General features: G+C 41.5%; 3 protein-coding genes across 5 annotated transcripts; 1 reads left to right on the forward strand and 2 right to left on the reverse strand.

Moving 5' to 3' along the window:
* The first annotated feature begins 11156 nt into the window (after positions 1-11156).
* Pyurf (PIGY upstream reading frame) lies at positions 11157-13943 on the forward strand. Its single transcript, XM_036181724.1, has 2 exons — positions 11157-11425; positions 13083-13943. The coding sequence occupies exons 1-2, from the start codon at positions 11229-11231 to the stop codon at positions 13222-13224; spliced, it is 339 nt and encodes a 112-aa protein (XP_036037617.1). The 5' UTR covers positions 11157-11228; the 3' UTR covers positions 13225-13943.
* Positions 13944-35220: 21277 nt separating this feature from the next.
* Herc6 (HECT and RLD domain containing E3 ubiquitin protein ligase family member 6) lies at positions 35221-87591 on the reverse strand. Of its 3 annotated transcripts, none has more exons than XM_036182818.1 (23): positions 87332-87591; positions 85251-85410; positions 84108-84184; positions 78569-78796; positions 76555-76652; positions 74556-74683; positions 71730-71866; positions 71195-71262; positions 66977-67095; positions 66016-66075; positions 63728-63821; positions 61255-61444; positions 57740-57900; positions 52256-52360; positions 51289-51396; positions 46081-46212; positions 43713-43856; positions 40943-41109; positions 39372-39435; positions 38316-38386; positions 36216-36399; positions 36021-36123; positions 35221-35763 (listed from the first exon to the last, which is right to left on the reverse strand). In XM_036182818.1, the coding sequence occupies exons 1-23, from the start codon at positions 87522-87524 to the stop codon at positions 35549-35551; spliced, it is 3006 nt and encodes a 1001-aa protein (XP_036038711.1). In that variant the 5' UTR covers positions 87525-87591; the 3' UTR covers positions 35221-35548. The 3 variants fall into 3 exon arrangements, with proteins under 3 accessions (XP_036038711.1, XP_036038710.1, XP_036038713.1); XM_036182817.1 differs by having other exon boundaries at positions 71189-71262; XM_036182820.1 differs by lacking the exon at positions 46081-46212 and having other exon boundaries at positions 71189-71262.
* Positions 87592-100808: 13217 nt separating this feature from the next.
* LOC118579524 lies at positions 100809-105913 on the reverse strand. Its single transcript, XM_036180831.1, is given in 5 exon segments — positions 100809-101671; positions 101674-102813; positions 102816-104083; positions 104085-105217; positions 105626-105913. Coding segments are annotated over 5 exon segments (4692 nt in total).
* Positions 105914-106402: the final 489 nt, after the last annotated feature.

A 106402-nucleotide genomic window follows, 5' to 3' on the forward strand; every position in this document is an offset into this window, starting at 1 on the left:
TGTAAAGTCACAGCCTTTATTGGTTCTGTGTGTTTTGCACCGTTTACCTAGGACCAAATCTGTGTAGTGATTTAAAAGGAAATATCTTATTTCAGTTTTCTTCCATTTAATAAACATTGGTACTTGGTGACAAAATGTTTCTGCTCCCTGGAGAAATCAAGTTAGTATGCAAGAAAGCCAATAATCAAGAGCAGCCTAAACTGTGTAATTTTCCAAGTCCAGGCAAGGTACATGTTAATATAAGGCCAAAGGTGACATGATGGAACACTACCAAACATCAAAGATTTCAGTCACTCCTGCCTTCGGCCTCAGAATGGAGTAAAGTGGAGAAGGTTTAGGTCTGTCCTTTGTCATACATGCAATACACACATCCCCTACCCCAAGAGCTTTATTTTGAAAGTTTAGAACAGAGTTGTATAAGTCAGACCCTACAGTAGTTGAGAGGGTGCCTGAACTGGCCTACTCTGGTGATCAGATGGCCGAACACCCTAACTGTCGTCATAGAGCCCTCATCCAGTGACTGATGGAAGCAGATGCAGAGATCCACGGCCAAATGCCAGGCTGAGCTCCAGGAGTCCAATCAATAAGAGAGGAGGGATTCTATGAGCAAGGGACATTGAGATCATGATGCGAAAATGTACAGAGACAGACAACCAAACTACTGAAAACACATGAACTGTGGACCAATAACTGAGGAGCCCCCATGGTACTGGACTAGGCCCCCTGGATAGGCAAGACAATTGTTTAGCTTGAACTGTTTAGGGGACCCCCAGGCAGTGGGATCAGGACCTGTCCCTGGTGCATGAGCTGTCTTTTTGGAGCCCAGTGCCTATGGAGGGACACTTTGCACAGCCTTATTGCAGGGAAGAGAGGCTTGGACCTGCCTCAACTGAATGTACCAGGCTCTGCTGACTCCCCATGGGAGACTTTGCCTTGAAGGAGGTGGGAATGGGAGGTGGGTTAGGGGGGAAGGCTGGGGGTCAGGAGAAGGCAAAGCTAGGCTTGATTTTTACATATGAAACCAAGTTAGACCAGTAGGTAATTGATCCTTTGCCACAAAACCACAAAACCTTTTTATTTTTATTTAAGAGACTTAAGAAATTTAAACATCTTATGCTTTTTTTAAAATTTGTATCATCAAGTAACATGTATGTTTTATACCCAAACTTATTGTAAAGCCAAAATGTTTTTTAAGGTAAAAACAGACATTTTAGCTCTTGATTTTCAAGAGTGGAGAGTAGAGAAAGCCAAGAGGTAAGTGATTTGGGGAACCATTTGCTTGTGAAGTGGTGGAAGTTGTTATTATCTGTGAGAATTTGGAAATTGAGTGTGCCATTTTAGCTCTGAATGGACTGGCCTGGCAGTGTAGCTTCATGCGAGGGGCTGCTAAACTGTCTGACATGGCTAGGGCCCTCCATCAAGGCCATCACAGAGATCTGAGGATACATTTGACCAGGAAGTATAGATCAAGTGGCCTCTGTACCAACTAAAATGACAAAGACTTACCCACTACCAGGATCCCATGGGACAAAGAGACAGACAGACAGACAGACAGACAGACACACACACACACACACACACCTCTACCCAACTATTCAGATCCTGACCCAAGGCTTAGGTTTAAATAGTAGACCAGAAATTTGTATGCCTTATTAAACATGCCCAGGTCCAGGTGTGTTTTAGCCCATCACTAGCCCATCACTAGCCCATCACAGTGTCTATTTCTCTGTCTTCAGCAAGGTAGTCTGACAAGTCCTCACAACTGTGAGACCATTGGGAGACAGTTCTTCCTCTGGCTGGCACCAGCTTTCAGCCTTCCTCTATTACATGACTCATGGGGAAAGTCCTCAGATTGCATGTGTTTTATGCTGTTGTTATATCTGGGTTTGTTTTCAAAATAGTATTTAAATAAAGCATGTGTTTGCTTCAATATTAAAAAAGACACTATTAACTTTTGTGGTTGTTGTTTAGATATAAGTACCCCTTATTGTCATAATTTTGTCTACCACTGTCTGGGTAGCTGATGACCCAGAGGTGGTGACTGAGGTTTATTTCCTCATTATCTACTCCTAGTTTTCATGCTTTTTTGTTAATTATATTTAATTTTTAACATAACTTATAACATCTATATAGGACATGTTTAAAGAATCACAATTTGATTAATTTGGGAGAACAGGATTGAATGTATCACCATTAGACTATTTAAATATCCATGTGGGAGTCTTGCAAACGAATAACTTGTCTTTCAGTCTGAAAGTAGCATATCCCTGCTTTCTTACCTCCACCCCCCCCCCATCCCATTTCTACCTTCTAAATTCATGTGGGGGTTTTGTTGTTGTTGTTGTTTTAGTTTTTTCTTTTTTATAAGGTAATTCTTTATTGATTCTTTAGGAATTTCACATCATGCACCCCAATCCCACTCACCTCCCTGTCCATCTATATCCTCCCCTCACCCCTGCAGCACCCCCCCAAAAGAAACTCCACCTCACAAAAAATCAATTAAAAACCAAACCAAACAGAAAAAGCCTACCTCACTCCTCCATCTTTACAATACCTCTTCATCCTAGTGGCATTGGGTGCTGTAATGTGTCACAGTATGCCCTTTTGTCCAATCAGCGCCACCCACAAAATGTTTATTGCAATGAATCATTGGTCTGGTTCAAGCCCTCCGGCACACCGTCATCACTGGACCCTCCCCCGAACTCCTCCCAGACATCCTGCTCTTGCCCCATCTAACCTGTTCATCCCTCTTAAAGACTGAAAGCATAAAGGTAAGTCATTGTTTTGTATTCCAGAACACCAAAGCCTGTCAGGACATACCATTCCCCCAAATGAGTACTGTAGTGGGTCGCCACTCCCGCTTTGATCTGGAAGTACTACCGGCATTGAGGCTTCAGTAACTGTCATGCCTACAAGGCAGAGCCGAGAGAGGATCCTGAAGACCCCACATCTGGATGTGCTGGCTTTCTTGGTTCCTGGACCCTGGGCACTGGAGGTAGACCAAGCAGAGTTCTCCAGAGAACACCTCCAGACTGTACTACACTTTTCCCAGACCCTGCAACCTACCCCTTCACTTGTAAGTTACCCCACAAAATAAACCTTCCTTTTAACTACATGGAGTTGCCTCAGTATTTTAACCAATAGAGTATAATTACCCATTTTGATGTGGCTCTACAGTAATCTTGAACTAAGTGTGTGCATGAAGAGATGGCAGCAAGTGAGGTGAAGGATCGAGAAGGGAAGAAATGACTTACCAAGCAAAGGCAGCTCATGGACAAACTTGGTTCTTGGGCTGTGGGTCTGGAGTTAAGCCTGCAGGTGTGGAAATAGTCACAGGACAGGGATTACAGGAAAGAGAAGAAGTGACTGGCCCAGAAAAGGTGACTCACAATCAAAGAGGGGTCACAGGCCTGGGGTCTGGAGCTAGGCTTGTGGGTATGCATATGGCTGTGAGCTGAGATGTGGGAGGGATGGGAAAAGGAACAGATAACTCATCCAGCAATGGTGACTTGTGGACAGAGTGTTTCCCTTAGTAATGTCAGAGTCCACCTCCTATTGCTCATGCATTCCATCACTCTGTTGGGACAGGATTTCACCATACTCATTTTTCTTATGAGGAAAGGGTTCTAAAACTAGTAGGCATACATAATAAAATCATGTATTCTGTTACAACAACAAAGGATGACAATACATATGTTTTGACCCACAATACCCCCTCAAATAAAACATCAAGCAATCTAAAGGACCCATAAGAAAAGAGGGTGATCATACCCTCAACACAAATCATTAATCAGGACAACGAATATTATCTTTTGATGGATGTGGAGCCATAAAAAAATCTAAACGACTACTTGTTTCCAAATAAATGATTACTAGATCATAGAAGACATCACAAGCTAAGCAAAAAATGGCCCACATACCAGTCCAAATCTAAAATGGCTAAAACCCAGAAAGTTTTAGAAAATGTTTTTCAACTTTTGGAGGATTTAAAATCATTGTGTTATGCTTTTGATTCGGGAAGGATGCTTGATTTTTACCTTACATAGTTTCTGTAGCACAAATTCTAGCTGATCTTAATAATAAAAACCTGGAGCCAGATATTGGGGTAAATGCTGAAAGATCAGAGAGACAAAGGAGCAAGCCACAGCCACTTCTTACCTCATCAACTCCTCAGCCTAAAAGGGGGCAAGCTCCTGTCTCCACCCAGCCTTATCACTTCCTTTCTCTACCAAGTCATATCACTTCCTCTTTCCTCCTCCCAAGTGCTGGGATCAAAGCGGTGTGCCTCCCAAGAACTGGAATCAAATGCATGACATCCCAAGTGCTAGGAATAAAAGTGTGTGCCACCACTGCCTGGCCTCTATGGTTAACTAGTGGATAGCTCCACACTCTGGTCTCCAGGCAAGTTTTACTTGTTAGAGCACAAAGTATCACCACAAGTTTCTGTAGACACAAGGTTTTCTCTCCAGCCAAAAAGGTTTCTCTCCAGCCTTATAGAGGCCGTGGGGCGGGGGGTGGGGGTGGGGGGATATAGCCACCCATTATGATGTTATAAAAATTCGAACCAAAATGATGCTATTTGATACTAAGATGGGTTTGAGCATCAAAGGAGGGAATGTGGTAAGGGAAGAGAGGGCATTTGAGGACTAAGTGGAAGGAAACGGGAAACAGCCATGTAAGCTGGCCAGTGTCCATGTGTAAGTTCAGGCTGGTCAGTTTCCCTAAGTGGACTGACCACGTCCCTCCTGCAGTCCTCTTCCTTTGTCCTCATCACTCTAGCCATCACTGCCAAGTACTGTAAAACGTTCAGTCAGAATGTATGTAGCCATGTACAGAAGACAGAGAAGCGAAAATGTGTAAACGCCTCATAGCCGTAACTTTCAGAGCTCTGGCATTTGGATAATAATCTGCTAGAAGCCTGACAACATAATAAACTGCTTTCTGGTAAGAGGAGCCTTGGGGTCCCATATCTACACCTGGAAAGCCTTCAGCAGAACTGCCTGTATTCTATTTAGAACTTTCTTGGAATGTTTTATGGGGTTCACGAGGACTGTTAATAACATCCGTTTTCTTCCAGATAGCTGTGTGAGTGTACAGTACCAGATAGACATAAATATCAGTTTGCTTCCCACTTCAGTGGTAAACACCATGCCCAAAATCAACCTGGAGAGGAAAGGGTTCATTTGGCTACACATCCTGACCACAGTCCACCATAAAGGGAAATCAGGGCAGGAACTCAAGGAACAGCAGAAACAAAAACCATGGAGGAAAGTTGCTTATTAGCTTGCTTCCCTACCATAATGAACTCTTATCCCTCCTGGAACTGTAAGCCTCCCCCCAAATTTTTCTCCTATGAATTTCCTTTGTCCTGGTGATTTATCACAGCAATATAAAAATAAATAATGTAGAAATTAGTGTTACTGTTGCTGTGAAGAACCAGACTGTGGTGTTTGTTTGTTGTTTGTTTGTTTTGGGGGAATATAGACTTTGGAACTCTGTACTAGACAAGCAATACATGGAGGATGTTGGATTCAAGAGTCTAGTATTCTGTTACAACATTCATTTCCTGCTTTATTAATTCTATTCTGAATGGATGAACTCCCATCAGCAAACAGTTGGACGATGGAGTTTTCTATAGATTGGTCTTTAAGGTCAGGTCTAGAAGCACAGATTTCTAACAAGACCTCCTGACATAAATGCTCAAGATGTTCCCCATCAGGAAGGTAAGTATCAAGAATGAGGGAGGAGCAGACCTTAAATGTCATCTCTGATCCTTCTGTTTTATGAGCTTGATATTTTTTATTCTGTTGTCCATCCTCCATGAATGTCCTTTTGAGTTAAGTATGTCCCCAATGTTGGGGAAGATATATACAATAAGGTGATTTCCCAGGGTTAATGTATATGTGCCAGGGACCAGGAACACTGTGGCTTTGATTGCCCTCAGGCATCCTGGCCATCCCTCAGCCACTAGTTCAGTTCTTTGCTAAGGTATCTCACTGTTTGTGTCATGGGTCCCATCAGCTAGATCATAATTCCCAGGGAAGTTCCTTTCTCTTGGTGACATACAAAGAAAATCAGAGCTGGGTGGGCAATACCAGAGCAGGGCTTGGTAAGTGCATCATTGAGTTGTTGGAAGTAGTCCATAATGGGTTGCCACATGAGAGGAACTGGGTGGGCAATACCAGCGCAGGGCTCGGTAAGCACATTCCTTGTGTTGTTTAAGCTCTGCTAATGAGAAGACACTGTTGCCACAGGAGGGTCTGAATTATACCATCATCTCCTACAAGGGCAGCATTCCAGGGACCTCTGGAGGTGAGGGTTGGGAGCTCTGGGTTGAATTCTCCAAGGTCCTTCAATGTATGGTGGCTAGGCCTCCATGAAAGAACAAAGAATTTGAATGTCAGGGAAAGACAAGACTGAGCTGTGGAGAAAGCAAAAGTAACAGCTTTATTGCAAACAGCTTCCTTTGGGACAGAGAAGTCCCAAAGTTGGGAATGTGCTAAACAGACTGTAATATATGGCTTTTATAGGAGCCAGAGAGAGGAGACTCAGGTGGCAAGGTTATATGGTTATGAATGTGATTGCCTTATTTCAGAGTAAAAAAAGCAGAACCATAGACAATCAAAATAGTGGGATCTAGCTGATAATTGTGACCCAATTTGGGCTGGCCTTGAAGATAAAAGAAAAGTTGAACAGAAGGGACATTGGCCTATTTTCTCTTTCTTTTGAAGAATTGACCCAGTTTAAGGATAGTATTAGAACTGAGGGTCCATTGAGGTGGCCATTTTCTTGCCATTAGTTTGAAGCCATGCCTTCTGACAAAAATAAATAAATAAATAAAATTTTAAAAATGCAGAGGTTTTGATATGAATGTCCGAGTTTCTAATTTGAGCAGTGTTTGAGATGGCTGCTGAGTGAAAACATCGGAGGAATTTTGGAGCCAGCCTGTACCATCTGCAATGAGATGGAGAAGAGATGGAGATGTCTTGGGTCAGGGTTGCTCTTTCCCTACCTAGACCACCTGTTAACAGGGAGCACTGAGTGCAACCTAGTCTCTCCAGGGTAGAGGCCAGACCAGGGAGTGGGATTCCACACCGACCCATGGCTCAGTCTCCACTCACCTTTTTCCTTTTTCCATTTTTCTTTGGGTCATATTATTCTCCTGTCCCTGCCTGCAGGGATTCAAGTCTAGGCCCCGATACCTCTATATCCAAGATAATTTTGATACCATCATCCCTCAAAACTTTAGATTTGACATTTAATTTCTTGCAAGAAGCATATCAGTGACAGAGAGGGTGGATCATCAACAGGGAAAGACCTAATGCCATCCCTGGTATAGTAGGGGGTGTCTAATTGAGAGAAAAGTGGCCAGAGTCTTAAGGATCATGAGGATAAAAGGACCCCCAGTACAGCCAGTGGATAACTGCTAGGGCATTCTTGGCCCCAGGGGTAACAGTATCCTCCAACTTTCCCTGGCCATAGCAACCAGGCTGGGAAGGCTAAGGCATCGGGCTTGAGATGGGAAGGTGGCATCAGGAGCAGAGTAGAAACAATTTAGGTAGTGAAACTAGATCCCACCGCCGCCGCCGCCTCCTTCATCATGGAAAGTGAGCACATGGAAGGAGAGCCATGCCAGACGCTTGAAACACAGGAGTTTGACTTCAGAGTGCTTATCCCCAGTGTTGTTGTTTTGGCATTGTTGTTGTTATTTTGGTTTGGGTTTTTTTTTGAGGGTGGAGTTGGTTTCTTGAGACAGGGTTTCTCTGTGTAGCCCTGGCTGTCCTGGAACTTGAGGTAGTCTAGACTGGCCTCAAAACTTACAAAGATCCACCTGCCTCTGCTTCCTCAGTGCTGGGATTAAAGGCATTCATCTGGCCTAACTCCAGTATTTAGCCTTCAGGAGTGAGTGGTTTCTGTTACAACTGATGTACCCCACCCCCATTGCTTCTGGGGGATGCTCTGAAATTGTTTCCCGTATTGACAACAGTCAGGAAACACAGGGGCCTGCAGCATCCATGTAAGCTTCACAGAGCAAGAAACCAGTTCAGTTAGCTTTCAAACTACATCCAGACCTGCTCATGGCTGTGGAGATTTTAGCTGCAATTTGTTTTATTTCAGTGCTGGGGCTAGAACTCAGGACGTAGATCATGTTAGGCAAGCCTTCTGCTGAGTCCCACCCACAGCCTTACTGTTATCATCCCTTGCTGCTTTCTGTCTTTTGCAAGGACAGCAGAGAGCTTTGCACACCCTCAGGGGCAGGAGGGAGCCTGGGCTGGAGAAAGGGTGTGTGCAGAGGGATAGTTGTAAGGTCACAGCTGTCATTTGCCAGACAGTCCAAGTAAGGGAGGCCCTGTTCCTGACACCCATGTCCCTCCCCTCACATGTCACATATAGTGACAAAGCTTTGTACTTCTTGAGAGCTTTAAGGAAGAGCAAAGCCAAGTTTCCAGCAGCTGTATGGGTTCCCAACAGTCAGCTAAGGCCCTTACGACTGCCAGGGAAGCTTTCCCACACACTTGCTCACTCTTAGCTGCCTCCATTTGAATTTCAGGCACACCCCACCACCAAAGCCTGCTTGGCATCACTTTCTTTTCGGCACATCATAAATTCAAGACTACTTCAGGTTTCACTTACATGCTAGAGTGGCTCAAGGTGAGTCTTTCCTTCCCCCAGGCATCAAGAAACAGAAAACTGAGAGACTCTTTCCTTCCCTCAGGCAGCCTAGCCCAGGTGCCTACACTTAGCTGTTCATTTTCAGGGGCTTAAAAGCCAGTAGCGAATCAATCAAGCAGAGTGACTTTCCCTATGGGCTTTTCCAGGTGTATCAAGTGAGAAATCTGCCCTCTTGCTTCTTTCCTCCCGGGAAAGATGTTTGTTTTCTTGGGGTCCAGTTTGCAATGTCACTTGACTTAAATGGCGATAGAAGTCCTGCCCAAGTACTTGAAGGAGAAATTTCCATTTAGTCATATGAGATCAAAGCGTGCTATTCTATCAGAGCCAGATGCCCCCACTCTCCTTGCTCTTAGTAGAGGAGGGAGCTGACTTGGGGTTCAAACCATGTTAGACATGGTTGCAGGGTTCCCTCACTTCGAAGAGGCCCTTGGAGTGCCAGAAGATCATGGCCACTTCTGAGTCCTTTGTGACTTTTAGTAAGGTATAGCTATCTTGAGTAGAGGTCTTCTCAAATCATAGACAAACCCCCAAGAGATGTAATGGGGTGCTGGCAGTCATTTAGGGGATCTCTGAGTTCGTCCCATGGGGCAATAAAGTATTTGAATGTCAGCAAAAGACAAGACTGAGCTGTGGAGAAAGCAAAAGTGACAGCTTTATTGCAAACAGCTTCCTTTGGGGCAGAGAAGCCCCAAAGCTGGGAATGTGCTAAACAGACATTGGATGTTCTCCCTTGGGCTCTCCCCTTTTCTCTACTGATCCTGTTTAGATACGTACCCTTATGCATTCCATTTTTGTCTTAGAACAAGAAGTTATCATCGTAGGGAGCCATTTTCCTACCTACATATGTCCCTCTAAGTCTCTCAGTAGCAATTTTATTACCTTTATATTTTTACAAGGTCATAAAATAACACGCAACATATATCAGTGGATACGTTAGGTAGGTAGGTAGGCTACAGCAAAGCAAGGAACACTGTGATAGGTCCTAGCTGATACCTGACAGCATCCTTCTGAGCAGTGGAAACTAGGAGTGTGTTCATATATTCCAAAGGATTTAGCTTTTGGCCACAAAGGTGTCAGGTCATGTACAGAGGAGGGTAATAATTGGTTACAAAGAGGGCCAAAGATGCTCAATACTTTAGGCTCTGAACTTGAGGCCTTCCAACTTCTCCACATCACTGAAGCTCTAACCAGTCACTCAGTCTTTGCAGACACAGCTTTTTTCCAGGAATTCTCTTTCACATTAGTGGGTTGTTAATATATTCCCAAATGAATTACCAATAGTCACCAAGATGTTAGGTCAGACATAGACGTAGGCAATGAATGGCTGTTAAGGCATCTAAAGACACTGAAGATAATCTGGCTCTGGACCTGTAACATTGCAATTCTCCACAATCATGGAGAGTTCTGTCAATCAGCATTGTAGAATCTCAAATTCAGAGATCTGCCAGCCTCTGCTTCCTGAATTCTGGGATTAAAGGTGTGCACCACCATGCCAGGCTAGTCTTGTAGAATCTTAAATAGATAAAGCTTCCCCTATGCCCACCCCAATTTCAGTTCATAGCTGGGGCAATTATTAATCTTACTAAACCAATAAGGAAACTGAATTATTTTATTATACCAATAAGGAAATGGAGTTGTCTGGCTTATAAATGTGGAACTAACTGTCTAGGCCCAAGTTCTTATCTACCTCACTACTGTATAAGGAAAATCAAACAAGCATGACTTCCATGTAAAGTTGGGGTCAAAACCCCACTGAATTATCCTAGTGGACCATTTGACTAATGGACATATGTCTGATTACTTTCCCAGACAGCCTTCAGGTTCACTCACAGCAGTGGCTCCTCAACCGTCCTAATGCTGCGACCGTGTAATACAGTTCTTTATGTTGTGGTGACACCCACCATAAAATTATTTTCATTTCTACTTCATAACTGTAATTTTACTTTGAATTGTAATGTAAATATGTTTTCTCATGGTCTTAGGCAACCTGAGAGAAACAGCCACTCGACCCACACGTTGAGAACCTCTGGCTTACAGCCGAACTTTTCAGTTAACAAGTCTAAGTTGTAAAAGCCTTCACAGTTTACAGAGTAAGAGAACAAAGCCATTCTTTCAAGGTTCTTAGTTTTTTGAATGGGGACGGAGTCCAGAGAAGATCACAGAAACTGATAACATACAATTAACATTAAACAAGCTGTTGCTTCTAACACACTCAATATGCCTGTGTTTGAAGACTCTGGAAATAACCACGCAAATCAAAGCCTCGCGCTGTGTGATTGGAGTCCAGCCCTTGGCATCGGTGATTAGACTTGCTGAAAAGCTGGACACCCGAATGAGCACTGGTTTAGTTTAGTTTCATAAAAGGCATGGCGCAGCCGCTGACCCCGGAACGTCAATCCTGCTCCCGGAACCACAAAGCCAACGCCGGCTGTGCTGGGGCTGCTTTCGGCAGAGCACCGAGGGGGCGGGGACGGGGGCGGGGACAGGGGCGAGCCAGGCCAGGGTGACCCGGGAGCTAGGTGCCGGGGGAAGCGGTGGTGGAGTTCGGAGAGACCATGCTGAGCGCCACGTGCCGCAGGCTCGCCCCGGCGCTGCGGGGTCCGGACGCACCGTCCGCGGCCGCCAGGAGGTATCTGCTGGCGCCTGGGGTCAGATCCTTTGCTGACCAGAGCGAGAGGGCGGACGAGCCCCGCACCTTCCACCCGGCGCTGCTGAAGTTCCTGGTGTGTCCGCTCTCCAAGAAGCCGCTTAGGTGAGAGCTACCAGCCGCCTCTCCCCGGGGAAGGTGGTGGCCCAGTGGCTACAGCCAGCAGGGTCCGGAGCCCACTCCCTACCAGCGACCCCGCTGGGCCGCCCCCCTTGCTGGGGTCAGTCCTGCCCACGACGGGACCAGGGCGTATCTCGGGCTCTCCCGTGGCTACTCTTTACCACCAATCCTGGAGAGCTTCCAGAAAGACAGGGTTTCTCAGACTGGCGTCCCCAGAGCCTGTTGAACAACAGTGTGGGGGCCAGCCTCTGGACCTTTCTTATTTTCTTTCTCTCTCTCTCTTTTTTTTTTTTTTTTTTTTTTTTTTTGCTGTGTAAGAGTGCATGCGCGGCATCAAAGGCCAAAAGTCACCGTGCATTGTCGTCTTCAATCGCTCCCCAGTTTATTTTAGGAAGGGATCACAGAACCTAGAGCGAATTGAGCTAGGGGGCTTCACATCACTGCTCAGGAATAAGCTTACATATTTAACCGAGAATCAAAACTCAGACCCATACGTTTACAGAGCAAACACTTCACTGGCTTAGCCATCTTCCCAGCCTTTTTCTTCATCTTTGCGTTTGTTTTGAGACAAAGGTCGATATTTGGTTTGGCCGTTCCAGGAACTCTTTATGTTGCCCAGTCTAGAGAGTTGTAGTACTTCCTGCCTCAGCCCCCTGAGTGCAGAAGATCACAGGAATGAACTACCACACCTGGTTTCTTGTTTCCAGTGTTCTGCCACCCTGCCACCTGTATGAACCATAAAGACTCAGGACAAATCCAGAGCTATGCACTCTTTAAGATTATCTATCTATCTACTAATAGTAGCTTCCAGAGTCTTGTGAAGTGCTATACATTTAAACCTGATGCCTGGCATTGTCTCATGCTTTCAATTGTGGCCTAGCTGGCTTTTAATCACATTTTTAACCTTCATGTGGTTTGGGGGGAAAATAACATCCACAGTTCCAGACTCCAGAAACAGAATAATGGATGGCACCATTAGTATTAAAAAATGAATAAATGATAAAACGTGGTTATCTTTGGGTAGCAGGTTACTAACAATTTTTATTCTCATTTTCACCTTCTTGGTCTCTCAGTAGTGAAGAACTTATTTGGTTTCCTTTAATCTTGAAATCACCATTTGCTTTACTGTCTCTGTGTAGCGAGCTCACTGCAGACTCGCTGCTTTCCAGACAGAGTTTCTCCTTTGTGCTCTTGCATCTTCCAGACTTTTATTTTGCAAGTGTTAATTCTCAGTGGTTTCTTTCTGTTGTCTCATATAAGTCTCTGGCATTTACATCAACAGAGGAAATTACTTTTTGTTTTTTGTCTTTCCTTTTGGATGATTTGGAGTTGACCATAGCAAGGAAGGAATCCTGGGCATGAAATGTAGACATCTTTTCTAACTGGTATGAAAAGGCTAAGGCATAACTTGGGAATAAAGTTATAAAAAAGATAATACGAGAAATACTGATTCCAGTGGGAATAACTACAGGTTGTAAGATGATTTTCTAGGAACAATGGTTGGCTTGCCTTAGTGCATTCAAGACTAAAACTACTGGAGGAGTAACTGTATCAGGAATTGGATAGATGGGCTATTTATTGGTTATGAAGCTCTTCTAAGCCTTGATTTCCCATAGTTCATTGTGTTCTTTTTCTCCCTCAGGTATGAAGCATCAACGAATGAACTGATTAATGACGAGTTGGGAATAGCCTATCCAATCATTGATGGGATCCCGAATATGATTCCACAGGCAGCAAGGACAACACGTCAAAATAAGAAGCAAGAAGAAGCTGAGCAGCATTAGACCATGATTGTTAAAAGCATAACTGCTGAGTTCTCTGTTACTGCAGACCTTTAAAACAGGGAAGGACAGTCGGGGAAGAGCAGTGATTCATGTCTGTCTGCTACACTGCTCTTCCACTGTTCCCATTACCAGGACTGTTCTGAGATGCTTTCTGGAGGAGAATTTCCCACAGGGCTGTACCCGCACAGCCAGGCTTTGCTTTTACAGTCTGCTCTTGCCAACTACCATGCCAGTGTGTGTGCTCTTCCACTTTTGGACTTAGTTGGGTCTAAAACTCTGTAAGCATAGTTAGTACAGCCAGAGACAGGATGGCATATACATTAGTAAGAGGTCTGAGGCAGTATTTGAGAACTACACACAAACCCATTTGGTTTACAAAAAGACTTCCTTGTCTTGTTTCAGACTTAGGACTATGTCATAGGCTATGGAAGCTTTTTTGTACGTGTTCTGCCCTCATTTTTTGAAGATTCTCACTTGTAACTGCTATATCAGAAGAAGCATATCAGCAAAATATCTCAGTGCAGATTAACAGCTTCAGTCATCCGCTGAGGCCTGTGTCTCATCACATTCACTGGAAAGTTAGTAATTTGAAATGTTTGTTTAGTTTCAAGGTCAATGGTAAGGTTAAGTACTTAGGAAATTCTGAGTGTATAAAGTTACCTTCATTACTTTGGCATCACATGCTTGCATCAATAATAAAATAAGATGCTGACAGTTTACTACAAAACCCAGTTTGCTGAAGTGGGAGGGTGTCTGTTTGAATGAATGTTTTTGTCTCAAGAGTCTGGTAGTAAGAGAAACTACTTTATATAACTGTGAAAATACTTTATATAACTACATTTTATTTTGGAAGGCACTTAATATTCAAAAGAATAATTTCTCAGAAGTGAGGTACCTTTAGTTGGTAAGGTCAGGAATCGGAAGCCGATCATGTCCATTTAAGTTTAGAGGCATGTTTCAAGGTACACTCAGTTAATTTTGCCCTGAGAAATTTGGTAAGTCCTAAAGGATTGAGCTTTGGTTTTCTAGAACTGGAACAGAACTGATCAAGGAGGATGCAGTATCTACTTTGGAAGCATAGCATGAATGTTTCAATCCTTACCTTAAAGAAACTTACGAATTAGTTGTAGTTAGAGTTTTCCTGCCTGGCCCACAGTCAGGACAAATCTCTCTCACCGGCCAGACCCATAGAACCAACCAAGTAAACACATAGAAACTTACATTGTTTAGAAACTGTATGGCCGTGACAGGCTTCTTGTTATCTAGTTCTTCTATCTTAAATTAACCCATTTCTATTAATCTATACTTTGCCATGTGGCTCGTGGCTTACCATTGCCTTACATCTTCCTTGTCATGGCGGTGGCTGGCAGCATCTCTTTGCCCCAGCCTTCCACCTCCCAGAATTCTCTTCTCTCTTGTCCTGCCTATACTTCCTGCCTGGCCACTGGCCAATCAGAATTTTATTTACACAGAGCGATACACACAGCAATTAGTTATAAATTTAATTGGTTACACACACCCCAGTCTGGAGTCTTGTGCATGCTAGGCAAGTGTGCAGCTACAGAAATAGTCTACCCCTAATTTACTAATTTATATTTATGTGGGATAGGGGCATAACATGGGAGAAATCACAGGACAGCTTTGTGGAGTTGATTCTTTCCTTGCATCATGTGGATACTGGGACTTCAACTCAGGTGTCCAGGCTTAGAGGTGAGACCTTTATCATCTGAATCATTTCGCTGGCCCCCTAATTGATTCTTAATAAACCAGCGTCTTAAAGTAGTTTAATAAAAGATTTACAGTGATTCTTCCTGTCAAGAGAAAATTACAACCTGTCATATGTTTCCTATTGTATTGTCAATATAGTTACGTATAAGTCACATTCTTAAATTATCCAGTCACAACACAGAGCTGAACTAGAGGGCTGTATAGCATCTCAGTTCCTGAAGTGGAATATTCAGCCCTGAATTTCACATTTAACCAACTGGAAACTGGGCAATGTGAATGAACAGTTTTGCTGATAAAACTAGTGTTAATCTGATAAGTCAGTTGCAGCTTTTTAAACTTAATCATTTTAGGAAGCTGACAGGTTGTCTCCGAGGGAATCTACTTGTACAAACTACCACGGGTGTGGTTATTGGCATATTACACAGTCTTTAATCGCAGAACCTAGAGAGCAGGTAATAGCACCATTTTACAGATGGGCAAACAAACATATCAGTGTTGACCTGAGCCAGGGAGTTCCTCTGAAAGCCAGCACTTGAGAGGTGCAGGCAGGATCTGGAATTCAATCAACAGCTTGAGCTAGAGAACCCTTTATCCAAACCCTAATTAAGCTCGTGGGGTCACCAAAGAAGATAAGCAAGTAGAAGAGAATGGGGAAGAGGAAGTGGGTCAGTGGAAGGGGGGTTAAAAGGGTACTTGGATAAGCATGATCAAAATACATTATATACATGGGTGTATGAAGTCCATTTTGCACAATTAATATGTGCTAGTGAGTACTCAGAAAATAATTGTTGGGAGGTGTGTCTAGGTTTGGTTTCTATTGCCATGAAACACCATGACCAAAAGCAATTTAGGGAGGAAAGGGTCTATTTGGTTTATACTTCATATCACTGTATATCATCAGAGGAAGTCAGGACAGGAACTCAAAACAGGGCAGGATCCTGGAGGCAGGAACTGATGCAGTGGCCATGGAGGGGTGCTGATTACTGGTGTGTTCTCATGGCTTTGCTCAGCCTGCTTTTTTAATAGAACCTAGCACCACCAGCAAAGGATAGCACCATTCACCATGTGCTGTGCCCTTCTCCATCAATAATTAAAATATCCTTTACAGGCTTGTCTACAGCCCATCTTATGGAGGCATGTTCTCAATTGAGGCTCTGTCCTTCAGGATGACTTTAGCTTGTGTCAAGTTGACATAAAACCGTCCAGCACAATTGGTCCTGTGTCAGCTTGACTCACAAACACATCACAGTTAAGCCACACCCCTTCCTTTCTCTTTCATCCATATGATCTCACATTAAAAATACAAAAAACATTAAAAATACCCAGTCTTTATGAGTTTAAACATTTAAAAACTCAGTCTCTTTAAAATGGCCAATCTCCTAAAGCTAACGTCTTTTAAAATTCGAAGTCTCTCAGCTGCGGGCTGCTCTACAATAAAAAATAAACACTTTCTTACTTCAAGAGGGAAGAACCAGGGCACAGTTAGAACCAAATTGAAGCAAAACCAAACACCAGAAGTGAAAAGTTTATATTCAATGTCTGGGATTCACTCAGAATCTTCTGGACTCCTCTAAAGGACTTGTGTCACTTCTCTGACTCTACCCTTTACACCATACATACACAGCTTGTCCTTTAGGCTCCAACTGGCTTCACTCCACAGCTGCTGTTCTTGGTGGTCATCCCATGGTATTGACATCTCCAAAATGCTAGGGTTTTCTGCTGCAACTGGGCTCCACTTTCACCAATATCCTCTCATAGGCTTTCTTCATGGTGCCAAGCCTCAACTTCTCTGCAGGACCCTCTCCATCCTGGACCTTCAACTGAGATTGTACCTTCACCAATGGCTTCTCCTGGCCTCTCACAATGCCAAGCCTCAGCTGCTTTTCATTGCCCTTTATGCCTTCAAACCAGTACTGCCTGGGTAATGATTCTCACAGTACCAAGTTCAGCTGCCAGTGTCAGGTACAACCTTGGTCGCCTCTGGAACACAGCTTCTGTGTGCTGTCTCAGGAAACACTTCTCCCAAAGATTTCACCTCAGTGATGCTGGTCTCTTCTTAATCACCACTAATTTTTTAGGTCCAGCCAACCAGCATCAGGTATCCCAGCAAAGCAAAGGTTCCAGTTTAGTGGTTCTGGTATCTTGTTAATCACAGCTGATTCTTCACTTGCAGCTGACCAGAACCACAGAATCTTAATTCAAAATAACAAATGAGTCCTGATAGAGTCTTTAGATTGCCCTCTGACACTTCACAAGCCAGGCCTCTATCATCTGCATTGCTCTCAACATTCTTATCGCCCAAATTCCTACAGAACAGTCCACCAAGCATTGAACACTCAATGGATCTTCTTGGCCAAAGTTCCAAAGTTCTTCTACAACATGGTCGGGTCTGTCACAGCAATACCCTACAATCCTGGTACCAACCTGCCTTAGTTAGGGTTTCTGTTACTATGATGAAACACTATGACCAAAAAGCAAGTTAGAGAGTGTGGTGGTTTGACTAAGAATGGCCCCCATTGGCTCATATATTTGAATACTTGGTCACCAGGAGGTGGTGCTATTTGAAAGGTTTAGGAGGTGTGGCCTTGTTGGAGGAAGTGTGTCAAACCTACAAAGTTTGAAACCTTTGAGATTACTGCCTTCTATCCAGAGGTAGAATTCTCAGTTACCATGTCTGCCTCCATGCTACCATGCTTCACTGCCATGAGGATAATGGATTAAACCTCTGGAACGCTAAGCAAGCCTCACTTAAATGCTTTCTTTTTATAAGTGTTGTCATGGTCATGGTGTTTTGTTACTGCAATAGGACATTGACTAAGACAGGAAGGAAAGGGTTTGTTTGGCTTACACTTCCATATCACTGTTTATCATCAAAGGAAGCCAAGACAGCCACTCAAACAGGAGAGGAGCTGATGCAGAGGTCATGGAGGGGTGCTACTTACTGCATTGCTCTCACGGCTTGTTCAACCACCAGGACCACCAGTCCAGGGATGGAACCACTCTCAATGGGCTGGGCCCTCCCGCATCAATCACTAAATAAGAAAATGCCTTATTAGCCTGCCTACAGCCCAATCTTATGAAGCGTTTTCTTAATTGAGGTTTCCTCCTCTCAGATGACTTTAGCTTGTGTCAAGTTGACATAAAACTACCCCACACAGAGTAACACCAGACACATCTATCTACCTACCTTTTATTGTTTTCTATGTGTCTGAATAAACTTGTAAGGGAACATGACCCTTCTCCAAGAAAAAAAGATTCAAGCTAACTTTATTAAGATAATGGCTGGGCCATTAATAACCACAGAGTAGCTGTGCCATTCATGTTCAAGTAATAAAAATATTTTTACACCATCTACAATGGTATAATTCAATTCAATAATTTTTCTAAATGATACTAGGATGATTTTTAAATGGCTTTGTTGCCCCAGTAGTAAGTGGTTTAAAATTATTTTTAATATTTTATTCAAACACTGTAAAAGGTAGAAGACGGTGTAAAAGAGGAGGTAAGTGATAAACAATGTAACCAATGAACTAAAAATCCTGAGTATTCGATTCTTTCATACTCTGAATCTAGATGGAGACAACAGGGGCTTCCTTAACCAAATCTCTTAACCCAAACTACCCCCTCTAATCACTGGCATTCAGGCTCCTTTGTAGGAAGACCTCTAGGGTCGTCAGGAACCTAGGGCACTGTTCATTGTTTGATACAACCTCAATGACCCCTGGCTTAGAACTTAAAAAGGAGAAACCATGGTAGGCTAAAGAATACAACAAATGTAGACCATGTATGTGTGTATGATTTTATTTCTTGGTGGTCAGGATTTTCACCATTAGCCCTTTAGAAGTATTTGCTAAAACAAAAATGCCATGAGAATTAAAGTCTGATGCAAGTATACATAACCACTGGGAAGGGAGAAGGGCATTTCTTGTCATTGCTCTGGATAGGCTGTGAGAATCTTTGAGGGTTTTCTCAAATAATGAGCACCGCTGTAGAACAGATGATATGATGAAGTGATAAACAGTGTAGATGATTTTCTGTCCTCATAACCTACAAAAATACTTGGTGTTCTACACCTGTCCATCAGGGAGAATGTTCTCTAAGTTAACTCTAGAAAGTGTGGCTGTTGTCTCATGAGTGGTAATCCTTGTGTGTTTAATGAGAATCTTATCACTGCATAATTCTCAGTGTGAGAGATATATTTACATTCTCACAAACATTCTGCATATGTCCACAGGGGATTCAGTACCAGAAAATACATTTTGCAAAATGATAGTCAGCAGAACAGCACAGGTTTATGTCTGCTAAGGTGCCTGTGTTGCTACATGGAAGTTAATATGCTCTGTGTTCATTCTTTCCCAGTGGTTCTCAACATGTGGGACATGACCCTTTGGTGGTTGGAGATCAAATATCCTGCTTATCAGATATTTCCATTACAATTAATAGTACCACAATACAGTTATGAAGTAGCAATGAAATAGTTTTATGGTTTGGGTCACCACAAACATGAAGAACTGTGTTAAAAGGTCAGCAAAATTAGGAAGGTTGAGCACCGCTGTTCTTATCTGTAGACACTGGCCCAGATGTTCGGTATAGCATTAACATGGAACTCTAATTTGTCCTGTCTTTTCTATCTTCAAATCCAGATCAAACAAAGTTCAGAATCCCTCTTACATTTTATGACAAGGAACACACAAAGGATGCTTAGTTTAGGTTTCTGGGTGTTATTACAGCTTCTGTAGGTGTAACCGGCTTGTTAAATAAGAAACACAGAACCAATTGCAGAGTTAAAAACCACAAGGTCAGAGCAAGAGTGGAAAACCTTACCCTTCGCTGCTTCTGCTGTTCTTCCTCTCCCCAAGAGCATGGTGACCCACACCTTTAACCCCAGAAACCCAACCTTTCATCCCAGGGAGTGGGGGCAGAAAGAGAAAGGTATATAAGGCGTGAGGACCAGGAACTAAGTGAGTAAAACATGTAGTTAGTTAAGCATTTAACTGAAGGAGTATTCAGGCTTTGGAGCAGCACAGTTCAGCTGAGAGCCATTGGGATGAGGACTCAGAAGCTTCCAGCCTGAGGAAACAGGATCACCTGAGGAACTAGTAAGGTGAGATAGCTGTGGCTTGTTCTGCTTCTCTGATCTTCCAGCATTCACCCCAATAACTGGCCTTGGGTTTGAGTTTCATTAATAACAACACTTAAGATTCCTGCTATAAGCTTCATCTCAAGGGAAGAAATAGAAATGATTTCAAGTAACATGGCTACATGACTAAAACTGGAGGTCCAAAAATGTTGCTTACCTTCTTTTTTTTTCTGACTACTAAAATTTTATTTATTGGGAAAAAAAACCCAACTTATTCAAAATAGCATCTACTCATTAGACTGAAATGCAACAATCCAGAAAGTTAGACTTGGTTTTCTTCACTACTGTCTAACATGCCTCTTCCTTTTGAGCAAATTTATGTTTATAAAAAAAAAGTAACAAAAATGCATAGATTCTCATTCCTTAGGCTGAGAGTTTTTACTGTCTGAAGTACCATATGCTTCAGTAATGAGCTATATAAATAATAATGTCCTTTAGCCCAATAGAGTGACTAAACTTCATGGCATTTGATAAAGTACAAGGAATATCCCTAACAACAAAATGTTCACAGAGATGAAAATTAGTTTCCTTCTTTGATCATAGTACAATGCATACATGTATTATGCCCCTAAAGTATGTATAATTTTGTGTCAATTTAAAAGACTCCTTATATTTTGGTATTATAATTGTATTATGATCGCCTGCTTTTTGTCTTCACTCTAGAGCAGTGGTTCCCAACCTTCCTACTGCTGTGACCCTTTTAATACAGTTTCTCATGTTGCAGTGACCCCCAACTATAAAATATTTTTGTTGCTACTTTGTAGCTCTAATTTTGCTACTATTATCAATTGTAATGTAAATATCTGTGTAGTCTTATGGTCTTAGGGGACCCCTGTGAAAGGGTTGTTTGACCAGAGGGGCTGTGACCCACAGATTGAGAACCACTGGTCTAGGCAGTAAACCCTTGTTCCAAAATTTTGCTTTCTTTTGGGTTCTCAATTGAATGCCAGTGCCTTGTATATGGTAGATTACCATTACAACATTTTTATTTATTTTTTAAATATATATTTTATTTATGTATGTCTGTGTGTATATGCTCACATGTATGTACAGGTGGCATGGCAGCTCAAAAGGCTCATTGGATCCCTTGGATCTGGAGTATCAGGTATGTGTGAACCACCCCATGTGTGGATGTTGGGACCCAATCCTATGTACAGCAATAAGTGCTCTTGACTCCTGAGGCATCTCCCCTATCCTTGTGTTTATCTGAGGCAGAGCCTCTAAGCTCAGGAAGAAGCTCATCCAACTCCTCCTGCCTCCTGGGTGCTGGGATTGCAAATATGAGCCATCATGCCTGGCTGTCACGACATTTCTAAAATAATGCTTAGTACAAAACAGGCAGTTACTTCCTGAGCAAACACATGACTCAGACAAGTCTTACTAATTTTTAGTGTTTTTATTTATTCTTAGATAATTTCATATGTGTATATAGATAGAAGATATATATATGTATATATGATAGATAGATAGATAGATAGATAGATAGATAGATCTCACGTATCTTGATCATATATGCAGAACACATGGCCCTCCCATCTTCATATCCTATGTTTAAAAAATAACCCACTGAATTCAATTAGTGCTGCTGGAATAAGCATGGGCAACTTACCAACAAGTCTTATCATTTCAGTCCAGTTAACATCTCAGGTTCATCTTGAGAACTAGAAAACCTTCTGCGCACATAAAGTTGTGGGGTTAGGGAGATGGCTCAGTGGGTAAAGTACTTTCTCAAGCATGAAGACTTTATTTCAAATGCTTAAATTCACATTAAAAACAGGGGTATAGTTCCCTACATCTCTGTAGCTCCAACACTTCAGAGTACAGAGACAGGTAGTTAACGCCTTAATGCCTAGCTCCAGATTCAGTGGAGACTGCCTCGATGCAATAAGACAGTTGTGGTGGTATTGTGTTCCCCACAATATTGTGCACCCTAATAAACTTATCTGCGGTCAGAGAACAGACAGCCACTAGATACAGAGCCACAAACAGTGGCTAGAAAATGGGAAGAGTAAGCCATAGCAGAAGTTGGGTGGTGGTGGTACTCGCCTTTAATCCCAACACTTGGGAGGCAGAGCTAGCCGAATCTCTGAGTTCAAGGCCGCTTTAGAAACAGCTAAGCATGGTGACCCACACCTTTAATCCCAGAAACCCAACCTTTCATCCCAGGGAGTGGGGGCAGAAAGAGAAAGGTATATAAGGCGTGAGGACCAGGGACTAAGTGAGTAAAACATGTAGTTAGTTAAGCATTTGGTTGGTTAAGCGTTCAGGCTTTGGAGCAACACAGTTCAGCTGAGATTCATGTGGAGGAGGACTCAGAAGCTTCCAGCCTGAGGAAAAAGGATCACCTGAGGAACTAGCAAGGTGAGGTAGCTGTGGCTTGTTCTGCTTCTCTGATCTTCCAGCATTCACCCTAATAACCTGCCTCGGGTTTGATTTTATTAATAAGAACTTTTAAGTTTCCTACTACAGACAGTGATAGCATAGGCCACACAAGGGCCTCAGCCTCCATGTGCATGTACCTAGGCACACCTGAGAGTCCACGTGTCATGTCCATATATATGAAATACACACAAAAAAATTAAAATTTGTGAGGATCAAGTTGAAAAACATGTGAAAATTCTCCCAACCAGGGAATAGATAAAGAAAATGTGGTACATTTACACTACGGAGTGTTATCCAGCTATTAAAAGCAATGACCTCAAGAAATTTGAAGGCAAATTTAAAAAAAAAATCATCCTGAGTGAGATAACCCGGACTCAGAAAGACAAACATGGTATGTATTCACTCATAAGTGGATACTAGCTGTAAAATAAAGGATAGCTATGCTACAATCCACAGACCCAAAGATACTGGGTAATGCCTAGTCTCTCCCTGGGAAGGGCAAATAGAAGAGATTTCATGAGTGGACTGAGGGCGGGTGGGGATGGGAACATGAGCGATCAGTATCACTTTACTTACTTATTTGTTTGTTTGTTTGTTTTTTAATTTCCTGAGCTGAGGACCAAACCCAGGGCCTTGCACTTGATAGGCAAGTGCTCTACCACTGAGCTAAATCCCCAACCCTGTTTGTTTGTTAGTTTACTTATTTCAGGATAGCCCCTGGATATCCTGAAACTCACTATGTAGACCAGGCTGTTTCTTCCTCCTGCATGTGAGGATTAAAGGCCTATGCCACCATGCTTAGCTCATTTAATTCTCTTTTTCTAATCGTATTTTAAAGTTTGCTATTTATTTAATTATATTTATTTATTTTACATCCCTGCCACAGTTTCTCTTCCCTCCTCTCCTCTCAGTCCCTCCCTCCCACCTTGCTCTGTTTCCACTCCCTAATCCACTCTTCCTCTGTTTCTGTTTAGGAAAGGGCAGGTCTCCCATGAGTGTCAACAAAACATGGCATATCAAGTTGCAGTAAGCACCTTCCCAATAAAGCTGGGCAAGGCGACTCAGTGTGATAAGGGTCCCTAAAACCAATAAAAGAGTTAGAGACAACCTCTGTTCCCACTGTTAGGGGTCCCACAAGAGGACCAAGCTACATAACTGTAACATATATGCAGAGTACCTAGGTCAGTCCCGTGTAAGCTCCCTGGTTGTCAGTTCAGTCTCTGTGAGCCCCTGTGAGCCCAGGCCAGTTGATTCTGTGTGGGTTTTCTTGTAGTGCCCTTGACCCCTCTGGCTCCTACAATCCTTCCTCCCCATCTTCTGCAGGATTCCCTGAGTTCCACCTAATGGCCACTACAAAAGGATGTAGCCAAGAACCCAGGACTCCTTCCTTCCCTATGAGTTCTCAGGTAAAGGTTAAAGAAGCTCCTGGGAGGATCAGGTCACCAGAGTAATTGTGTAATTATCAAAGACTAACTGATTTGTGGGGCAACTGTAGAAAACTATATACAGGGGGAGGGGACAGAGTGGGTGGGAGAGGAGCTGGGAGGAGAGGGGGGAGGGGAAACTGCAGCAGGGGTATAAAATACAGAAATAAAGAAATTTATAAAAAAAACCACAACTATATATAACTCTTTTGGGACGTAATAACATAACACTCTTGCTATTAACTGTGTGGGAAGTAGATGTGAGCAAAGCTGTAATTAGAACAAGCAAATGATAACATATGGTAACTTGAATTCACAGTGGCACAAGAGAATCAGAAACCAAAAAGCTAACATAATCAATTCTACAAACATTCTTGCTTTGAAAAAAAACCTCACAAAACACCAAAAGGGAAATCTAAATAAGCAAGCAAAGGACCAATAAGACAAAAAAAAAAAATTTCCCAAACAAAGCAAAATGAAATAAAAACTCTACAAAAATGCCATTGAATTAATTTCGTGTTGGCTGTCTCTGTTGGGTATGGGGCTTGCCCAAAAGTTTGGTTAACATACCCAGTGAGACTCCCTTGGGGGAAAAAAAACAAAGATTTTTCCTTTGCTACTGGATATCAATTACAGATAGCTTCCTGGTTGTGGAAGTATCCCGTGCCTACTTGCCCCTGTCGGTGCTGGGACCCTTTCTGGCTTAAACGTGCGCGGGTTTTATGTGTGCTGCCACAGTCTCTGCGAGTTCCTATGTGCATCAGACCTGCTGTGTCTGGAAGACACTATTTCCTTGGAGTCGTTCATCACCCCTGGTTTGTATAAATCAATCCACTCATCTTCTGCATAGAACCCTGAGCCTTGAGGGAGGACTCTGATGAAGACATCCCATTTAGGATTGAGTACTCCAAAGTACCTGACTCTCTGCATGCTGTCCAGATTTGAGTTTCTGTATCAGTTCCCATCTTCTGAAAGAAGCAGCTTCTCTGATGTGGCCTGAATGAGGCACTGATCTATGGGTATAGCAGGATGCCCTGAGGAGTTCTTTTATAGCTATGTTCCTTTAGCAGAATAATAGTCTTAGGTTTTCCCATAAGCCCATAACCTATCTAGTCTCAGGGTTTGGCCACTTTAATAGTGCCAGGTATGGATTCCAACTCATGGAGTGGGTCTTAAATCTAATCAGAAAACAGTTGGTTTCTTCCATATTTGTGGTACTATTGCACCAGTATATCTTGCAGGAAGGTGGTTGTTGTAGGTTGCCAGGTTTGTAGTGGAGAGTTGTTCATGATTATTCCAGGTATACAGCGTACCTTCCAGTATCATGCACATTAGTCACTAAGGATGAAGCGTCTAATTAGGCACCAGCTCAGCTTCTCTGTGTTCTTCAGTGATGTGTTTTCATAAATAGAACCTTACCGTCACGTTATAGATAGCAACCAAGAGCCTGTGATGTTTGGGGATGTCTTAGTTACTGTTCTATTTCTGTGAGGAGAGACCACGACCGAAGGAGCTTATAAAAGGAAGCATTTAATTGGGGCTGTATTTATAGTTTCAGAGGGTTAGTCCATGATCATCATGGTGGGGAGTGTGGCAGCGGGCAGGCAGGCATGGCACTGGGGCTGTAACTAAGTGCTCACACCTGATCCATAAGTTGCAGGAAGAGTGAGCATAAGACTGGGCCTGGCATGACTTTTGACACTTCAAAGCCTACCTCCAGTGACGCCTCCTCCAATAAGGCCATACCTTCTCTAGCAATGCCACACTTCCTAATCCTTCCCAGATTGGAAGATCCACTAAATGGGACTTAAGCATTCAAATATTTGAGTCTATGGGGGCCATCTCATTCAGACCCTCACAGGGCTTTCACATGGGTCACTTTGGCCAATGACTCAACAGGATGTAACCTATTTCTGGCACTGGAGGTTTTACTTGGTGCCATATGACGTCTAGTTGTGGCAATTGACTCCCTATTATTTGGTGACTCCATTTATGTTTATTTCTTATATGTACATCTTTTATGATGCTTCTCTAGTAACAAATTTCCATATGGTTTTTCAAATGCTATTTATTGTTAATTGTCCCTCCCCATAGTCCCTCTTTTACAGTTCATCCCCCTCCCCTGCCCAATTGAATTCTGCTATTCCAGTTTCCATTTTGTCTCTCTGTATATCCCTAGTACCTCCAGACCACCCCCCCCCCTTTTTGGTTTTTCAAGACAGGTTTCTCTGTGTAACAATTCTGGATGTCTTGGAACTCACTTTGTACACCAGGTTAGCCTCAAACTTACTGAGATCCACCTGCCTCTACCTCCCAAGTCCTGGGATTAAAGGAATGCACCACCACCCAGCTCTCCAGAACTTTTATCATGAAGGAATATTGGATTTCATCAAAGGCCTTTTCTGCATCTAATGAGATGACCTTGTGATCATTCAGTCTTTTTTATGTGATGGGTAGTTTATTGATTTGAGTATGTTGAACCATCCCTGCATCATTGACATGAAACCTACTTGATCATGGTGGAAGATATTTTTGATGTGTTCTTGGATTTGATTTACAAATATTTTATTGAGAAACTTTCCATCTATACTCATAAGGCATAATGGCTATTCTTAGTTGTAAACTTGACTATACCTGGGGTTTACTAAAACCTAAATGACTGGGCATGCCTGTAAGGGATTTTCTGTTTCTCTAGCAAACCCTGACTAATATATAAGGGATATTGGTTTATAATTTTTTGTTGAGTTGCTGTGGTTTTAAGTATCAGGGTAATTATTTTAAAAAGAATTATGAAATGTTACTTTAGTCTCTATTTTGCTGAATAATTTTAGGTGTGTCAGTGTTAATTCTTCTTTGAAGGTCTGGTTCAGTTCTGAATCTATCTTTCCTTGTGCTTTTTTGGGGGGTTGGAAGACTTTTAATTACTGTTTCTATTCCACTAGTGGTTCTGGTTTTATAGAAGTTGCTTATCTGATCTTGATTTAACCTCAGTAGTTAACATATATCAAGATATATACCAATTTCTTTTAGGTTTTCTAGTTTGGTGGAGTACAGGTTTTAAAAGTATGTCTGTAAGGTTCTCTGGATTTCCTCGGTATCTGTTGTAATGCCCCCTTCTCATTTCTAATTTTATTAATTTGGTTATTCTCTCTCTGTCTTTTAATAAGAGTTTAATAACTTTGGCTAAGAGTTCATCAAGCTTGTTGATTTTCCCAAAGAACCAACTCTTTGTTTCCTAGCTCTCCCAAAGCCCCCCATGCCATTTCATTGATTTCAGCCCTGAGTTTGAATGTTTCTTGCCATCTAGTCCTTTGGGGCATTATTTCTCCTGTTGTTCTAGAGCTTTTAGGTATGTTACTAAGTTACTAATATGAAGTCTCTCCAATTTTTTTTGATGTAGGCACTTAGCTATGAACTTGATTCTTAGAGCTTCCTTCCTTCATTCTGTCCCATAGGTTTCAGTGTGTCATGTTTTCATTTTTACTCAATTCTTAAAAGTTTTTAATTTCCTCCTTAATTTGTGTCTTGACCCAATTTTTTATTCAGTAGAGAGTTGTTCTGTGTCCATGAATTTGTAATCTTACTGTTGATATTCGATAAATGATCCAATATGGTCAGATAACATGTGGGGGTGTTATCTCAGTTTTCTTACATTGGTTGAGTCTTGTTTCCTGTTCAGGTATGTGGTCAATTGTGGAGAAAGTTCCAAGCTGCTGTGATGACAGTGTGTTCTTTAGTGTTTAGCTGGAATGTTCTATAGCTGTCTTATAGGTCCATTTGTTTTATGATGTTATTTAACTCCAGCATTTTTTTGTTTAGTTTTTATCTGTATGACCTGTCTACTAGTGAGTATGGGACGATTAAGTCACCTGCTATCACTGCGTGAGGGTCAATGTGTGATTTTAGCTGTGGTAGTGTTTCTTTAATTAACTTGGGTGCATAAATGTTTAGGATTGCAATATGTTCTTATGTTCTTGGTGGATTCTTCCTTGGGTGAGTATGTAGTATCTTTCCTTCCCTACGCTTTTGATTAGTTTTGATTTGAAGTCTTTTTTTTTTTTTTTTGGTCAGATGTTAAGATGGCTATACCTGCTTGCTTTTGGAATACCTTTTTACATCCTTTTATACTGAGGTAATGGCTAGGGTGTGCTTCTTGGATGGGACAGAAAGATGGATACTGTTTTGTTTTCTAATCCAATTGGTTAGTCTGTGTCTTTTTATTGGGGAATTGAGACCCTCATACGGAGAGTTAGCGATGAGAAGTGTTTGTTGATTCTTCTTATTTTGTTGTTGTTATGGTTAGCCTGCCTCCCCACTTTGGACTCAAATATTTAGGATCTGGACAGCAAAATGTTAGTCCCATATTCTTTAAATCTTTCACTGGTGATCTGTCAGTTCCTGTACTAAACACAAAAACAACAACAATAACAAACAACAGCAACAACAACAACTGGATGATCTCTTCCTATGAACACTAGTATTTCCTTTTAAAGAGTGAACATCTATTCACTGAAAATACTTTCTTGAGGGCCCATATGCAGAATCTACAACAAACATTACAATGGGACTGTATTAAGATAAAAATCTGACACTGCTATTGCCTCCATGCCTTCAAGCAGCTTGAAGCCTGATTCAGTTTATTGTAGTACCCTTTGTCTATAGGGCATTATGTTCAAAGGCATCAGTGGAGGCCTCAGAATGTCAATAGCCTGAAACTGTATATAGGTTGTGTTTTCCAATGCATGCATAATTTTATAAACATTTAAATTTTACTTCAAGGAAGTGCTTTATGACTTAAATATATTTAAATTGCCCATACCACTACTCATACTGTTATGAGTAGTATGTTATGAGTTTGAACACAAGCACTGTGATACCTCCCTGTGAGTGTGGAAAACTAAAAGATGACTTATATTCTGATGAAACAGATTAAGATGGCACATGATTATACCATACTACTTAGAATGTTAAGTTGTATAAGATGTTTATTTTTGTTGACTAGTTTTGGATTGTGGGTAGGCTACACATCAAATGAAACTATGGGAAGTATAACCACACTACTGTGTTTAATTCTTCTGAAGAAAAAGACAAACAGAGAGAAAAAGTATGAAAGGTATAAGACAGACAAGGAAGAAATAAATTCCCTGGAGGATAAACCTGTTTCAGAACATGGAGAATACAACTCTCCAAGAAGACTGACCAGGTGTCTAAGAGTTCAGAACCTCCTTGAGGGTTCCATACAAGTCTGAGTGTCTTCCAACATACATGTGAGTCATGAGAATAAGAAAAAAAAGATAACTGCTTCTCAAAGGTGAGGACTCAGACTAAGAGGCTGACAAAGTCATTGAGTCAGTCCCAGGAAGGCCACAGGTGAGGTGTGGAGGCACACTGGAAGGAACTGAGCCTTAAAGCTGCAACTCTCCCAGGTGGTGGTGCCAACTAACCCCCTTTACTCCTGTGGCCTGTGGTCATCCTTACAGAAAGTGTCATTCTAGACCCTAATAGATTTGTATTAATGACTCAATATACCATGGAAAGGGACACAGAAAACAACAAAGAAATGTCAAATGATGACCACATCATGTGATCATGCTAAGTGAAATGAGCCAGCCTCACAAAGGTAAGGGACATGTTCCCTCTAATATATGGGATTTAGGGAGTGAAAAGAAGGACATGGAAGTAAAATAGGCAACAAAAGATAAAGAGGGGGAAGTAAGAAGGGAATTCAGTTTTTTAAAGATTTATTTCATGTGTATGAGTGTCTTGTCTGCACGTGTGTATGGGCACCACATGCATGGTTGGTGCACAGAGACATCAGAAAAGTACATCAGGTCCCCTGGGACTTGAGTTACAATGGGTTGTCAGCTGCCATAGGGGTACAGGGCATCAAACCTAGGTCCTCTGAAAGATTAATAAGTGCTCTTAACTGCTCAGCCAACTCTCCAGCCAATAAAATAAAAGATAATAGAGGGACTGGATATGATCAAAATCTATTTTCTATTTATTAAAATGTTATCATGAAATCCATTACTTTGTACAAGTAATGTATGCCAATTAAAAAATTTAAAAAAATAGATAAGTGTGATCAATAGTTCAGACAAAATGACGATATGGAAAATTTTATGAGGAAATTAAAATCTTACACCTTAAAAGATGTAACAACTAAAGTTAAAAATGCAGAGAACCTCATGTATTGAAGAGGTTAGAGGATTGGGAGGTGTCAGAAAAGTCCACGAAGCAAAGATGGAACACGAGAAGAGCATACACAACTCCAGGCTGTAGAGGGCACATGCAATTAGAGTCCCAGAGTGTAGACCCAGAGCCTGCTGTAAAACAGCATTCACCTACATGTGAGAACTAGAAAAAGCCAATGTTTCTCAAAACTGAACATATCAAGCAAGAATTAAATAGAAATAAAATCAAAGTATGTTATAGTAAAACTAGCAGAAGATCAAAAACTAAGGAAAAATCTTCTAAAGTATCCCAGAATAAAGACTTGTTTCAAAGAAGCTAGCTGTGGTGGCACACACTTGTAGGACCAGCTACGCAGACACTGAGGCAAGAGGATCTCTTGAGCCCATAAGTCCAGGGCCAGTCTGGACAAATATAGGAGACTCTTTCTCAAAGGAAAAAAACATGAAATATGAACCAATAGCTGAGGATCCCCAACTGGATCAGGCCCTCTGGATAAGTGAGACAGTGGATTAGCTTGAACTGTTTGGGAGGCACCCAGACAGTAGTACCGGGACCTGTCCTTAGTGCATGAGCTGGCTATTTGGAACCTGGGGCCTATGCAGGGACATCGCTCAGCCTGGGAGGAGGGGACTGGACCTACCTGGACTGAATCTACCAGGTTGAGCTGAACCCCCAGGGGAATGGTACCAGTACATTTTCTTTGTGTTGAGATGGGTTCTATTATGTACTTCTGGCAGGCCTGCAATTTGGTCTGTAGACCAGACTGGTTTTCAACTCACAGAGTTTCACTTGAACTATATCCTGAGTGTAGGATTCAAGGAATGGGCTATGATGCCCAGCCTCAATGTTTGTTTTTAATTTCATGTATCTTCTTTTTCTTTAGATAATATTTTACTGCATTAACTAAGCTAAATAAACCTAGTTGGTAACATAAAGACATTATATATATATATATGTGTGTGTGTGTGTGTGTGTGTGTGTGTGTGTGTATACATATATGTCTATATACATATATGTGTGTGTATGTGTATTTTTCAAAATTAATCAGTTCTGTCTCACTGCATTAAAAATAAAATTTCTGGAATATTTAAAAAAAACAACAGACACACAAAGTTTGTTATAATCTAAAACAAAACCAATTACCCCTCTACTATATGCTATTTATGATAAATAGACTTCAGTGTAAAATATACAGAAATACTTAAATTCAGAGTTGGAGAGATGGATTCATAGGCAAAATGTTTGCTATATAAGTAGGAGGAGTTGTGTTTGGATCCCAACTCCCACAGAAAAGTCAGGCACAGTGGTGTGTGTTTGTAAGCCTGCTGGGGGAGCAGAGAGATTCTGGGGACTCACTGGCCAACCAGTCTAGATGAAACTTCTAGAGAAATCCAGGTTCAATAAAGGCCCTGTCTCGAAAAGTTAGTAGAGAATGGTAGAGGAAGGCACTAAAATTCAACTTCTGGTCTACACAGATATACACATCCAAATATACTCACATACCCGCTAGATCCATGCATGTCACACACACACACACACACACACACACACACACACAAAAAAAAAAAAAAAAAAAAAAAAAAAAACCAGAAAAAAGGAAATAGTTAAAGTCAGAAGATGAGAAAACCTGGAGAGGAACTTCATTAACAAACAAAATAGGTTGAAGTAGGGAGCATGAAAAGGATAATGGCAGAGGCCAAAGGAACCTCTTCAGGGAGCATCTTTGGGGGCACCTCTCCCAGAGAATCATCCTGAGGCATATCAGCTCAATCCCCAGAAAATAGAAAACATCTGACTTTTTATAACTGTTTAGGGGTAGCAGAAGTTTTATACCCTGGGATTTAGTTTAGCATAGTGTATGTGATTAAAAAAAAAAAGCATAGAGAAGCAGGGTACTGGCTGGTGGGGACCATAAATCAGGAGTTGCTATTATGCCACAACACAGACTACATGCTCACTCTGTGGCCCAGAGAGAGCTTCAGGGAGGTGTGGTCTGATTCAGGTTGTAGGATCTGGCTGAAAGACACAGGTCTGTGCTCTTATCAAGGGTAAGGCCATATAATTCAGTGGCAGAATACTTGCCTACCATGTACAGAGTTCTAGGTTTTACTCACAGGTGGGAGGGAAGGGGCTCTTGGCTGGCCATGTGTGGTTGGACTTATTTCTGACTTTCCAGTTCTGTTTTATGTGACCTACTGACCTGTACATTTTTTTTTTTTTGTTTTACTTTACACTGTCTCTTTCACTCTGTACTCAAAGTGAGTCACATAATCAGTGTATATAAGCTCCCTATATTATCTATTGCTTATGATAAAGCATCACAAACAAGGCAGCTTATAGAAGGAAAGGTTTATTTGGAGCTATAGTCCCAGAGGGATAAGATAATCCATCACAGTCACAGTGGGGAGGATCGGCAGTAGACGGGCAGGCAAGCATGATGGCTGGAGCTGGAAGCCATCCTGATCTAGGATGCTTGAAGATGTGATCTTCTTCTATTTGAAGCCCACCATGCAAACTGGGAATGGTATGTGGCTTTTGAAACTTCAAAGCCCACCCCCAGTGCCATACTTCTTCCAGCAAGGCCACACCTTCTAAACCTACCCAAACAGGGCCACTAACTGTGAACCAAGTATTCAAATATCTTAGCATATTAGGTCATTCTCATTCAATACCCTTCAACATTGCTCCTTTTCAGTTGTGTCTTGGCTATTCTGAGCCCTTTGCATAATGTATTTTAGGATCAGTTTATCCATTTCTTTACAGAGTAAATTGCTGGGGTAAATTAAATGATCATTTGACCACATGTGCCGGTCAGTATGTAGTTAGAGTTTTCCTGCCTGGCCCACAGTCAGGACAAATCTCTCTCACCCGCCAGTTCCACAGTCGCTCAGACCCAACCAAGAAAGCACACAGAAACTTACATTGTTTAGAAACTGTATGGCTGTGGCAGGCTTCTTGTTATCTACTTCTTCTATCTTAAATTAACCCATTTCTGTTAGTCTATACTTTGCCACGTGGCTCGTGGCTTACCAGTGTCTTTACATGTTGCTTCTCATGGCGGCAGCGGGCGGTGTCTCTCTCCAGCCTTCTACTTCCCAGCATTCTCTTCTCTCTTGTCCCGCCTATACTTCCTGCCTGACCACTGGCCAATCAGAACTTTATTTACACAGAGCGATATCCACAGCACTAGTAGTCCCAGCTTTTCTCAGTCTGAGACCAAACAATCTCTCAAAACAGTAGCAATATAGTAAGTCTCCTATGCAGACACACAGATACACACACAGACACACGGACACAGACAGACTCAGTCTGAGACCAAACAATCTCTCAAAACAGTAGCAATATAGTAAGTCTTCCACGCAGACACACAGATACACACACAGACACACAGACACAGACAGTCAGACACAGAGGCACCATACATACATATGCATATACACACACACACACACACACACCACTCTAAGATACACAGACATACACACAAAAATTGGAAAAATGGCATATTGCTATCAATAAATATGATATCTCTATGCATATTAAGACTTCCTTAGTTTCTTTCAACAATATAATTATCATTGTAAAATATTAAAAAGTATTAAAATTGCTCTCTGGTATTTTTTTTATATTGTAAATGATGCTTTTTTTCAGTCGAATGTATGATTGTGATCATGAGTCCTGAGCTCTTTCTATATTAATCTGCTTTTTCATAGACTCTTCTCCATAGTTAATACAATCTTAAAATAAGGCAGTTTTGTTCATTGTTTTTTAATTAATGTCTTTTATTTTCTTCACATTATAATATGGATTCATACCCTGAATATAGTGTTACATGAACATGATAAGCCTTTTCATTTCCTTGGTCCTGGGAAACATTCAGTCTTTTGCCATTGAGAAGTCAACTGTGTTTAGGTTTTGTTGAGTTGGCAATCTCCTTTAGCCCTTGTTTGTGTTCTCATACATGACTAGCTGTTACATTTGGCCCAGGTTCTTTTCTGCGCATTCTGAGGTATTATACGGGCATTCTTTCCTATTAATGTGGTGAGATAGAGTTGATTCTTAAATGCATTTCTGAGTTGATTCCTACTTGGTTGCGAGGCATTATCCCTTCTACTTTTATTGGATGTGCTGCATACATTAAAATGTAGCAAAGAATTCTGGTGTCTGTCTACATAAGATTTCTATGGTTACCTTTCTCTGTAACATCTTTGTCTGGTACTGGAGCAATGCTGCAGTCAGAGAATTAACTGAAGACCGTTCCCTCTTCCATCGAAATATTTGTTTTTGTTGTTGCTGTTGATGGCAATCATTTTATAATCTCCTACATTTATTAGTTTGTTTTGTTACTTTGGAGACAGTGAGCAATTCACATGTGAAGTCCGATAAGGTGCTATACAGCATCCTTACAGGAAAGGAACTTTTACAATGAGGGCCTGTCACAACACCATATAAGTTTTTAAAATCATCTCAAAGCTGTATAATGAAGTTTACATTTTAACATTAAGTAAAACCACTATATAAGACATATTGGTCATTTCCCAAAGTAGTTATATTAATTTACTCTATAACATCATAATAAGACATATTTCAACTTCACATTTTCTGATGAGTTCCTGATTGGGCTCAGTCTTTTACCAAAATAACATTATCTACATTTAAAATGACTTCAGAAACACTGTACTAAGAATATGTATAAATACATTCAAGGAATCCTAAACATCAACACTTAGATTTGGAAAATAATTTAGCATTTACTAAGATCAAAAACTCTAAATATATTCTTTAATACAAAATATACATCTATATGCCTCAAAAACATATTGAAAGCAGTACATATTTTTGCTAACTTTTTCAGAGTTATGCATTCTTTCAAATCAATAGTTTATTATTGGTACAATAACATTTTAAGTAAATACTATTTTATTTATTTATCTATTTATTTATTGTTAATGTACAACTATGAGTGTTTTGTCTGTGTGTATGTCTGTGCACCGTATCCATGAAGTGTCTTGGAGGCCAGAAGAGGGTGTTAGATCTGCTAGGATTGAAGTTACAGGTGGAATGTGAGCAGCCATGTGGGTGCTGGAAACTGAACCCCAGTCCTCTGGAAGAACAGCCAGTGCTCTTTACCACTGAGCTCTCTCTCTAGCACTGATACTGAATATTTTAAATATTTAGCACATTATTAAATGATAATTGTTTTTCAGAAAACTATTTCAGCCCAAACAAGCATTCTAATAGCAAGATTAGGAATATAGCAAATATTTTACAGAATTTTGTTCCGCTAAAACATTAATTTATAACTTCTTTATCTCAAAAACTGTCCGAATGATTCTAAGTAAAATCCTTTAACCTTTTGTATGAATTAGATTAAGGAAAAACTGAAGAACCCAAAAGTCAAAGACATAGTTCCTGACGCTGGTGATTATAATGGCGGGAGGTGATTATTTCAGCATCATCCCCAGGAGACAAACCCCTGGTTATTATTGATGGCTACTTGAAGTGCTTCCTTCATCCTTTTCATGGTAGAATATTTAGGCAGGTCTAGAATATTGTGGCACGTCAATGATCTAGGGTTATCCTTTTCACTGAGAGTTTGAGGACAACGAAATTTTATTCCATCATACTGTAGGCCTTTTACATGAAGTCTATCACGTCCTGTAAGAAACACTAAAAAGGAATACGATTTTGTTAAGGTATTTTATCTAAAAAAAACCTCAATATAAATAAGAAGAAATTAATTATTATATTTAATAAATATCAGCAACTTATTTTTTGTTCATAGGAAACTGCACAGGGGCAGGTGAAGCCTAGAAAAGTCATGATATGTGGGTTTTGTCCTCTATAAATTCATGCCATTAATACATGAGCCTTGCTACTAAGAATGATCAATCACATTAAGAATGAATATCTATTACAGTACTTACAGAGGAATTTTTTCTTTTCCTCCAAAGTTAATCCATGGAAAGCTTTCCAAAAGAGCAGAATAGTTGGATGTGATTTGTGATATCCTTCTCCATACTGTGAGTTCTTGAGAACAAGAGAAAAAAGAGAGGTAAAGTTTAAGGGGACTATGTGTCAGTTATTTGGAAAAGTTAGGCAGTACTCAGGTCATCACTTACATTTTCAAATTGTTTCCAGTCATAAGTAGTATTTCCAATTATTGCTGTCATTAGTTCTTCAGGCTGGAACCGTCTAATTATATCCCAGTGACACACCTGGTAAAATCCTCTATGAAATTCCTCATAAATCTTCTGTACAGAGGTGTTAAAAATGTAATCAACACACATAGAAACATAGTCTTTCCTTGAGGGAAGAAAAATTAAAAAAAGAAACAATGACATACCTTATCAGTGACTACAATATTATCTATTTTGCTCTTTTTACTCTAATGAGAAAGAAAAGTATATTTCTTCTGTGTAGCCCACAAGTCTATAGCCCACAGGAAGATGAAAACCTGGCCAACTAGAAGAAAAGTCCTTAGAGTGTATAAGAGAAGGATTCTGACTTTAGAGTGTTCTCATTTTCCTTACTGCAAGGAGCAACTGTAACTCCAATTTGAACATAAGCGTTCCTTGACTTTCTATAGGGATATGTCCCAATGAGCTCATTATACATGGAAAATCTATTTAATACCTCTAACCTACTAAACATTATAGCTTAGCCATTTTGCTCACTGGCTGTTCTCTAGCATCATAAGGAAGTCTCGTACCTCATGTATGAGCTTAGAGAATAGTCAAAAATCCAAAATTTGTAGAGTATGGTGACTATGGAATGTCATGTGCTCTCGTATCACAGGAGACTAAGGGTGGGCATAAGTCCAACCATTTGACCCTTGCTTCTTTGCCTCTACACATTCCTCTCTGCCACTCTTAACGTGCTGCCTCTTGTTTGTAGGGAACTGTGCAGCATAAACATCCTCTCTAGCATGGCGTGCTTCCTCTTTACCTGGAAACTTCTATCCAGTCATCAGATTTTCATATAAAAGTGATGTTCTCAGGACTGGTGCCTTTTGTCTCCCCCCCCCCCCCCATTTCTCTCTTAGCAGAACTAATTTGTGGAAATAAATTCTGAAAGGTCTGCCTTGCATTATAGACTACACTTTGCACAGTATCATAGATTTCCTGGTGGCAAGTGACACAGTGTGGATGTGGTTTGACTGTCCCATAAGGATTTACGTGTTGACATGTATTTCTCCCATTGTTGGGTATTAAGAGAGAAAGTTGATCTGACTATAGTGTTTATGGTGGGGCCTTTGGAGAGTGATTAGTTATACAAAGTCACCACATAGAGCACCATCATTGAACTCTGGTAGCCTTATGGGGTGCAAGAGAAGGTTCAAAAGAGGCACACACTCATGCTCCTTATGTCTTGTCAGGGACTACTCTCACACACTCGAGACGCTGCCAGCAAGATGGCCACTGACAGATGTGACCCTTGCATTTCCAGAACTGTGAGATAAATAAAACTCCCTTCTTTATAGAGTTACCCAGTGTTTGATATTTCACTATAGTAATGAAAAAAAGTAGGCTAAGTGGGGTTGCCACTAGAAACATGGTCACGCACATCCCCAACACCCCTTTAAACTGCCTTTGTTTACTGACCTGTTTAAACCTCCTCATTCTGTCCACCCCATAACCAGTCATATGTTGCTAAACATTTAACAACCAAAAGGAAGGTGGGGGGAGAATGGGATGTAAGGAGACAGAGAGGAAGAGAAAAACAGAGAGAGGGCAGATGGAGGGAAAACAGAAAAGACAGAAAGGAAAACCTCATTTGTAACATTTGCCAATTTTTAAAAAATACTCCTGCTATGGTGGACTTCAAGTTACTAATACTTTAAATAATAGCCTTTGAACATTGATGACCAGTTTGCAGTCAGATCCCTTACGCAAGCACTAGTTAGTTTATTTGATACATTTACATGATGGGCTGTTTGGGTATCAGCTCTCTGCTCACTCTGATATGTTACACATTTTGTCTTTTTCACAGCTCCACTACCAGCCTCTGGAATGAAGTACAGCATAGACTAGGGACTAAAAGTCTCTTAGATGACAGAAATATTTATTCTTGAATCATTTCTTCTCTTCTCCTACCTGATTAGCAGTCTAAAAGACACGGAACTGAAATGAACATCTGAGAAGCTCAGATATATTTTAAATTGTTTTGATACAAACATTTAATGTCTATTCAAAGTAGACATTTTAGGTCTCAAATCTTACTTGTTGGCTTGGTTCACCAGTACAGAGATTCCTTTTGGAATTAAGTTAACATCTTTTTGATCCCAGTATATCTGTAACCAAAATGCAATCAAGTGATAAACATGAACATAAGTCTGTGGTTATTGTCAGTATGTTTTCCCTATGAAATGTAAAATGACTGGAGATAATCGTTTTTTTCAGTTCAGACTTTTATTTGTTGTGACAGAGTCTATTTATGTAGGCCAATCTAGCCTCAGACTTGTCTGTACCTCTTTCCAGGATGCACCGCCACACTCAACTCCAGACTTTTAAACACACACACACACACACACACACACACACACACACACACACTTAGGTTTTTGAGATTTAGAGACAGGGTATCTCTATGTAATGCTGGCTGACCTGGAGCTTGCTATGTAGACCATGCTGGCCTTGAACACACAGAGATCCCTTGCCTCTGCCTCTCAGCTGCTGGGATTAAAAGCAGGAGCTACCATGCCCTGCCATAAAAAAATAAATAAATAAATAAATAAATAAATAAATAAATAAACCCTCCTTAATATGTGTTGTATGTATATATTTCAAGCACAAATTGGGTTGAGGATATTGTTTGCATTAAATGAATGTTTGCTATATTCATATTTAAGAGCCTGTACATATAAGATATACAAATGAAAACCAGATTGGAGAAAAATTTCACACAAGTATTATCTTTAAAAATGTGGATATTAGCCAGACGTTCGTGGCGCACGCCTTTAATCCCAGTACTCCAGAGGCAGAGCCAGGTGGATCTCTGTGAGTTCGAGGCCAGCCTGGGCTACCAAGTGAGTTCCAGGAAAGGCGCAAAGCTACACAGAGAAACCCTGTCTCAAAAAACCAAAAAAAAAAAAAAAAAAAAAAAAAGTGGATAATCCATATTAAAGGTTTTATAATAAAATTGTTTTTAAAATAAAAGATAATTGCTGAGGACATATCTTAGAGTAGTATAATACTTTCTTGGCATGGATTCAATCTTGAGCAAAGCCCCACCAAAAATCCAGATGAAAGCCAACCTAGTTTTTTCCTGTTACTCACGGAAAAATGTATGTGAAGTTCTTCAATGTCACCAGCCTCATAATTTAGAACTTCTTGCAAATTCCTATTGAAATTTTTAATTAAAAAATTACATATTTGGTATTATAAAATTTCAAAGTAATAACCATTCAATGGGGAAAAATTATGTAATATAGATATGCACAAAATTCAGTGTAAATTTCCTTTCCTACTTTTTCCACTCATCTTCCTAGAATTATCTCGATTTAAAATTTGATTTGTTAATCTACTCTACCCTGTTGATACTGCTGTATATATTGTGAAAACGTTTACACAGAGTAGCCCTTACCTCTAAAGTGGGGAGGATTTATTTTGCAAAGTCTGGAGATATCTTTAGCTGTCACAGTTAAGGGTTGTCATCTAGTAAGCAGTGGCCCCAGACACTATTAAACACATCACAATGCCCAGAACAACCTCTCACAAAGAGAATTCAAACAACCAGATGCCCAAGGTTCTAGGTCCATAGACGCTCTTGTCCAAGAGGGAGGAGGCCTGGGGTTAGATCCCCACCCAACACATTCAAAGCAGAAAAGCTTAAAATGTCAAAATTGCCAATGTTGAGAAATTCTGCATTAATAAAAGTCTACCACTAATAGTCCATGAAAAATAATCATTTCCCTCAATTTTTTGTCAATCCTTTAAGAAAAATTTGCTGGCAGAAAAAGGACATTTCATGTATACTCACTCAGTTACTAGTAAACCTGAGCATGCTTTCATTTTTGATAAATCATTGTATCTATTTATAAACATAGCCTATGCACTTATGGTACAATATCTATTTGTAAACCACATGTATATGCACTTATGGTACTAAATCAATTTGTAAACCATATGTATATACAGTTATGGTACTATATTAATTTATAAACCACATATATACACATAAAGCACTATATTTATAAATCACATTTATCTATATAAACTTATTGCACTGTATCTATTTATAAATCATGTCTCTGTATATACATACACAGTGATAGCCCTGTATTTTTTAATAAATCACATCTATTTATATAATGCACTTAACACACTGCATTTATAAATCATTTCTCTATATATACACACACTTATAGCACTGAAGCTATTTATAAACCACTTCTATGAATATGGACTTATAGCATTGCATCTATGTATAAAACATATCTATCTATGCATGTATATACTTACAGCACTAAATTTATTTATAAACTATGTGCATATATGTATATGTACTTATATAGCACTATGTCTATTTATAAACCATATACACATGCACTTATACACAACATATATTTATAAAGCATATGTATACATGTATGTGCACTTATAGCACTATATGTATATATAGGATAAAAAGAATAACCAATGCACATCCTGAGAACTCATCTAAATACTTTCCATCTTGATTAAAGAGCCCAGGCCCACTCTTTTTATTGTATTAGTTAGTTAATGATCAAAGGAGCACCTGGCTTCTCATCATTTTTGAAGGCTTATTGCAAGCCATGCTGACAGACGCTCATCTAAAGGGCCCTGAGCCTCAATACTGTTCTTAACAAGCAAACGCAGGTACTTACTTCCCCAAGGGAAAACTGAGCTCTTTTAAATCTTCCAATGATGGCTTTTGTCCCAGGAGTTTTTTATATAAAGCCAGTGGGAAAGGAAGGTTGACAGCCTTTAAGTTGGATAGGGAGAGTCCACACAGGACCCCAAAAAGGAAATAGTTCTTCCTCTCAAACTTAGACTGAAAAATAAGGTGGGAAAAAATTCCTAAGCTATTATAAATAACCAGTTATAAAAAGGCACAATAAAAATTTTAGATTAATAAAAAGCCAATTTAACTCCCTTTTCTAAGTTAGACACAAACTGGGTTTCAAAAGAATAAACATTTCAGACTCTGTTCTAAGTTATAATAAAATTAAAATTTCTTCCATAATGTTCTTTCTGTTGTTTATGTTTGTTTGTTTGAGACATATAGGATGTTCTCAAAACTCACTGTAGAGCTGAGGGTGACCTTAGATTCCTCTTGCCTGTACCTCCCAAGTGTGGGATTATAGCCATGTGCCACCATGCCCAGTTTCTTGCATAATTTTTGTTTTGTTTTGTTTTGTTTTTTGAGATAGGGTTTCCCTGTATAGCTTTGCGCCTTTCCTGGAACTCACTTGGTAGCCCAGGCTGGCCTCGAACTCACAAAGTTTCTTGCATAATTTTAAATTTTAAATATAAATTAACAATATAGAACATTACTTTTTTTTTTTTTTTTTTACCAGTAGCATATCTGGAATGTAGGAACAAATGCTCAGGTGCAATTACAAAGTTTTCATTTGGAATTTTTTTTTTTTTTGAGACAGGGTTTGTCTGTGTAGCTTTGTGCCTTTCCTGTATCTCACTCTGTAGACCAGGCTGGCCTTGAACTCACAAAGTTCTGCCTGCCTCTGCCTCCCGAGTGCTGGGATTAAAGGCATGCGCCACCACCGCCCAGCGATATTTGGAATTTTAAAGTCCTTCCCTTCCAATTCATGGAGAAAAGCAACCTTGAGGAAGGAAGGCGGCCCTTGTATCGATGCTTCAATTTGGCAGAACAAATGCCAGGTGAGCGTTACATGAAAGACATCTCCATTTAGCAACACAGCCCCATATAGAAGCTTACCATTGGAATAGCTCCCATGGGGCTCCTTTCTCACTCTGGCATCCTGGCTTACTATGTCATCTCTTAGGCTGCAGAATATCCTGTTCTGATGCCTTGTGCCAGGAGTCCTTGTGAGAGCTAATGAATGTCAGCGTCATTGCTCTTAGACTTCCAGAGCTCTGAGCTGAGTAGACTTACTCTCCTTAACAAAGTACTCAGGTAGTCAGTCCATTAAAGTGACACCATCAAAAACAGACTAACACAGCAGCCTTTACTTTTCTTTTCTGCATCTTGTAGTCCTGGTTAGAAAAACAAAACAAAACAAAACTTTCCCGGCCCAAACTGCAGCCCAGGGGAGGAAGTGTTGCTAGTGTGAAATTCTACGATCCCTACTTTAGTGACATTCTTGCTGTTAGCAGGTTCATGAGGGTCAGTAACTCACAGAACGTTCATTCTCCTCACTCTCCTTGCCTTATTTTCTCCTCAGATGGAATTATGAATTGAGTTAAAAGTAGAGAACAAACAATCTGCAAAGGCCTCTCCTACCTACTCAGTTTTCTATCCCATAATTTGTAACATGTACTCTGGTTCAACTTGATTTTGATATTTTATTAAGCCATATACATTCATTAATTGGGGGTATGTGTATATCTGTTTTCTACTGAGCAGAACTTTATGACTATACTTAAAAGTGAGGGCTTTGCTAAGTGTGGTGCACTCCTATAATCCAAGCACTTGGAAGATGGAGGCAGGAGGATCATGAGTTCAAAGGTAGCTTGGCATACATAGTAAGACACTGTATAATACAATGTATAAAAAAGATAAAAGTGAAAACCATTATATACAAATCAACCAACTTTGCAGAATTCAGTTACCTATAGTATTCTATAAACAGTTTCTACTAATTTGAAACATTTCATATTATATAACTCTCAAAATTAAGGACACATACCAAATAACTATCCCTCAGAGTTATGTAAACAATTTTAAGATATCCATGCAATAGAATATCACTCCACAGTTAAAAAAAAATGGAATGAACTATGGACACATGCCATGACATGGATGCATCTCAGAGTAATTATATTCAATGAAAAAAAGGCAGATATTAATTTTGACCATCCTTAACTTCGTTTATATAAATTTATAGAACCAGACTATGGCTCACTCTCTAATGACAAGAAGCAGATCAGTAGTTGCTTAGGAAAGATGGATGTGAAAGAGCCTTCAGTAATGATGTACATGTTTATTATTTTGACTGAGGTGATCATTTTCCTGGTGTATAGGTATATCATCAAATTGGGTATTTTCTGGGTTGTCTATTGTATTTCAATTACACTTCATTAATGCTAAAGTTTCACGTGTATAGGAATCACTGAGGGGATTTTATACGTATTATGAGTTCTAATTCTGTAGATCTTGAGTAGGGCCAGAGTGCTGTTGTTTTTGGTTTTTCCTGAGCTCACCAGTAATAGCTCAAGCTGTCCTCAAGTTTTGTGCCCTCCACATGTGCCTTGAACACTGAGGTTAGGTATGCAATAGCATACCAGGATAAGTCTGGTTTTCTACATGCTGCCAGATCATGCCAAGGCACAGCTCTTGTGCCATGTGTGATGTGATACTACTCAAAAGAGATTGTACAGTCCTAATTTTATACTTTCATCTATGGTTTTCATATTACAGCATTTAATATGTTCTATGAGAAAGGCATGACTTACGTTGACTGGAAACCACATGCTGGAACTCTTTTCAGGATACATGAACATTCCATACTTGGGGTCTGTCATCTCTTCAAATATGCAGTGGAAGAACTCTGAACTCACCCCTCCACTCTCAGCACGAATTTCTTTAATAAATTCAACCTACAGAAAGAACATTTCTTTCAAGACTCTTATTTAAAATATAGCTCTTTGCCCTTTATGGAAAAGTCTTGGGCCTGTCCCGACCATTCTCGAATTCTCTAGAACTGCCAGACACACACACTGCTTTACCTCCTCACACCCTCTCTTCCCTCAGTTTGCTCCAAGCAGTGCAGGCCAGGAACCCACTGATTCTCAGGTTGTTAAGACAGCGAGTGCATGGATCCCTTAGATTGACACATTCAGCACTGGAAGAATGGACAGTATCTTGATATAAATTTTTATCCACTTCAAACTCCTGAACCATGACATCCTCCAGTTATTTAACGTTGTTGTCTGTTTTCATATTCTCTTTCAGACTGTGCAACCTTGTCTCTAATTAACTGCATTTTGGTTTCTCCAACCTCTACTTCCTGTAAGCAGCCCTTCTGGTGAGTGTGGGCTGAGCACTTTTGCCTAAGCTAGATGATATCACACTCGGGGGAAACTTAAGCAGCTCCTTTTTTTTTTTTTTTAGCAGTTCTCCCTGCCTTTGGATTTTATGGCCCAGTACTGATTTCATCTTACCCTGCCTGCTTTCACAATTCCTTTTCTACTTCCTTTTCTGGCAAATTTCATTTCTTTCATTTATTTATATATCTAATTTCCAGTGCTGGGAATTGAATTGGGACCCCTGGAATGCTAGGCAAGCACTCTACCATTCCCAGGCCTTGTATTTTGAATATGAGCATCCTTAAGCTTTGTTCCTTCCATTTTTGCTTATCTTCTACTCTGTCTTAGAGAGCTTTCCTGCTGATCTTTGATCAAACTCTTTGGCCTGGTTAGGATTTACAGAGAGGGCAAGGATTAGGAAGGACAGTCTTGCCATGCTTGGTCTATTTTTTATTTATTTATTTATTTATTTTAGTTTTTCGAGACAGGGTTTCTCTGTAGCTTTGGAGCCTGTCCTGGATCTCGCTCTGTAGACCAGGCTGGCCTCTAACTCACAGAGATCGCCTGCCTCTGCCTCCCAAGTGCTGGGATTGCAGGCATGCGCTGCCGCCGCCGCCGCCGACACCACCACCGCCCAGCCTGCTTGGTCTATTTTATATCTGTCTTGAAGTTGACATCTTTTTAAGGACAGTCATTTCCTTTAGAGGAAAGAATGTTCTATCGATAGCCTCACAAAGTATAAGAACCTAAATACAAAGGGAGTCTGGTTTCTAAAATAAAATTCGTTGTTTTTGATTTGAATCACATGCAGAGAAATCGCCCTGTCTGGTCTGAGTGCTATCCTCCAGGATCTGTTTTCTGTGGTGGCTCTCCACTTACCCTCTCAGGTGGTGTCAGGAAAATCTACTCCCTCTGGGACTGCAGGCTGCCCTCTTACCCACAGCATTTAGTCAGTGTTCTGTTAAGTATGCAATATGGCAAATGTCCCGAAGTGCCACACAGTACATACTCTACAGACATCCACAAAGGATTAAAGAGTAAATAAAGAGTGGCTGGAATTGAAACCTACATTGTAGAAAGTCTAGACCAGCAACATGGGAGAAACTGCCTATTACACTTGCTACCTATTGGGTGTGCGAATAGCCCTTGTTCCTCACTATTTCTTGATTGAATTCTCCTGCATGTGATTTTACAATTTTCCCAGCCTCTGGCTTGGGTTCATTCATGAGTTTTCTTTGGCTCAAACAATATTTAATGACTGCTAGCTTGCATCTCCAGCACTGCTCTGAGGAGAACATGTTTGCTGGTCCCAAGAGGAGGAAGGACATACAAGGTATAACTCAATGTCCTCAGCTAGTATTAGCATAGTGCAGCCAATCCCTATCTAACTTTCAGACATGTAAACAAACTCAAACACAAATCCATATGACTGGGCATGTCGCTCAGCAGTAAAGCACTTACTTAGTATGTTTGGAAATGGTGGTTTTATTCCTAGCATCATACATAAAAATGCACATTCATAAAATAAAATACCAAGAAGTTCAGCTGGACTAGAAGATTTGTAAAATAAATTGTTATTTTTATGCCATTAAGTACTGGGATGACCCATTATAATCATCAATAATGAGTTAACCTGCAGCTCAACATGTAATTAAATGTTCTATTTCCTTAAGTGAAAGGGAGAACTTCTGGAAACCTTAAGACCTTAACCACCAAGGTTGTGAATGCAGCTTCTTAGTTATGAATATCCCCTCCCACAATAAACAAAAAAGCCCAGCAAGATATTTTTCTTTACCGTTAGTGGTTTCCTAAGGTCAAAGGATTCAGCTTGTTCTAACTGATGCATGGCGTCTTCAACCAGGTGACTTCGTCTGACTCTCAGTATTAGGAATGGTGGTCTAATGCTTTCAGATTCCCTGGCTTCAGACTTTTAGAAAAAAGACAATTTTCAGTTGGTTCTCCTTTGGACCTTTAAGAGTCTCAGGGATAAAGGTGTGAATGCTGGAACAGGCTACAGTCCCTGCTGGAGGAAGCTGGAAGATCAAAAAATTCAAGATCTGGGGCTGGCAAGATAGCTTAGAAAGCAAAGGAGCTTGCTGCCAAGTCTCCTAACCACAGTTCCCTCTCTGGAACCTACATGCTGGAAGGAGAGTACTGACTCAAGCAAATTGTCCTCTAAACTCCATTTGTACATGGCAGCACACAAACAAATGGCACATAAATGTAAACATGTTTTATTAAGAAATTAAAGATCATCTTGGTTACTATATACCAGGTTCAAACTCAAGGCCAGCCCAGGCTATCCGATTCCCCACCGTTTTATAAAAACTAATCCTAGGGATTTTTTTTTTTTTTTTGATTTTGGTTTTTCAAGACAGGGTTTCTCTGTATAGCTTTGCGCCTTTCCTGGAACTCACCCTGGAGACCAGGCTGGCCTCGAACTCACAGAGATTCGCCTGCCTCTGCCTCCCGAGTCCTGGGATTAAAGGTGTGCACCACCATGGCCCGGCAATCCTAGGGATTTTTAAATACTTCTTTCTTGTTTACTTCTTTGGTTTTGCTCTTGCAAAAGTTCTCACTAGGCAGCCAAACTTCTTAAACTTATAATACCCCTCTGTCAACCTCCTGAGTGCTGGAATTATAGGTACAAAGCACCAGGCTTGATTTATATTCAGTATTTCTTATAAAATATCTTTTGTCTCTTGCTGTCAATGCTCTATATATTTGTAATTTAACAAAGGTATTATTGAATCTTTAAAATGTAAGATAATGCAATTACAGGATCAATCAAACAAACTGTGACATGCAGTGTTCATGTGCAAAAATTAGTGACTTTGCATGAACAGTTAAGTTATTAAAACTGTCGAAAATCTCTTACTGTAGCAAGCATGATCAATGCTGGTATCAAACATACTAAGCGAACAATCTACCATCAGCCTTCATAAGTCCAGTGTTAGCACCTAAACCTCAGAAATGACTCTAAGGGCCATAGAGGAGACAAGGGGGACTGGCAGCAGCAGGAAGAAGCCAAAGAGAAGACACTGTCTGAGAGGGGGCTCTCTGCAAACCGTCCACTTTGGAAGTCTCTAAAACTGCTCCAGGGAGTCACTGTTACGGAGCATTGTCCTGGCTATTCTAAATGAGAGTGTATTAAGCTTCCCTAAATTGTCAACACTCCTTCACGACTGCAGGCCTTGGTCTTGCTTCTGTTAAATTCCTCTGGATTGGAAATTAGCAATGGACTTGGGTACCCTTGATTTAACCTTCATCACACCTCTGGGCCTTCAGGTCGGTCACCTGGACAATAAAGCAATATTTAGGAATCATGAGGTGACAGTTTGATTAGTGGATAACAAGTCTCTAGGCCAGGTGTGTTTGCCCATGTACGCTTTCTGCTATCTTAGGTAAGGGTATATGCGACTCTGGGCTGTGGAACCCCTACTCCAGGTCTCTGCCACCATCACATACTGAGACATTTATACAATTCTACTAGATTGTTCTGCTACTCCTTGAGCTTCCCCTGACCCCGGGTTCTTAATTGACTCCTGTGTTTGAGAGTTGTAGTTCCAGGATGCTTCAGCAACACTGACTTGACTTCTAGAAAACGTTGTCCATGGCTCTGAGTGACACACAGCAGCCACTGACTGTAGCAGGCAGAAATACCTGTAATTTCCCTTGCCTCGTGAAGACCTAGATTGAGAATCTCCATCTTATCCTGCTGTCCACATTATCTCCACCTGTTCTCCATACCGGAGTCCCCCCTTTCCACATCATTGCATTTGAATTGGTTAGTTAGTTTGAAGTACTTAGATTAGTTTGAAGTTTACCATTTTGACTTTGGACATCAAATCCTTTGGAGAACAGAGCTGTGAAGTCTGCTTCCCAAGTATGCCCATGAGAATTGCTACTAGACAGGCTCTCTCCTAGCCTTTCATGATGTGTAACATGTACGTTTATTTACTCATAAACATGATAGGCTAGACATTCTGCAGAGGAAAATACTACATATGGAGGGAATTGTTTGAAGGAATTTTATGGGGAGGTTATGCTTGGGAAGAAAAGACTTCACTTTTTCCTTTACTGGACTGTCAGGGAGACGCAAGTAGAAAAGAGTTGGTTAAACAGACTGATGACACAGTGATGACCAGGAGCTAGTAACAGCAGAGGGAGAGTCTTTACTTTTGGAATGACATTACTAGGATGTTCCTTGTGTCTTGATTGCTTATTGTAAAAACCTGGAATTTATGGCATAGTACATTGGCAAAAGTCATATGTAGTTAATAGAATATAAAAAAGGAAATATTTTGTTATTGAAATGGCTTATTTTGTGGACATTGTGTCCTAGACTTATTTGTTTTATAGGGGTGGCCAATGATGTTCAAATTCATAATAAAAACAATAATGTTTGTGATGTTGGATTCCAATGAATCATTAAAATCTACATATCATAAATCTATATGAACCTTTCCTGAGAAATGACCTAGAAAACAAGCCTTAGCAATCAAAAATGTTTGAAAAACTCTTAATAGACTGTCTAGGGAAAGAACATTATATATCTAACAAGAAACTCAGGCTGATGGTGATCAAGGAAATATGTAAATGCTGTGTGGTAATTATATAACTGTGAGAGAGGAACAAAATGGTCAGAGTGGGAAGTAAGTTCAGTGAGCAAACCAGCCACCACCTCAAAATCAGAAAAATGTAAGTTGGGTATTGGATATAGATGTCCTGTTTAGGGCTGAGCACTCTGCAGGCTCTTATTCTTTGCACATTGAGCAGTTATGGATGGGCCTCTGTGTTAATTGCTGTGCATCTAAGAAGCAGCTTCTTTAATGAAGGTTGAGAAATTCACTAACAATCTATGGGTAGAGCAATAAGTCATTACTAGTTGTTTTAATACCATGTCCAGTTAGCAGAATAATATGAGTAGGTTCTCCCCTAGGACCTCTAACTTACCTAGACACAGGTTCCTTGGCTCCAATAATGGTGCCAGGGATTGGTTTAATCTCGTAGAGTGGGCTTTAAATTGAACTAGGAAGTGGTTGGTTATTTCCATAGCACTCATGCCACTACTGCACCAGTGGACGTATCTCGCCAGGACAGTCAGGACTCATAGATGAGTGAGACTGATGATTACTTTTCTCCGGTGGCAGTGTGCATAGCACTTCCCAGCACCATGAAAGCTACCCAGTAGGAGTGAAGCTTCCAAATCAGTACCTGCTGGGTCTCTCCATGTTCTATGAGTCAAGGATTCAGCATCTTGTCTTTAGTGATAGGGTCTATATCATACTCCTTCCCTACGGTTTCAGGGATTTTCACAGAAGAGAGGGTGGAAAGATTGTAAAAGCCAGAGCAGGTAGAATACAGTAGGGCAGTTAGTTGCACATATGAACTCACAGTGACTGTGACAACATGCACAAGAATTCTGTAAGTTCAACCCAGACAAAATCCCAACATGCAGTCATGGGAGGGGGTGAGTACAAACCCCCACCCCTAACTGAAGAGATACTGGTCTGTGATAAGAGTGGCGGGGGGGTGGGGTGGGGTGGGGTGGAGTGGGTGGGGAGTGGGGTTGTGACTGCTGGTAAGCTTGATACCCAAGAGTATTTAGGTAACACAAATTGGCTAGGGTTAAAAAAGAGCGTGGTGGAGAGAAAGAACATGAAGTTGGGTAGAAAGAGAGGTGAGAATGGATCTGGGAGGAGTTTGATGAGAAATTACTATGATCAAAATACATTATACAAAATTATCAAAGCATTAATAAAATAGTATTAAACGTGTTGATGCTTATTAAGCCAAGCTCCAAAGAACTAAAGAGTCTGAAGCCTGGCACTAAGATCACAGCCATAGTTAAAATCAGATAAAGTGAGGACAGGAAAAAAAATGACTTACTAGGAATGTTCACATAGGGAAATGATGTCACCTACAGAGTGTAAGGACCAGAATGTAAAATGAGAAACACAAATTAAACTGAATGGTCAAAGGTCACAAAGGTCATTAGCATTCTGCTCTGGTGAAAGACTCAAAGAGGGATTTTTATACATTGCTGGTAGGAACATAGATTGGTAAAATAAATACAAAGTTTATACTGGCAACATTTAATAATTAAAAAGAAAAGATTAAACATTACACCACTTTATTCTGTGAGGAATCAAGTAATAGCTCGGATTAACTAAGAAACATTACTTTCAGAATTCTAGATAATGACTTAGATATGGTAAGATCAGAAATACTGCTGTGTTGAAACCTTAACAAAAATAAGAGATGAAACTTCGATAATTTTTCTATCTGTGCAAAAGTAAAAGTCGGTAAGAAACATAAAATAAAAGAAGCATAGGGTGACCCTGAAAGTGATAAAGTCAGTGCACACAAAAATGAGGCAAGCAGAGTTAGAAGATTAGAAGATCAAATGTGCAATGAATTTTGAGCTGGCATTTTTTCTCAAAATACTTCGGACGAGAAACGAGTAACAACAGCCAAATTACTAAAAGTGGTAGACCAACATGTGGTAGAATGGCTGTATCTGATAATATTGGTGATGGGTACCACTATTTTTATTTTATATATGTTTTAAATTTTCGTGACAAAAATGTTAGCCCATATTGACTTGAATATCATTTGACTGTGTCTCTAAAGAATCATGTGAAACTTTGTCTCCAGTGTGGTGATAATTAAATTCTAAATTGGACTCCTGGAAAGTAATTAGGTTATAGGACACTACCCTTGGAAGGGATTGCTATTAGCCTCACCGAGTAGGTGATTCCTTGTGAGAATAGGTTGTTATAAAGTGAGGCCATCCAACACAATGGGCCCCTTCAGCACTTGGCAAAGTCCTTTTATTCTTCTCCTCATATTTTAATGCTGGTGAGGAGAGACAGGGTAGCGAAGAAGTGAGGGCAGGCACATCTGGATTCCTGCATCATGTTGTTGAACTTCCAAAACTCTGAGTTACATACATCTGTTTATAAAGTATATTTTGTCATGGCAACAAAAATATACATACCACCAGTTTTAAGGTGAACTCATAATCCATTAACTTAATTTTGGATGGCAAATCAAAGCTGAATAGAAAATCACCGAAAACAGTAGGATCGAAGCATTCTAAAAATAGCTAAGAAAGAAAAAAGAAAGAAAAATAAGCAAACAACAATTTTGACAATGAAAAGAAAAACAACATTAATTCCTTTCCTTAAGTTCATCACCTTATTTACCGTTAGGATCTTTTGAATCTATTTTTAAGAATGCCATTACCAAAAAGCATCCCCCCTTCCCTTTGTCCCTCTATCTGTCTGTCTGTTTGTCCATCTTTCCTTCTTCATTTTTTAAACAAAATGTCGTGTATCCCAGTTTGACCTCAAACTGACTATGTACCAGAGGATGACCTTGCATTTCTTTTTTAAAAATTATTTTTAAAAATTAAAATTATTATTTTAAGTGTACAGGTGTTTTATTGTCACATGTGCGTCTGCACTCCTGACGTAGGCAGTGTCTGCAGGGTCCAAAGATGCCAGAAGAGGGCATCTATCCCCTTGAACTGGAGTTGCAGACGGTTGTGAGCCACCATATGGGTGCTAGGAACAGAATCCAGGTCCTCTGGAAGAGCATCCAGTTCTCTAAACCAGTGAGCCATCTCTCCAGCCCTGACCTTACACTTCTGATCCTCATTTCTCCACTGCAGTGTAGAGATTACAGTCATGCGCTACCATACCTGGTGTATGCAGTAATGGGATCAAGAACTCAGGCCTCCATTCATGCTAAGCAGGAATGAGCTACATATGTAACTGAGCTACATACCTTAAAGGCACAATTATAAGAAAATACATTTGTTTTGTGAGCAAAATGTTTCAGTTTTCAATGGCCATGAAATTTAGCCAATTTAGTATGGTAATAAAGCCATTTTCTAATACAGGGATAGCACACTGCTTTATGTCATGAACATTCTCCCAAGGGAATAAATATGTCATACTTACAAGATTGTGATACAAGAAGAACAGTCTGCGTTGTTCTATAGTGATGTCTAAGATGGCAGAAAGCTCATTTATGATGAAAGTACTTTCTGGAAGTTGACGGTTAGCCTTAAAGAAAACATGACATGGAATTTCATTTTCTATTAATAAACGATGTAAAGTGTGATACCTACATTCATATGCATATCTGAATATGCATTTGTCAATGATGGAGCAAGGGTATTTTAGACAGACAAGTTGAGTGGATGGAATAACCTCCACTCAGCATATTTCACTGAAAAATCAAATTTTGTCACTCAAGAATTTTCCATCCACATGGTATCTATCAGTCACTAAAAAATTTTGGCTTATCCATGGTGTCTTTTCTAGTGCTAATCCCTCTGTACATTTGCAGGACAGTTGATTTTTTTCCTTTTACTTATATCTACAAATGCTTGTTGTATATCAATTTGTATATGACAATTTGTGTGTCTTTCTTGCTTTTTAAATTTCACATGTATATATTTATAATGCTAGGGAAATATTGTATGTATCCCCAAATACAATCCATATAAGGCACTTGTGGGCATTTTACAAAAATCTCAATAAATTTGATTAAAATTAAAAAAATAATCTTGAGAGGGACTTCATTCCATGTCAGAATAATGATGGAGGTCGTGTAGGTCATGGTAGGACAGTGGTGAGGAGCCTTTTCTAATATAGGAAAACATTAGGGACAGGCCTCAAAGAAGGTGACACAAGTTCTCTAAAAGAGATCTATGGTGACAGAAGAACCTCTTAGAACTATATCTTCCAAGAGCAGATAGATATAAGAACTCCTGGGATGTAGCCTCAGAGGTTACCTTCTCTGACCTCAAGCCAAATTCCTGCTAGGCTTTTAAATCAAGACACTATAACACTGAGAATAAATTGCTGCTGGCTTAGCCAAAAACTTAAAAAAAAAATGGTGTTACATATGGCTTACTATACAGATAGTAATCAGCAAATACCATCTTAAATACAGATAGTAAATATTTTGTTCTTGGGTCCACATAGTTTCCAATAGCTATTCAACCTCACTCAGTATCAAAGCAGCCACAGGCAATACAAAAACAAGCCAATAAGAATAAAGGTTCTGTTAGAGGCTTATCGTCAGAGGGCTGGAGAGATGGCTCAGTGGTTAAGAGCACTTGCTGCTTTACTGGAGGACCTGAATTCAATTCCCAGCACCACATGATGCCTTACAACCACCTATAACTACAGTTCTGTGGGATCCAGCACCCTCTTCTGGCCTCCACAGATACTGGCACACAAGTGGTACACAGACATACATGCAAGCAAAACATCCACACATATAAACTGAAAATAAGCATTTATTTGCAAAACCAAGAAGCTGTCCACTGGTATGGCTTGCCCACTTGTACATAATCAGAAAGTAACCACACATCAAGGAAATGTTTTCTGATTAGCTGTGATATAAGAGGTACAACAAGGGTTCCCAGAAGAGATAATGCTCAAAAACCAATCATTTCACTAAGCATTCATCTACAGCTTACTTGTACTACATACAAAAAACATAGTAAAAAGCGTATTACTCTTAAGTTATAGGATTATATGCACAGAAACACAAAGATGGATCAAAAGATTTGTATTAATGGGTAAAATTTAGAAAGATTTATACAGACTAATGACAAATGGTTAGAAATTTAAGTTTCAGAAGAAAAGGTAAGCTGAAGGCTATAGACTAGTTAGCAGTGTTTGCCTAGCATGAATGAAGCCCTGCTACATACAACACTTATACTCTCAGCTATTGGGAGATGGAGAGAGAAGCATCGGAAGTTCAAGGGTATCTTCAGCTATATAGTGAACTTGAGGCCAGCCAAGAGGACATCTCTCTCTCACACACACACACTATCAAAACCTATATATAGATAGCTGAGGATGAACTTAAACTTCCGGTTCTCCTTCCTGTACTACCAACCGCTGTAATTATAGAATAAACCACTTTGCCCAGATAGAACAGTGGGTGTAATTAGGTGAGCATCCAACTTTCTACAAATAGAATACTAAAAATCACCAAGGAGAGATGTAGTTTATTAAGAAGTAAAATTAAGCTATAAGGGAAAGGTTAGATTTAAAAAGCAGTATCTTTCACAGGGAGGTGGCAGCACACGCCTTTAATCCCAGCACTTGGGAGGCAGAAACAGGTCACCTCTGAGCTCAAGACCAGCCTGATCTGCAGAGTGAGTTCCTGGACAGCCAGGGCTACACAGTTCCCTCCTTTCTCATTCTAGCCATTACTGCTTAGTATTTTGAGACACACAATTAAAATATATGTACCCATGTATGGAAGACAAAGAAGCAAAAAAAAAAAATCTATAAAAGCCTTCACCCTGCAAAATTTGGGTCTCTAGCTCTTTGGATAATAATCTTCCAGAAGCCGGTCACATAATAAGCTGCTTCCTGGTAAAAGTAGCCGTGGGGTCCATTTCTTGGACTAGAAATCCTGTTACATTGAGACTACCACCCATAGGAGAAAGAAAATGACCCAGTCTGGCCAGTGACTTCGGAATACTGCATACTGCTGATTCTGGGCACTCTGGTAGAGAGCCCTCTATGGGCTTTCCTTCAGCCTGCTTTTTAACATTAATTTTTACTATGTTACATATTCAACAAGTGAAAGTAAGCATAAAGCCTGATGAGTCTTTACACCAGTCCCCGCTTCTCAACTAAGTACTGCCCCGATGAAGACACGTGAGCAGCTCCCCTCCATGACGTCGGCATCAGCTCCTGCCTCCAGGTTCCAGGCCTGCTTGAGGTCTTTTTTTCACCTCCAATGATGGACTATGATGTGGAAGTGGAAGCCAAACAAACTCTTCCCTCTCCAACTTGCTGTTTGCTCATGGTGTTTCACTGCAGCAATAGAAACCCGACTAAGACCGCGAGAGAGTACGAGGGAAGGAATGCTTGCAAGGGAAGAGTAGGACACAGCTGGTGTGAAGGGGAATGAGAAAACCAGGGCGACTGTAACTGGGGAGAGGCTGGAGGGGGCATCACAGAACAGAAGTGAGAATGACGTTAGGGATGTTTGAAAAAATGATCGGAATCATTTCATTTTACACTAAATTAAAATTACATGATTATATATATGTGTGTGTATGTATGTATATACACAAATATACAATGCACACACACACACACACACACACACACACACTCACACACTCACACACGAATTTATGCCACTTGGGATGACAAAGCTCCCCACAAGGGCCTTAGACTATCTAACAAGAACTCCAGTACCACACATTAGAAACGTTCTTTCGAGTTGTTGGCAGGGCAGTTCAAGAGACTCCCAAAACAATGAGGCTATTGCTGCTGCCTCTGGCTACTTCCCAGAGGTTGAAAACACCATACACATCAGACACAGGACTGACAGCATTAGATATGAATCTGACCTGAAAGCCTCCTCCTGGGGCAGGGGGTGGGGGGCGGCAGGGGTGGAGTGGTGGTGGTGGTGGTGGTGGTGGTGGTGGTGGTGGTGGTGGTGTAGTTTTTATAGTCTCGGAACATATTACGAAAGCTGCCAAGAGGCAGCCAATAGTTCTACCCAGCTGTGATGCCTATGATTCACAACTCTGCCAAATAAGGCAAGATGTCTCTATAGTTGGTACTCAAACCTTGGTAGTAACCAGCAGCTCTCAATTGGACTTAAGGCTCATTCAACAGGAGGGAGATCATGCCTGGTACTGGAAATCTACACAACTGCCGAGGGCGAGTGAGGTCAGGATCTTAGAGAAGAGCCTATTTCTGCCACTTTACTAGACCAGTATAGTTCCCAACAGCATTCTAAATACCCTTCCTTGTATCCACCTATAACTGAAGCTCTTACCCCTCATCAATGATGCTTCTCTTTGCAGCAGATATAGACCTTTACAGGAAACAACTGATCAAAGTGCAGAGAACAACTGATCTTGTGTTGTCCAGACACAATGGATACATCTACAATGCCTGGATCTGAGTTCCAGAGAACTCTGTGAGGGAGCGGATGGAAAGATTATAAAAGATAGAGGACCAGGAAGCCTGCTGTCTGATTATGTTTCCTAGTAATGACAGGGAAGATGCATCCATGATGCCTTAATAAGGTTGCCTAAATGATGACAGTACCAATAGATACGCTACTGAAGAAGGTAAAAATGTCACAGTGCTCCACCCCTACAAAAAGGACTACAATAAAACCTAAGGTCTGCTGAGAGAGAGAATTAGTCATCTCCAGGATGATACCCTAATTGGTTATTTAATACTAGGTGGTCAGCTCTGGAATGATATCACTAGAAGCAGCACTAAGTGTACTCAAAAGGTTGCCTTCATACATATATGCATTTATACACTATATGTAAAACAAAAATAATTAAAGAGTCCATGAATTTGAGGGAGAGAAAGCTGGGGAGACATGGAAGGGGTGGCAGGAAAGAAAGGGGAGGGGGAAATGATAGAATTATATTTTAATTTAAAACATTTTAAAACTGTGGGCTGGAGAGATGGCTCAGTGGTTAAGAAGAGCACTGGCTGCTCTTCCAGAGGTCCTGAGTTCAATTCCCAGCAACCACATGGTGGCTCACAACCATCTGTAATGAGATCTCTGGTGCCCTCTTCTGGCCTGTAGGCAGAACACTGTATACATAATAAATAAATCTTTAAAAAAATCTATATATTTTTAGAGTCTTAGCTCATAGTCACCAATCTGATTGCAGAGGAAAGCCAGCTGAGGTACCCAAGCAATAGTGGAGAGAGTATTTGAACTGGCCTTCCCCTGTAATCAGATTGATGACTACCCTAATTGTCGTAATTGAACCTTCACCAGTAACTGGTGGAAGCAGATGCAGAGATCCACAGCTGAGCACTGGGCTGAGCTCCTGGAGTCCAGTCAAGGAGAGAGAGGAGGGATTATATGAGCAAAGGGGTGAAGATCATGATGGGGAAACCCACAGAGATAGCTGACCTAAGATAGTGGGAGCTCAGGGACTCTGGACTGACAGCAGAGAAACCTGCACAGGATCGAACTAGGCCCTCTGAATGTGGGTGACAGTTGTGTGGCTTGGGCAGTTTGTGAGGCCACTGGCAGTGGGACCAGGATTTATCCCTGGTGCAAGAACTGGCTTTTTGGAGGCCATTTCCCTATGGAAGGATAGCTTGCTCAGCCTCGATACAGGGGGGAGGGTCTTGGCCCTGCCTCAATTTGATGTGCCAGACTTTGTTACAGACTTTCCATGGGGGAGGCCTTACTCTCTCTGAGTAGTGGAAGGGAGATGGAGTAGGGGGAAGGTAGGGAGAATGGGAGGAGGGGAAGGAGGGGAAAATGTAGTTGGTATGTAAAATGAGAATAATAAATTAAAATAAATAAAAAAATAAAATATGTATATATATTTTAAAGTGTTTAACTGGCTGAGACCTAAAGAACTATTATTTAATGAATTGGTATATACATTCCTTTAGAAGAAACCTTACCTTATGCACATGTTTCAACATTTCTAAAAGAGCTTTAAGATCATGTTGATGCTCTATGATTGAAACTGGATTACACAGTTCAGAGATGACGATGATAGCTTCCTTTAGCATCTGGACCAGTGTATTCAGAAAAGAAACTTCCAAAGATGTCCAACACTTTTCTGAGGGTATGAAAACCAAATATGATAAATATGTTCCTCCTCTCAGCTCTTAAATCCTGACATTTCTGCTGGGTTATTTTAAGACATACCGATCATCATAACCATAAACCTACTCTTCTATGGATATTATCACAGACAACATACTCAGCAGATGTAGGGGAAAACTTTATTCTCAAAACATTAAATCATCAAAGAACTCAAACTCAGGATCTGAGGAAACTTGCTAATGCTCATGTTTATGACTAATTGGTTGCCCATGGATTTCTTTGTGTTTGTTGTTTTTATTTGATTTGATGTTTCTGAGATAGGGTATTGTTATGTAGCCCAGGTTGGCCCTGAACTTCTGCCAGGCTTCCTGCCTCATCATTTGGCAGGAATGACATTAAGATTGTATGCTGACTTCATTACATTCAAACAAGCAATTTCACCAAACAGCTGCAAAAATCTAAAACTATACAGATGAATATCAATCAATTTATTGATACTTTTATCTACAAAATAAAATGCCTGTTTTCAAATTTCATAAACAATGGTAACATGCATATACATTTATTTTAAAGAGCAGATACCTCACTTTTAACATTATTGAGATTGCATTGGATTTTGGTACTTTTAAGTAGGAGTTCTCAGACAATAACTGCATACCATGCAGATCATGAACTGGAGTTTGCAAGACATTTAGTACATTGTATATTCTGAAAACAAAACTTATCACTTAACAAAGGTGCAAGGACAATTTAAAACTTGTTAGAAAAATTAAAATCTGGGGGCTGGAGAGATGGCTCAGAGGTTAAGAGCACTGGCTGCTCTTCCAGAGGTCCTGAGTTCAATTCCCAGCATCCACATGGTAGCTCACAACCATCTCTAATGGCATCTGGTACCCTCTTCTGATGTTCAGGCATACATGCTGTATACATAATAAATAAATAAATAAATAAATAAATAAATAAATAAATAAATAAATAAATACTTTAAAAAAAGAAAAATTAAAATCTTACATCCATAAACCATATGGGTCAAAGACTGAAACATGAAAATTATAATGGGAAAGAAAATCTGACATTTTTAGAAACATGAGTGAACTCAAGAACTTGTTAAATAAGCCAGGAACATGGGGTGTTTTCTTGAGTGCAAACTAAAAATGTTGCTCTCATAAGGGTAGAAGGAAGTGACGGGGAGGGAGGATAATTAACTGGTAAAGTGTGCAGTTGGAAAGACTTCCAACATCCCAACATTGTAAAGCAGTTAATAATAATTAATTGTTTTAAAAACGGCCAGTAGAAAGAATTTCAAATATTCCCAACATAAAGAAGCAATAAATGTTTGAGATGATAAATATGTCGGTTAGATTATTTTATTTATTTGATTTGTATACAGTGTAAAGACGTCACACTGGGACTGAAGAGATGGCTCAGCAGTTAAGAGCACTGGCTGCTCTTCCAGGTGACTGAGTTTGGTTCTCAGCACCCACATGGCATCTCACAACCCTCTGTTACTCCAGTTCCAGGGGATCCAACATTGTCTTCTGGCTTCCTTGGCCACAGGCATGAATGTGGTGCACAAACATACATGCAGGCAGAACACCCATGCACATTAAAAAAGTGATTAAAAAAAGTCAGACTACACTCCACAAATATGTATAATTACTTTTTGTCAATTAAAATGTCTTTAAAAATAAATAAAAGTGGTAGTAAGAAGGGTTGGGAATATAGCTTGGTACCAGACTGTCTGCCTGACATGTTCAAGGTGCCATGTTCAGTCCCTAGCACCAGACATACTACATACACGCAAAAATTATGGTAGGAACATGGGAACGTTTTTTTTTTTTTAATTTTTTTTAATTTGAGAGTGAGGCGGGCCTTTTAAAATGTGACTCCTAGATCTAGAAAAGAAAAGCACTTTTTGAGACAATGTCTTATGTTACCCAGGCTTCTCTATTTAGCCAAGGCTGGTCTTGAACTCCTGGTCCTCTTCCTCTACCTCCCAAGTGCTGAAATTACAGATGTTCACTCCCATATCCAGAAAAATCTCTTGGGAGAAAGTACAAATGCTGGAGCTGGAGAGATGGTTCCGTGGTTAGGAGCCAACCAAACCCAGATTCAGTTCCCAGCATCCACACGATGGTTCACAACTGTCTGTAACTCCAGTTCCAGGGCATCTGATATTCTCTTCCTGCCTCCATCAGCTTTAGTACACACTTGATGCACACAAATTCACTTAAAGTACACACACATGAAAGTTTTATATTTAATTTAAAAAATACACTTCTCATTCAATCAATGAAAAATGCACATACAGTTTAATCATTTAATCCCATAATTGTGCTTTGCATTTTCATTTTTCTTGCATGTGTAAGTTTGTATACATCAGAGAAATACATGTCAATTACTATTACAGCAGCAGCAGAATGGAGGCAACTTTCCACTGCACATTCCAGGTTCTGGACTGGAGTTTGTTCCCCCAGGCCTGTGCACTGGCAATGTGAAGGTGATGGAAACTGTCAAAGCTGGCTTAACATAATCCTTAAGCAATACTTGGCAGTTCTTGAGAAAGGGTTGTTATGAGAGAGAGAGAGAGAGAGAGAGAGAGAGAGAGAGAGAGAGAGAGTTGTATATGCACACATGTGCACACATGCACAGAGGACAGAGCAGGATGTCCAGTGTATTGATTTATCATTCGATGCCTTATTCCTTTGAGAGAGGTTCTTTTACCGAATCTGGGCCTGGTCTAGTAGCCAGCAAGCCTCAGCTCTTCTCTTTTCCCTGTCCTTCACAGCCCTGAGGTTCCAGATGCATGCAGTGATGCCAGCTTTTCATGTGGGTGCTGAGGATTGGAACATGTGAACTTACCCATGTAGCCATCTTCCCAACTACCATAATAGGGGGCTTTGATGTTTCTACACAAAACTTAAGAGTCTGTAACCACCTTTGAAGATGCTACAGGAATCTTTGATAGTTCACTTATGCTTAACTTTGTAATTTTTAAACCTCAGATCTTCAACATCCACTTAAAATTATGAAAATATCATAATTTTGAATAAAATAACAGTGCTAAGTTTAACCTTGATTTTTAGTCAAATGTTTAAAGTTTTCAAAATGGGAGCAAATATTGAAATGTATAATTTACTGTGATTGGACACTGTATGGTTAACAAAGTCTAATGCTAAAGTTCTACCCACATCTAAGAACAACACTTGCTCTGAGTTATTAGAGGGGTAGTTTTTGGTTAATCTTTGCAAAACTTCACATACCATGTACTCCAAATAGGTATGATGAAACCTATTCAATATTTGATACAATTTCTACTTCCAAAGCAATTCTACTGACTATATTTATAAAATGTTATAAGACTTACTCAAGAATGCTAACGATTTCTCATTCATTTCATAAATAGCCTTTGCAAATTCAACTGTCAGGGTCTTCCGCTTCTTAGGATTCTGCATCATGAGACATTCCGGGAGCAAAAGAAAAATCAATAGAGCATCTTGATGTAGAGAATGATATGGAAGAGCTTTGAGCAGATTATCCTCGAGACATGTGGCTATCTGTGGTCAAAAGGGGACAAAGAATAAGGATGAGATTATAGAAGACACAGTACTGTGAATGAATACAAGTTACAACTGCAGGTTTCATTACACTATCTTCGAATTAGAGTTCATTTAAGTCCTTCTGGAGCCTATTGATAAAACGCCATTAACTCTTTTTTTTTTTTTAGCTGAGGATCGAACCCAGGGCCTTGCACTTGCTAGGCAAGCGCTCTACCACTGAGCTAAACCCCCACCCCACCATCAACTCTTAAACATTCCATGTACCTTTGAGGTAGTACTCACTTGAGCCATCTGCCCATTTTATTTTAGGGTACATAAAGGAAATAAAGTGAAATCACATGTAAATGAACACACACAATAAATAGTTGGTTTGAAACTAATGCAAAGCCCTGCCCCCCAAGAAACAATTCTGCAAGCTAGTCATAATGGCACACATGTGGAGTCCATCACTCAGAAGGCTGAGAGGAGGGATCACTTGAACTCACAAACTCAAAACCAGTTTAGATGAGGGCTTGCCTATTGTGCACAAAGCCCTGGCTTTGACCCACAGCACCATGTAAACAAGGTATGGTTGTTCAACACTCAGCGACAGGGGGAAAGGATCAGATGTTCAAGGTCACCCTAAAGATATGGAGGCCAGTCTATGATATGGAGATCATGTCTCAATAAGGGGAAAAAAAAAGAAAGGGGAAGAGAAGGCTGTTACCCTCTCTCACACACAGACATATACAAAATCCACTTTTGTCTTTATTTTTTTCATAGCCAACATAGCTCTGAATTGTTCTTTATTTCATTCAGAGATAGACTTTGAAGATACACCATATATAAAAGAAATAACAATAGGAATAATTGGAGATTTGATGGTGGTGGTTTGTATTTGTTTTGGAAAACTAATGTATCTTTCTGTGTATGTCAGGGTGGCCTGGAACCCTGGAGCCCTTGAGTGTCTTGCCTGATTAAGCCTCTAAAATGCTAGCATGTTTGAGGCCACTATGCCTATCGGTATGGTCGTCTTTATATTTGTTTGGATATTAATTGAGTATGGATCATGTGCCAAGTGGTCACATGTGAATCATTCTAATAATTGTGCAAAGTCACTTTTGCTTTTTTTTTCCCTGTTTTTTCTTCCTACAGATGGAGAGGAAGAGACTCAATCAAAAGACAATAGCTTGTCTTCCTTTCTCCTGTGCCACAGATTGTCTGTGTCTCCCCAAAATTCATATATTGAAATCCTACCCTTCAATGCAGTGAAGAATTAAGACAAAGAATTTTGTTAATGGTTAGGTCATAAAAATAGAGTCCTCATTAATGAGATTAGTGGTTCTGTAAGTAAAACCCTTAGCCCTTTCTTTCTATGACATAAAAACACAATAAAGACACAGTCTTCTATTGATTTCCCCCTTATCAGATACTGGTTATGTTGGTAGCTTAATCTCAGGGCTTCCAAATATTCCAGCTCCAAAACTATAAAAAGTCAATATTCTTTGTTTATAAGACACCCATACTACAGTATGTTGTGGCAGTCCCAATATACCAAGACATCCTGATAGCTGTCTATTGCTAATTTGCAGCTTCCTGTACTCACAACCTAATGAAGTTTCCTTTCTACACAGCCCAGAACCACAGACTTTAAAGAAAAGCTAAAATCATAGGTAAAGGAAATGTTATCCAAAGAAGAGAAGGGATGAATCAGTAGCAGAGATTCATCAAAAATACATCCAGGATTCATCTCAAAACAGACAGTGGTCTTTTTAAACTACTCACCAGCAGGTATCCTGCTTCCCCAACCACTGCTCTTTTCATGTGCTTGCTAGATAGAAGCTTTATGTCTCAGTGTTACTCTCCTCATATTGAAAACAAGAAGACTACATCCATCATGCATTTAATGGGTTTTTTTAAAAAGGTTTATTTATTTATTATGTATACAGCATGTTTTGCCTGCAGGCCAGAAGAGGGTGCCAGATCTCATTACAGATGGTTGTGAGCCACCATGTGGGTGCTGGGAATTGAACTCAGGACCTCTGGAAGAGCAATCTGTGCGCTTAACCACTGAGCCATCTCTCCAGCCCCTGCATTTAATGGTTTAAAAAGAAATAAATACACCATCTATCACAATGTCTGGACTGTAGTACCTTCATAATGGAGACTCGCCCTTGTCCAGCCCCATTCACAGGTCCTTGCCACCTACCTCACACCAAAACTAAGCTGCTATTATATTATTCCTATAATAAGTGTGATTGTGCTGGATCTCGAGTAAACCAAATAAATAGTGGCTGTTACCATGGAAGAAATCCATTTCACTGCTGTTAACCTCTTGAAGACATTCCTTGCCATATTTAAGTCCACATCAATGAAATTCTCCTCTCCAGTATCTCTATAAACACAAACAGATGAAAAAAAGGACATTTTAAAACATCGTATGATGTTATTTGGCTTTTTATCTTACCATGCACAAAATATTAACTTTATTTAAAGCTTGATTCTTTTAAAAATAATAGATTAGAGTGACACAGAAAGGTATAGACGTGTTCTTGTTAAAAATGATGCCAGGCGGTGGTGGCGCACGACTTTAATCCCTGCACTCAGAAGGCAAAGCCAGGCAGATCTCTATGAGTTTGAGGCCAGCCTGGTCTACAGAGTGAGATCCAGGATAGGCTCCAAAACTACACAGAGAAACCCTGTCTAGGAAAACAAAAACAACAACAACAACAACAACAAAAAACCAACAGCTTATTATCTCTATGCCAATAACATCAAGTGTGGACTGCAATTTTAGCAGGATTTTATTTTATTTCCTTTTACTTTATTTTATTTTATGATAATAGGACTGAGCCCAGGGCCTCTGACTGAGAGCCTTACACATAGTAAATCATACTCTGCCACAAAGTTACAACCTGATCCCTAGCAAGATCTTATATACTACATCTAAGACGCCATCAACCCTGACAGTCAGTCTATTCCACAGGCTGTTACTCTGACCAGGCTGGTCTTGAACTTGTGATCTTCCCACCTCAGTTTCCAAGTGCTGGGATTACAGGTATACACCACCATATGTCTAGCTGCCATTTCTACTTAAGCTTTATATTTCCATGGTTACATTAGAGGTGGAGTAATGTGATAATAGTGGTTTTACTATTGCCAGAGACCTTGTCAGCACAGAGATTTGATAGTTCATTTTAGAAACTTTTTGAAAGATGCATTAACTCACTAATGGAAAACATTAACATACAGCTTGTGCTAATGGTCTATAAGAAAGCAGATTGAGTAAGCTAGGGGGAGCAAGCCAGTAGGCAGCACTCTACTGCGGCCTCTGCATCGGTTCCTGCCTCCAGGTTCCTGCCCTGCTTGGGTTTCTGTCCTGATTTCCCTTAATGATGAACAGTGATTTGGAAGCGTAAGCCAAAGAAACCCTTTCCTCCCCAAGTTGCTTTTGGTCATGTTATTTCAACACAGCAGTAGTAACCCTAATTAAGATACACACAAAGGAAGAAAAAAGAATCAAGGAATTGCTGAGGTGTGTGTAGGATCAATGAGTGAGGGTGAAGGCAGTGTCACCAGGGGGTGTTGACACAACAGGGACTCCACCATCTTCTGAACCCATGAGTCAACTTAAGCAAGCTCACAGGAGAAGCACAAGATCTATCTACATGAAGAAGTAGCAGGCCAAATTAGACAGCAGCAACAGAGCAGCAGTGCTCAGTCTCCAGAGGAGACAGAGAGAGTCTAAGACCCTTAACATTGCTTGTCTCCAAGATCCTTCTTTATACACCAAGGTGCCATCTTGTGGGATTCACAGAAATGAGAGATGGAAGACCCAAGTACTGAGCAGTAAAAGAATTATTTAAACTATTAGGTAATGTTAGCACTTGGGAGGCTGGAAGCAGAGGAATCATATGTTCAGGGTCCTCCTCACCTACACAACAAGATCAAGGTCAGCTGGACTACATGAGTACTACATGGACTACTAAGTCTGTCTTAAAAATCCAAATCAAGCACCAGACGGCAGTGGTGCATGCCTTTAATCCCAGCATGGGCAGAACCAGGAGGATCTCTGTGAGTTCGAGGCGAGCCTGGTCTACAGAGCGAGATCCAGGACACCATAATAACACAGAGAAACCCTGTCTTGAAAAACAAAAAACAAACAAAAAATCCAAATCAAATGATCTAACCAACTCTCAGAATCAGACCTACTGTTAAACCAAATAAGAGAGAAATTAGATTTTCCTCTAAAGCGACATGTGAAAAAAAAAATGAACAGGATCTCATTTATTTATTGATCACACTCAGCAGTAACTGTAATATGAACTCCTGGTTTGTAAGTCATAAAGCAACATCAGGCATGACTGGTCAGCTGTAGATATAAATAGCCTGAATAAAAGGACCATTCCCTCCAAAAAGAGCACAGAGCAAAGAACATGGAGGAGGCAGTTTACAAAATGAAAGAATTGTTGATGTTGCACTCTGGGTGCTGACAAAATGAACACTCAACCTGATTCTGTAATTTTCATTTTAAATACCATACCCACCCCCAGTATTTTAAATAAAGGTAATTCCCATTGACATTTTACCTTTTCTTCAAAAAACTTGCAGTCAAACAAGCAGCAGATGAAAATATCTTCTCAATTTCTCTGCAAAGATAATAACAAAGGCCAAGTCACAGCCAGGCAGTGTCCAATATTCTGACATTGTGAGGGAACATTGTTATATACATGGTACTCAACCTGTGGGTCCCGACCTGTATGGGATTGAATAACCCTTTCACAAGGGTCACCTAAGACCATCAGAAATATTAGATATCTACATTATGATTCATAATGTAGATATTTATAATTATCAAAATTACAGCTATGATGTAGCAAAGAAAATAATTTTATGGTGGGGGGGTCACTATAACATGAGGAACTGTATTAAAGGTTGCAGCATTAGGAAGGTTGAGAACCACTGCCATATACAAATCTGCTGGGTAGTATTTATAGCTAGACTAGGATTTATGTGACCTGTGGGTTTCAGGTTAGCTATACATATAGCCTCTTTTATTTTATGTCTGAACAAATAATAATTAATAATGAATAAAGGTTCATTATTAGTATCTAGATTATGAGTATACTACTTGTGGTTATTACTACCGAGTCTCACCAAAACTCTTCATGGCTGCTTTTCCAGGCATTTGAATAAAACCCATCACTTTGAAGATTTGACACCCATCACTAAATTCTGAAATGCTAGTGAGGCAACTATGAGGATCTGAAAACAATACAACTTACTGTTCAGTTTCATTCTTACATCTGCCTTACATAGAGAGGTATGTGGGGTTTACGTGCTCCCTGTAGCTCTTAAGCATATTAAATAAAAGATTAATTGCTATAAACATCAATAACTGATCCAACCAAGAGGTAGTAAAAGAGAATCCCACTCAAAATGTAAAGTCTGTCACAACCAAGCCAAAACTTCTTTCTCACAGCTAGGACAATGTAATCAGCATTTGAGAAACATGGGAGTGGATTTTTATAAGTCATCAAGCTGGGTCACCTTTTGGCTTCTCCACACTCTTTATTTCTTTTCGCTGCTATCCATTTCTCTGCCAGCGACTGGTTGACTCGGTTAATTTCTGGCAGGATTTTCATGGAAACACTTGTGGACTTAGTATGCTTCAAGAAAGAAAACAAAGGTAAAAAAGATGACCAGAGAAATGCACACACATTGAGTCACAATCAATAAAGCACCTGGCACACTCAAGTTCTGCCTTCTTGGGCAAGTGTTTGGTGGGTTGAGCTTTGGCGTCAGGTTGGCCTGAGTATTTGGCTTTCTGACTTGGGCCATTTTGCTTGGTCTGCATTTTAAAAAGTGTAATAACACAGAAAACTAGAGACTGAAATGGGTGGTTATAAATGAAAATTCATCGTACCATTATTCACATGGCCACAAGATAGAAATAACACATGCCAATCAACAGGTAAATGCATTTTCAATACGATACATATATAACATGCAATGAAATATTATTTAGCATTGGAAAAACCGATACACTACTATAAGATGGGTGTATCCTAAAATTTGCTAAGTGAAATAAATCAAATAAAAACAGAAAGCATTATATGATTCCACTTGTCTAAAGGATGTCCATATGCCAACTTACAGAAAGAAATCAGAATGTGTCTAGGACTGAGGAGGTGGGGAACGAGGAATTGTTGTTTAATAGATATCAGGTATAGACGAATTTCTAAATTGTCTTAATAAATAAAAACTCAGAGCTAGAAATTTGGGTTAAAGCCCGAGACAAAGATCAGAGGAATAGGACAAACCACGAGCTATCCTCACCTCACCAACTCCACAGCTTCCAAAGACAGCTTCTTCCTGTATACTCACTCACGTTTATATGCCTGTTCTGTTCTGTTCTCTCATTGGCTCTCTTAGCCCAATTACATCACTTCCTCTTCCTACACAGCTCAGTCACTTTCTGTCTGTCTATACAGACATTCAGGCCTCTGTGGTTGGTACTGGGATTAAAGGCATGTGTCACCACACTTGACTCTGTTCCCTAGTGTGGCCTTGAACACACAGAGATTCTCCTGCTAAGGGCTTGTGCTTCCGCTGCCTGACTTCTTTGTTTACTTATAATGGCTAGCCTTTTTCCATTGATCTCCAGGCTAGCTTTGGTTACTAAAGCACAAATAAAATATCACCATAATCAGGTGTCTGTTTGAGGTGGTTAAAGGTTTGAGAGGCAGTGACAGTAGTTGATGGCACTATGCGCACAATTAATGTCATAGAATACTGTAGGCAATGTGTTTTAAATGGTAACATATATACTACATATACACATCTTATATGTAATATAAGATAAGGCCTCATACAGCCCAGACTGGCATGAAACTTGAGGTCTTCCTACCTCAGCTTCCCGAATGCTGGGTGCTTGGTGTGTTATAAATATTTAAAACAATAAAAATTAAAGTGGCTGGACATAGTGGCACATGCCTTTCTTCCTTGCACTCGGGAGGCTGCTGTAAGAGGATCCTAGTTACAGGTTAGACTAGATATACAGAGAGAGCTTGTCTGAAAGATGAAAAGAAGAGAGTGACATTAATGGTTTGCTGTAAAGAATACCTCCATCTCTGAGGGGTTGGGGATTTAGCTCAGTGGTGGAGTGCTTGCCTAGCAAGCACAAGGCCCTGGGGGGTTCGATCCTCAGCTCAGAAAAAAAAAAAAAAAAAAGAATGCCTCCATCTCTACTGAACTTGTCATGAATGGCAAAATTCTATACCACTTTTTTTTTTCAAGAATCAAAGAAAATCCTCTTGAAAAACATGTGTAACCACCATGCTTCAAGTCCTCCACCCCTTACTGGTGATGGGATCTGAGCCAGGACCTTAGTCACACAAGCAGAAGGGCCACTGAGCCACACTTCCACACCCTACCTGAGTTCCTTGATCTAAATCCTGGTGACTTTGTAGTTTATCAATACTAAGATTTATGTTCTCTTACATCCAAAGATCACAGTACAAAGTGCTGCCCCCTACTGGCACTTATGTGTCATTTATTTTCTTTGAAGTCCTTCGTTTCTCTGTATGCATGACATCAGACTATGGCCTCTGTTCCCCTTCCTTGAAAACTTAATAAGCAGGTGTCCCTTTTGAGTTCACCCCTGCCCCTGTCATGCTTCCTGTCCTCATTCTTGGTAACTTCAAAGTTGATGAACACAATCTATCTTTTACTCCAGTGTCTCAGTTCCCAATCTTATCTCCACTCCTGTCTCTCCTCATTTTAGCTCTTCATGACCCGGAGAAGGTTTCTAAACTGAAACGATTGACACCTGAGATTAGATAATTCTTTGTTGTGAAGGATCCTATACATAGTAAGATTTAATCCTTACTATTCCCAGACCCTACCCACTAGATACCAGTAGCGGCCACTGTCAATGTACCAACCTAAAATGTCTGAATACACCTCTGAATGATTGTTAGGATGCAAATAGCACTTCACTGAAAAGCACCACTTTCCTTCCCGGACATAAACTGGATGTTATCATTAGAAATTGCTCCATTTTAAGCATCAGTTTGAAAGTCTTTCTGACCATCACATACCACGTTCTTGATTCATTTCCTTTTGAGCGAGGCTCCCAGTGCAGCATTCTTTCATGTACTCAGATCTCAGACCCGCAATCACCATCTTACTCTTCTTCAACTAGCTGAGCGCCTAGACTTCCCACAACTCTTTCTGCCTCCCTATTGTACAGCAAAATTCCAGTTGCCATTACGTTCAAGTCTGGATTACTCCAAAGTCAATTCCACATGTCTAACACCACTGAAGATGACTTCACAGCATGCTGAACCACCACATTCAGTCACAAATTTCAAATGGACATTCCCAAAGACAGTCTGTCTGTCTGTCTCTCTGCCTCTCTCTTTCTCTCTCTGACTACTGCACATCTCCCTTTGCCTTTACTCACATGCCCCTGCTTCTCTCACACTCACATTAGCTTTGGTCATCAACCAATAACTAATCACCAGCTCACCCCCATCTACAGTCACACGGACTATATCACTGCTCAGACATCTCAATTCTACACTTATCAAAGTTTTAGTCAACTCGACATAAAGCTTAGGGAATCTCAATTGAATTGACTCTATCAGATTGGCCTGTGTTTTTTGTGTCTAGAGCATTTTCTTGACTAATAATTGATGTGGGAGGGCCCAGCTCCCACTGTGAGTGGTGCCATGCCCAACGGGAGAGCCTGGGAGGTACAAGAAAGGTAGCAGAGCAAGCCAGTAAGCAGTGTTCTTCCATGGTCTCTACTTCAGTTCCTGTCTCCGAGTCCTGCCTTGAGTTCCTACCCTGACTTCCCTTCACGATGGACTGTAAGCTGTAAGGCAATTCAACCCTTTTGTTTCCTGTTTGCTTTCGGTCACAGTGTTTTATCACGGTGACAGAGAAACAAACTGATACTGCACTGGACTCCATTTTCTCCCTCCTGCTCTGGGACACTTTCAGTGAATCGTGAGAAGCCCTCCTGTGATCTTCTAATTTACTTTACTGTCAGAATGCCTCAGTTGTCACAAACCTTCCTCTCCTCCTCTTGTCTTGACCCCAGGCAGGTTTCTCAATTTCTGTTAAAACAACACAATCTTCCCCTCCTAAAGGAAAATTACACTTGGTGCCCCTCTGACCAGACTTTTGTGCTGTTGCTTCTCTGGATAAGGCACCTCCTGGATCTCATGGATCACGGAAACCACTCTTTTATGACTTCTTTGTTCCCCCTCCGTATTCCAAGCTTTAGCCCACAGCCTGGTTCTGTACTCCTTTCCCCCTTCTGTTTCAGGCATCGCCCTGTCCCATCTTCTCTCTCTTCTTTTGGCCTGAGCCTTCCCCTCCCTGCCCCCATCCATCTCCCATCCCCACTTTGGGATCAAATCCAGGGCTTTTGCATGTTAGGCAAGTATTCTCCCATGGAACCACATCCCCAGCTCCCTGTTCAGTTTTTGAGACAAGGTCTTGTTAAATTGCCCACCATTCTAACATTCAAAACCATTCTAGCAGAAGAGTACATTTAGTAAGAAATCTGAAAACATGAATAATACACCGTTTCAAACACTAGCCTGAAATTTAGGGAATGGTGGGTATAGCTTAGGGGAGAATGCTTGCCTAGCATATACAAGGCTCTGGGTTTGGTTCCCCAGTGCCAGAAAAAGAAATAATTCCTGAAATCTAGAGGAAATAATAAGTTTAAAAAGAAATAATACATACTGATACCTGATGAGTTGTCACAAAGTTGGCATGTGCTCCAGCAAAAATGTCTTTGACTTGAACATCCATGAGGTCTAAAAAAAGTAAAACAGACATGTTCAGAGTTTTACCTGGGGAAAAAATCAATCTATATAAGTCAAATTTATTCACTTATTGGAAATTTACACTCTCCTAATTTTTTATTACAAATAGCCTAACAATTTAATTTTGACCACAGAAAATGCTATTTATTCATTTATTCACTCAATAAACCTTTTAGTTGTCTAGGCATTTGCATAATGAACCGGGGTTGGCATGCTCAGGTGTTTGCTTAAATATATCAAAGCATGTTGTTAAGATAATTAAGTAACCAACTTAATGTCTTCTTTTGTATTGGTTAAGTCTTTAGAGATGATTACCTATTACTGCATGGAAAAAATGCAGCGGTTTAAAATAACAGAGCTAAGAACCATAAGCATAGTTCAGTGGGATCTTGTGGAAGAAAGCTAAGTGGTATGTCCCCTTCAGTCAATCAGCCATGAGCTAGTGGGAGCACTCATACCTTCTGCAGAGAGCAGGCAGGTGATGTCAGAGTTCTCTGCTGAGACCTCCTGATGAGTTGGGCTGCTTGTGGGACTTGGTCCATGGCCTAAAGATACCACCTGACCAGTGGGGTCAACGTATGCAATGGTGTGATAACTACAACATAAAATACGATACAATGATAATATGATATTCTGAAGAACCGGACTCTCATGATTTCAAAGAAAAACAAAATGACAGACTTATCTTCGACATGCAGCCAACTGTCTCATTACTGTGTTAGTGTTGCAGTGAACTAGGTGAATCACTAAACAGGTGTCATTAACTTATAGTAATATTCAAAATAGCACTAGTGATGAGGATTTACTATGGATCCTACCATGTGTCTTTTTTGTTTTTTGTTTTAAAACCGACTCTTATGTAGACGAGGCTTGCAACTATCTCACAGGATAATCTTCACTTTCTGAACCTTCTGCCTTTAACCTCTCTAGTGCTGGACTCAGAAGCATAGTTCACCACCATTACACCTGGTACCACTACCATCACATCTAGTGTATGTGGTTGTAGGAATCTACTCCAGGACCTGGTGAGTGCTAATGAAGGGGTTAAACTCTCCCACTCTCACGACTGAATTTAGGTTTCAGTTCTCTGAGAGAGGCAAAACAAGTGTCTCTCACAACAAAGGGCCATTTATCCACAACATCTTTGCATTCTGAGATAGGGAAAGAGCACATACAAGACCTTAGTCAGCCCCACAATATCTCAAGGGCAAAACCTGCAACCCACTTCTGAGTCACATCAGACTTGCCCAAGCTTGGGCAAGTATGTCCAAAAATGGTCAGACTAAACTTCAGCCAATTAAAAGCACACTAATGTAACTGCTGCTTGCTTAACCAATTATGTTTGAGATGACCAACTGCTCCTGAAACTCCCCTAACTGCTTGAAAGAACCTGTATGCCTTTGTTCATGGTCGCCATTTTGTACAAGTGGCTGACCCCACAAATGCTGCCTGTTTCTTCAGAGTAGACGTTCTTTGCTTTTTGCATACTATTTGAGTTTGGGGTCCGTGTTTTCTCAGACCCTTACTCTACTGGCAAGCACTCTACCAGCTGAGCTACACAGCGTGTATTTCATGCATTTATTCTTAATTTTTGAAACAGCACACAGGATAGTAGGCTACATTGATGCTCCCAGTCGATTTCTTCTGTTGATCCTCTTCGCCCTGTTTGCTCACAGCTCTCTGTGTCCCTCCTCCCTTCCCTTCCACCCCTGGTGCACCCCTTCTGCCTTCATGTCACATGGAGTCCACTGCCCTCCTTTCTCAACATGTCTTTCCTCCCCCTTTGGTTCCCTTTATAGTTTCATGACCTATCACGCCTTCACCCACATACATATACCAGACAAACAGTAAAAGCTAAGCTATACATGAGAGAACATTGTCTTTCTGAGTCTGAGTCACTTCTCTTAATATGGTAATTTCCAGATCTATTCACTTTCCTGAAAATTTCATTTTCCATTCTTCTTGATAGCGAGGAAAATCCCACTGTGCATGTTCATCACATATTCATTATCCATCATCTATCAAGAGACATCTAGGCTGACATTCCTTGCTTTTGTGAATAGTGTGCAAGTATTTGTGGTAAGATATAGAGTCCTTTGGATGTGTACCCAAGAGTGCTACAGCTGGGTCAAATGACAATTCTACTTTTAAGTGTTTGAGAAATCTCTGGACTAGTTTCCATGGTGACGGCCCCAGTTTACACTCCCACCAGCGCTGGATTTTTTTCCACCCTCGCCAAGACTCCTGGTGCTTTTTGCCTTGGTGACAGCCATTCTGACACTGGTGAGGTGGAGTCTCAATGGCTACAGAAGTTAAATATGTTTACAGGACATTTGTGTGGCCTATTGTGAGAACTACGCACTCATTTCATGGCCCCTTTACTAGCAGTTTGGGGTTGTTTCTGTGTGCTAGATCATAGCCCTCTGTCTGAAGTAGCTGGCAAGGATTTTCTCCCGTTCTGTAGGCTGGCTGTTCACTCTGCTGGTAGATTCCCTTGCTTTACATAAGCTTTCAAATGCCACGCAATTCAAGTTGTTAATTCCTGGAGCTACTTCTGTTCTATTGGAGTCCTGCTCCTCAGAAAGTTCTACCACGCCTGTCTTGAAGGATTTTCCTCTTGCCCCCTCTAGCACTTTCAGGGGTTCAGGCTTCAAATTAAGGTCTGTAATCCATTAGAGTTGACTTTTTACTTTTCTGTGTATCTGTATGTGTATGATGTCCATGCATGTAGGTATGCATGCCCACATGAGTGTGGGCAAATATACTTGTGTGTCTCTGGGGGCCTCAGGCTGATGTCAGGGATCTTCCTCCATCACTTTTATTATAGCTGTATCTGTGCAAATTTATTTCTGAGTCCCATATTCTATTCCATGTGTTCTAAATTCAAGCACTTTACTTTTTAATGTACTGGGTTAGATATACAAATACTCAAAATCCCCTCATAATGAGGTTATATAGAACACTGAATATATGCAAATACTCATCATGTTCTGCATGCTTGAGATTAATTTCTCTTACCTACTTAAGCTGGCAAACACTACCACCTTTGCTACTTAACTCTCTCCTACCCTCTACTCATAGTAAGGTGGTCTGTAGATACTAAACTTCTAATAATTATTTGTTACATAATAACTAATAGAATTGAAATTTTTAAATAAAAATGTATTTGAAAGAAGTAAATTTTCAAGAAACAATGCTTTATTAAAAGTGTAGCCACATGTTTTTGGGTTTCTAAGTAATAAACTTAATAGTTTCTATTCAAACTTTTTAAAAAGGCTCAATACCTTCCACACTCTATCTTAGAAACATGGCCACCAATTCCTTCCACGAGTTGTGGGCCTCTTCTCTCACTCCTGGGCCTGTGCTGTGGCTGCCCAGAGTTATTGTCTCCAAATGTAAACACTTGTCCATCCTGTTGAGAAATAAGGAGTCAGATTAATTTCATGTTTCGAGATATATGTATTTATGAATTTCCAAAAAACTTACCCCAAATCATTTTGTTACTCCAAAAAGTATTTATAAATTGATTTATGGGATTTTCTTTAAAAGTATGCACTTTGAAGATCTTAAAAATATATTACATACTTAAAATTGCTAAGAGAGGTGGCTAGAAAGATGGCTGGGCACTTAGGAGCATGTACTGCTCTTGCAGAGGACCAGAGCTTGACTCCTTCCACCAAGGCAGACAGCTCACCACCACCTGGAGCTCTAGCTCCAGGGAATCAAAAAATCTAAATCCTCTTGCCCTTGTACACATGTATACACACACATACATACATACATACATACATACATACATACATACATACGCACACATACATACATACACACACACACATACACACACACACACATACACACACACATACATACACACACACACACACATACACACACACACACACACACACAGAGTTTTAGCTTTCTCTTGTCTACTAAGATCAATATAATTCAAACAACTGAGGTTTCCTAATTTAAGTCATTGTTTTCAAACAAGTAATAAAAATAATAAAATAATTTGGTGAACCAGGAATGTAGTTTAAGTGATAGAGCACTTATGCAGCATTCCTAAGGTCCTTTTAATCCATTGAAGATAGTAGTAGTTAATAATAATAATAAAATTATTATAATTTATATATAATTTAATTATATATAAAATAAAAATAATAAAAGTAAAAAAATCATTTGGTATATAAACTCTTTTTCTGGCACCAAAAATCAACTCCAACAACAAGGCAAGCATTCTACCATTGATACTCTACCTGGTCCTGCAGAGTACAGTTTTTAAACAAGCATTTAAATTACAGAAATCATTTTCAAGTCTGTTCCTTATGCTGATGAGAAGAATCTGGCCCACTGGAATAAAGTGAAGAGCCAGGAGAAGAGGCAGAGGAAAAGTCTAATGAAACTGGCTTGTCATTGTATCAACAAGAAATATAACAAAGAGTGTTCTTGTCTGTGGAGTGGATTATCGAAAATGATAAAACCAATTTTTCTGTAGACCTACATTGACAGTGAATAATGACTTAAAAGATTAGCTGCTACATTAGCTTCTACTACAGTACCTTGAACTATTTCCTGACTTATACTTACTTCAGTTTTCCACTTTAGACATTTGTACATTAAATAGGTATGTTTTGATACTGAAATCCATCTTATGTCCTATTTGAACATTTGTGTTTTTAAATTGATAAACTTAAAATCCTAATTTCCAGGAGCTGGAAAGATGGCTCAGTAGTTAAGAACAGTATCCACAAAGAGCCTAACAACTGTATGTAATCACAGTTCCAGGGCTTCTGCGCCCTCTTCTGGCCTCCATGAACACTGTGTGCGTGTGGTGCTCAGCCATACATGCAGACGAAACATTCATATCCACAAAATAAATCTTTAAGACAAAACATAATTTCTAATATAGCGCTATTAGGAGGTGGAAGAGAGCCTTTGGTAGATGATTCAGTCATGAGGGTAAAACCTTCATTAATGAAATTATACTCTTTAAAAAAGAAGACTCAAGAGAGAACACCCTGACCCCTCCCACTGCGGGAGAACACAGAAACTGTCATCTAGGAATCAGAAGGTCACCCATCATTATGTGTAAGTCTGCTGGCACCTTGATCTTGGATACCCCAGCTTCTAGAGCTGTGAGAAGTATGCCTATAAGCTCTCCAATTCATAGGGTTTTGTGACAGCAACCTGGACACACTAAGATCAAACAATACACAGCACACATATCTTTTTCATAGTTCTGTGATGTCTAAAAAGGAGAAGCACATTCTGGATTACCTGGGTAAGTACTGCAGTGTGCTCATAACCACAACTAATATAAATCACACCCAGCTTCTTCAGGGCCCCAATTGAATGAGGCTTGTGGATTTGCAATGCTGAAAGAAAGAATAGAAGAAAAAGACTCAGAGGCAGGTTTGTTCGTTTGAGACCAGCTTGTGCTCTGGTGTGGTGATATTTTATTTGTGCTGAACTGTGGTGATATTTTATTTCTGCTTTAATAAAGCTTGCCTGGAGATCAAAGGGAAAAGGCCAGCTAGTTTCAGTAAACAAGAAGTCAGGCAGCACATACCCTTAATCCTATCATTTAGCAGGCAGGGTCTCTGTGTGTTGAAGGCCATATTAGAGAACATAGCCATGTGTGGTGACACACGCCTTTAATCCCAGTACCAATCATAGAGACCTGGAGGTCTGTACAGACAGACAGTGACAAGGGAGTGAGGTAGTTTGGCTGAGATAGCCAAAGAGAGGGCAGAACAGCAAGGCAATAAAGGCGTGGGTAGACAGGAAGTGACTTGCATTTGGAAGCTGCAGAGTTGGTGAGGTAAGGTTGGGGGGTGGCTCTCCCTATTTCCCTGATCTCTCTAAGGCTTTCACCCCTATATTCAGCTCTGTGTTTTTATTTAATAAGACCATTTAGAAATGTTTCTATACTCTGGAGTGTGTGTGTGGGGAGGAGGGGTATCTCAGAATTTCCTTTATATTTTTATAACTTTTGTAATCTCTTGCATTTCTGTCTTATAACTCAACATAATTTTTAAAGTGAACATTCAGAAGTTTAGGAAGAAAAAATTATGATTTGAGGGGGGAAAATCTGCACTTTCATACTTATTTCTGGAAGCCCTTAGCCTTCTAGAACATATAAAGCAATTAACCTAGAGTATAGCAAGCTCTCAACATGTTATCATAATTTGTATTCATCTCTGATGCATAGCAGTGCATCATAGTGACGCAGAGAATAAGAGAACTTACCTTCAAAGTGTTAGATGGGATGCAAGTACCCTCCAAAGTACTGGCACAGAGTAGGTGCTGATATATATTAGCCAAATGCAAAGAGATGATCAGAGGAGAATGGAGTTCTTAGAGAAGACTTTTTTTTTTTTTTTTGGTTTTTTGAGACAGGGCTTCTCTGTGTAGCTTTGCGCCTTTCCTGGATCTCACTCTGTAGCCCAGGCTGGCCTCAGAGATCTGCCTGGCTCTGCCTCCTAAGTGCTGGGATTAAAGGCTTGCTCTACCACCGCCCAGTGGAGAAGACTTCTTAATGACTTGTATTTTAGAGGGACAGTTTGGGGAGACTTGTTTTTTATCTTAGCACAGAAACTAGTCATGTGATCATCGATTCCCATATCCATAACAATGGCTGAAGCCTGACTGTCACTCACAGACATTCTGATCTACTGGGACTGGAGCTCAACCTGGGCATCGAGAGCTTCAAAGGTAGACCAATGGTTTATATCCCAAGCTCAGAGCTTTGTAAATATGATAGGATGCTTGGCAAAGGGACAATAAGGAAGCCAGTAGAGTTAAAAATGCTCATCAACTCACCTTATAGTAGGGAGGTTAGCCTGGATGATCTAGGTGGGCCCAATGTCATTGCTTTAACTGAGGAAACTCAAGGCAAAAGAGCCAGTTTCCCAATAACACTATTTAAGAAAGACTTAATCTGCCACCACAGGCTTTGAAGACACAAGGAATATCCTAGTCATGCTAGAGTGCTATAGAAGCTGGAAAAGGTAAGAAAGTGGATTCTCACCCAGAACCTTCAGGAAGCAAGGCAACCCTGCTGGCCTAGACCGAGTAACAGATTCCTGACTCTAGATACAAAGTGCATCGCTTTAAGTTGCTAAAACTTTTGTGATATTATTCCAGAAACAATAGGAAACTGAGACAGCTTCCCAGGTAATGCTAACGAGACAGTGTGGAAACCACTGTGATGTGCCCTATCATCACAGTGGCTAGTCTTCCAGCCGCAATGGAATATCAATTTGTTGTAAGGACAAAACTAGTTTCTTACCTTCCATTTTTTTCCCACTGAGGGCCAGCTGCCCAACACTGTTGCTTCCCCAGCCAAAGGAAGTCCGCGTGAGAGAGAGAGCAAAGCTGTGATTGCCACCTGCAGCCACGTGAGCCAGGGGGATTCCCTCCAGCTCCTTCACCTTCTGTGGGCTGGCTTGGGACGGGAAATTCTTCCCCAGGCCCAGCTGACCTTGACTGTTACTTCCCCATGAAAACACTTGGCCATCTATGAAACAAAGAACATTTAAGAATTGTACACCTACGAGATTACCAAAATAGTAAAAAACTATCAAACCCAATTCCACACTTCTTTTTCAGTGTTATGGAGGTATATTTGACAAAAGAAACATATATATTTGAAATGTTGAGGTAAGATTCTAATATGCATACACACTCTAAAACAAATGCCAGAATTAGCTGATTAAATTGCCTCACACAGGGATTTTGCTGCTGTTGTTTTCAAATTCTGCTTGCAGGGTTGGAGTGTATAGTTCTAGAGCATGCTCAGACTAAGCCAGGTCTTGGGTTCAATGGCCAGTTCCAAGAAAATAAGCAAACAAGAGTGTGGAACAAAACAAAACCCTGCATTCTTAGTAAATGCCAAGTCTATAAAGCAATATTGTTAATATTATGGGACAACGAGTTTCCAGACCTTGTACATCATACTCATGAGTTTGTAGCCTCTGAACACTCCATTTCCCTTACCTGTACACTCCTGGCAACCACCACTCTACTCTGTTTCTATGAGTCCAGTTTTCTTTGATTTTACATGAAAGTGAGGTAGTTAGTATTTGTCTATTTATGTTTGGCTTAGGTTATTACTATAATAGCCTACAAGTTTACCCATCGTGTTGCAAATACACGATTTTCTCCTACTCTCTGTATTGTACTTAGTTCTACAAACCTTCAAAAGTAAAACAAGGATAAAGAAGGAAACAGGACTGAATTTTTCTGGTGAAAGGCAAGGCATATATGTCAACAAATTCATATTCAGGAGCCCCTTCAAAACAGTGTCTATTATTTTCCCTTGCAAAGGCAACTGTGTTCTTACTGCTTTTCTGCCACCAAATACTTGGTGTTGTCCTTGACTTGTGTTTTTTATATGATTCAAAATAGAAAATCCTAAGCTCCCACCTGCGGCTGCCAAATCTACACAAAATACAACCTTTTCTCGTCTCTCAATTGTTACCATTTTAGCCAAGTCCCCATGGGAAATTACAGTAGCCTCAAACTGGTATCCCACATTTCCCCCTTGCTCCTAACAGTCTTTCTGGCAAAGATGGCCAAAGTGAACTTTTAAACATTTAAGTTCAATCCCCAATTCAGGCCACTCTGCAGCTGCCTGCCAGAGATCCTGGCACCCCACCCCACCCCACCCCACTCCCAGCCACCCTTCTCTTTGAGGCTCACCAGATAACAGGTTCATTTCCACCAAGGACCTTCTAACCTGTCCATGTGATGATACAGGTAACCCTTCTGCATGCTTTGGCATGACTCTTCCTGACTCTGGTCACCCCGTGTGGACTGGGATGGATCCATTCTCCAGACCAAGCCCAGTGCACACATCTCATACTAGAGCCCAGCCTCACAGCCTGCTGTGTCCACATCAGAACCACAACTGACAAAACAAGTCTGCCTACCCTTGTCTTCTTGCAAAAACAATGTGAAAGATCAAGACAGCATATACCAAACCCCCAAACCCACCAGTCCCATAGAAATGCTCTTCAGTGAGAAGTACCACATGGGCACTGAGGTACAGAACCTAAAAAAGAACAACATAAATTTCATCAAAGAGTTCAAGGAGTTAAAAAAAAAAAAGATGGGGTTGGGGATTTAGCAAGGGCAAGGCCCTGGGTTTGGTCCTCAGCTCTGGCAGTAAATAAATAAATAAATAAATAAATAAATAAATAAATAAAATAAAATAAAATAAAATAAAAGACACAGTTTGGTGAACTTAGAGAATAAACGCCTGTTCGATGTTGAAGACAAAGCAGACAAGAGTGAAATGACAAAGACACTACAGAATTTGAGATCCAAATTGAATAAAAACATAGAAATAATGAAGAGAACTCAAACTGAATGGGGACAGAAATAAAACAACAAACGAACCTCAATAACCCATTCAGAAAACTCAGAGGAAAGGCTGGCAAGCAGACGTGATCAGGCAAAAGATGGAATATCAAAATGAAAAGTAGGAGAATGAGACAGCACAGGCAAAGAATGTGAAGCATATTTTAAAACACAGGAAAAGAACAGGCATGGATTGTGGGAAAGATGAAAAGACCAAATCTTGGGACTAAGGCACAGATAAAGGAGACAATTCCCAGGTGAAGGTCACAGGTCAGAACTTCAGCTTGGTCACAGAAGGAAACAGCCCCCGAACTAAGGAAAGACCTACTCAGAAACACAAGAAACGCACAGAATATCAGATAGACGAGACCAGAAAAGACAGTTCTCATAGCATACAATAGTTAAAACAGTAAGATATACAGAAGAAAGAAAGTGTTTTGAAATTTGCAAGAGAGAAAAACAAGTAAAGGAAAACCCATCATAATAACTGTTTGTTGGGAACCAAAAATTGGATAGCTGCGCCTTGACTTTTCTTGCTTGGATGATCTGGCATAACTGCACCCATTGATTTGCAAAACAATCATTCCTGGAAAAACCACAAAGTATGCTTTTAGATTAAATTTCCTGGAGTATGTTTGATTGATCAGTTGTTCAAGCACTGGACCAAAGAGACCTCTCCCTACCCTTTTCTAATTTATTGATCAGTTGCTTAAGCACTGGACCGAAGAGACCTCGTCCTGAACCCTTTTCTAACAATTTTTTTATCTCCCTCCCTTCCCCTCATATCCACCAGTATATAAGCTTGCTTTACTTTGCAATAAATGAGACCTTGACGTGACTCAGACTGTCTCTGTCTTTCTTTATGCGCCTGGTCTCCTTCCTCTCTCGCCCCCATTGGTCTTTCAGGTGGTGCCTCCTCGGGTCCGACCTAATAACCTGGCCTGCAGGACGGGTCAACTGCTGATTTCTCAATTGAAACTCTGAAAGCCAGAAGAACTTGGAGCAATGTATCAAAGTCCTAAAAGACCACAAATGCCAAACTATGTCTGTACCCAGTGAAACTATTAGCCATATCTGAAGTAGAAAGAAAAACTTTCTGTGACCCAAACATGCTAAAAGAATTCATATGTAGAAAATCAGACCTGCAAAGAATACTGGGGGAAATACTTCAGACTGAAGACAGGAATAAGCACAGCTAAGAGACTGGAGAAAGAAAAAAAATGAAGGTACAATTACTAAAACACAAACCTAAGAACACAGACAACCGAAAAGGAGAACAAGACCACAATCAACACACACCTTTAAAAAATAAATTTCAGTATTAATGGACTTGATCGTCTAATTAAAAGACAGAGGCTGGATTTAAAAAAACAAAAATCCATATTTCTGTTAACTATAAGAAAATAATCTTAGCTTTAAGGAAAAGAACCACTCAAAAGTGAGAAGATACAAAAAAAATATTCCCAACAAATGGGACCAGGAAGCAAGCAAGCATTGTCATCCTAATATCTGACAAAATAGACTTCAAACTGGAACTAATCGAAGAGATGGTTAAGACTCAAAATAAACAAATTAGAATTCTACCATTCATTCTAATCAAGGGAACAGTTAACTGATAAAACATTAGAATCCTAAACATACAGGGACCAAACTCTAGTGCACACAACTTCATAGCAACTACAGGATCAGAATTACAGAAACAGATTAACACCAACCCAATAATAGCAGATGATGTTAACACCCTACTTTCTCTAAGTATAGAAAGGCTATATGGAGAAAAAAATACACAAAGAAACATCAAAATTTCATGACATCATACTTCAAATGAACCTAACAGATATCTTCAGAATATTCCTTCCAACACAAAAGAATATACATTCCACTCAGCAGCCCATGGAAACTCCTATAAGATAGACCATGCACTGGGACACAAAAAATTAGTTTGAAAAGTGTCGTGACAGAACTTGACACTTAGTGTGCTCATTAAGAGAAAGAATGAGCAAGGATGGAGGCTGATGTGTGTAATGCCCTACTCTATGCTGTAAACAGCCCTCAAGACACACTATGTACATTCTCTCATTGAATTTTCTTACACAACTTGTAAGTCGGGCATCAATATTCCTACAGATGAGAAGGAGATAAGGCTCAGCAGTTAAAGAAGTTAATGATAAGACATTGCCGAAAGAATGTGAAAATACTACATGTCATTTCAAGGGAATCAGCATACGCTAACTGGAAATATGTCACTGTCACCGTGGTGACAGAATTATTTTAAGCAAGGCAACTGAGAATCAGCAGGTGTGAGAAGAACCCCCTCTCTCCTTGTACAAGACAAGATATAATGTTTTCTGTGAAAAATTACAGGGAGAAGAGAGCAACTTTCAGCCCTGAATTAAAGAGTTGGCTCTGAGAAAAATTTGCACGAACAAATCTTACTAACCTCCCGTATCTTCAGTTATTTTCCTCAGGCAAATTTTAACCATTTCCCTGCCACTTATCACCCACTGGACCCCAAATCTCCTTCCTTTGTGAAAGCGTTGTGCAAGTCCCCGATCTAAGGCTTTCTTTTACTTCATTTCTTTTCTGTGAATTCTCTCTCCCACACCAAAATATTAGTAACGCCGGAGTGCCTTTTTCTCTGTTAGTCATCTGTTCATTTAATTTGAAGCCTCCAGACACTGCACAAAGCAGTTTTATCCCCCAATATACTCCATCAAGAAACCTGAGCTGAGGATGAGGACGATGAAGTTTGGAAAAGATCAGTAAGAAAACATCCGGCTCTGAGTCAACATCTCAACTTTTCTTTCATCTAAAGTTTCAGTTTGCTGATGCGGACAAGACTTTCAGCATAAAGGCAGTGCTGAAGTTGGCTGTTCATGTGAAAAGGAGCTCCCGTACTGTGGTGAGATGCCAGCTACTTTAAAAAAGAACAAAGATATTTGAAAAAAAAAAAAAAAAAAAAAAAAAAAAAAAACACCATACCTGATGAAACCTGCAGTTAAAAAGTTCTAAATGCGGGGTTGGGGATTTAGCTCAGCTCAGTGGTAGAGCTCTTGCCTAGCAAGCGCAAGGCCCTGGGTTCGATACTCAGCTCCACATTAAAAAGAAAAAAAACAAAAACAAAAAAAGTTCTAAAGGCAGCTGGGTGTGGTGGTGCAAGCCTTTAACCCCAGCATATGGTGGGAGGTTTAGACAGGAGGATCTCTGTGAGTTCAAGGCCAGCCTGGTCTATAGAACAAGTTCCTGGACAGCCAGAGCTACACAGAGAATCCTGGTCTTGAAAACAAAGAAAGAAAGAAAGAAAGAAAGAAAGAAAGAAAGAAAGAAAGAAAGAAAGAAAGAAAGAAAGAAAGAAAAAATAGTCCTATTGCATTAAAATGAAACCTGGTGGATTAAAAATCCATGGTTATAATTTATATTAAAAAATATTTTCTAGTGGCATTCAGAAGTCTCCAAGGTATTCTTACCTTCTGATAATGCCAAGGAGTGGTAGTGTCCACAGGAAACTTGGATTATTTTTATGCCAGCCAGAGCTTTTATTTTCCTATAATTAAAAAAAACCCACAAAGATCCATTAAACCTTGTTTATGATGAATTATCAAAGAAATTACAGACATTTAAAAGTATTCTAGAAAATACCTCCGAGCTCAGGGCACAACTTTATTTTCTTGTTCTTTTGTAATGCCATTCTCTCTAAGTGTCAAGTGTTTTCTCCTTCCTTCTTTTTATGGTTTTAGCTACTTAGAGACATGGCTTCACACCCAGCCTCCAGGAACTCCAGAGCACCACTGTTCTCTTGTAAAGACGGAGTAGCGTTGGGTTCTCTCACTTATTCGGCCCCTCTCATATCTCTTCATCAGGCCATACAGAATCTCCTGTCCCACACTGACCCTGCTAATGCCGCTTTCGTGGCAGTATTCTCCCTGGACAGTGTAGGGCCAGCAGCAATCTTATACATCTAACCATGTGCATCACTAAACAACAAGGCATCTGGCTCCCTAAGGAGCTCTACACTCCTTCCTAATCGAAGCATCAGTTGTTCTGTGGTGTGTGTGTGTGTGTGTGTGTGTGTGTGTGTGTGTGTGATTTAGGATCTATAAGGTAAGAAAGAATAGATCTAGCTGGTCTCTGACTCTGACTGAGGATGACCTTGAACACCTGTCTCTATCGGTGGAAGAGAATGGCTTTAGGCTTTCTCATCACAGTTTCATTCTTTGAATATTTGTGAGATAACACAGAGTGTGGTTAATGTGAGAGGTACTGCTTTTGTCAGATCCAAGTTAATCAAGTGAGGTTTCTTTCTGAGTCCTTGGTATCTTGAAATAGTTGTTGTTGGTTTTTATTTACTGTAGGAGTCCAAGTGCATTTGCATATGTATATCACAATAAATAAAATTAGGACTCAAGAATCACATATCATTTCATTCTTACTTTCTCCTTCAAGGGCTCTAATTAATCAACTGGTTCTACAAATGATTTCCTGACCACTTCTCTCACCACATTTTAACCCTTGAGGCTAGGGATACCTTCGTCATAGTCATCTTTGTGTCCTGGTATTTGAATACCTAGCACTCGAAATCACTGGAAAAGAGAGTGAATTAAAATACTCACATAGGCGTTAAATTTATTCCCTTAAATTCTCCGATCCCCAGCTGCCCTTCAGAACCTGCTCCCCATGCAAAGACCCTTCCTTTGTGGCAGACAGCCATGGAGTGCTCCTTCCCACAGCTCACGAGGTCAATGTGCAGAGAATCCAACGCCTGAATTAGTTCTTTGGGAACAAAAACAAATAGAAAACCCTCATAAGATTATAAGCTTCTAAGAGTTTAAAACAGTAGTTGCCTTCAAAAACGAAGAGTTTACCCAGAATCTTTGTCTCCTTCAATGTCTGTTAAACCAAAGTCTAAAGTCCTTACTAAACATTGGGAGGAAGCAATCCAATATGATCACAACATATGTGTGGAAACCCAGCTGTGTTATACTGACTACATGGACACACCTTGGTTGGCAAGGCTTGGTCACTTTGAGTTCCTATGTAAGCAAACTGAAACTCAGCTGAAGATGATAGCCACAGCCCAGGGAAACGAAACTGAAACGTGCCCGGCACCCCTACACAGAGAATAGAAGCTGCCCAACTAACTTTTACCAGGTTCTGAGCACTTTAACCAAGAGCATTATTTTGTCTTTCTCCCTTAAGCTCTGGGCAAATTTCTGGCTGGAATCTGCTCATACCCCTCAGTGCAGCCCAAGCCCTTACACTCTGGTGCTGGTCTCTTCATGAGTGACAAAATGCTCCAATTAATGCTTTAGGTTATTGATGTACACAGCTTATCTTTTTCTTTCTTTCTGCTTCTTTTGTGCTCTGTTCTGTTTTTGCAGTACTAGGGTTTGACCCTAGGGTCTCATTCATGTCTGGAAAGCGCTCTATCACTATTTCTTGATGGTTCCACACAATTTATTACCCAGTAAAGTCCCAACCACCTTTCTTTTGATAAATAGAATACACAAGTTCCTGAATCTAAGCACCTCTTTGAATTTCATTTACTTTTTGTGAATTCCTATGCACACAAATTATTCTCTAGGTAAAAGATTACTAAGATTGCGTGCTGTTTTATTGCCTGTTAATTTCTTTTTTCCTGTTAAATTTGCAGTTTCCAGGAACTGCATCTAAAAGGACAGAGGACTAGTTTCCATTTTCCACCCAGTTCTTCAAATTACTCTAAACACATAATCAAACATGGTCAAGGCCTGGCAATATAGTATAGCCCAATGGTAGAGTCATTGCCTAGCATGTAAAATGACAAAAGACAAACAAAAAGACAAACTAGAACTTTAGTTAGATCCATACTTACAAGACTATGAATCAGTATCATATATAAAAACCCCTAATAGGTTAGTATGTTTTGGTAAAAGCACACCTTGTTTAAATACAAACTCAATACTTTACAACGACAGGGTTCTCTAAGGATCAACTACATACACAGAAAATAAGACAGGCAGAAACTATGCCCTGCCATTACAGCTGCCTCTTGGTGTGATTACATTTGGCCTCTTTTGAAAAATATTGTATTGTTTTTACTTATTTGTATGCGTGTGTGCGTCACTATGTGCGTGTGTGTGTGTGTGTGTGTGTGTGTGTGTGTGTGCGCGCGCGCGCGCGCGCGCGTGCTGGTGCCCACGGAGGCATCAGATCCCCTGGAACTGGAATTACAAGGTGATTGTAAACTACCCCAAAGGGGCTAGGAACCGAACTCTTCAGCATTGAGCCATCTCTCCAGGTCCTACAGGTGGTTTCTTTTCTAGGCTCTTACAACAGCCTTAATGCGCAAAAGGTACTATTATACTTTTGTTTAAAATTAGGAGAAAAGATGCCCCAGGGGATTGCTAAACTAGTTAGAGGTGCGCAATCCACTCGGTTTGGAAGACAGACCTCCCCAGCAAAGTCTAGAAAGTCAAGGGGGAGGGACCTAATTTCTGTCTAGAGGAACGCAGTTCTGATTAGCTCTCAGTTTCTCAAGGAAGAGGAATTGGAAACCGAAACAAAAAGCAAACGAACTCTAGAGCTCCGGGGAAACGAAACTACTGATTTGCGCATCTCAAAGCAGAGTAACCGGCTTTGAGGTATCCCTGGTCCAGCAACTGAGGCGCGCTCATCCCGTCCCCAGGCATCCGCTCCTGGGCTGGGTACTCACCTGGCCGTTCGGTACTCTGCTCTCTCTTCTGGCCCAGCTGGCCCAAGCTGTTGTCCCCACAGGAGTACACCCGGTGGTTGCTGAACAGTAGCAGAGAGTGGCGCTCTCCACTGGATGCCCGCAAGAGCTCATGGCCATCCCCCGCCTCCAGGCGCTGAGGCTGCGGGAAGTCCGCAGCCCAGGAGAAGTACATCCCTGCACAGCCCAGCCACCAGCGACTCTGCGGTGTCACCTGGGCCAAGTGGGCTCCCTAATGTGAGTGACCCAGCTTCCTAACTCCTCCCAGGAACGCTGCCCTGTCTCTGACGTCACGATTTTTTTCTTTCGTGTGAGTGTCCTGTCTGGTGCCACTAACAGCTTTCCCACCGGTCATCTTTTTTTTTCTTTCTTTTTCTTTTTTTTTATTAAGAAAAAATTTCCATTCATTTTAGACACCAAGCAAAGATCTCCCTCTTCCCTCCCCACCCACTCTCCCCTTCCAACCCACCCCCCACTCCTCCCCACAAGAGGGCAAGGCGGTGTGAGGAGGCACTTTCAGTAGAGGCAAGTCCAAGCTTCTAGACTGTGCAAGTTGTCCCCTAGCAGGTAGAGGGCTCCAAAAAGCCAGCTCATGCACCAGGGATGGATTCTGATCCTACCGCCAGGGGGCCCTCCATATAGATCAGGCTACCCAATTGTCTCACCATGCTGAGAGGGCCTAGTCCAGTCCTATGCAGGCTCCACAGCCATTGATTCAACTTTCATGAGTTCCCACTAGTTTGGTTTGGTTGTTTCTGCAAGTTTCCCCATCATCTTAAAACATGGCTGCTTGAATTTCAAGTGCTTGAGTAGCAGAGAAGACCGGGAAGAAGAAAGTACCTCCAACGTAACTAAGCCACTTGTGAGTCCGGCTACTCTGAGCAAATTGCTAGGTTTGTGACATGTTTATTAAGTGACAATAAATTCACAAGGTATAACAATTTCAGTGGCAGTCAGTTCTCAGGGATTCTGCTTTCCTCGTCAACCCTGGCTGAGGTTCTTTTGTTCCAATCTTGATTATTAATTTTCAGATCACACACTAAACATCACAAGATAAATCTGTCTATATGTATATATATATAGATCATGAAGTGCATACAAAGGGAAAGAAGTTTCAAAGAAGCCTAGAAAGTCAGAGCTGGAAAACCTATTGCGATGCAATAATGAACCCCGACTAAGCTGCAGGGAAGAAGAAACTGTTGTCCAACTACGCCCGACTTCAGAGGCAAAACTGAGTCCAATTGCAGAGGCTGAGGGCAGGGTCCAGCTGCAGAGAAATGAAAGCCTTCAGATCAAAATTGGACAAGCTAAGTCAGTGGAAGAATAAAAGAGCCCCAGAGCAGGCACCGGAATCAGAGACGTACTCACTCACACATTCAGGAGTTCCATAAAACTACTAAACCGCAAGCCAAAGTACTTACGCAGAGGACCTGGCGCAGACCGTGCAGGCTCTGTTCTTGCTGCTTCCATCTCTGTGAGTTCAGATGGGTTTTGTTCAGCTGATTTAGAGGATCTTGTTCTCCTGGTGTCCTCCATCCCCTCTGTTTCCCCCACTCCTTCTGTCTTCTCTTCTTCCTGGTTCGATTTGCTGAGCTCTGAAGGGAGGAAGTTAATGGAAATGCCTCCTTTAGAGCTGTGTGTTCCAAGGTGACTCTCTCTGTGTGTCTGTCTGCATAATGTCTGGCTGTGGGTCTCTGTATCTGTTCCCATCTGCTGCAGGATGAAGCCTCTCTGATGGTGGCTGAATAAGACACTGACCTATGAGTATAGCAGAATATCAGTAAGAGTCATTTTTTTATTGTTACCTTTTTACTTTTGTCTTGTGTTTTCTCAAATCAAGTAGTATTTGGTTTTACACTAGGTCTGTGGGCTACCTAGATACTGGTTCTTGATCACCTAAGCAGTTTCAAGTATAGGTTCCATCTCATGAGTAGTCTATAAGTCAGACATCAGTTGGTTGCTCCCACAAAGTTTGTGCCACCATCCCCTAGCATATTTTGCAGACAGGACAGATTTTGTGGCTGGGTTGGTGTTCACTTGGTGGCCTGCAGTGTACCTTTCCATGTCATAGACACTAGGACATAGGGGTGAAGGCTCTATGTTGGCACCAGCTTGACCTCTCTATGTTCAATGAGTTGTGTGGGTGTTGTCTTCAGCAATGAGGGCTCCATTGTCTGTTTGTTGAGAGCAACCTATAGTCTTGGCAACAGCCTGGGTTGTTTGGGAATTTCACAGGGACCCTTTCAGCCAACAACTCAATTGGATGAAACTCAATCCTGGGCTAGAAGCTTCCTTTGGAGACAAGAGATGACTATTTGGGGTTCTGTCTCCCTCCTTATTTAGAGACTTCATTGGGATCACCTTCATGTATTTTAGGAAGTTTCTAGTGAACTGGGTTTCTGCACTGCCCTCAAATGCTCTCCAATTCTAGTTCTCCTCCCTTCATATCCTCACTAAATCCCATCTCTCCCCCTTCCCACTGGATCCTCCCATTCTCATCCCCCCTCCAGCCTACTCACAAAATCTATTCTATGTCCCCATCCCAGGGAGATCCATGTGTTCCCAGGCCCCAGTTCCTTCCTCTATGTCTAACCTCTCTGGGTCTACAGATTGTAGCTTGGTTATCATTATTTAGCAGTTAATATCTAGATATAAGTGAATATATACCATATTTATCTTTCTAGGTCTGGATTACCTCAATCAAAATGATTTTTTTTAATTCTGTCCCTTTGCCTGAAAATGTCATAATGTCACTTTTTAATAGCTGAGTGATATCCCATTGTGTAAATGTAGCACATTTTCTTTATCCATTTTCTGTTGAGGGACATCTAGGTTGTTTTCAGTTTCTGGCTATTATGAATAGAACAGCAATGAACACGGTTGAGCAAGTGTTCCTGTGGTAGGATGGAGTGTGCTTTGGGTATATACCTAAGAGTGATATAACTAGGTCTTGAGGTAGATTGATTCCTACCTTTCTGAGGTACCACCATACTGATTTCCATAGTGATTGTACAAATTTGCACTCCAGCCAGCAATAGATGAGTGTTTTGATCTTAGCCATCTGACAGGTATAAGATGGAATCTCAAACTAGCTTTGATTTGCATTTACCTGGTGACAAAGGATGTTGAACATTTCTTTGTTTCTCAGCCACTTGAGTTTCCTCTATTGAGAATTCTCTGTTTAGATCTGAACCCCATATTTTAATTGGGTTATCTACTGTTTTTGATATCAAGTTTCTTGAGTTCTATACCTATTTTCTAAATTAGTCCTCTATCTGATGTGAAGCTGGTAAAAAATCTTTTCCCATTTTGTAGACTGCCACTTTGTCCAAATGATGGTGTCCTTTGCCTTACAAAGCTTTTCAGTTTCATGAGGTCCCATTTATTAATTATGGATCTTAGTGCCTGCATTAATGGTGTTCTGTTCAGAAGGTCTTGTCCTATGCCAATATTTTCAAGGCTATTCCCCCCTTTCTCTTCTAACAGGTTCAGTGTAACTGGTTTTATGTTGAGGTCTTTGATCCATTTGGTCTTGAGTTTTATGCAGAGTGATAGGTAGGGATCTACTTGCATTCTTCTACATGCAATCATCCAGTTTGACCAGCACCATTTGTAGAAGATTCTGTCTTTTTTCTAGTATGTATTCTGGATTCTTTATCAAAAATCATGTGTCTGTAAGTGTGCAGACTTATTTTTGGTTCTTCATTTTGACTCCATTAATCAACATGTTTGTTTTGTGTTTGTGGATGTGTCTGTTTCCATTTGCTGGTCTGGGGATATTTATTCCCTGTGTTTTCACAGTTGTAGTTAACCTCCTTAGTTTGAAATTTTCCTTCTAACACCTTCTGGCTGACTTTATTGATACATATTGTTTAAATTGGACTTTATCATTGAATTCTAGTTTTCTCTATCTATGTGACTGAAAGTTTTGCTGGGATAGTGGTCTAGACTGGCATCGGTGATCTCTGAGTATGCAGGATATCTGTTCATGTTCTTCTGGCTTTTAGAGTCTCCATTGAGAAATCAAGTGTAATTCTAATATGTTTGCCTTTATATGTTACTTGGTTTTTTCCTCTTGTAGCTTTTAATATTCTTTCTCTGTTCTGTATGTTCAGTGTATTGATTATTAAGTGGCGAGGGGACTTTATTTTCTGGCCCAATCTATTTGGTGATACTTCTTGTACCATTATAGCCATCTCCTTCTTTAGGTTAGGAAAATTTTCTTCTATGATTTTGTTGAAAACATTTTCTGGGCCTTTGATCTGTATTTCTTCTCCTTCCTTTATACCTATTATTCTTAGGTGTGGTCCTTTCACAGTGTCCCAGATTTTCTGGATGTTTTGTATCAGGGATTTTTTAGATTTAACATTTTTTGTTGACTCATATATCCATTTCTTCTATTGTATCTTTAATTCTTGAGATTCTCTCTTACATCTCTTGTAGTCTATGGGTGAAGTTTGCCTTTGTAGTTCCTGTTTGAATTCCGAAATTTTTCACTTCAAGAATTCTCAGAAATTTGGGTTTTCTTTATTGACTCTATTTCCAAATTTGGATCTTAACCAGTTTTATTTATTTCTTTATACTGTTTGTTTGTATTTTCCTGGATTTCTTTAAGGGAGCTATTAATTTCCTCTTTAAGGACCTCTATCATCTTCATATAGTTAGTTTTAAGATCTTTTTCTTGTTCTTCAACCATGTTAGAATATTCAGTGCCTGCTGTAGTAGGTAGCTGGGCTTTTGTGGAGACATGTTGCCCTGGCTGTTATTGATTGTGTTCTTACACTATAGGTCTAGGTGCTGATTTATGCATTTGTCTTTGTTGGGTGAGTGTTTTGTTCCTTGATTTCTGTTTCCTTTCTGAATTTTGGTAGACTGTGATAGCTGCTGTTGCCTGTTTTCCTGGTCTGCTGAGCTGGTGTATTCACAGGTAATGCTTGCTGATGTTGGAGGCTGGGACAATGGGCTGAGTTGGGGGAAGGAAGGTGGGGGAGAGATCTTTATGATCCAGGATGGGGTCTGAAAGAAAAGGGAGACTGCATCTTGGGTCCTGCTACAGAGATGGGGATGAGACTGGGGGATTGGATCTGAGAGAACAAAGCACCTGATATATTCTTAAGAAATTAAATAATGCTAATCTTGGTTTTAATGAAATAACAAATTTAATGAAATTATGTCCTTTCATAATCATCTTATTTGCTATGATCGTTTGCTTACGCAGAATTCCCATCTTACATGAGTCTAGTTTTAGTGTTGAAGGGGGAAATTAGTAGCCCTCTTGAGAGTCGGCCTCCATCTTGAGGTATCTGCTGACTTGTAGATGAACCCAGAGCTGACCAGTGACTGAACTGAAACAATAAATCTGAATGTATATATATTCTGGGCCCAGCGAAACAGAATATAGGGAGTAAAAATTTATGTCTCTATAGATACTCTGTATCCTGTCAGTCATTAATAATTTCACGCTTTTAGTTCAGCCAATAACTTCAAAGAACTACCTCACCCCTAGCTCCCTCATCCAATCCTAAAACACTAAGATATGTAACCTACTGCTCGTAAACTTTTTCCTATATAATAACAAGTGCTCAGGGTTTCCTCCTTCACTCCCTGTAATGGAGTGTCAGGAGAAGTCCCTGCCTGGGCTTGGCTTGAATAAGAAATCTTTTGTTTTTGCATCAGAAATCGGCTCCTTGGTGGTCTTGTTGTGGGGGGACTCGCCATACAGGCATAGCAGTGTCTAAATGGCTCATTTTGCCATTGTCTCCATAAAAAATATATTCTTATCATTCAGCATAATTTGGATTTTAAGAATTGTCAGATCCAACGGAGACTCCAATTCCCCAAACTCCAAAAGGCAGGACACTTGTCTAGAAATGACAGTTGTGGCCCAGCTCCAGCCAGATTATAGAAGGATTTCTGGCAGTTAGATAAAAGCCAGCATTACTCAGGAATTTGTGAAATGGTTTTTGTCTGCCAAAAGAAATCATTCCCCTTGCATGTCCCTCAGGCAGAAGGGACATATGGTTCTCTATTGACACATACTGTGGTTGCATATCAAAGCCCATGCTGGCTCCAGGCTCCCGCAGTCCCCATTCACAAGTACTCATTATACATTCCAGTGTCCCAGCCCTTCTGACCTATTCCCCTGCCCTAAACCCTCAGGGCTGTTCCAGCTCACAGGCTTCCCTCCCCTCAGCTATTTACTCATCCTCCACATAACAGGCCATTGTCTACTATTCCAACTCTTGCTAGTCCTTGCCATTGCTGCTTCCCTATCCCTGGCCATGCCCAGTCTGCTTCTTTGTCTCTCTGTTCTGGACTCTTCCAGATGCCGCTGGATATTTTCTCTCTCTTACCCACAATAAAAAGCGTTCCCTTAATGGAGTGGTCATTTTGGTCATTTCCTTCCTCAGTGCACACACGGTGCTGAAGGCCTGGAAGGGATACAAATGCCTCCCTCCCCTTCCAAGGGGCTGAATTGACCCTTGTAAGGTCTGAATCGTTTGCTTCTGCTGGTTTCTGCCACCCACCGTATTTCACTCCGAATTCTGGAGTTCGCCTCCCCAGCCACTTCTCTTCCCCTGCTCTAACCACTCCTCTCTCCTCGCCTACTGGGTAAGTGTCCTCTTAGTCTCTGGCTCCTGGACCCTGCCCTGCCCTCCTGGATGTCGGTCACTTGGAAAGGCTCTGTCTCTCCTTGGCATGCTGGAATCTCCTGTACACTTCTCCACTGTGATTCAGGGCATTTCTCCGCTAAGGCACTTATCCCTCTCCTCTGTTGGAATTCTTTCTTTGGCAGAGTTCTTATTTGTGACCCTTTCCCATAAATCTCTCCCATGTCACCTTGGTAGAGAAAGACATCAGGAGGATATGGAGAAACACGGTGCTAGGGAAGTTCCCAGGAATCCACAGGACGACCCCAGTTTAGACTACTAGCAATAGTGGGGAGGGTGCCTGAGCTGGCCTACCCTGGTAATCAGAATTGGGAATGCTGTAACTGTCATCATAGAGCCTTCATCCAGTAACTGATGGAAGCAGATGCAGAGATCCACAGCCAAGCACCAGGCGGAGCTCCAGGAGTCCAGCTGAAGAGAGGGAAGAAGGATTCTATGAGCAAGGGGTATCAAGATCATGATGGGGAAACCTACAGAGATAACCAAACCAAGCTGGTGGGAACTCATGAACTTTAGATCAATAACTGTGGAGCCTCCATGGGACTGGACTAGGTCTACTGTATAAGCAAGACGGTTGTGTAGCTTGATTTGCTTAAGGGACCCCTGACAGTAGGGTCAGGATCCATGCTTGGAGCCCATTACCTATGGTGGGACACCTTGCACAGCCTTGATGCAGGGGGAGGGGCTTGGACCTGCCTCAACTGAATGTACCAGGCTTTTCTGACTCCCCATGGGAGGCCTTACTTTTTCAAAGGAGGGCATGGAGAGTGGGTTGGGGTAGAGGCTGGGGGGGGGGGTTGGAAGGAGGGAAGAGAGGGAAGTCTGTGGTTGGTATGTAAAATGAATAAAAAAATTCTTAATAAAGAAAAAACTCTCTCATCTCACCCTTGCTATGCTCCTGGAACCCTCCCCACCTGTCTCTCAGCTTACTCCTGGAGCTTGCTGTGTATCACTCACTCACCTACTGGAGCCTAAACTAACCACTGGCTCTTACTAGACTCATTGACTCTTCACCTGCCTTTTAATCTCTTTTTCTCCTTGGACTCAGAGATTCCACTAAAACCTCGATGTCTTCCTGCAAACATTTTGGCCTCAGTGTAAACTAGATAATCAGTCTCAATGGCCAAAAAAATGGCACACTCAGTTTGCAAATTCTCACAGATAATAACTGCTTCCGCCACTGCACGAACAAGTGGTCCCCCACATCACTTATATCTTGGCTTTCTCTACTCTCTACTCTTGAAAATGTCTAAGCTTTCTTTACTCTCTGATCTTGAAGAATCTCCTAAGACCATTGTTTATACTTTCTGTGTCTCAGGATTTGTAAGTTTATTGGTTATGGTTAAAAGATATATAAAATTTGTAACAAAAAGTTAATTTAGAGCTTGTAACAAAAGGGGTTGACCTTTAAAACATCTATACATAACCATTCTGGGTTTGCTACAACATGTTAGCATGACAGGACAAGGCAGTGCAGAGGTTGCTCTATTCTGTGTTCTTCCTGAGACCAGATTTATGCTTGATTAGAATTTGATCTCCTTGATGAGAAGCCCCTTAGAAAATTATCCAAACTAGCCAGGCGATGGTGGCGCACGCCTTTAATCCCAGCACTCGGAAGGCAGAGGCAGGAGGATCTCTGTGAGTTCCGGGCCAGCCTGGTCTACAAAGCGAGTTCCAGGAAAGGCGCAAGGCTACACAGAGAAACCCTGTCTCGAAAACAACAACAACAAAAACCAAAAGAAAAAAGAAAGAGAGAAAGAAAGAAGGAAAATTATCCAAACTTGTTCTAGGAACCCAAGGGCAGAATGCCCCACCAGCTGATCGTAGTTTATGCTGAAATGCTTACTTGCACAAGCCCTGCCCCCTTCAGCTGCCAAGGGAGTGCTAGAACATGTTCTTTTTTGTTTGTTTTCCTTCAAAACCGCATGCTCTGGACATTCTATATTACACTTGGGTTCCCAAATACCTGAGTGTAGTTCCAGTGACTAGAATAAAGACTTTCAAATGGCTATAAACTATATCTGAGTGGTCATCTATGGTGGACTCCCCTGTAACACTAGTATGTAACTTGGATTCAATTCTTGTTTTGACCTGCTCTGTTTCCGACCTAGGCCAGTTCACCCCTCCTTAGGCAACCTGGTGGTCCCCCGCTCCTGGGAGGTCACCATATTGATGCCGAACTTAGTGCGGACACCCGATCGGCATAGCATACTACAGCCCAGAACTCCTAGACTCAAGCGATCCTCCTGTCTCTGCCTCCCGAGTAGCTGGGACTACAGGCGTGCGCCACCGCGCGCGGCTCAATTCTTGTTTTAAAAAATAGATTTGCTACAGAATACTATGTGTGTAACTTGGATTCAATTCTTGTTCATCAAAATAAATTACTAACAACAAATATTTGATAAATACAGTTTATAAATTCCTGTGTTGTAAAGATCTACTCAGTCTAACAAAAACTTAGAGATGTATGTCTAACTTTGTATGCCTTCGTTAACTGTGTTCAATACCAGGCTTCTAAAAAAACTGAATAAGGAACATCGTGTGTTTGATAAATAACATTTATGAATTTCTAAGTCTATTCAAGCCAGCAAAAACTGATTGGAAGTTATATGTCTAGCTTCTTTGTCATTACTAACTTTGTTAAGCTTTAACGATTTGGACTAACTGAGCTATACAAGAAACTGTGATATGCTATATAGGTACACCATGAAAGGATCAGGAAAATAAGGTTCTCAGTGTGTCTGTGGACTGCACTTATGTTTTAAGGCTTTATTTTGATACTAAAGACTCTTCAACTGAAACTGTGCTGTTCTATAAGGATTGGGAAAATAAGGTTCCCAGTCTCTATGTTGACTGTATTTATGGTTTAAACTTTTATTTTGATGATAAGTTTCTTCAAGGCTCAAATTGAACAAGGATAAAATTGTAATATCACAGTCTTATTAACTTGTAAACTGTTAAAGATAATCAAGACAGACAAGTTAATGATCTGCTTATAAATGATCAAATTCTTTAACATGTTTGGAACTATGCTTGTAGTCATGCTATGTACAAATGGAATTCATTTACAGGGACAAGTTTAGCCTTCTATATACGCTGTCAAGGTTAAAACTGAAGCAAGTAACTAAAGACAAGTAAATTTTGTTTAAAACCAGGTATACTTAGATTAGATGTGGCTCTCAAACCCTTCAGAGAAATCTGCTGAATATGGCATGTAAAGGTATTTAATGAAAAGTTTTCCCCTGATAGACAAAAATACCAGCTTCTGGGAGCTCTGTAGCTACCTCCACAGAAGACTCAGCTTGGACTTGCTTCATGTGTGGGAATGCTGATCACTGAGCAAAAAAAAAATCTGCCCCATGCCTTGCCCACTTAGGGCCCTGGAATAACTCTGGAGACTACTGGGTTGACTGCCCAACTCTTCCTTGCCAAGGTAAGGCCAGTTTCCCAGGTTCCTCCTCCACAGGAAAATCTCTCAGATCTTCTGGGTCTGGAGGACAAAGGCTGATGTTACCGCCTTGGGTGGCAGCTGGAAGACGTAACACTGTCCTATGTGGCAGCCAAAGACTGATGACCTCTGCCCCTCAGCAAAGCCATTAAGATGACCATGGAGGATCCCAGGCTGGCTGTCCAGGTAGTGGGTAAGTCTCTGTCATTTTAGTTGGTACAGAGCCACTTGATCTATACTTCCTGGTCAAATGTATCCTTCTCAGATCTCTGTGATGGCCTTGATGGAGGGCCCTAGCCATGTCAGACAGTTTAGCAACACCAAGAGGACCTTAGCCAGCCCCTTGCATGAGGCTACACTGCCAGGTCAGTCCATTCAGAGCTAAAATGGCACACTCAGTTTTCAAATTCTCACAGATAATAACAACTTCTGCTACTTCACAAGCAAGTGGTCCTCAAGTTTGAAAGTCAAGAGCTAAAAGGTCTGCTTTCACCTTAAAAAAACATTTTGGCTTTACAGTAAGTTTGGGTATAAAAGATAGACATGTTACTTGATGATACAAATTTTTTAAAAAGCATAAGATGTTTAAATTACTTAAGTCTCTTAAATAAATTAAAAAAAAAAAAAAGGTTTTGTAGCAGAGGCTCAATTACCTACCAGTCTAACTTGGTTTCATATATAAAAATCAAGCCTAGCTTTGCCTAGACTAGGTCTCCCATTGAGAAACGTAAACTCAGGTTTACCTTGCTTACAGGCTACATGCTGAGAAAGACAAAGTCACAAAACAGGTTTCAATGTAAAACAAACTCCAGCTACCATGCTGTTTGTTGCAGAATCCTAATTGGTCTTAATAAAAACCCAGAGCCAGATATCAGGGTGAAAGCTGAAAGATCAGAGCAAACTACAGCCACCACCTCTTACTTCACCAACTCCTCAGCCTGACAGCCAGAGTTCCTGGCTCCTCCTGCCTTATATTCCTTTCTCTGCCTAGCCGTATCACTTCCTGTCTCAATCTTCCTGTTAGAGTCGGCGCTGAAACCAGAAGCTTCACTCCGATATCGGGTCACACAGAAACAGTTTATTTTATGCGTGCACACGGGTCAATCAGTCAAGCTTGGGACTGAAGACCCCAAAGCTCAAGCTCGCAGGCTTGTTATAGGGCAGTTTCGCATGGGTTGGGGAGTGAGGGTCGCTCAGAGTTCAGCCATCTGGCTGGACTACACATGGATTGGGGAGTGAGGGTCGCTTGGAGTTCAGCCACAAGCAGCTTGTTTTTCCAAGAGCTGCGAGCTAGCTTTACAATGTGGAAGCCTTCTGTACGAGCTAAGCAGGAATATTTTCCACTAAGCAGAAATACATTTCTCTACTGGGATAGAGCCTAAAATGGAGCCTTTACATTCCCTCCTCTCCTTGTACTGACCTTTAATCCTAAAGGTCGGTCTCTGGTATAGGCTGATATCTTTGTCTCAGGACCATCATTTTAACCCCATCTACTTGGGACCGAACAAAGCCTGAAATCCGATTCAGGACACATGGTCCAATCATTAGTACTAGGAGCAGGACAATCAGGGGCCCCGTGAGGGCTGAGAGCAGGGCGGTCATCCAGGGTGATTTTTCATACCATTCCTCAAACCAGCTCTGGGAGCCGCGTATGGACCTTTCCCTTGCATCTAGTCTCTCTCTGAGTTTTGTCATGGATTCCCTTACCACCCCTGTGTGGTCAGTATAGAAACAACAGTTTTCTTTTAGGGCGGCACAAAGTCCTCCTTCTTTTAAAAATAGTAAGTCTAGGCCGCATCTGTTCTGCAAGACTACCTCTGACAGGGAGGTTAAGGACCTTTCCAGAGCAGTTATGGATGTTTCTATTGCCCTTAGATCTTGCTGTATTGCGGCTTCTAAAATCCCTAGCTGTCTAGGGCCCTCAATCAAAGCTGTAGTTCCAGTCCCGACCCCCGCCAATATACCTGCTCCTAATAGAACAGCCAGGGTGACACTGACAGGTTCTCGTGTGAACCGAGTTCTGCCCAGAAAATGTCCTTCAAATTCTTCTGTTGAATAATAAACTAACCTTGGGTAAATCCGGACTAATACACAAAAATCCTTAGATTGGCTAAAGCTAGCAATTGAGACACACGGTGTGATCCCAGTATTGCATGCCCAGTATAAACCTGATGAGGGGACTATGTACTGAGATGTGTCAGAAGAGGACACACTCACTGTACATGCACAGAGCTTGCTTCCCAGCACTTGGGAGTGTCCTAGGCATGTTCCTAAACCAGTCACTTCAGGTAAGGTTAGCATATGCTTTGTTCCCCAGTCGCAGCTCTTGGAGGTGTTATAGGTGAAACTCCCATTAACAGCTATCCCTTCATAGTATGGGGGGCTTGCTTGGAGGCAAATCCAGCAGGATTCAGTAAGGTTGGGCTGAGTAGAGTTGAGGGCTTGGTATCCCCCTTCGATTAGGTCTATCAACCATTTTCCTGACCCTGGTAGAGTGGGATTCGTGACAGCCAGTGTGGTCAGTGGGAGGGTGGAAGGGTTCTGACGAGTTGAGTTAGATGGGGGTATTTGCCTTGGGGGTACCCGTTTATTATTTGTTTTAGGAGGAGGAGCTTTCTGGTCCTGTAATACTTTATTAGGGCCTATCGGCTGAGGGTCAGCATCTATTATTAACTTGATTTTGAATAGGACTCCTGGATCATAGGCGGTCTGGTGATATACCCTCAAGCCCCACAGTCTACCTTTTATCCAATCCCTTGATGCTTTTCCTGCCTGGGTGAAAGTGATGTTCAAGGGGTTGCAGGCAAACTCTGTACAAGGTCCCGACCCGTACCATAGGGTCGTGACTGTCCTAGGTGTGCTCCAGCAGTAATCTTGAGAGAGTGGGGGTTCATTCCCACCTGTCTCCCTCTTTACCTGGATCAGATCCCAGGATGAGCTCGGCTTCCACCAAGCGTCCCCTGTAGTTTCACATCCCCATGACTTACAATAGTAACTTTCATGCTGCCCACAAGAGCGCGCTAGCGACCTGCTTCTCCCGTCCCTAGGACACACATAAAACGGTCTCTTTGTCAGGGCCGCCCGGGCCCTCGGGTCTCGGCACCCTGCCGGGTAACGCGAACAGGGGCAGCGTCCACTTTGGGTGCACACTTCTGGTTCACCTGGGTTTGCCGGGTCAGTGGTTGGGATGTCAAAGTCTTCTGCTCCTGCCAGCATGTGGCAGAGGTCGGGTTCCAGGGCAGGCCACCAAGTCCAAAGAGGGTGCCTACCGGTTTTCTCCCAAACCACATCCCCTGCCCCCGACAGTATTTGCCATGTTTGGCTCACAGGTTGGTGCGGATTAGTTCGGCTGATTTCCACATGGGATCCGAAGCTTGAGGGGATTGTCAGTCCATTCCACAGTCCAGTCCAAATCCACATCTGGAGCAGGCGCGGGCTTAAGGTGGGAGCCATGGATCCACGCAGCAACTCCGTCAACTTTAACTGCCGTCGGGGTGGTCAACAGGACTTGATAGGGACCCTTCCACCGAGGTTCTAGGGTCTGATGCTGGTGCCGGCGGACGTACACGAAGTCCCCTACATGGAACCGGTGGGCAGGACCATCTCCACTGGGCTGGTACGCAGCAGACAACTGTTTCCACAGGGTGTGCTGGACCACCGCCAAGGCTTGCAGTCTGTCAGATAGGAAGGAAGGCATGATTTCCCCTTTCTGGAAGGCTAGGTCCTTAACTGGGGAAGCACAACCAAAGAGTAGTTCAAAAGGGGTAAGGCCCTTAAGGGAAGGGGTATTCCTAGCTCTAAAGAGGGCATACGGTAGGAGCATCGTCCAATCTCTAGAGCCAGTCTCCATGGTCAATTTGGTTAAGGTCTCCTTAATGGTCCTGTTTGTTCTTTCTACCTGTCCAGAGCTCTGGGGTCTGTATGAACAATGCAGCTTCCAATCGATCCCCAATATTTTTGCCAGTCCCTGACTTACCTGAGCCACGAATGCTGGGCCATTAACTGACCCAATTACCTGAGGCAGTCCAAATCTTGGGAAGATTTCTTCCAGGATTTTCTTAGCGACTATTGCTGTAGTCTCCTTTTTGGTGGGGTAGGCTTCTACCCATCCTGTAAAGGTGTCTACAAACACTAGTAAATACCTTAGGCCATATTTAGCCAGCTGTATTTCAGTGAAATCTACTTCCCAATGTTGGCCAGGCCACTTCCTCGTAGCCTCTTTCCAGGAGCCAACCGACCAGGGTAGGCATTAACCTGTTGGCAGGCTTGGCAGTCCGCTATCACTTTCTCTGCCATCCGCTTCCTTTCAGACGGGGAGTGAGTTTTATTTTCTTCAGTGAGTTGAACTAACTTTCGGCTACCCAGATGGGTCAGCTTGTGGATTCGCTCCAGCGTGTCCTTCAGGGATTCGGGGGACGAGGGTTCTTCAGAGACCAGGCTTTCAGGGGGTGATGGGTGGACTATCAGGTGCCTGGTGCCTCGGAGAGCTGCTTCCCTTGCTTCCTGGTCAGCCCTCCAGTTTCCGACCGCAATTGGGGAGTCACCTTTCTGGTGCCCTGGGCAGTGCACGATGGCCAGTGCGCGAGGCAGCATGACAGCGTCTAATAATGCCTCGATTTCTTTTTTATTTTTAATTTCTTTTCCGGCTGAAGTTAACAGTCCCCTCTCCCTGTATATGGCCCCATGCACATGCGTGGTTGCAAATGCATACCGGCTGTCTGTGTAGATGGTAGCCCGTTTACCGGCTGCCATGGTAAGTGCTTGGGTGAGTGCAATCAATTCGGCTTTTTGAGCCGAGGTTCCCTCTGGGAGGATGCTAGACCAGATGACCTTATTTTTGTCCACTACTGCCGCTCCCACTCTCCGCTGGCCCTCATTTAGGAAACTGCTGCCATCTGTATACCATATCAGGTCAGGGTTGGCCAGCGGTTGGTCCATTAAATCTGTCCGGACCCCCGTTTCTTCCGCCAGAATGGCACCACAGTCATGAACCGGCACTCCCTCCTCTCCTTGTTCAGCAATTGGGAGGAGCGTGGCAGGGTTTAAGATAGCTGGGGGCCCAAAGGTGATGCGGTCCCGGTCCAGAAGAGTCACCTGATAATAAGTGGCCCGAGCATTGCTAAGCCATCGGTCAGGCGGCTGGCGGACAATGCTCTCCAATGCATGGGGAGCTATAACAGTCAGATGCTGTCCCAAAGTTAATTTGTCCGCGTCCCGCACCAGCATGGCTGCCGTGGCCACCGCCCTTAGGCAGATTTGCCATCCCCTGGCCACAAGATCTAGCCGCTTGGATAGGTAAGCGGTTGGTCTTTTCCACGGACCGAGGGCTTGTACTAGGACGCCGACCGCACCCCACCCTTTTCATGCAAGTACAGAGTGAATGGCTTCCTCACATCCGGGAGAGCGAGTGCTGGAGCGGATAAGAACGCCCTCTTTAACTTTTCAAATGCAGCCTGGTGTTCTTCCTGCCAGACAAAGGGGTTCTTTTCTTTTAACAAGGGAAGAAAAGGCTCTGTGATGGCAGTGAACCCTGGAATCCAAAGCCGGCAGAACCCAGCTGCACCCAGGAATTCACGTAACCGCCGGCGGTCCGTTGGAGCAGGTATGCTGGCCACGGTTCGCTTACGAGCGTCGGTGAGCCACCTCCTGCCTTCCTCTAAGGAGTAACCGAGGAAGATGACTTTGTTTTGGCAGATCTGTGCCTTCTTGGCAGACGCCCTGTACCCCAGGCTGGCCAGGGTATCCAGAAGTTTCTCAGTCCCTTGTTTGCAAGTGTCCCGAGTCTCAGCTGCCAGGAGTAGATCATCTACATACTGGAGGAGGGTGACATCAGGGGTGGTCTCTCGATACTCCCGAAGGTCTCGGTGTAGAGCCTCATCGAAGATAGTTGGAGAGTTCTTAAATCCTTGTGGAAGTCTGGTCCATGTCAGTTGCCCTGTCCCCCCTCCCTCAGGGTCTGACCATTCAAAGGCAAAGAGCTTTTGAGAATCGGGGTGGAGGGGGAGGCAAAAAAAGGCATCCTTTAAATCCAGAACAGTATACCAGTTGCGCCCTGGAGGTAAGGTACTCAAGAGGTTATGAGGGTTGGGCACTGTAGAGTGAATGTCTATTACCCGGGAGTTTACTTCTCTCAGGTCCTGGACTGGTCTGTAGTCATCTGTTCCTGGCTTCCTTACCAGCAGGAGCGGAGTATTCCACTCTGATTGACATGGTTTCAGTACGCCCAGTTCCAGAAACCTCTTGATGTGGGGTTTTATGCCTTCTCGGGCTTCTCGACTAAGCGGGTATTGTCTTACTCGCACGGGTACCGCGGTGGGTTTGAGGGTGACCACCACCGGGGGTTGCTCCTTAGCCAGTCCGAGGCCCCCTGTCTCTGCCCACGCATTAGGGAACCTATGAATCCACTCCTCGTTGTACGGTGAAACAGTGGCTACAGAGGCTTTTGCCACTGCTCCATACAGATGGTATTCCTCAGCAGCTGGAAGTTCTAGCGTGAGGAGATGGAGGTCCCCTACTTTCGGGTGGGCAAATTTTAATTCTGGGCCCTGAGAGGTAAAGGAGATCTGAGCTCCCAGTTTTGTCAGGAGGTCTCTACCTAATAGGGGTGCCAGACAGAAAAGAATGTTGCACAGTACCTTTTCCCAAGTTGACTGTTCTCTGGATAGTCCAGGGTCTCTCTCTGCTTCCATTTGCTCCTTGGACCAGTGACTTTCGGGTAGACAGAGGGCCTAGTGGATGCTTGATGGCTGAATAGACTGCCCCTGTGTCCACCTCAAAGTCCACTGGGGTCCCCTCCACTTCAAATGTTACCCGGAGTTCGGGGAGGGGGTCCGAACCCTGACTCTCTCAGTCCCCAAGGGCGAGGACCTGCCGGCCCCGCCCTTTCTGCTTCTTCGGGCATTCTCTGATCCAATGACCCTCCTCTTTGCAGTAGGCGCATTGATTTGGTCCCAAAGGAGGACAGCCTCCCCGACCTCCTCCTCCTCCTCGCCCCCGTGGCCCCGGCCCGTCTCTTACCGCGGCTGCAAGAATCCGTGTTAGATCCCGATTTTGGCGTTTTCGCCGCTCTTTTTCTTTTTCCTCTCTTTGTTTTTCTAACCGAGCCTCTTTTTCTTCTGCGGTCTCCCGCTTATAATAGACTTTTTCTGCCTCTTTAACCAGGTCCCTCAGGCTCAACCCTTGTAACCCATCTAATCTTTGCAACTTCCGCCGTATATCTGTGGCAGACTGCCCTATAAAGGCCATGCTCACTGCTCCCCTCAATTCCTCTGACTGTGGGTCAAAGGGTGTATACCTTCTATATGCTTCCATGAGTCTCTCAAGAAAGGCAGAGGGGGTCTCTTCAGACCCTTGAAGAACCTCGCCTACCTTAGCCAAATTAGTGGGCCTTCTGGCCGCTGCACGGAGACCTGCCATTAGAGTCTGGCGATAGAGGGACAGATGCTCCCTACCTTCCGGAGTGTTCGGATTCCACGTTGGGTGCCGCAGGGGAAAGTGCTCATCAATGAGATTGGGGAGCTGAGTTGGCCGCCCGTCCGGTCCAGGGACCAACTTCCTATCTTCCAGGAGGATGCGTTCCCTTTCTTCTGTGGTGAAAAGGACCCCCAGAAGTTGCTGGCAATCGTCCCATGTAGGCTGGTGGGAAAACATGATGGACTCTAGGAGTCCAGTTAGGGGGGAGGGGTCTTCAGAAAAGGGTGGGTTATTATTCTTCCATTTCTATAAATCTGAGGAAGAAAATGGCCAGTATTGGAGGGCAGGCATGTCTCCTCCAGCCCCATCATCAATAGTTCCCCCAATGGGGCGTAGGGGCAGTGTGACTGCCGGTGGGGCCTCATCATGAGGGCGTGCCCTTCTCTGGCAGGTGCCCTGTGCAGGCCCTGAAGGGGAGACCGGGGCCGGTCCGGATCCTGCCCCCACTGGCGGTGGCGGCGGCGGCGGCGGCGGCGGCGGCAGCGGTGGCGGCAGCGGCGGCAATCTGTAAGGCGGTGGGGGGTCTAGGTCAAGAGAAATGAGATCAGCCTGAGACTCTGGCAGGGGTGCAGGTGTCGGGATCAATGGGGGAGGGGAAGATTTAGGCGAATCAGAGGTTTTGGTTAGAAGGAGAGAGGTATGATCAGTAGGTGGTGCAGACGGGCCGACCTGAAATGACCGGACCCACTTAGGCGGGTCCACCACTAAATCTTCCCAAATCCAGATATAGGCTTGTTGGTCCGGATGCCCATGTGAACCTGGAATGAAGATTTTTTGTTTAACTGCCCTAATAAGGTTCAGATCGAAAGTGCCATCAGTGGGCCACCCCACGCCGAAGGTGGGCCATTCAGATGAGCAGAAAGTCTGCCACTTTCCCTTCTTCACTCGAACTGCCATGTTTGATGCACGAGCCGTCACTTCTGACCAATGAGAGAGAGTGAGAGAGAGTGGTGTAGAGGCAGTTTGTCCCATACCGAACAGATAAAATAAGACACTGAAGGACACAAACAAAATCAAAACACACAGAGACAGGACAAGCCGGCAAATTGGTACAGAAAACGAAACCAAAAGATTATCTAGCGGCCCGGGCCTTCTAAAAAAAAAATCTCCTAGGCAGGAGGGTGTCCGAAGGGGTCCCTCTTACAGGATCCCCACACTCTAGAGCATCCTCCAGAGTTGCAGCCTGTGGGTTCCGGACACGTCTGTCCCCCATCGTCCAGGAGTCCTCACGGGCAGCCTGGACAGCTGCTCACCCTCCCAAGCTGACTCACCACCAGACGTGAAGAATATCTCGGTGGGACCTCCAATGTTAGAGTCGGCGCTGAAACCAGAAGCTTCACTCCGATATCGGGTCACACAGAAACAGTTTATTTTATGCATGCACACAGGTCAATCAGTCAAGCTTGGGACTGAAGACCCCAAAGCTCAAGCTCACAGGCTTGTTATAGGGCAGTTTCGCAT

Source organism: Onychomys torridus, chromosome 3, assembly GCF_903995425.1.
Source record: "Onychomys torridus chromosome 3, mOncTor1.1, whole genome shotgun sequence".
NCBI lineage: Eukaryota > Metazoa > Chordata > Mammalia > Rodentia > Cricetidae > Onychomys > Onychomys torridus.

Bases quoted from the DNA above. Each gene is read 5' to 3' on its own strand.
- Herc6 (XM_036182817.1), bottom strand. From the start codon at position 87,524: ATGTACTTCTCCTGGGCTGCGGACTTCCCGCAGCCTCAGCGCCTGGAG. The intron at 66,076-66,976 runs GTGACCCAGCTT...TTATCTTTGCAG, and splicing joins GAGTGTGGAGAAGCCAAAAG to AGAAATTGAGAAGATATTTT. The intron at 43,857-46,080 runs GTAAAGAAAAAT...TTCTTTCTGTAG, and splicing joins ACCTTAGGAAACCACTAACG to GTTGAATTTATTAAAGAAAT.
- Pyurf (XM_036181724.1), top strand. From the start codon at position 11,229: ATGCTGAGCGCCACGTGCCGCAGGCTCGCCCCGGCGCTGCGGGGTCCG. The intron at 11,426-13,082 runs GTGAGAGCTACC...TTTCTCCCTCAG, and splicing joins CTCTCCAAGAAGCCGCTTAG to GTATGAAGCATCAACGAATG.